At 33.8% G+C, this 144179-nt stretch overlaps 8 protein-coding genes and 4 long non-coding RNA genes across 13 annotated transcripts; 9 read left to right on the top strand and 3 right to left on the bottom strand.

The window, feature by feature from the left end:
- The first annotated feature begins 12996 nt into the window (after window positions 1-12996).
- LOC129901419 (protein cornichon homolog 4-like) lies at window positions 12997-18312 on the top strand. The gene is made up of 4 exons (XM_055976585.1): window positions 12997-13397; window positions 14594-14775; window positions 17598-17720; window positions 17890-18312. Exons 1-4 carry the CDS (start codon window positions 13326-13328, stop codon window positions 17930-17932), a joined length of 420 nt encoding a protein of 139 aa, XP_055832560.1. The 5' UTR covers window positions 12997-13325; the 3' UTR covers window positions 17933-18312.
- A 1872-nt stretch (window positions 18313-20184) lies between these two features.
- On the bottom strand, window positions 20185-25082 carry LOC129901522 (uncharacterized). Of its 2 annotated transcripts, XR_008769849.1 has the most exons (3): window positions 24835-25082; window positions 21268-23596; window positions 20185-21193 (listed from the first exon to the last, which is right to left on the bottom strand). It is a non-coding gene; the product is annotated as an uncharacterized LOC129901522 (long non-coding RNA). The 2 variants fall into 2 exon arrangements; XR_008769848.1 differs by lacking the exon at window positions 24835-25082 and having other exon boundaries at window positions 21268-24824.
- Window positions 25083-25160: 78 nt separating this feature from the next.
- Window positions 25161-40269, bottom strand: LOC129901523 (uncharacterized). The gene is made up of 6 exons (XR_008769850.1): window positions 40193-40269; window positions 39679-40101; window positions 28186-28253; window positions 27624-27755; window positions 26787-26944; window positions 25161-26617 (listed from the first exon to the last, which is right to left on the bottom strand). It is a non-coding gene; the product is annotated as an uncharacterized LOC129901523 (long non-coding RNA).
- Window positions 40270-40979: 710 nt separating this feature from the next.
- On the top strand, window positions 40980-43258 carry LOC129900716 (uncharacterized). The gene is made up of 3 exons (XR_008769673.1): window positions 40980-41161; window positions 42025-42066; window positions 42904-43258. It is a non-coding gene; the product is annotated as an uncharacterized LOC129900716 (long non-coding RNA).
- Window positions 43259-49890: 6632 nt separating this feature from the next.
- LOC129900349 (protein DETOXIFICATION 56-like) lies at window positions 49891-51706 on the bottom strand. Its single transcript, XM_055975309.1, has one exon. The coding sequence runs from the start codon at window positions 51638-51640 to the stop codon at window positions 50183-50185; it is 1458 nt and encodes a 485-aa protein (XP_055831284.1). The 5' UTR covers window positions 51641-51706; the 3' UTR covers window positions 49891-50182.
- A 29500-nt stretch (window positions 51707-81206) lies between these two features.
- LOC129899318 (uncharacterized) lies at window positions 81207-82630 on the top strand. The gene has a single exon (XM_055974243.1). The coding sequence runs from the start codon at window positions 81572-81574 to the stop codon at window positions 82478-82480; it is 909 nt and encodes a 302-aa protein (XP_055830218.1). The 5' UTR covers window positions 81207-81571; the 3' UTR covers window positions 82481-82630.
- A 190-nt stretch (window positions 82631-82820) lies between these two features.
- On the top strand, window positions 82821-85847 carry LOC129900905 (uncharacterized). Its single transcript, XM_055975988.1, has 2 exons — window positions 82821-84030; window positions 85727-85847. Exon 1 carries the CDS (start codon window positions 83025-83027, stop codon window positions 83991-83993), a length of 969 nt encoding a protein of 322 aa, XP_055831963.1. The 5' UTR covers window positions 82821-83024; the 3' UTR covers window positions 83994-84030; window positions 85727-85847.
- Window positions 85848-99345: 13498 nt separating this feature from the next.
- On the top strand, window positions 99346-100447 carry LOC129900476 (AT-hook motif nuclear-localized protein 22-like). The gene has a single exon (XM_055975460.1). The coding sequence runs from the start codon at window positions 99513-99515 to the stop codon at window positions 100167-100169; it is 657 nt and encodes a 218-aa protein (XP_055831435.1). The 5' UTR covers window positions 99346-99512; the 3' UTR covers window positions 100170-100447.
- A 16587-nt stretch (window positions 100448-117034) lies between these two features.
- On the top strand, window positions 117035-122948 carry LOC129899576 (transcription factor VIP1-like). The gene is made up of 4 exons (XM_055974584.1): window positions 117035-117713; window positions 119169-119301; window positions 121488-121572; window positions 122516-122948. Exons 1-4 carry the CDS (start codon window positions 117190-117192, stop codon window positions 122752-122754), a joined length of 981 nt encoding a protein of 326 aa, XP_055830559.1. The 5' UTR covers window positions 117035-117189; the 3' UTR covers window positions 122755-122948.
- Window positions 122949-127082: 4134 nt separating this feature from the next.
- On the top strand, window positions 127083-128327 carry LOC129900054 (uncharacterized). Its single transcript, XM_055975027.1, has 2 exons — window positions 127083-127606; window positions 127757-128327. The coding sequence occupies exons 1-2, from the start codon at window positions 127083-127085 to the stop codon at window positions 128325-128327; spliced, it is 1095 nt and encodes a 364-aa protein (XP_055831002.1).
- Window positions 128328-136123: 7796 nt separating this feature from the next.
- LOC129898557 (uncharacterized) lies at window positions 136124-139222 on the top strand. The gene is made up of 2 exons (XR_008769395.1): window positions 136124-136568; window positions 138895-139222. It is a non-coding gene; the product is annotated as an uncharacterized LOC129898557 (long non-coding RNA).
- A 2833-nt stretch (window positions 139223-142055) lies between these two features.
- Window positions 142056-143257, top strand: LOC129901069 (zinc finger protein ZAT3-like). Its single transcript, XM_055976190.1, has one exon. It carries the CDS (start codon window positions 142120-142122, stop codon window positions 143074-143076), a length of 957 nt encoding a protein of 318 aa, XP_055832165.1. The 5' UTR covers window positions 142056-142119; the 3' UTR covers window positions 143077-143257.
- The last annotated feature ends 922 nt before the right edge of the window (window positions 143258-144179 follow it).

Raw genomic sequence — 144179 nt, 5'->3', positions numbered from 1 at the left:
CAACGTTTAGAAAATCATATCTATAGTGTTCAATAAAATTTTCAGCATGCTCTTAACTGAAGTCATGTAAACAGTATTTTATAAAATATTATTAGTTAATAACTAAAATTACCAAGCATGCTTATTTTATTATAATTACCTAAGTAATTAAATTTGTCCATCATATTATTCAAGTTTTTATGCTTATGATACCTGTGTCTGATTGTACGCACACACATAATCATTATGACCTTCACAATTTATATGTGTTTTCAAGCATGCTAATTAATTAATTTAGAGGCTTACTTGAGACTTTATGTGCTAACTGCTCGTCCTATCTATTTTATTTGACGATGTGTCTAATTAAGAAACCTACATTTTTTAGTCTAAAACCTACCCTAATAGTATATCCAAAGCCTCTTGGATATTAAGTTGGGTCGATAGGCACGCTTTAGGACGTTAGTTCTTATTTCTTTTAGATCGCTCTAGGATTATAATAACAAGTTAACATAAGAGGGGTAGGGGTAGTTAGGCCCTTCGGAAATGATAGAAGTTGACCCGAGCAAAAAAATGACAAAAACTTTATATATTTTGTCTTCCGATTAATGAGCCGGCGCTGATCCGAAGAAAAATAAGAATGTAGATAATTTTATTTCCTGTCGACTTTTAAATATTTTGTTTGTATATATATTTGGGGTAGTTTAATATTTTAAAACTCAATGATTTTTTGGCATCCTTAATCTTATTAGAGATTTCACCCAAATTAGATTTATAACATATTACATATTCATATATCTACACTTGCCTATTATCTTATTCATTTTCTTTTTATTGTGGCTACAAATAAAATAATCATTGCTAATACTAGACATTTATTTTACTATAAATTAAGTAAGTTATTTATTCAAATGATTTTAAAATATACATTTGTATTTTTATATATTTTAAGTATATTATTTATTATTTATTTTTACTATACAATAAATATATTATTATTAAATTTAGTTCATTCATATATAAGACGTATATATATGACATACCTTATATTTTCATAATTTTCTCAAATTTAATAAAAACCCTTCTTCTTAATATTTCTAAAACAAACAAAATGAATAAATATTCCTAATTATTTTTTCTAAAACTAAGTTTAAGGACTATCTTTGGATAGGCTCTGAGAGATGCCTAATACCTTCCCCTCGAGTAACTAAAACCCTTACTTAGAATCTCACAGGTTTCGCAAATCAAAACAGAGTTTACATTTACAAAAGAATGGTTTTCCTAATATTTTCCTTAAAATTAGGTGGCGACTCTAAACATTTTCAAAATCAGAGGCATAGACACTCTTATGTTGCGAACTATTTCGACCCGTTCGAAAATGGGGTGCAATAATAGGCCCACAAACTCTTGCCCTCGAACGCGGCCGGTAGTGAATGTGGAGTTTGTGGTTGCTGGCCTGTGGCTAGCTCGAATGGTGTCCGCCCTGTGGCCTCACTCCGCTGTAGGTTGTATGAGAATTGGGCTACATCCAGTAGTCTCGCCCAATCCTTCTGATGAGAGCTCACAAAATGCCTCAAGTAGCACTCCAACAAGGCATTGACTCGTTCCGTTTGGCCGTCTGTCTGCGGGTGGAAACTAGTGGAGAAATGTAATTTCGTGCTAAGAATTTCGAACAATTCTCTCCAAAAGTTCTCGGTGAAGTGTGGGTCTCTGTCGCTAATGATGTGTCTTGGAAATCCCCAATACTTCACCACATTCTTGAAAAATAGTCTGGCAGCCTCCTTAGCAGTGCAACGTGCCGTGGCGGGCATGAAGCTGGCATACTTGGAGAACCTGTCCACCACAACCATAATCGTCCCGTACCTGTCGGACTTTGGTAAGCATATGATGAAGTCCATGGTCACGCTCTCCCATGGACGCTCCGCTATGGGCAGGGGCTCCAAGAGTCCTCCTGGTTGGCGCTGCTCTACTTTGTCTTGCTGGCACATAAGATAAGTCTGCACATAGCATTCAATATCATCCCGCATGCATGGCCAGTAGTAAATTGCCTCAATCAGTGCCCTAGTGCGACGCTGCCCTGGATGTCCGGCCCATAAGGTGTCATGACTTTCTTTCATGATTCGTCGCCTGATAGCTCCGAATTTCGGCACATAGATCCTTCGCCCGGCGGTAAGCAAGAGTCCATCTTCTACCTAGAAGCGTCTTGTCTTGCCCTGAACGGCTAACTCCATAAGCTTCTTCGCCTCTGGGTCATGCTGCAGACAATCCTTGATTGCATCCTGGATGTCGCAATGTGTTGTGGTGATGGCCGCTAGCTCGAACTTCCTGCTAAGGGCATCAGCCACAATATTGCCTTTGCCCGGCTTGTACTCCAACTCATAGTCGAACTCAGCCAAGAAGTCTTGCCACCTAGCTTGCTTCGGGGTGAGTTTCTTTTGTGACTGGAAGTAGCTAGTGGCCACGTTGTCGGTCTTGACTAAGAACTTGGATCCAAGTAAGTAGTGTCTCCACGTGCGTAGGCAATGGACGATGGCTGTCATCTCCTTCTCCTGCACGGTGTACCGCTATTTTGTCTCATTTAGCTTGCGGCTTTCGAAGGCGATAGGTTGTCTCTCTTGCATTAATACTCCCCCAATGGCATAGTCGGAGGCATCTATATGCACTTCGAATGTCTTGGAGAAGTTAGGCAATACTAGGACCGGCTCCTCTGTTATGGCAGCCTTGAGGTCTTCAAAGGCCTCATTGCACTCCTCGCTCCAAACCCACGGCTTATTCTTCTTCAATAGCTCAGTAAGTGGGGCGGCTCTGGCAGAGTAAGCGCTTATGAACCTGCGGTAGTGGGGCGGCTCTCCCAGGAAGTGCACTTCATGTTGGGTGAACTCGCACTTCTCTCGCTTGATGAAAAGCTCATTCTCGCGCAAGACTTGGAACACTTTCTTTAGATGTTCCATGTGCTCCTCCAAGGTGTTGCTATAGATGACTATGTCATCCAAGTAGACTACTACGAACTGATCTAGATAGGGGTGGAAGATCTTGTTCATTAGTGTGAAAAAGGTGGCGGGTGCGTTGGTTAAGCCGAAAGGCATTACCAATCACTCGTAAGCTCCGTACCTCGTCACACATGTTGTTTTTGGTTCATCTCCTTCTTCTATGCGTACCTGGTAGTAGCCCTTCCTTAGATCCATCTTGGTGAAGTACTTGGCATGTCCAAGTCTATCAAACAAGTCGGCAATGAGCGGGATGGGGTACTTGTTCTTCACGGTCACCTTATTGAGCGCCCGATAGTCTATGCATAGGCGCAACGAGCCATCCTTCGTCTTTTGAAATAACAACGGTGCGCCATAAGGTGCTTTGGATGGACGGATATGACCGGCCTCGAGGAGCTCCTTCAACTGCTTCCTCAGCTCCTCTAACTTGGGTGGAGCCATGTGGTATGGAGGGTATGCACTCGCTCCTAGCTCCAGCTCGATCTTGTGGTCTACCTCGCACCTCGGAGGTAGGTGTCTTGGCAACTCTTCGGGCATCACGTCTCTGTTTTCTTCAAGCACCTTCTTTATGCAAGGTGGCAATGTCTTCTTGGCACCATTTCCTTCATCCAAGCTCACAATTGTGGCTACGAACGTCGGCTCCCCCTTCTTTAGGCCCTTCACAAGCTGCATGTCCGACAGATGGGCTTGTCCTTCTTTCTTCGGCATCTTAACTAGAGGTACCATGTAGGGTCCCTTTCGCTCCATCACCAAGAGTTGTTGGAGGTAGGTATCGATCATTGTATGGTACTGTTAGAAGAATTCCTGCCCAAGTATGATATCAAAGATATCTAAGGGGGCGACAGTGAAACTTGCCTTACCTTGCCACTTGCCCGACGTGATGTCCACTCCATGAGCGACTCCGCATACGGGAGTCAATGGGGCATTGACCGTCTTCAGGCGGGTGTTGCTTGGCCCATAACTTAGCCCCAACCTTGCTATCGCCGTCTTGGTCATGATGTTGGCTTCTGCTCCAGAATCTACCATGGCACAACTGGTCGTCCGTTGATGGATATGTCAACATACTGGGCAGAGTAATCCCCCGCCTTCTCAGCTTGCTTCGCGATGGCTCCACATAGCCCGATCATGCCTAGCTGAGTCGTGTCCGAACCCTGCCCTTCATCTACTTCCTTATCCTTTTGCTCCCGCAGTATGGCACCAAGATTCTTCATCTCCGGACACCTAGCATAGCCGTGAGGACCTCCACATATGTAGCAGTCGCTGCCCTTCGTGGTCTGCTCCTTTCTCTCGGCATAGCCCTGTCACCCGAACCTCCTACCGTTGGACTTATTGGAATCATGTCTCCTGGGTGGAGGGTGTTGCTCTTTGCCTTTGCCACGATCTCCCTCACCTTTGGCATGACTACTCCTTGTTTCTTTGCCCTTGCCCTTGTCATGCCTGTCATGCTTAAAGTCTGTTAGGGCTTCGGCTTGGGTGATGGCCTCATCGATGGTACTGACTTGACGGCGCTCCAACTCCGTCTTGGCCCAACTTTGCATCCCATCCATGAAGTGGAAGAGCATATCTTTATTTGTAAGGTTGGGGATTTGAAGCGTAAGGGTAGTGAACTCTTTCACATAGGCCCGTATGCTACCCGTATGCTTCATCTCCCGGAACTTGCGTTTGGCCTCATAGATGACATTGTTGGGGAAGAAGGCCTTCTTAAACTCATCCCGGAACTGCTCCCAGGAGTTGATAGTGCATAGACCCTTCCTGATCTCGGACTCCTTGCGCTTCCACCACAGCATGGCCATCTCCGAGAAATATAGCATGGCCGTGTTGATCCTCGTCTCATCACTCTTCACTTTGTTACACTTGAAGTAATTCTCCAAGTGCCAAAGGAATTTCTCCATCTCTTGTGCATCACGGGCACCTTTGAACATTGGTGGCTTGGGAGCCTCAATCTTAGCCTCCCGGTCTGCACTGGACGTCATGCATCTCCCGGTATCTATGTCTCCTTTGAGTGCTGCTATCTCGGCCTTCATGGTCTCCATCGTGCTTAGCGCGTCCATGAGCCGACACTCCAAGGAAGTGATCACCTTATTTACCTCGTACTCGGCAGCCTTGCGCACCTCCAACTCTTTCTGGATGTTGTCGTTCTCCTCAAGGGTGAACTCCTCTAGAGACTTGAACTTGCCATCGACCTTGTTCAAGTGCTTGCCTAATATCTCCACAGCTTGTCGGGCAACATCCACCCTTGCAATCCACTCCATACCGGGCGTGACGTCCACGGGCTCCTCGCCTCGCTCATCGTCACTCACCTCAGTGGCCGAGGGTGAGTAGGATGTTAGGGCCTCGCTTGGTGTAGGTTCAAGTGGCACCTCCTCATTTCTCTTAGAGTTTTTCTTTCCTTTGCGGTGCTTCCTTCCAACATCTTTCTTGGCGTTGGTGGCGGTAGTGGCGTTGATGTCTCACTCACTTGCCATATCCCTTAGTAGAACCTCGCTCTGATACCATATTGTCACGGACTTAGACTTCCCGCTAAGACTTCCGTGCGGCACTTGACAACTTACTCACGAATCTTTCACGATCTTGCAAGCTCAAGTAAGCCTTTATGACTACATCGCTAAGGGAATGCTAGATTATAAGAAGACAAGAGAGCTTTTATGAAGAAGGCTTTTGTATTGCTTTGGAAGAATGCTTGTTTTCTTGATGGTTTTCTACAAATGAATGCCCCCCTCTATTTATACTACTCCTAAGGGGCTCAAGTGTAAATAGAAATTGCTATACAAGTTCCTCCATATTTACAAAGAAGTCCCTCTCTAGAATTCTCTACACACTCTAGAGAGTTCCAAGTCTTTCAAGACTTCTCTATAAGTTTCTATAAGGATCTAGAGTCTTCCACTAACCTCTCCAAGACACTAGATTCCTCTACCTTCTTCAAGATTAGGTGGCGGGTTATAACATCAGTCATTATTCTAGATTATTTCTGCTTCCGCATAACTAAGCTTGTGTATATATTTTAATTTTTATTGTTGGGCTGTTAGAATGGTTCTCCCATTGGAGAGTTAGAGTGGTGTCAATTACAAAGGATTGGGGTTGTGACACCTTTCTTTGTTACCACCAAGATTACAAACTTTGACACTTCTAATCATCATTTGTAGTAACAAGTATAGTAAATTAAAAATGGGGTCTTAAATAATTTTTGATGAAACTCCATTAATTTTTAAATATCAAAAATTTGAAAATCTTTCTTGGATAAAAGTTATGTGTTAGGATACGTTACTGCTCTTTTACGCATTTATTTAAAATTCTACGTTTTAACTAGCTATCTAGGTTATGAATTTTTGTTCTACAACAATAAAAACAGATCTAAACAACAAGGCTGGCATTAAGCACCCATATATGCTGAAATTCTTGTTAATAAGAACAATTACAAAATAACCACTCAAAAGCTATACAAAAAAGGACAGTCCGGTGTATATTTATGATAAATAATTGATCTTATTAATTTTTTTTGAATGAAAACCCAGATTTGAAATTTAAATTTGTTGGCTAAATTTTTGATTGAAATGAATCATAACCGTGGATTTTGTGTTAAAAATTTTGATCCAAACATTGTTTCATTACTTTGGATTCAAGAAATTGAGAGAAATTTTAAAACTCCATGAAAGTTCATTTGAAGCTTCCAGGAAAAAAATTAAAGTTTGTTTAAACAATTTTTATTTTTTAAACTCAAAACTAATTATTTAATAATTATTTTTAAAAAAATAACAAATGCCTTCATTTAATTCGATACTTTACACGTGTCATTCGCGAGTGAGTACACACACATTACAGTTTTGTTGATTGAAAAAAAAGTTTCAAATGACACAACAGGACATGACTTGAGTTGTCTAAAATGAACAAAACTTAGTTGAGGTGTCTAAGTGAAAATTGATGTCAACTTTAAGAGGTCACTGTCATGACCCAAAATGGGCCATGAGTGACACCCACACTTAACCTCCTAGGTGGGAGAACCAACGATACAACCCCAACTTATATTAGTTGTTCAACTTATAAAATACGATAATAATGCGGAAGCCTAACTTACGGAAGTAAGAAGCAACAATCCACTAGGGTCTATTATACATTTTCTCAAAACCTGAAAGTCATCACTTCAAGGACATCTAATTCGAAAATACTAAGTCTGAAAATATCAACACCAGAATAAATAAATAACTTAATGTGTCTGAAAACTAAGGACATCATGTCATGCCCGATAGAATCCAATAGGAATAGCTCACCCTGGAACCTGATGTGCTGGACATTGGCTAGAGTTGAGGTCGAGTCGAAGGTGATTGAACACTCACTGCACACCACAAAATAAAACAAAGAAAAATACAAGTAAGGGTCAGTGCAAGACAACATGTACTGAGTAAGTATCATCGGCCGACTCAAAATAGAAATCAATATGCATAAAGTAATACTGAAAAATCAACCATAGCACTTAACAGGTGGTAACCAACAAGATCATGATAAAGTGACAACACAATGAGCAATTACATAACCAGTCAACAATATCAAGATCATACATGAAGACTCAGGCCTCCACATCACACTCTTTTGGGAAATGAGTTATTGGAGATTGGATAACATTAAATTATTTTAATTTATTTTTCTTTAATATTACCATGCCGGACGTGACACCCGATCCAAAAATATCATATTGGAATGTGACACCAGATTCAAATACAGCGTATCGGAATGTGACACCCGATCCAAATATACCATGTCGGCTCGTGACACTGTTGTATCTACAATTGCACATGCAAGTGTACATAGTCTCTCAAGTAGTAAAGCGGCTCTTTCAAGCCAGATATCGAACCCATAGGGACCTTAATAAGGCAAACTATTTCTTTTCAATGATACACTAATTGTGATTGTGAGATGGATTTGAGATAATTTGTTAATGGTTTTGGATTGTCAGAAAATTTTCTAAAAATAAAAACAGTGCAGTAGTTACGTATATTAATCAGATTATGAGAAATTTTAGGGCTATAGCATAATGTGAAGTCAAGCTTACTATTCTTCGATAGTCTTTGATAGATTATTCAATTACTAATCAAAAAGGGTTATTAATTCAATGATGGTCTCCCGACCTATAATTACTTATCTTCATTATCAACCTAACTACATCGTTGAGAGGGGATAGGCATGAAACAATAAAGACGCATTTAAACTATCATCCTTTATCATAACCAAACGTGGTATATAGGTATGTATCACGAGCATCCTATATATGAATCATCCTAGGATATTCTAGTATGAACACATTCCTTCCATTCTTTGATCTATCTACTTGTCTTCTTCCAAATTCAAGGTAGACAACACATATATTTTAATGTTGGCCAAACATCAAAATCATATCCACAAGAATGCAAGAGTAATTAAAATCAATAACCCATCATCAACCAAACTCAAATAATATTAAACCATGACTTTGTAGCTATAGCCCCGGAATTTGGGTGCTTAGCTACTCATTCTCAAATGATAAAAATAAGTGCTTAACTTCATACAAATTTATGATAACAAGAAGAGAAGAAGAAAAAGAACCTAAGATGCTTGTGTTCTTGCTCTTCCTTCTCTTTTCCGCCTCCAAAAACGCAGCTCTCCATCACAAGCCCTAAGAAAAATCTATTTAAAGTGTTTTTTCTTCAATTATTTTTAGGCCCATAATAATAAACAAATGAAAAGTTGTTGGTGGTGCGCCAATATCGTGCTATGAAATTGGCTCTGTAGTTTGTATGCAGGCGCGGCGCGCCAGCATCGCGCTTGCAGAAAATTTATTATTTTCCTCCTGGCGCGGCGCGCCAATATTGCGTCCGAAATGAGCGTCTGAAGTTTGTATGTTGGCGCGGCGCGCCAGCATTGCGCTTGCAGAGAAATTTTCTCCCTTATTTCTTGTGCTTCTCCAAACTTCCTGCATTTACTTAAACACCTACCTTAGTTTGCACTTGATAGGTATTTCATTCAAAACACATCAATTAGCTCCAACATGTTATCAAAAACTCCTAACAAATATGGGCAAACACGGTACAGGGCTCGTAGATGCGCCCAAGATCAGACAACCGATCTAAATATAATTAATTTATCAATTTTTATTATTACAATTCACTTCGTTAACAATATTTCATCAAGCCTTCTTTATTCAAGGCATCATTTTTAATGGGGTAAATTCAAGATTATGGATTTCACGGTCATGGTATTGCAGACCAATCACAATGACATATCAACCATCCAAATCAAAATAATTAAATGCATAGTAAACTTCACACATTACTCAATGACTATCAATCACTATTAAGAGTATATCTATGATAGAGAATAAACCATAACCTACCTCAACCGAAGAACCAAAGTCAAGAAAGCTAATTCGCCAATGCCTTTTCTTTCTTGAATGCCTCTGAACGTTTTCAATCTATCAAATATATAATATTCATAAGTACACGAGTCCGTAAACACCCATATTACTATAACCAATTTCTTAAATCTTAAGCTAGGGTTAAACTTCAATTCTCTCCAATAACATAAATCTAATGATATTCGTATAATATAATACTCTATTATTTAATTACCTATCTCAATATATCAATACTTGACTCATAATGTGATAACTAACAAAATTAAAAATCGAACCCACTAATTTATGAAAGCAGTAATTGCACTTCGAACATTGTAACCTTAATCCATTCGCCTAACTATTCCATGCATAATGACATCAAATGTCAATCATTGAATGGTGATCACATGTGTATGAGGACTTATGATTAAATGTAGTTTTCTCCTTATTCTTCATTTTTTGCTTCCTTTGCTGGATATTTTTTTAAACTTATTTGATCATATTTTGCAGATTATAAGAGGGATATCTATAATGAAAATTGTTAGACATTCTTTTATAATTCGATTTTATGAGGTAAAATAGTTTAATATTCCTAATATAATTACAACTCTTTCTTTGTTGAAATCATACATTTAATAATATTTGTTTGTGTTCGTGAAGATATGAATCATGGATTCTTTTAAAAAATTATATTTCATTTATGGTCTTTGCTTCTCTCTGTAATACTTAGAGAATTTAATTATGTTATGTTGATAACACTCTTCAAAGTTTTTATTTACTCAGGTAAATTCATCTGTCTTTTTTTGTCGATAAATGAAATTTATTGTATTTGTGAGTCAGAATATTTTTAAAAATAAAAGCAGAAAAGAAGTCAATGGATATGGACATACTACTTAACGAAGTATGTACATATACTTTTGTAGTCTTGTGGATCAATTTTTAATAACAATAATAATAAAACATGGGAATGTAAAGTTAATTTATAATTTTAAAAATACAGTTTATTTCATAAAAAATTTATTGATATGTAAAATTACAGTTTACAAAAAAGTTATTTTTTGTTATTGTTAGAAGTTTTTAAGCTATTTCAAATTTTCAGAAATCATTACTATAAATTGTACTATGTTGGATCAGAATTCTTCGAACTTACTATTTAAAAAATAGAGCAAGAATAAACTAGGATAAAAATAATTCAGTATAGTTGTTTGTGTTTATTTAACTTTCTTTTGCAAGAGAGTAATTGGTATTCTTCTCTGGACCTTAATTCATCATTTACTTTCGAGGAATACATTTTTAGTGTTGTTATTAAATCTTTCTTTATTGGTTAAAACATGACATTGAGAATATTCAAAAAAAAAAAACAATGATAAGAGGAATTGGTTAAAATAAAAAGTAAGTTTTAGGTGTTTCATATGATTAGTAAAAAGTGAAGCAGAATTGTTTTAATTACTCAAATACGGATAACAATTTTTGAAGGGTTCAAATATGAAAAAGAAAAAAATAAATTTAATTAATCTTTTCATGACATGATTTTTGCTTCGTTTTTGAAAATAAAATTTTATAGAGCGAAATATTTTTAGATTGAAGTAATGAACTTGTATATTTATATTTTTTGAAAATAAATTAATATTTTTAGCTTTTCCAAAATCCTACAACACTTTTTAGCTATTATAATGTTCATATTTTAAGTTTTTTAAAATATTATTTTTTAAAACTATCATCATTGGTATTTGTCTTTTTATCAATTTTTTTCAACTTTTTTCTCTTATATATCCCTTAAAATATTTACTAAAAATTAAAATCACTTAAAAATAATTTTATAACTCTCTACATTTATTGCTCAATTAAAATGGAAAGGTATTTAAAAATATTATCTCCTTAAATGACTTTTCAGTTTAAATTATTGCATATAATTATAGGCTTATTAGTTTTTGAAAGAAAAAAAAAAGTAAAACAATGTGTTGATTTTTTCTGGAAGCAAAATGGTGATTCTTAAAAATCTTTATCTATCTATATAATAATTGTTGGCACTAAAAAGGTGAAGTGTCATCTCTTTAATTTGGCTTTTTTGGGGGGGTGGGGAGGGAGAGGAATAGTTATCTCAATAACTCTAAATCTAATTGTCTTTTCATTTTCTATGATTAATGTTCATTATTTGTGTAATAATGTACAAATATTACTCCTATTATGTTACAAAAAGCAGGTCCAAAGTCACGTTCTTAATCCTCTTACTCCCTCCCCTAGTAGGCTATCACTTTCTATTTTACATAGTGATTAAGAAATTAATTTATAGTATTTTTTTTATACACTGCTTATTAAAATATATCAACTGACGATATCGATTATTCAAAAATATATTTAATTTTGTGTGAAGCGTAAATAAATACACTAATATAAATATAAAAAAATAAATAAATTAAGAAATCTTTAATTGCTCAATTGATTGAATATTTTAAATTTTCGCTCTATTGATTGCATGAGATTTTCCACCATCTAATATCGTACTGACCTACACTCTCCACCTCACCCCCGAAAAGAAGAAAAAGTAAAGAAATTGCCACATTACAAATAGCACATAAATTAAACATTTAAAAATATATAAAAGATGATGCACTATATTATTTTATTCATTTAATGAATAATCAAAAAAAATGACAAATGTTTTTAAAGAAAATCCGTTTTAAAAAAAGTATATAGAAGTTATATATTTATATGTAAGTTTGATTCAATTTTTTCTTACGGATAATGCATAAGCATCACCCTTAATTATGACCGAAATTTCAGCGACACACCTTAACTTTACTAAGGTCCTATTATCTCTCTGAATTATTTTAAAATAAAATAAATACATCCTAAAAAATGACGTGTGCATACTCTCTCGAAGACAAGTGATGGGTGAAGAAATTGGACACACATATAACTCTATAATTAGTTAGTACACATAATTATTGATACTAAAACCTACATAATAATAATAGTTAGTACACATAATAATAATAATAATATTTTTTTAATTATTATCATTTCTTTCTATGTAAAATATTTATTTTAATTTCTTCCTCACTTTAAACTTTTTATTTTTTCCTTTCATTAGTTTCTTATCTTTTCACTTTGAATTATTTTTAAAAAATTATCTCGATTCTTTAAAAAAATAATTGAAAAGCGTCGTTTAATTTTAATGCTTTAATTTTTTTCAACTTATTTTGATATCCATTCGAAATTAATTTATTTCAAATAAAAGATATTTGGAATTAAATTTGAAATTAAATCAAAAAGAAAAGACAAAGAAAATAAAAGGAGTAAATAAAATCAATAGAAAAATAAAAGAGAAAAGACAATTAATGAAGATAAAAATTACGTGTTTAATTTAAATACAAAATAAAGAAAATAAAAAAAATTAAAAAGAATTAAAAACTTTAAAAAATATTTTTTAAAAAAACAATTTTTTACTTATTTTTAAAAAAATTAAAAAAAAAAAAATATTTAATAACGTGGCAGCAAGTGTGTACAACACACATTCAACTTATTTGGTTGAAGGTACCACGTCAATACAAATGTTACACGAAAATGTAAAAAAATGAGTTTGAAGGTAATATGACTGAAATTTTGCTTACAGTTCCGGGGTATTTATATATTATCCCTTTTTCTTACTCAATACAAAATTGAACTTATTTCTTTTATCAATTTGATTTGTGCACTCTGTATTAAAGTATGTAATGAATTCTTTTTCTGATTGTTTTTCCCACAGTTTTTTTTTTCATCTGGAGCAAAGCCTCACTCCCACCGGTCAAAAGTTCCGAGCGAGACACACCCAACTGCTCCAGCTCCGGCTACGGCCCCGGATCCAAAGGGGATCGTTACTTCGGGTTGAAAATTGGAATCTCTTTTTCCTCCGATTCGTTGCTTGCTGCCAGGAAGCACCGGGGGCGAATCACGCACCTGGCCCTATTAATCTTCCTTTTTCATCCAATTGATTTGAGGAGCTACTAACAAGAGAAAAAATGGCTGATGTTTGGGCATGGCTTCTCTTCTTCTTCATTCTCATTGCTCTTCTTGTCATGGTTGTTTTTCAGGTCTATCTCCTAAAACCTACTCTTTTCACTCTTCTTTTTTAACCTCGAAATTATCATATATTGCTACTTTGAGAACGACTTATTTAAAATTAGGGATTTAGTTTAGTTCAGTGTTGGATTAATTTGATAATGCAAACCTGATATTTGAATTGCATTGTTTTTTTCCTTTTTTAGTTGATGTGATTTCGCAGTCTACTGAAGATGAGATTTTGATTAAAAATTATTTTAGGTTTTTTGAATAATCATGTTGGTTTTAGCTGTAATAAGCACCTAAAAGATGTAAGCTTATGAAGTACTCCCCGGTTTCGGTTTATTTATTACACTTGCCGTTTTAGTCCATTTAAAAATAAATGTCACTTTTGTTTTTTTTGGCAAACTCTTTAGTTTCAACTTTTCATGTGACATATTTAAGGCCATAATATTAAATTATATTTTGGTACATTCTTCGTAATTTAAATTTAAGACCACAAGATACGAATGTGTTTTTTCTTTCTTTAACTCCGTGTAAAGTCAAAACATGGCAATGAAATTAAAACAGAGGGAGTAAATGATTTTGTAGAACCTCCACTTGGATTCATTTCAAGTTTTGAGTTCTTGTATATGTAATACGAACGAGAGCTTTGATGCATTTCAAATTGACAAGCAGTAGTGGCAACGTAATAAATGTCCAGAGGATAGGACAAAAATTGGGTTTAAATTAGTTGTAAGCTGTCATCCTAGGGATTATACTGAATTTAAGCTGGATACAACTTCTTGTAGAGTTCAGAGAATAAGGATTTTGGTCTTGTTCAGCTATCTCCTAGTTAAAGTACAATTGGTCGTGATGGAGTTTCATATAGGAGCTTGTCTGATGTATAAACATGTGTTGCCTACCTGGATGCTTCAAATTCTACCAATCAGATATTGGGTTTCAGGAGAAAGATTTACATCCTCTTTTTTTTTTTATAAAGACATCCTATATATACACAAACATATATGTTTACATTAATTTGGATAAGAACTATGAACTGTAAACTGCTCAGCAACACCATGTACTTGTTAGGTAGCTTTTATTGAGTATGGCATGATGAATCTGTATCTTCTGTTGAATATAGCATGCAGAAAACTGCAGTGAACTTGTATCTTTTTCTGTTTCTGTTTCTGTTTCTGTTTCTGTTTCCAAGATGAAGAAGTCTGACATTTGAAATGCGTTACAGCTGATGTGCTTATCAGATCTAGAGTTTGATTATATCAACCCATACGACTCCGCATCTCGTATAAATGGAGTTGTTTTACCTGAGTTCATCACACAAGGAGTTCTGTGCTTGATCTATCTGATAACAGGGCATTGGGTCATGGCACTTCTATGCGTTCCATATATGTACTACAATTACAGATTGTAAGTTTCTGATTGTCTTTTTGCTTCATGGCTGAACTGCAAATGAAATTAAGTTTTGATCCGATTCCGAATATCTTATCCGTGGATTACTGCATTAGTGGAAACACTGCTGAGGTAGCACATCAGTTGTTATAACATGTTGATGAGATCTCAAATATTTGTAGAAATGAGATTTGATTTTGTTCCTCCATTATGCTCCCATCTGCTGTGATTTTCTGCAACATTTGCTTCTGATTCCCTTTATAAAGTACTTTACATAGGCCAAGCAGTAAGCACCCATAGATTTTCATTCCTTAACATTGATAGTTTTCTTGGGATTTTTAATTGTCAATAAACTGTTAAATGAAGGGGAGCCTTGGAGTAATTGGTGAAGTTGCTGCCATGTGACTAGGAGGTCACGGTTTCAAGTCTTAGGAACAGCCTCTGGCAGAAATGCAAGGTAAGGCTGTGTACAATAGGCTCTTGTGGTCGGGCTCTTCCTCGGACCTTGTGCATAGCGGGAGGTTTAGTGCACCGGGCTTCCCTTTTTTAGTAAACTGTTAAATAGAAATCTGGTATATGTTTCTTTGCGGTAGTGAAACTTGGTTTATACACTTCGTGAGCAGTATCAAAATGTCCAGAAGAGACTTTTTTTCTATTATTTTTCAGCTTGGATTCTACTCGTCTTTCGTTGTTTAAAATTGTGGCAAACCCAAAATAAATAAATAAAATTGTTGTTTTACACAATTCAATATGGTAAAATTGGCGGAGCTCTTGAATTCGAGACTCACCACCACCTATCAATAAAAAAATTCACGTGCTTGCTGCTAACCTAATAAATAAATAAAACTATTCCCCTTTTTAGTTATTTGCTTTATAGATGAGTTGGTACATACAATTCAACAATGAATTTTCTGTGTAGGTATAGTCTGTGGAGTTATTTTCTAGTGTCAAGTTTATTAGCAAATCTAGGGTGTTGTTACTTCTCAAGTTTCGTCAGGTTTGCAATTGTGTGACTTGGCAGGCTCATATTAGCATGTGTGATCCTTTTTATTCCAGTTTCACATTGCTCAATTCTTAAACCTACCCACCACATTGAATCTGAACGAACCCTTGAAATTTAGTTCCATAGCTTTGAGTGTTCCTCATGGAACTGTTAAGAGTCCGAAATCCCAGTTGCTTATCATTTGATTGACATACTGTCGGTATGTCCACGAGGCAGAGTGGGACTTTTGAGCAAACTCAGGCTTCGACATGACAATTTAGGTTCCTAATGAGTAGTTTAATGTGTTCTTGGCAGTAATGTGAATTTGTAATGAATAAATTCTCACAATTGGCCTACTGATAGATGGCTTGAGCTACACTGTTGAATTTTGGAATTAGGAATCGGGGATTTTGTACGTCACCAGATATATTTGCAGCTATTTGTAAATTAGAACTAAGAATTTATCCTCTCTTTCCCAAAGGTTTCCCTGTTGACTGTCCATTTTCATATGTCTCTCCGTGTGCTTTCATAGCCTCTTCCTCTTTTTTATTTTTTTCTATCTCTACCCTCCGTATAGAAAGACTCGTGTTACTTCCCTGGCAAACGTGATATTACTTCCTGCCACTCTAGATCCCCTTTCAGTTTGCATGAAGTTGTGGTAACCTCTGCATGCTCGTTTCTTAGATAATTGACATCCTAGCCGTCTTGGATGATTTTACCAAAAACAATTTTAGATGTTGCAAAAAAAAAAAAATGCTTGCTCTACCAAGACCTCTGATTCTCAAGATTCCAGATAACCGCCCCACCCCACCCCCACCACCCCAGACAATGAAGGGGCACTGTTCATGTATGGATTTTTCGCCGAATCTTGCAGACCCCTTCATTGGTCAAATGTGAAGTATCAGGCAAGGAGTAAGCAAAGAATGTCTATTGCTAATGCTTGAAATTTAGTAGGCGTTTGAACATGAATTGAGTGACATTTGAAAAAAAGTACTGTACGTTTGTTGAAAAATGGTATTTAGTTGTGTTTAGACATGCAGTTCATTTGAAAAAAGGTTGTAGTTTTTGAGGGAAAAAAACTTCTAGGCGTTTGCTAAAGTCATGACTTAGAGAACTCTAGTTCTAGAAAGGCATAGAGAGAAGTCATATAAGCCGAGTTGTTTCTTGTTGTTTGAAAATGGAGGTTCTTTACTGATACCACCTAATAGACTAATTCAGAGATGAAACTAGCAAGTTTTCATGTGCTTGGCTGATTTTGTTAATAAGTCTTTTTCTTATTTATCTATCCCTTTTGTTAAAAAAGGTTTCCGTTGCTTACTTCATAAAAAAAAAAGGTTTCTGTTGAGCCTTTTACCAGACCAAAGAAATGGTAAAATTACTTAAAATATTGCTAGGATCTTTCATTATTGCTTATAGTTTATTGATGAAAGGAAATCCAGGGGGCATTTTGCTATGTGAAACTAGAGGAAACTGGAAAGACTATATTAAAGTTCTGTTAGGGTGGACAAAAAAGATAAGTCTTATAGGCTGGCTTGAATCAATGTTTGGTAGAACAATGGAAGTCCACTGAAGAGCTGGTATTTATTTGCAAAAAGCTAATGTAGATATAACCAATACTAAGTGGTTAAAAGATCTGCATTACATCCTAACTGAAACTGAAGCAGCCCTTTTTCATCCTTCTATTTCCCTATTTTCAAATGCATTCAAAGTGCCTCATATACCTGTATTCATTTATTTTATTTGATGGAACTTGTTAGTGCTTGATTCAGTGATTGAGATTTAATTAGATATCGAACATCTCTAACATTGCTGATGGGTTTCATCAAACAAAATTTCTTATGTTTGCTTCATGCTCTAGGTACATGAGAAGACAGCATCTTATTGATGTGACAGAGATTTTTAATCTGCTTAATTGGGAAAAGAAACAGAGGCTTTTCAAACTAGGCTATATCCTCCTCCTCCTCTTCATATCATTATTTTGGTAAGTAATTAAATAGTGCTTCATATCCAAATTTCTGTGTCTAAGATTAGACTTAAGATACCAAAGCAGGCATCCTTTTTTGTTCTTTTTATTTTGGCTAAAAAGCCTGCTATTTGTTACGGAACTTCTTGCAAGTAAGACACCTCTTGACCGAGAATGTATTCTACAGGTTGATTTACAGTGCCTTGGAAGATGATGAAGAGTCTCTATAGGTTCTATTGTTAAGCCAAAGTATAAGTACTCGGAGCTGCTGCATTTGCTCATTTATTCTGGCTTGTTCTAGTTCATTATTCTTGAAAGTTCAGGGTTTAGAGATAGCAGATTTGATTGCAGATTTGAAGCTCTCCCGTCCCCCTCCCTATTCAATTTTCGAGCAACTGCAGGTTTTCAGGTTCTATATATGTACTGCAGGGTGTGATTTTGAGTGACAATAGTACCTTGACCTTCACCAAGCTAAAATCCCACTATGCTGCATTGAACATGGTCTTCTGTAAGCTTATGTTGTCCATTTGGTTTTGCTCTCCATTAACACGACATTGCTAATTCAGGGTGCTATTAGTAGAATGCAAGATCTTTATCTTTAACCCTATTATACTTAGTCTTGTGATTTTGAACAAATGAAAAGAAGAAAATTGATGTTATTGCAATATTAGTTGATCTTCTTAAGATAAAAGCAGAAAACTGTGAAGATAGAGTATAATGAAGTGATGGATAATAAACAGAACAAGTGTTGTAATAGTTATAAGCATGTTTTCAAATTGATATGAACGCTCACTGTGATGTGGGTTAAATACGCTTTCACATTTATGTAGCTATAAAACTTTGAAATCTTGTAACATTAGATATGCTGTAACATTCATGTTTCTATAAAACTTCACAAGAAAGATAAAATAAAAAAATACAAAATTAATTGTTTGAATTGAAAAGGAAAACGTATTAGATAAATCAGAATATATAAATTATCGACTTAATTTTATCGATTGTGTCCCATATGCACTTTCCTTGTTATTAGTAAGAGTTATTCTAGACTTGCGAATTTGATAGGTACTAAGAACGATAAGAATTACCTTAATGACTTTATTTGCCTTCATTAGAGGATATTTAGGCATTTGGACATTGTCAGATTAATTTTACAAATGATCACTTAAGATAATGCACAAGTACCTCTTCCAATTATGCCCCAAATCTCAACTACACACCTTAATTTCACTAAGGTCCTATTACTCCCTCGAACTCATTTATTTTATAATTTCGTGCACCTTATTTGCATACGTGACACACTCAGTGAATCCATTCAGTTGAGGCGCATGGGAGATGTTTGGAAGCAGCAATGGCCAATAAAAATTGGCCACATGTAATAGGAACATTGAAAAAGAAATTATTGGGACATTAAGTACCTTTCTTCTTCTGTTTACATTTCCATTGTTATCTTTCCATTTCCATTATTCTCTTCTTTAAATTGCTCTTGAAATTGGTCATTGATTCAAAAAGCTAAGGTTATTTTTGTGTATATTCTTTATCTTTAAGCCTTTTTAGGTTGATTATTAGTTCTGATTTTAATTTTTATTCACTTAGGGTTAGAAATGACAAAATCCGAGTAGAATAAATTGTGTATGGATGAGAATGATCCAATGATGAATGCTAAAGTGCGATGCAAGCATGACATTTTGTTGCAAATGCAGACTTCTTGGTCAAATAAAAATTCGGGGAGAAGATTTTGGTCTTGTCCTCAATATGAGGCCACGAATTGCAAATTTTTTTGATGGAGAGACAAGGAGAGAGTTGATGAAAGATCTCAGTTTATTCTTTCAAGATTCATGAACAAGATTAAGGAGTTGGAAGAAAATTACGAGCGTGTTAAGACACAATTGGAACAGCTTCATAATTTCAATGTAAAAGAAATGGGTGATTTGAAAGAGAATCATATGAAGATGAAAAGAAACTCATGTCGAGTTTTTGTGAAATTTGTTTGGTGTTTGATGATTTGTGTAGTTGTCATCTATGTTAGTTTTCTAATCAAGTAGGTAAGTTGAAGAAAAATCAAATATATTTGCCATAGTATGTTATGTAATAGGGTATCCCTATGTAACAGAGCACAATTTTGTATGGTAATGAGACCTCTGTTTGCTCTACCATAGTATGTAATACATCTTTATTTTGTGTGATAATGAATTCAAATTTGTATTACGTGACAAGCAAAAAAATGAAAATACGAGACGTGGCAACTTATGAGAAACAAACACAACCTATTCAAATTATCTCATGGAGATAGAGTTTATTAAAATAAAGACATATCAAGTTGTTCACCAACAACCACATGTAAAGTTTGTAGATGTAGGAATTCAATGCACAGCCTGAAGAGGTTTTGAAGAGATCATTGAGCAAGTACTTTTTTCAGGCTTTGAAAAAACTAAAGCAATGGTAAAATCTCACTCATAAAATAACCAATTTCGAAACACACAACTCAAGAGCAAGACAAAGCTTCAACATTGCATTCAATATCAGAATTTCAGTACTATTTCATACATATAACAAAAAACAAGGAATAGTTATTTTTCCTTCAAACAAGAAACAAAATAGTATCTTAGTTGTTTTTCCTTCAAACAAAAAAAAAGTAATTTAGTGGCACCAAAATAGTTCTGAACAAACTCCATTGATATCAGCATCATAGTTTCCAAGGGTCTCGGGGCTGTGAAGAGGAGGAAGTATTCAAGTTTGAAGGCTTGGATTGATCTCTAATCTCCTGGAGCCTACCTTTTGTGATTACTTGATTTCCTTTCCACTTCAATCCACTTATTGATTTGAAACCAATATCTCTAGTTATAACTGATGATCTCAACACTCTTTTTGGTCTAATCGATAAAATTCTGCTATTTGACAGTCTAGGCTACAGAAAAATTAATTGTATAAGTTGAAGTTATTATTAGTGAACAAGCATTATGAATGCATCATAATACTTCCATTGAAAGTTTTGAACCCATTTTCAGCTTGAAACACACCCATTTCAGTTACTCATGGCCTTTTAATTTGGGTTGTGTTTCGAGCATCCTTTGGTGCAACATTTGCAGCATTTGAATTCTGGCCTACATCATGTGTTGTACTATCTTCAAAACATGTAAACCAACTTTCAAGTGGATGATTAACTCCTCTTGATTTACTTCTCATTCCCCTACCCCTTCCTCTATCTCTTCTAGTTCTTGGTGATGTTGATGTAGTTGGTCTTTGTTAAGATGAGGTGCAGTAGTTGTAGGTGCACCCTTTGATATACTTGCACTTGCACCTAAACCCTGCCTTGGTGATCTTGATTCACTTGGTCTTTTGTTAGAATGAGGTGTAGCGGTTTTAAGTGCACCACTTGATACACTTACTTTTGCGCTTGCACTTGCACCTTGCCTTGGTGATCTTGGTTCAGTAGTTCTAGGTCCGCCTCTCCTCCTTTTTGCAATTGGCTCACTTTTAGTACTTGTTGGTTTCTAATATAGAAAAAAACATATATATTATATTAGTTGATCAAATTTGAAATATAATTGACAAAATAGTAATATACCTTTGGTCTTCCCCTTTCCTTTCTTGACCTTAATGGTTTTGCAATAGTTGAATTAGTCGTAGCACTCTATTCCCTAGCAGTAGAACCAACTCCATCAGTCCTTAGCAAATGACATCTTCTTTTGTTGCGACCTTTAACATGACAAAGACTACATGTCATAGTTACATAAGTTTTTGGCATTTTATCAGACACCCTAGTTTCTCTAGCCTCTTTCCTTCTCAACTTTCTAGGCCTTCCTGGCAACTTTTTGATCATTGGTGGAGCAACGACAAGATTTGTTGATTCTGGCCACATTGGCATGTTATTCATAGGTTGCATGAAATATGAGTAAGTGATCAGGTACCTCTCTTTAAAGTAACATGGATGAACGAAATCATGTGGATCATATTGCTTACGCAACATTACAGTTAAGACATGTGCACATGGTATTCCCTTCAACATCCAAGATCTACAACTACACTCCCTCTTTCTCAAACACACAGTGTGTTGTTTGTATCCATCCACAACTTCATATCATGTTACCCCATCAAACTCAATGCTACACCTCATTGACTTATCAATATTGGCCTCCAATACTTTCATTTTCATTGGAGAGAAGTTGGTTACCTAAGAGTTTGGAAATTCACTTAACCTAGCTAACCTAATCATGACCTTAACCCTTATCTCTTCAGGCATGTTCATAATGGTTTCATGCATTGCCGACAAGATCCAAGCATTAAAAATTCTTACACATAATATTATCTACTGCATCACACTTGACTTCGCAATTAAAAGACATTTTGCACCAATATTCTTTATTATAGTAAAGTAGACCATCCACTATATTCTTACCTAATTTAGACAACCCTTTCAAATTTTCTTTGAATTCAGCTTCAAAAGTATTCCTAGCACACTTCCAGAATAGATTCTTCCTTTGTAGCCCCTCTAACTCTTTGACCAATTTGCTAGGATATGCCTAAAACACTTTCTTTCTTCACAAACTGGTAACAATTCCTTAATAGCTATATCCCAGTCCGTACAAGTTATAACAAATATTACATAATTTATTTGAAAAAAAGAAAAGGAGTGAACCAACAAAATGTAGTAGTATTTATCTTCTGCATATTTGACATGATGGTGAAACTAGTTCCATCTCCTAATACCAAGTCTTTATGTAACAAAGAAATAAACCAACTCCAGCTATTTTTGTTCTCATTTTCTATATAGTCCAAGCACGTGGAAGCATTTGGTTATTGCCATTCTTGGCCACTGCAATAAGTAATTGACCCCGGGATACTCCCTTCAAGAAACAACCATCCAACCCAAGGCATTTTCTACATGACATGAATGTCATCTTGAGTGCTTCAAAACATATGTAAAATGCTTCAAATACTGGCATGCCAAGTTCATTAACTTCACCAAGCTTCACCACTTAAGTACTTCCAGGATTAGACCTTAACAGTTCATCCTTATAATCAAGAATTCTCCCAAACTCCTTAATGTGATCACCCATAATTTCATTCAGAATTTTAGCTCTTGCTCCTTTAGTTGTGGTCTTACCAACATGCACTTTGTATTTCTTCCTGATTAACTCTTGCAACTTGAACACTCTATTATTTGATTGTTCAATTACTCTATCTTTAAAAACACTAGTAAGGAATTTAGAGTCGCACAAGTAATTTCTAGAGCTACTCTGACATAGATGTACTTGTTTGTAAGTCCTGATAACAAAGTTATTAGTTGCATGTCAAGACTTGCATACAATAACCATTTGCAGTTTTTCTTGCAATATCTTACTCTTACTCTAGTTGGCTCATCCACATACTTCTCAATCTGCACCCTTCTTTGAATTGCATATTTAGTGACTGCCAATCTAATCTTTTTCACACTTTAAAAAATCATACCCAACTGCCACACTATCATCTTACCGTTGGGATCAAATCTAACATTATCTGTGGTATGTTTTTTCCTTCTTGTTTTAGGCAGCTTTAACCTCATTTTTCACCTTCCTCAAGACAACTATCATCTGTGTCAGTTTCAAAGCTACAAGGATCAAAACTTGCATAATATGGTTCATCACCCTCTAGCCTTCCTTTTAAAGTATTTTTACTAATAACAGTCTCATCAAATTCAAAATCTGGTCCAGCATTACCACATGGTATTTCTTCAGTGTCTACAGGTTTTCTCTCTCTTCTTTTCCTCCTCAAAAAGGATCTTTTCTCAGCCCTAAGCTTTACTAACTCTTCATGAACATCACTTTCATAATTGTCATCTCAAAGTAGTTCACTATTTTCAGAACCCCCATTATCATTAGTTGACTCATCAGATCCTTTTACAGAGTAATCCCTATCTGCAAAATTTGATAGATCATTATTTGAAGCTGTAGGATCTGATATAGAAGGAATATTTGAGGTAGTATTTAGATACACATCTACCCCATTTAAAGCAGCGTCACCTACTTCATTATCTTCAATATTTTGAGTAGCACAATTTTCAGTGGTCCCAACTTTATTAAAAACTGCACCAAATTCCTCCTCAAGCATGTGCACATATACATACATCCAAAGTAGCCCCACTTTGCAAAAAATTACACATTGCCAATAGAATATCATCATCATCAATATTTCCTAAAATGCAACTGTTTGGTGGCATGATACTCAATTTGCAATTTGAGTTATACCCTAGTTCTTTAATGTAGTCTTTAATCTCAAAATATGATATTGTATCCATATCAACATTTTTAAATCCACTCACTAACCCACCCACATATCTTGCTTCCTCACCTTCAAACAATAAGGCCCCATCATGATAAAACTTTAAAGTAATAAATGTAAATTCACTCATACCTATATTCATAAACATAAACAACAATTAAACACAAATCACTAATAGACTAAAAAAGCACACACATACACACATATAACCCCAAACAGATAATCAAATGTCAAAGTAAAGAAATCGAATTCAACTAATTAAACGTTTAGGAACAATCATCCCATCGGGAACTTAACCTTGAACTGGAACAATGACATTGAATTATATTAATTGACCTAACCCTGTACAAACAATATAATGTATAATGTCATGCTCTTAAGCCAAAATGTGAAAAACATTAATCTTTACAACTAAAAATACAGTTTAGACACACCTATAACCCCACACAAATAGACCAGACACAGAAACATCAATCTTTTTAGGATTAGGTCATTTACTGTAACCCTACACATACACAACACCCAACTCATATTTGCCTTGTTAAATTAGGTTATTTTACTTTAATCCCAGACAGACACAATACCCGATTCATCTTTGTCTTCTTGTCTTTTTTACATTTTAAAAGGTGAACCCACACATACACGACTGAATAACAAACAATAAAGAAACCCTAACTCAAAGATCGAGTAACATTCCAAAGATCGAGTAATATTACGAAGATCGAAATCTATATTTAACACCAGAACATAAACCCTAACAAATGAGTATAAAGTTACATTTCACACAAAGATCTAAATCTATATTTAACATAAACCCTACAAAATCTAAGTATAACACTAACAAAAAACAAAATAAATGTAAGAAAAAACTAACCTTTAGTATAAACTCGACCAAGATTAGATAGTGTTTGAATTCGACTACGACCAAGATTAGATAGCCTTCGAACACTGAGTACCTAAATCAAGTTTGAATTTCTAGAAATTGAACTTCGAACACCAAGAACAATGGCGTTTCAGCTGGTAAAGTCGACTCTTTGGTAAAGTTAAAGGGGATTTGGTAAAGTTAAAAGGGAGTTAAAAAGTTAAAGGGGAAATAAAATGTTAAATGTAAAGTTAAAGGGGAAGTCAAAAGTTCTTTCATTATGGGGTCCGCACGTGTTTACAACCACGGCAAGTTAGCTAGTTCAGTGTGCCACATATGCAAATAAGATGCACGAAATTATAAAATAAATGAGTTCAGGGGTAATAGGCGTTAGTGAAGTTAATGTGTGAAGTTGGAATTTCGGGCATAGTTGGAGGGAATACCCCTTTATTTTATTATATCAAAGTATTGATATGTTATTAATTGAAAAAGTAGTTGTATCTCTTATTTATTGAAAATGAAATAAACTCTCCCATCTTTCTCTAAACTCTTGTATTTCCATTATCCTTTAACTGTTTAGAAGCTATTAATCCATTTTTAGTTTCTTATGTACTAATTCAGGAGTGTGCTTAGTCGATTAAAAACACAACATTGGTATCAGAGCCAATCAATTCTTGAATAGCAACACAAATCATGGCTGCAATCATCTATTACCAAGAATTTCAGCAAGACATCAAGAAATTCATAATTGACAGCATGGTGGTTTCTTGGAGGAGATAAAGAACATGCTTGCAATATTCCTAACAGGTATAATATCGCAAAATCGAGCATGACCTTCAATAGGATCTTACTCTTGGAAAGGTAAATAAGTTTGATGTACAATCTTCTTTAAATAAAGATGGACAAGATGAAAATTCTGAAAGTAATAGGGAAGGTCTACAATATCAAGGAGAAAAGAAGGTTTTGGAGATGACCAGAAGAGAGTTAAATAAGAATAATATGATTCTTTATACTGTTAATTTTGGTGAATATTTTGTAGTATCATGTTTGATTATGGTTGCTCCTACAAGATTATTAATAAAACCAGAATACCATCTCAAACTAAAAAAGAAAACGTTCTTTCTTCCCAGATCTTTCTTTATTTCTAAAAAAGAATTTCATCTCTAATCAAACATCGTTATATAATGTAAGACGAAGTAGTCTAGAATGTCTCATCTACTACTCTCATATGGGAGAGGGGCGAATTTAAGGCCAGAATATGGAGCACAAGAATCTATGGTCTCTCCTAATGCATTTTAATCTTCTTCTTTTTAGTGGTCCACCCATGTTCTACAAATCCTAGATTCGTCCATGAGTGTGGACACTTTTCCCTTGTATCTGCATTCTATGAATGTATAATCCCAATACATATACTATGATGAAAGGGTAATTAATAGCCAAAGACTTGCCGTGAAGGCAACAATATAAGACACAAGTCCCGAAAAGTCAATGCTAAAATATTTCGTGTCGCAAAGGAACTGCAACAGTTCACATGCATTGCCACGAGAAGAGGTTTGACACTTGCTAAAACTAGAAAGGAAACCTTAACAACAAATGGAAATTATCTTTTTCGGGGCCATTGTACTTCCCCAATTCTAATACGAAACACCAGATGGGAAGGCAAAAGAAGTACTTTCTAGAAAACTAGTTCAGATTACTTAAAAGACCTCACTGGATATGGATCACTAGGAAGCGAATGATATGCAGCTCACGTCTACTCATGCTAATTTCCAGGAAGGATGCAGCCCACAACGATCTGAATTCATAGCAACAAAGAGAAATATGCCAAACTATTATAACTGAAAACCACTGTGTTTGAAAGTAAGTTCAATAATTTGTTCACAAGAATATTACATCTATTTGTTGTCAAGAACAAAGTGATTCCTATTGAATAAATAGGACAGTGAATAAAGGAGAATCAATACCTGCACAGGACTGGCAGCTACCAATAGACCGGCAACTCAACCACCAATGATACGCCCATCGAGGCTTGATAGAATCACACTCATTCCACCATATAGGCTTCTCAGTCCTCCAGTCTCGGAATGAATAAATGATCTAGAGAAAGTATATCATACTGGCTCTATTGGAAGAATGGCAGAGTAAATTTATACGCAAATGTCAACCAAAGACAATAAACTGATAGAGAAATCACGTTTTCTTTTATAATGCCTATCACAAAACCTATTCGAGGGACTTGGATGATACCATAGTCTATATGTACAAGAAAACACACATGGCCCACACCCAAGGCAGTAAAAGAATGAAAACAAAAGTTTTAAGGTAACAAAAGCACCGTGCCTTAGAATAAAAAAAAAGTACACCAATAAGATCAATTTCCTCAATGACATTCTTTCAACAAATGATATGCCTGCCGTTAATGTGATTATTCATTCATCAAATAAGATCAGCGCTCTCAATCTGATTAGTCATTCACATTATTAGAAAAGATCTAGTAGTTTCCAAAATTAACCTATATTTTACCTAGAGATACAAAGATAAAACTGAAAAGTGGAAGAACAAAAAAGCTTTAATATTTAAGCGAATACTGAGGCTGAATACTTCATCAATACACTAATAACGTTTCCTGACACCTAATTACCAGAATTGCATAGTATCACATTATTTCATAGGCTAGAAAAGAACATCATGTAAAGGAGCCTCACGTGTAGAACAAATGTCTATGGCTCTTCAAAATGATATTGGCACAACATAAATCAGAAGATTAGCCATAACAACAACAAAGTAATAAGATGCAGTACCTCAAATGTCACTATACCATCAGAAGTATTTGGTTGACGAAATGTGGCACTGGAGATTACATCAGTTGCTGAGAGAATACATATTGACCAAGACCCTTGTTGAGAGAATGATAAAACCTTTGTGATGACATCCTAAAGAATTAATCAAAATATGAGAAATTTGTTATTGAGATGTATTGGCAAACAGACAATTCACTCCCTTTTCACAGTGTAGGGTGGAGGTGGTTTAAATTACATTATCATTGTTAAGGCAAAAACGTGCATGCACTATCATTTCCAGGTATTTCAACTTTTCTGAAAACCCATTAATCATCAAGTTTGTTTCTTACAAGAACCCATTAAATGCGATAATTTGGAGAAAAAAATCAGAAATCTAGTATAACTAGCAATGTAAAACGGACTGGAAAAGAGATACATCATATAAATATTAAAGAAAGATGAGAAGGGGATTGTACATGCAACTCATATCATGCAGATTTAGTCGTACTATAAAGAAAACTTTCACAGGTACAAGTTTTTTTGATAAGGCTTCCAGAGTTACTAGATACAGCTAACAGTTTACCTCTCCAATATAAGCAGTGATAATATGGGCTGTAAGTTTACGACAAACTGGGCTAGAAATCCTTTGATCTGCATAAAGGACTTAGTATTAGTAATGTAAAATGACCCTTCAAATATACCAACAATCAACTAATAGAACCATATTTCATAAAATTATGTTTATGACAATTTTAGAATATTATCTATAAACGCTGACAAAGAGAAAGAAACAAATCTCGATTAGTTCAAAAAAGACACTGTTAGATTAATCAGGTGTGATACTTTTGTAAAAGAAAATCAAAATAGTAAGTTCCCCGATAAATGAGAAGAATACTCGACGAAAAATATTATATATTAAAATGCACAACCACTTCTATTTGTGAAGTGTGATAAAGAAAAAAATAGAATCTAGTGAATTGGTGATGAATAACAGACAAATTAGACTTGAAATTATTAAAAACTACTCGGATTTAATCATTACCAAAACTGTAACACCCCTTAAAATGTTATTGATTCATGGATCCTTTCATTCATGAAGTCCAAATGAATTACCAAAATTTTCTATTTAATTCAAGCATGAAACTTTATGGATTTTCATATCATGATTCCAAATGCAAAGATTATTAAATATTTAAAGTTTAATTACATATATTATATTAACTTATATTGGCTTTTAAATGCATTAAATTGTTGAGTTATCAAAAATCCTTATATGAAGGCATGAAAAGATTTTGATCATGTTCTAAAGTATTTTGATCATGTTCTAAAAGTATTTTGATCATGTTCTCTCATGCCTAAAGTATTTTGATCATGTTCTAAAGTATTTTGATCATGTTCTAAAAGTATTTTGATCATGTTCTCTCATGCCTAAAGTAATTTGGGCATAACTTTTCATAGGATGGTCCAAATTAGGTGATTCAAATTTCTGAGTAACCACAACATCATTACCTACAACTTTCATGAAGAACATATCTTAAGATTCGGAGTTTAAGTAGATCAAATAAATTGATCTTTGCAAGACATAGTGCTGTGACAGAATGGAGTGTTTGTAGAATAAAATTCATATCTCGATGTAAAATGCTCAAAATTGGATGATTCTTGAACTAACTGAAACTAGATTTCTATATCTACAATTCTTATGAGATACCAAATCCTAATAAGGAATTTATTTTATTCAAACGCAGCTTCGAAAATGGATATTCCGTTAAAAGACATTTCATCTCACCTACCATACAAAGATCTAGAACCATTTGACATCATCCATGACATCAAAATTCTTCATTGAATTTTCAAGATCATCCTTTATGATTATGTTTATTTATTGTTAGGTCCCTCCTCCACACCTATAAATACCCATCTTATTTCCTCATTTTATTCACCAAGCTTTCTTAAGCAACTCTTCTCTCTATATACTTCTTTACTCCTTCTCAAATATAGTTTTAGTTTTAGTAGTATAAAAATACTACTCCGGTGATTCTTATACTCCGGATAGTACACAAAATAAACCGGCGAGAAGAAAAGGCTAGGGATCCAAGAGTGTTCCAATTCGAAGTAAAGCTTCCGATTTAAGGTATGTAAGGCTTTCATAGCATTGAATTGAGTTCGTCCATGCGCCCAATATTTAAATTAATTATAATTGAGTTATAGTTGAGTTTTATCCAAATCTTGAATTCTAAATGAATTAATTCTTCTTCTACTGAGTTTGGTATATTTATGCATTAATATTATTATTATTGGAATTATTGTTCATGGCTACTTTCCCATGAATCCTACTTGATTTGATTTTCATGAATATTTTTATACATGTTTTGAGTAAAGATGTTAGCTTTTTATTATTTTCATTGATAAAAAGAAAGTTATATGAATTAATACTATATATGTATTTTATTGAGTTTTAAAAGAGCAAAAGAGTTGAGTTCTAATGAATTTGAGCAAATGATATTTTGAGAAAGATGTTTTGATGAGATGTAAATGATGTTTTTTTTAAAGTATAATGATTGATGAACATGAAATGAGATGAGTTTGATGATTTAAATTAAAGTCCAATGAGACTAGATGATGAGTTTAATATGAGCACATATTTTGGGAGTAGTATTGAGCACCGAATTGGGTAAGAATTTAATTAACTCAAACCCCAGAACTACGTAGCCAGCGTAGGATGGAGGCTATGCCTCTTAAGTTCCAAAAAGAGGACTTTGATGAGTGGATCCAAGATGGTGATGTCCTTTACCCTGGCAAGGTATTGGATGGATGTGGCAACGACATCGCTTCGTTGTATCATCGCTAGCTCATAAGTGATGGTTGTCGGTTAGAGAAACTCCCAACTGAGTAAGCATTGCTTATTACTATTATTTCTATTATTATATTTTAAACTTGCATTACATATTGATGTTGAGATGATGTTGAGATGATGTTGAGTTCTGAGCTGAGTTTTATTGAGAGGAGTTTCTTGATATATGTCCTTACCTTCCTGCCATTTTACATACTCGTACATTCCACGTACTGACGTCATTCGACCTGCATCGTTTTATGATGCAGATACAGGTGTTAGAGATCCTCAACAGGCGCATCGTTGAAGATCATTTCTTTTCGGCTATTTGGTGAGTCCTTCTTGTATTCGAAGAAACTCCTTATCCTTTTATTATTGTTGAGTGTGATGTTTCTTTTGAGGTAGTCATGGACATGTCATTGGCACCATCTAAGAGTATTAGAGGCTTCATAGACAGAGTCTGATGATGTAATCGGAGTAGTTCTCCTTAGAAACTACTTTTTCTAAGAATTATCTATTTTTCCTTTGATTATGACAAGCCCACATTAGTATTCTTAAGTCTTCCGCTGATGAATAAATAAGAAATGAGACCAAGTGGTTCTCTCAGAAGCCAAAAATGGTCTCTGAGTGCCGGTCACGTCTAGGGTACCCTCTCGGGGCGTGACAAAAACCATGTACAATTAACTAAAAATCTAGATACATTTTCCCAGACCACTATATGGAGTATATAAATCATATTATTCAAGTTTTCCACACATATACCTGATTCTTATGATAAAATTAAGTTATTAACTCAAATAAGGAATCAAAACCAAAAAACTCATAAGAAGCCTACTAAATCTTTTGACTGACTTTGCAGATGAGCACTTATTGATATTGTTATCAGATTATATCACTGCTAACTGCACTGTGAGAACTGTTCAGCTAACTTAAAATGTCAGCTGACCTAGTCTCATTTTTACGAAAGAAAAAAATAGTTGCTACTGATTGGACAATTATGTAAGCCCGAAACAAGTTAGTTGAATTGGAATGCTAGCAGAAATCATAGTACGTGGAATAGATGCAGTGTTAGACTTGAGCTCTTTGACAAATTGGTAAGACACATGAAGACCAATTTTTTAGGCCGAAGCCCAGATTCAAAGCTGGGAGGGGAGGTTGTCTTTTTATCCTACTTAAATACCAAATTTGTGTCAATGGAAGGGTTCACACACATGACATGCACCCACCAATCACACTCTGGCTACATCCCTACCACTAGGGGTATACATGGACCAGGTTGGTTCGGATATTTTACAAACCAAATTAAACTATTTGTGTCAGGTTATTAAATCTATAAACCAAACCAATAAAAGTCAGATTTTTCGATATTAATTTTTTTTCGAGTTTTTTGTTTTTTTTTGGATTTTTCGGGTTTCTCGAGTTTTTCATAGTATCTAATAAAAAGCACAGAGCAGTGCTTCTTAAAAAGAGTTCTAGTACAAAATATCAACATATAAGATGGAGCCAAAACACTGTTTGAAGTTTTAACTTTATAATATAACTTTATAAGATGGGTTTTTTTGTATATTATTTAGATGGCTTCTCAAATCCAAATCTAAATGTAAGAAAGAAAACAAAAATTATAAAAAAAATTTAAAAAATATTTATAAATTACATTTTAATAAATATTTTTATGTATAACATAATTTAAAAGTAGTATATCTATAATCGGATCGGATTGAGTTCGATTTGACTCTTTTTAGTTAAAACCAAACCAACCCTATAATGATCGGATTTTTTTTCCAAACATCAAACCAAGTCAAACCAAACCACTAGTCGGGTTTTTTTTCCGATTTGGTTCGGTTTATTGGTTTGCCCTTTACAGCCCTACCTACCACTGAACCAAAACCTTGAAGGCTGCAGGAGTAGAAATTTTGGCAACAATTTACATTTTTTAATTCATTTCGATAAGATGAAATTCTAGCATGGTCAATCGATAAATTTAATGACTAGATAAGAAAGTTTGTCAATACTAAGCGTCCGACAATGCATAAATATGGAATCTCATTGGGAGTGATAGATGTATACAAGACAGTGAAAAATTGAGTTGTGATTGCATGACTAAAGGACCTTCTAGCGAAGTGAAAATCCTTGGGTACCTTATATACTCTGTAACGTTCTGATAGCATATAAAGAGAAAAAGGAAGAAAAATAACTCATCAAATTAAATGATGAAACAAGACTCCTTATATAAGATTTTAAGGTTATACTTGAAGTTAGTTTATAAAGTTGAGATCAATACATAAATTAAGAACACCATTTAATATTAGATAAGACATATACCTCTAAAACTATTTGGTTCATCAGTGACAACGTGCTTTTGGCTACGTGTTCTCATTGCTCCCTATACAGTTCATGGTGGAATGGGGCGGTTTCCTTAAGGTTAAGGGGGTGAGATGAGATCTAGCCATATATTTATAGGCATCAAGCCTCAACCTAATTGGCCTCCGCAAAGCATGTTTTATTAGGTCTTCACAGGGCCTACACTACTGCTAGTCCGCACTAATAGATGAAGTGATTCAGGCCCAATAAGGAATCCAACTTATAGACGGCTCAATCATAAAATAAGATTTATTTTATACTTTTAAAAAAATTTAAGATTAAGTTAATGATTGTCCAAATGGGAGAATGTTGGAATTTTCAATAAATGTGGACTAACATTAACTTAATTACTGCCATTTATTAACGGCCTAAATAAATATAGTTGGTGAACATGATTGAGCTGTCTATAAGTTAGATTCCTTGTTGGTCCTGAATGACTTCATCTATTTGTATGGACTAGCAATAGTGTAGGTCCCTGAACATGTTTTGCGGAGGCTCATTAGGTCGAGGCATGATGCCTATAAATATATGGATAGATTCTCTCGTCTCCTTAACCCAAGGAAATCAGCCCATTCCACCACGAACTATAGGAAGAGCAATGAGAATATGTAGCCAAACGGACGTTATCACTAATGAACCAAATAGTTTTAGAGGTATGCGTCTTATCTAATATTAAATGGTGTTTTTGATCTATGTAATAATCTCGGCTTTATAAATTAACTTATAAGTATAACCTGAAAATCCTATATAAGGAGCCTTGCTATCTTGTTTCATCATTAATTTGATATGAGTTATTTTTCTTCCTTTCTCACTTTATATGCTATCAGAATGTTTGAGAGTATATAAGGTACCTAAAGACTTTTGCTTCACTAGAAGGGACTTAAGACATGCGATTACAACTCAATTTTTTATTGTCTTGTATCCATCCATTACTTCTAATGAGAGTTTTTATTTATGCATTGTCCATCTTGTTGCATGCTTAGTGTTTTGACAAATACTTCTTATCTAGTCATCAAATCTGTTGATTGACCACGCTAGAATTTTATTTTATCAAGATGAATACAAAAATGTAAATTGTTGCCCAAATTTCTATTTCCTCAGCCTCCATGGTTTTGGTTCAGTGGTAAAGGCATATCCAGAGAATGATTGGTGGGTGCACATCACATGTGTGAACTCTTCCATTGACACAAATTCTGGTATTTAAGTAGGAGTATGATAAAGAGACAAGTCCATCTCCCCCTCCCCCGAGCTTCGAATCTATGGACTAGGGTTGGGCCAAAAAAACTATTCTTCATGTGTTTACACATTCAATCAAAGAGCTCAAGTCTAACAGTCCAATCTATTCCACGCCTCTCACGTACTGTGATTTTAGCTAGCATTTCGAATTTAACTGACTTGTTCTGGGGCTTACGTAAACCTCTAATCAGTAGCAACTAATTTTTTTTCTTTCGCAAAAAAAACGCCAGGTCAGCTGACAATTTAAGTTAGTTGAACACTTCCCACAGTGCAGTCATCACATAATTCTGATAACATTACCAATAAGGTGCTTATCTGCAAAATCATCAAAAGATTTAGAAAGGTTTCTTATGAATTTTTGATGTTTTGATTCCTTGTTTGAATTAATAACTTAATTCTATCAAATTTATCATAAGATTCAAGGATCAGGTATATGCATGGAAAATTTAAATAATATGATCTATATACTCCAAATTGGGGTTTGGGAGAAGATTTTGATAATGATTAAATCCAAGTAATTTAGATTTTTTTCATAATTTCAAATGACCTAACTCCTATGTAAGGACCGACTTGTATGTTATTCATAACCAATTCACTAGATGTTATTCTTTTCTTTATTACACTTCACAATAGAAGTGGTTGTGTATGTTAATATGTAATATTTTCCATCGAATATTATTCTCCTTTATTCATTATAAAGGTGGTAATGGGAGAGAAGGATTGTTATATGCTTTATTTATTATAAAGGTGGTAGTGAGAGAGAAGGATTGTTATATACTAATGTATTTCAGAAGGGGAACATACTATTTTGATTTTCTTATAACGGAGTATCACACCTGATTAATCTGAATGTGTCTGCTTTAAATTTGCAATAAACTAATCGAGACTTGTTTCTTTTATATTTTCCTTTTCTTCTCTTTGGCATTTGTAGATAATATTCTAAAATTGTCATAAGCATAATTTTATGAATATGGTTCAGTTAGTTGAATGTTGGTATATTTGAAGGTTCATTTTACATTACTAATACTAAGTCCTTTATGCAGGTCAAAGAGTTCTAGCCGGTTCATGGTAATCTTACGGCCCATATTATCACTGTTAATATTGGAGAGGTGAACTGTTAGTTGTATCTAGTATTTTTGAAAGCCTTATCAAAAAAGCTAGTCCTGTGAAAGTTCTCTTTATAGCATTACTAAGTCTGCATGATATGAGTTGCATGTACAATCCCCTTCTCATCTTTCTTCAAGATTTATATGATTTATCTCTTTTCCAATCTGTTTTACATTGCTAGTTATGCCAAATTTCTTTTTTTCCTCCAAATTGTCGCATTTAATGGGTTCTTGTAAGAAACAAACTTGATTATTGATGGGTGTTCAATAAAATTGTAATACCTGAAAATGGTAGTGCATGCATATTTTTGCCTGAACAATGACAATGCAATTTAACACCCCGGCCACCCACTACTATGAAAAACGGGTGAATTGGAAATTTGTCAATACATCTCAATAACAAATTGATCATATTTTGATAAATTCTTTAGGATGTCAGCATGAAGGTTTTATCATTCTCTTAACAAGGGTCTCGATCAATATGTATTCTCTCAGTAACTGGTGTAATCTCCAGTGTCACATTTCGTCAACCAGATACTTTCGGTGGTAAATTGACATTTGAAGTGCTGCATCTTATTACTTTGCTCTTGTTAGGGTTAATCTTTTAATTTATATTGTGCCGTTATCATTTTGAAGAGCCAGACATTAGTCCAAATGAAGGTCCCATATGTTGCCATCTCTATTTTTTGCAACTATTGAATCTGGATCTGTAGCAAATAGGAAGAGCCTAGGGTGAGACTCTTTCAAAGGAAGATTAAGTAACTATCTATCTTTCTAGAATTTGACATTAGTACCATTCCCAACCCTAAGGACATCTCTTGAAAGAAATCATCCTTCATGTTGTCAATGTGTTTCCAAGGTCCCACTCTATGTGGATCTCTGCTCTTCGTACTGAAAGTTGTCTTGTCTTTCATATTTAGCAATAACAACCTCCTTTCATAAGGCTGGTGATCCTTGGCTGAATCTCCACCACCATTTTGTTAGCAAACTCTTGTTATGTTTGCTAAAGTCTCTTAAGCCTAGTACTCCCTGTTCCTTAGGCCGTAGAACTCTTTTTCACTTCACCAGATGAAAATTATGCTCCTCACTGATCCCTCCCAAAGAAAGGATCTTCTCAATTTGTTCAATTTGCTAATGAAATGGTGAGACTCTTTCAAAGGAATCTGGATCTGTAGCAATTAAGAAGAGCCTAGGGTGAGACTCTTTCAATGGAAGATTGAGTAACTACCTATCTTTCTAGAATTTGATATTAATACCATTCCCAACCTAAGGACACCTCTTGGAAGAAATCATCCTTCATGTTGTCAATGTGTTTCCAAGGTCTCACTCCATGTGGATCTCTGCTATTCGTAGTGAAAGTTGTCTTGTCTTCCATATTTAGTAATAACCACCTCCTTTCATAAAGCTGGTGATCCTTGGCTGAATCTCAACCACCATTTCATTAGCAAACTCTTGTTATGTTTGTTAAAGTCTCTTATGGCTAGTCCTCCCTGTTCCTTAGGCCGTAGAACTCTTTTCCACATCACCAGATGAAAATTATGCTCCGCACTGATCCCTCCCAAAGAAAGAATCTTCTCAATTTGTCCAGTTTGCTTATCACGTCATACCTCAGAAACATAAGTATAAGGGATATAATATATGTCGGAATGTTACCCAATACAATGTTGATTGTGTTATCCTGAATGTTTGATTTGTTGTATTAAAAATAATATATATTGCCTAATTTCTAAGAATAAGTTATTTGTTTACATAAATACCCTCCATAAGTGTAAACGATATGAAAAGTGATGCATAAATTATTATTTCATCCAGAGGGAGGGATAACTTATCCCAAGACTAAATATTAATCCTGGGATAAATTATTGCAAACTTTGCAACCAAACAAAGATTAAGGGGTAGTAAAAATTTATCACAGGATTATCTCACTTTATCGATCACACCAAACGTGTCCTAAGAGTATAACACAACTAGTTTCCTCATAAAGTTAATATGAGCCTTAACAATATTACCCCTTTGGGCGGATGATGGGAAAATATTCCAATAATAGAAATTTCATCCCCTTTATGCAGACACATTTACTAAACTAAAATATTCTCTTCTAAGGCCTCATAATAACTTCGGGCAAAATTATGATGAATGTGATATAAGGAAATTAATGGCAACTAACAATATTTACCCCTTTGGGCAGGTAACGAGAAAATATTCTAGTATCAGAAAACTCATCCCCTTTGGACAGATGAATTTTCTAAAATAAGGTATTCTCTTTTCCGACTTCACACTCCATCATCAAATTAAATCCCACAATAAACCCCCTTTTGGGTAGGCTATTGTATGTAATAATTCAATAAAAATCCCACAACTTGGAATAAGCCTCCCAAATCAAAGTAAATATATTGCTTTGGAGCACACTATTCACTTTAAATTACCAAACTAATTCAATCCTAGAGAAAAGCAAAAATGTGCCCAACCATACGAAACATGTATGCCAATAGATTCACAACATGAATTTAGGGTCAAATAACGTATCACATTCCTTCTATCTTATAGCTCAAATTATATTCATCAATCCATAATAAGATTTCAACAAAGCATGTCATAATCAATTTATCTAGTTAACAATATTTTAACATCACGAGAGTATATCTAGGATAACACCACATATAGTGACTTGACAATTTATTTATTCAATAACATAATCCTTTAAGATATGCTCACAATATTATGGAATATTACAATCTATCAATCTCTTTATATATTATTAGTCTCTTGAATTTCCAGAATGAGAAAATACACCTCATAATAATTTTAAATAGAAGGCACATAATTCAACATTTATGATCAAACTCGTGATTCTAAAATTAGATTTAAAAAAATCAAGACACAAGAATGAATAGGTATGTACCATATTATGCAGAACGCCAAACATAATACTTCTTCATATGAAAGTATTGCCTATAAAGTTAGCTGCCAAGACAAATAAATATCTCGAGAACTTGTGAATCAATTAGATCAATCTTTGTTATAATAAAATCACGTGTAAAGAGATTATCACACTCTTACGAATTAAACGTGACATGGTGAGACTATACTGGGCTTGTTGTAATTTTCAAAATATTAAGAATTTTGTACTCCTACACCAATGAGTACTTAATGCCATGTAGTACTAAGTGTGTGGCTTAAGATCAATAAAGTAATAAGTGATTTCCCTAGCAAGTATTTATATAAAATACTCAAAGTGTGTATGAGTTAATTGCTCTTAGTTTTCACATTTAACTTTGATGAAATTTAATTTGTATTAGTGATTAAAAAATAAATAACAATACACCCACCAACTAATCATAGTTTAACTGGACTCAAATTTACATACATATTCCAAAATGTACGTGTCTTTAGAGTAGAAAATCAGAGTATGCTTCAAACCACAATGTAATGAATTTTCTTGTTTTATGATATTATGGTGGTTGTGCCTTTACCTAGAACTTCTAATTTCAATTGTACAAAATGGAAAATTAAGTTGTTTAAAAATGGCTCTTAATTGCCTATATGATGCCTTAAATTGATGAGAAAATTCAATATAATTTAACCAAATTGCTTCATAAATGCAACTTCACGTTGTTGCATAATTGAAGTTAGGAACTAATTGGACCAAATATGCCGTTAAAGTATGCGTGTAGATCCAAATATGTCCTTATTAGTCTTATGTTAAGTTTTGTGTGAAATAAAAGTATTTTTGGTCCAATTAAGTAATGGTAGGGGAATGATTGGGCCAAACTATTAACAAGGAACAATTTGGTGAGTTTTGCATACATTAAGAGTAATTTTTACCCTTTTCCATAATTTTAATAGTTACAGATATATGAAAAGTTGTACTCAAAGAAAAAAAATGTTTTGGTTCTCCAAACAATAGTAGTGACATTATTCTTGGGGCAAAGGTATGAAATAAGAAAAATAAATTTGTTTATTCAAGTAAGGGACTTCCAAAAACTTTAGTTACTTAGAATTCACAGTAGGAAGTAAAAGTAGCTGAGCCATCAGGTAAGAAATGGCATTTAACACAACCCCTTTCCTTTATAAAGCAGTATATTATGGAGGTTCAGACTAAATCCTGCCATTTATCATTAAGCAATAGATCAGTGAATGTACTTGTTTCGTTAGTCTATTCCTAGCAGCAGGGAGATCACTATACCAAATCAAGAAAATCAACTTCCACAGTTACACTCATGTCCAAGTGACATCTATAAGTTTAAAATTTCCCATTTCTCAGACCAACCCAAAAAACCCCACCCTTTGACATACAATACTTATTCCCATCCGGTGTTTACACCTAACTGACCAATTAACATGAAGAATCAACAAATCAGAGTGAAAATGCAAGTTACATAATCATAGTTAAGTTTTAAAGAACTTATATGCGAGACATATGTCTTATATTCATTAGTTTGATGTAAGCAACCACAGATGTAATGCAGATAGAAAAACAGAACTTGTGCACACGAAACAAAATAAGTTCTACTAATCCAAAAGGTATGTTTTTAATCTTTACCTGAATTCGCAACATCAACTTTGGGCTGATACACCGTAATGGCTGACCCAACGTTTCTTTTTCGACGAAAAATCGATCACTTGAGAAGGTGCAGCGGATGAAATTGGCTTTACAGAAATAGGCGTGGCTACTGACCCATTTTGGTCCATCACTTCTGGGTCTACCTCGGTTTTTCTTCTGAAAAGTCACTGCCGGTGCTGGTGAGACACCCACGCCCCCACCCGACTGGGTTGCTACTGCTGGTTGAGCAGATCCAGTCACGTGGTAGTCTGATGAAGCATCTGAACCCACCATTGTAACTCTACAGTTAATCATACTTTACCTTCCTCCTTCCATTACACCCAAAAATTCACCAGGAATATTAACAAAAAAAAAAAGAAGAAATTCTTTTCTGCTTCTTGTACACAAAATTTCATAATTTTCCTGTATTCCAAACATCAAAAAAAAGTTTTAAAAAAGATACCCAACTATCCAACAAACTAAGCTTAAGTTCTGATGAAGTTTGAAGACTTACCGAGTTCAACAGAAGTACTGTTTCGTTTTTTTCCAGAAATTTGAGAACAATAAACACCTAATCAACTACTGGCTAAGTCAAATATGCCCCCTAAACTATAGCAAAACTATTCACCGATTTTATTAAAAATATTGCTATAATTATTGTTGGGGGAGGAAGCACCACAATTTAAGTTTGATATGATGAAAATAATGAAAATAAATTGGACACGAGAATTTTACGTGGAAACCCCTCTAAATGATAGAAGGGAAAAACCACGGGGTAGAAGGATCTCACTATAAAAATATGGAGTACACATGTTACATTCCGTATTTTTGCATTTTGGATTATTCGTAAGGTAACGATTATAAATTCAAGGACTTTTAATTTTGAATTTTAAAATGACATGATTCGTTGTAGATGCCAAGTTATATGAATAATTTATGTGTAGTAAAATACATCTCAAGAAGGACCCTTAAGCCAAATCAAAATAGAAGCCATCAAATATGTTTTTCTTAAAGTCACGTTTCGGGTAAGCTGACTTCGGGAGGCCCTAACCTCTTTATAATTTGAGAATTTGGGAAAACTCTCAACATGAAAGTTGTAGATAATTGAAATATCTTTCCAACCATAGGTCGTGGGACGAAATGTGATATCGGAGTAATAAGATATAGACGTTTTAAGTCTGACAGGCCAAACTAAATAGTGAATTCGGCCCAACCCAATTCTAATTCGGGTCAGGCCCAATACCCACAAAATTAAATCTGATTTTTTTGTAACTATTCCTTCATACAAAGATCAACATAATTCTGGAAATTTCCAGAGAGAGAGAGAAAGGGAGTTCTTGAGAAAAATCCCAAATCCGACCAAAATTCAAGTCCCAAAATCCGAAGCTCATGAAGAGAAAATTGTTGTACGTCGCGTTGGCTTCAATTTGAGCTAGAAATCAACCAATAAGGAGAAGATTTTATGTGGTGCTGCAAATTTAAGGTAATATTAAAGTTTCCTTTTCATTGTTAACAAGTTTAGTTAGAGTTTTAACGGATTAGAACGGAGAAAATAGTGTTATAAACTAGTTTGGTGATTTGTTGAGATTTATGGGTTAAAGGGTTGTTTTAGGTAGATTAAATGGATGAAATTAGGTTAGTGATGATGTATAATAATGGTTGATATTATTTTGATGTTGTTGATGAGTTGTTGTTCTTGAATTTGGAGGAAAAAGGTGTATGAAGATTGTGAATGTTCAAACCCGTTTTTGGAATTGAGTAGCTGGTAGTAATTCTGGAATATCTCATTGTGTAGACCTTAGATTTTAGATATTAAACATGTTTTGGAAAGCTAATACACGTACCTACAACTCTTATGTTTATGTCTTAGTCTATATCTGCTGTTATTATGTCGAAAACTGAGCATGAATCATAAGACAAATTCTGTCCAGATTCTGGATTGAAAATTCCTTCATGTATAGCTGTTCGTATTTTGATGATATCTCTTTGTAGAAAATGAATTTTGAGTTGATTTCTTTTGCATTGGAAACTTAAGACAGAGATCTAAATGTTTCATGAAGGTTATAAATTCCAGTTTTGCCGTTTTCATTTTCAAAATTTAGATACAACGTGAGGTACTTGAATTCCGAATTTACTGCTTTGGTAACATGAATAATAAATCTTATTTTGTGTCAATATTTTGGATTGTTGATGTTGGTTGATGATTATATGGCTGATTTGAAAGTGGGAAAAGTGAGCGGTATAGGGGAGGTGCTGTCCAATTTTTTTTAGAAATAACCTACTAACGATAAACTACGTTTTATTCTTGTCCATAGCTTAATCATAGTGCTTAACGTTTTAATATAGGTTGAGACAATATTGGACAACATATACGTATAAACGCTAAAGGTATGTAAAGTTAACATTTTCTTCTTTTGGCATGATCCATATGAAACGAACGAATGACGTATGCTTAAATTCCAAAGAAACTCTTATTCGTAGATATACTCGGATGGCTACCGTTCTTGATTTTTCAAAATTTATATTGTTATGTCTTGACTCATGTGTATGATTCCAGCCATCCTAGTTGGTATAACTCATGTTGTGGTATAATTCATATTTTAGTATAATTCATAATTGGTGTGATTCATAATGACTATTGTCTTGGGTTTCAAATGATGGACTATTTTGCTTATTCTATTAAGTCTCCGATAATGATCAAATTTCGCAAGGTTGCTAATGATACCTTATTCGTGCATATTGTTATGGTATTATTCACCGAGTCCTACGATAGGCCGGGTATGTTATCATGTATGGATTCCACTACATTATTCACCGAGTCCCTTACTAGAGGGCCGGGTACGTGATATGATAATATGATATTATGATGATATGACGATATGATTATGGCACCGAGTCCCATAATGGGCCGGGTACGGTATCAGTGTACACTACTCTATTCACCGAGTCCCTTGCTAGAGGGCCGGGTATGGTATATATATACATATGACGATATATTGATATAATTGTGACACCGAGTCCCATAACGGGCTAGGTACGATATATGATGATATGCATGTCTTCATTTTATAAGACACAGGTACAGTGATTTATTGATTATGATACTTGACTCCTGAATCTTTATTTCAGATGTGATCTCCTTTACGGTATTTTATGCTTTATATACTCAGTACATAGTTCGTACTGACCCCCTTTTGTTCGGGGGGCTGCATTTCATGCCTGCAGGTACAAATACTCATTTTGGAGAGCCGCCAACTTAGGATTCTACTCAACGAGTTTGAAGTGCTCTATTGTCTCGGAGCCCAAACTTTGGGTACTAATCCTTATAATGTATATATTTGTGTATTTAGGGGTACGACGGGGCCCTGTCCCGTCATATGCTATTGTTAATTCTCTTAGAGGTCTGTAGACATATGAGTGGGTTGTATATAGATGTTGTCCGGTGTACTAGTATGACTTATGTTTTTGGACGTTTACATTCAGAATGGAAGCCTTGTCGGCTTACATATTATGTTATCTTATTTTTGACAATTAAGACTCCCCAAGAAATAGCTGATTTTGGTATATATATAAGTGACCGTTTGAGATAACGTGCTACCCATATAAATTCTATATCGTGTTTAATTGTCGATTGATAATAGATAATATGTGTGTATACGAGTGTCCAATTCGGACACTAGTCACGGCCTACGGGGCTAGGTCGTGACAACACAGCTCTCAAATACAAGGAGAAAACAATAATTAACACTTCTCTCTTGTAAAAGGAACAACTACTAAAGAGGACACTCAAGACTACAATATTTATCTTGGTGTATAACTCTCTTTGTATTCTTACTCTCTCTTTCTAGGATAATTTCAAATGAGGGCAAGAGACCCTATTTATAGGAGAATTTGCAGCCAACTTTTCCCAAATCTGCAGCCAACTTTGTCAAACAAAGTTGCTGCCTCTTAGCCCCTTTTTTTGACAATTTGATAAGGTAGCTGTGCCTCCCTTTTTGACATTAGGCAGCCCCTTTTTTTGACTTCTGCATTCTCCCACTTGAAGATTTAATTGAGAATCAATTAACTCTTCACACCATCCTTTCTACCCAACTACTGCAATGTTACGTTTCTGCTAGGCCAATAGAAGATCGACACCATATGAACTTATTACTGTTGATCGGCTTCGTAAACATATCTGCTAGGTTGTCATTAGTGTGAATTTTCTGAATATCCACACTGCCTTCTTCCACCTTCTCACGAACAAAGTGATACTGAACTCGTATGTGCTTTGTCCTTGAATGAAATGCCGGATTCTTTGCAAGATGCAAAGCGCTCTGACTGTCACAAAATAGAGCAATCTTCTCTTGTTTGTGCCCGAGTTCCTCCAATAACATCTGCATCCATATTGCCTCTTTGCTAGCTTGTGTAGCTGCTACATATTCTGCTTCCGTCGTAGATGTAGCCACGATAGACTGCAGTTTTGAAACCCAGCTTACAGCTCCTCCAGCAAGAGTAAACACATAACCTGTGGTGGACTTGCTTTTATCAAGATCACCTGCATAATCTGAATCAACATAACCTTTAACAGTAAAGTCTGATCCTCCATAACACATTGTAACATCTGAGGTACCCTTGATGTATCTTAGGATCCTCTTAACAGTATTCCAATGCTCTCTACCAGGATTAGCCATGTATCGACTAACCACTCCCACTGCTTGTGCAATGTCAGGTCTTGTACATACCATGGCAAACATTAAACTTCCCACTGCTGATGCATACGGTACTCGAGACATCTCCATCCTCTCTGCTTCATTGCTAGGACACATACTTGAGGATAACTTGAAATTAATAGGAAGTGGGGTAGAAATTGACTTACAGTCTTGCATTTTGAAGCGTCTCAAGATTTTCTTCAAGTAGTTCTTTTGAGAAAGTCAAATCTTCCTATTATTTCTGTCTCGGTGAATTTGCATCCCTAGAATCTTGTTTGCTGGTCCCAAGTCCTTCATTTCAAACTCCCTAGCCAACTGTGCCTTTAAATTTGTGAGACGATCTTTGTTGGGGCCTACTACCAACATATCGTCAACATACAACAGCAAAATAACAAAATCTTCATCACCAAATCTCTTGTAATAAACACAAGGATCTGAACTATGTTTGTTGTATCCAAGGCTTATAATGAAGGAATCAAATCTCTTATACCAACATCTCGGCGCCTGTTTGAGACCATATAGAGATTTGTTCAACCTGCAAACCAAGTTCTCTTTTCCCTGTTCTTCAAAACCTTCTGGTTGGAGCATATAAATTTCTTCTTCAAGATCTCCATGAAGAAATGCAGTTTTGACATCTAACTGCTCCAAGTACAAGTCAAATGTAGCACACATCGCCAGGACCACTCGAATTGTTGTGAGTCGAACCACCGGAGAAAATATCTCATTGAAGTCTATACCTTTTTTCTGAGCAAATCATTTCACCACCAATCTTGCACGATACTTCTCCACTTGATCATTACTATTGCGTTTGATCTTGTAGACCCATTTGTTTACAATGGCCTTCCTTCCTTGTGGTAATTGAACAAGATCCCATGTTTTATTTTTTTATGAAGAGCTTCAATTTCTTCTTGCATTGCTGCCACCCACAGAGATGATTCTTGGCCTTTCATAGCTTCTTGAAAGGTTGAAGGTTCTCCATCTTCTGTTAATAGGCAGTATGCAATATTACTCTCCATAGAATAATCTGAGTGCCAAGCTGGTTCTCTTCTCTCTCTAGTTGACCGTCGAACTTCTGGAGTTTCGATCTCAGCTTGCTCTTGTTCTTCGTGCTCTGGTGCTGGTTCAGAAGAAACTGGAACTTCTTCTATTTCTTCAACTTCAACTGTAGTAGTCTCTGATTTTTCTTTTGAAGTGCTACCTTCTTTTGCTTGTATCTTGTTTTCAACAAATACAACATCCCTGCTGATTACCACCTTGCGGGCTGTGGGATCCCACAAGCGATACCCCTTGACTCCATCAGCATACCCTAAGAAAATGCATTCCCTGGATTTTGGATCCAACTTTGATTTTTCTTGGGTGTTGTACATAACATAAGCAGGACTTCCGAATATATGTAAGCGAGAATAATCAGCTGGTTTTCCTGTCCACATCTCCATTGACGTTTTCAGATCAATTGCGATTGATGGTGACCGATTGATCACATAACAAGCGGTTTTGACTGCTTCTGCCCAGAATGGTTTTTCCAACCCTGCAGTTGCCAACATAGCTCTTGTCCGTTCCAACAAGGTTCTGTTCATCCGCTCTGCTACTCCATTTTGTTGTGGAGTATATGCCACCGTGAACTGTCGTTTAATACCTTCTTGTTTACAGAAGTTATTAAATTCATCACCAGTGTATTCTCCTCCATTATCTGTCCTCAAACACTTGATCTTTTTCTCAGATTCAAGTTCCACCCGCGCTTTGAATTCTTTGAAAACTGAAAAAACATCTGCCTTCCTCTTGATTGGATACACCCAACTTCTCCTGGAGTAATTGTCGATAAATGACACGAAATATTTCGCTCCTCCTAGAGACTCCACCGGTGCTTGCCAGACATCAGAGTGAACCAGATCTAGTATTTCCTTGCTTTTAGCAGAGGAACTGCTAAACTTCAGTCTATTTTGCTTACTGGTAACACAATGCTCACAAAAGGATAGTGAAACCTTTTTGAGCCCTGGAAGAAGTTTTTGCTCAGCAAGAATCTTCAAACCTCGTTCCGACATATGGCCAAGTTTACGATGCCACATCATCGTTGATTCTTCAAGTGAACTTGCTGACGCGGTTGATGCTTCTCCTTCTTGGTGTGTTTCACCTTTAAGCACATATAGATTTGCAGCAAGTTTTTTTGCTTTCATCACTACAAGCGCTCCTTTGGATATTCTCATGACTCCACCATGAGTCTTATATGAACATCCATTATCATCTAGTTGTCCTAAAGATAATAGATTCTTCTTCAAGTCTTTTACATGTCGTACCTCCTGGATGGTGCGAACCGTGCCATCATACATCTTTATTTTGATGGACCCAATACCAATAACATCCAAAGCATGATCGTTTCCCATGAACACAGATCCTCCTGAGATAGGATTATATTGATGGAACCATTCTCTCCTGGAAGTCATGTGCCATGTTGCTCCTGTGTCCATGATCCAGACATCAGCAAAACGTTTTCTGCCTTCATTATTTGATATTGCCTCACTGCATAAAATATCGCCATCATCCGAGGTACATGCAACATTCCCTTGAGCATTTGATGGCTCAGGGTGTTCACTCTTCTTCTTGAACCGACAATCTTTCTTGAAGTGCCCTTTCTTGCCACAGTTGTAGCACTTGATATTCTTCTTACTTCTTGATTGAGATCTGCCATGATTGTGATTCCCACTAGGGCCACGTTCCGTTGGTCTTCCTCTCACCATTATCAAGGCTTCAGCTTGCTGCGAACTTGCTTGTCTGTCTTCCTTGTTTTTGCGCCGATTTTCTTCTTCCAAGACAACGGCTGCAATTTCATCGAAAACTAGACTGTCTGTATTGTTCATCAAGTTGATGATGAGTTGATCATACGAGTCAGGCAGACTTTGAAGTAGAAGCTCCGCACGTTCAATCCCCTCTATTTTACAACCCATTGTTGTAAGTTGCGAAAATAGAGTATTCAAAGTATTGATGTGTTCAGTAACTGACATGGACTCTGCCATTCGAAGAGTATACAATCTTCTTTTTAAGAAGATTTTATTATGTAAAGACTTGGCCTCATACAACCCTGTAAGGGTATCCCATATTTCCTTCGCCGTCCGTTTTTCCGCTACACTAGACAACACTTGATCAGCTAGTGCCAAGTGTAGATCAGCAACTGCGTTGCTGTCTATGTCGTTCCACTTGCTGTCATCAACAAAGTCTGTGGGCCTGCCATCAATTGCAGCTAAGCAATTGTCTTTTCTCAATATCGCTTTTATTTTCATTTTCCACAATGAGAATTTAGTCCCATTGAATTTTTCAACGTCAAACTTTGTTGTACTCGACATTGTTATTTGCTTCACACCCTTCTAGATCGTTTCTGAATATTTTGCGAACAATCGTGACAAACTGTTCTGTCACCGAAATTTTACTATTCACGTGAATAGTACTATTCACCGAATTTACTATTCACGAAAAGTTACTATTCACAAATAGTACCTTCGCATAAAATAGACAGAATAACCGAGGGCTCTGATACCACTGTTGGGGGGAGGAAGCACCACAACTTAAGTTTGATATGATGAAAATAATGAAAATAAATTGGACACGAGAATTTTACGTGGAAACCCCTCTAAATGATAGAAGGGAAAAACCACGGGGTAGAAGGATCTCACTATAAAAATATGGAGTACACAGCTCTCAAATACAAGGAGAAAACAATAATTAACACTTCTCTCTTGTAAAAGGAACAACTACTAAAGAGGACACTCAAGACTACAATATTTATCTTGGTGTATAACTCTCTTTGTATTCTTACTCTCTCTTTCTGGGATAATTTCAAATGAGGGCAAGAGACCCTATTTATAGGAGTTTTCTTACCGTGTAAGTTTGCAGCCAACTTTTCCCAAATCTGCAGCCAACTTTGTCAAACAAAGTTGCTGCCTCTTAGCCCCTTTTTTTGACAATTTGATAAGGTAGCTGTGCCTCCCTTTTTGACATTAGGCAGCCCCTTTTTTTGACTTCTGCAATTATAAGTTTTACTCATTTATGCTCTTTGACTAATGATCAATACTGAATTTTAAAAATATATAATTAAAATTTATGTGGCATTATATTATTGATCTAAATTTAAATTGAAGGTCGATATTTTGTAAAAAAATTTAATTTTAGAAAAACCTCCCCGCATCGATTTGCATTTTTCGAATTTTGGCATTGAAAAAATGACTAGTGAGTAGGGACTGTAGTCATGATTCATGACCTTAGACACATGTTGGAGTTCCTTGAAAATATGCATTCAAGGCGAAACGAAAGAGAAAAAATATGCATTCAAACCTAATATTTCATGTATATATATTTTTTCTATCTATGTTGTCATGCTGAAGCCTGAACATGATCCACCTCTGAATTCATGAGCCATTTTCTTTAACCATCCACGAAGTTTTCCGATCATCATCTCCACTACCCTCTTCCAGGTTGCAATCTAGCAATCAACACCAACAATAAAGCCAAACAAACAACTACTCCAACCATGAACCCCCAATGGCAAGGCCAGCCGGCATCCCTAGCCAAGGACGCGCCGTTCCACGAACAATTCCTCCACAAACTGCTAAAGGGAAGTTAACTTCAATTAAGGCATCGAAAAATACTATGAAAGCCTTTTATTTGGCTAGCATTACCATGTCATCAGACATGTTTGTTATTTTAAGTATTGCATTCTCATTTTTTCCAAGCCATGGCTCAAGTTTTAATTGATGTTAGTAAATGTTGACGCCTATTATACCGGACTTCTGTTTTGTTGATTAATATACGAGAATGTTATACTCGACGAATTACTAAGCATGTGCATAAATTGTGATATGAATTTGGGTTGGAATAGAAAAAAAACTATGGCATGGGGTGAATGATGACATTTGTTTAGTAAATTTTGGCTCTCTTACATGGGTAATGTGTGTTGTTTGACTGCTAATTTCATATTTTGGTTTCATTAAGAGGACAGTGTATTTTTTGGGCATCTTTAAATTGAACTTGGGCTAAGAAGCCAAAAAATACTTCATCCTATATAGTTGAAACTCCACGTATTATGGAGTTCTAGTAAAAATCTTTGAGTGCAATCAAGTCTTTCTATAAAATATATCGAAAATATTATAAAAGTGAAACTCCAAGATTGTATCCCAAAATTTGAACTCATTGAATTAAAATTTTAGGATAATGTCATGGAGTTTAGACAAAACTTGAGTTTGAAATAGTGCAAGGACTCTATGACAACTTTTTGAACGGGAAATTTCAAATTTTGGTAATTTTTAACTCTAGTAAATTATGTTGGAGTTTTACATGTAAAAGTTTAAATATTAGCCTGTTGTGTTGGATTTTTTATGTTTTAGCTAGGAGTATGGTTATTCAAGTGTTATTTCTTTATTGAAAAAAGATTAAATTTTGAATAGATTTGAAATGCTGGCTAAAAGTCCATTAGTTTCACGCTTTACTAAGCATTTATATTATTCCATTCAGTCATCAAAGGTATCGTTCATATTTCTCGGATTAAATGGACTTCCAACTTAGAATTCAGCTACTCCCATTAGAATATACATTCATTCTTGTGATCATAAATTTATAGTAAGGTCGAAATTTTATGACACAATTATTTTAGACTAATGATTATAGTCCTGAGCTTAAGACACCTGTTCGGAGTTCTTTGAAAATATGGGTTCACACCTTAACATTTATATTGCTTTTTCAGAATTCTTTTCACATATTCTACCGTGTATGTAGAACATGATGGTTCGACTAAACTTACTCGTAACACTCTAGATAAGCGTCTGAATTCATGAACCATTTTCTTTAACCACCCACGAAATTTTCTGATCATCTTCACCACCGCCTTCTTCTTGGTTGCAGGCAAGCATATGTGCTTTATTAGCTTCTCCAACCCAATCAATTCTAGCAATCAACACCAACAACAAGGCCAAACAAAGAACTACTCCAACCATGAACCCTATCAACAATCCTGCAAGGCCAAGTTGAACCTTGAAAGCCAAAATCACCCCCAATGGCAAAGCCAGCAGGTAAAATCCACTGATATTAGCATACATCCCTAGCCAAGGCCGCGCTGTTCCACGAACAATTCCTCCACAAACTGCTAAAGGGAAGTTAACAACTTCAATTAAGGCCATTAGCAACATGATCCTCTTCACCCCTCTAATTACCCCTATATCATGACTAAACAGAGGACCCCAAATTCCTCTTGCTACTGCCATTACAGAGCCACCGAAAAGGCCTGCAACGATACTCAAGGCTAACGACACGTATGCTGCCCTATAAGCAGGGCCGGGACTATCTTCCCCGAGCTCATTGGACACGCGAATGGATGCACATGTCGCGAGCGAGAGCATAGCAGAGTAAATCAAATAATCAAAGTTCAACACAATTGCTATAATCCCAACTGCTTGTTTAGAATTCGGGAGTCGCCCTGTGAGCAAAACCAAGATCTCATAGCACCACCATTCAAGGCAAGTTGTAAGGCAACATGGTCCACAGAGTTTGATTAATCTAATCCAATCAAGAATCCCCTGTTCCCACCAGCCTCCTTCGTTCCACTTTCCGCCCTTTCTGTTCTCTGATAGCGCCACATAAATAACCAAAAGAATCATGATCAATAAGTCTGTTATCCAATATCCCATTGAAACTCCTTCAATCCCCTTACTCATCGAAAGAAGCACATTTATCGGTATATGCAGAGCAACCCCCAAAACAGAGGTTAACATAATTGGGATTGTAACATTTTGTGTGCTCAAATAAGCTTTCAATGGACACAAGAAAGATGTGATCACCAAATCAGGAAGAAGATAAACAAGATACTTTTTAGCTACCATTGAAATGTCTTCTTGCTGGCCAAATTTGATGAGGATCTTGTCAACATTAAGCCACAAGAAAGAAATAGGAATAGAGACAAATAGTAACAAAGAAACAGACATGACAAGGGTCTTGTGAAGTAACTTATGATTCTTGGCTCCAAAGGCTTGTCCACAAATAGGCTCCATAGCACCACTAAGTCCATTCAAGACTGAGAATCCAGTCACGTTCGCGAATGTAAAACCAAGCGTGGCTCCAGCTAAAGAAAGCTCTCCAAGCCTACCAAGGAACGCAGTTGTTATGGCTGTTTTTGCAAACCATGTGAAGTTCATAGCCATCAGAGGGAGTACTATTCCCCATTGCAATTTCATTTCTAAAAGGGCATTTTGTATGAGATTTTCTGGCCATTTTTTGGTCATTGATTCAGGCATAGTAGTGGTGGTATTTGCAATATTAGTGATGTTACACAAGAATGGTTAGTTTTAAAAGAGCATAAGTTTTGTGAAAGAGTTGGTGATATATATATATATATATATATAAAAGGGCGTTTCTTGTAACTACCAATTGAAGAAAGAAGGCCAATTAAGAGGGAAATCTTGGTGGGGAATTTATAGTGCATGATGAGAGTGCAAAGGCAAATCAAAAAGGGGTATTGCTAAAAAGAAGAAAACACATGGCTGGCTCACAATTCTTTTATGAAAGACCAATTGTTTTCTCTGTTGGTGAGTGGAAAATAATTTCTAAAAAGTATATAACTAAAGTGTAGTAGTAGTTATATACTTGCAAATCAGAGTGTTTAAGCTAGTTTTTAAGATGGAAAAATTAGAATTAGATTATAGTCTTTAAAGTCAATTGACTTCTTATAAAAGTTGAACAATCCTCATTTTTTAAACTAGTTTTTATTGAGTGAGTTAGGTCCAAAGTCTATTTAATAGTCACATGATGACATTGTAGAAATGGAGAATAATGTGAGACACGATTTCAATTTGAACATTGTAGCCTTGTAGGTTATCGATGCACGCAGATAAATTCATACATGTTCTTAAAGAATCAGTGGTAGCTTTCCACACAACGCTATTGTACCTAAAAATTCGATTATCACATGAAACACATACGCATTAAATACATAATACAGCTGAAGGAAGTTGGCATAAACAAAGAAAAGAGTGAAGAGAATAAGGTAAGTTAAAAGAGGTTTGGCACCGTACAACTATCTTTAATTTTGAAAAAAGGTATCAAATTGGGGTATTATTATTTATATATATAAGAAGATTAAATCATTTACACTCTCAATTTTGATTTAAAAATTAAATTCTCTCTTCAACTTTAAAAAATAATCACTCTTCCTCCTTTATCATATGCAAAGCCTAGTTTATCCTTGTTATTGCTAATCCTCCATTTATATGATATTTTTTAAATATTATATATAATATTTTTATTTTTTAATTTATGTATTTATAGATTTTTGTTTAAGTTCATTAACATTAATTAATATAATTAAAACAATTCTTTTATAAGTTTGTTACAAAATCTAATGTTGTTTTATTATGATTGTTATTTTAATATTACATGCATTAAATACATACATATGTATGTATATATTATGTGCATGCATATTTAGGTATAATACATTAACGTGTTCTTTAACTTGGTCTCAATCAACACATACGAAACCTTAACTTTTCTAACATTATAAGATCTAACCTTCGCTACGAGCCCACAACTTAAATGTGACTTAGCTTAGAGAGAGAGTAAAGGGAGAATAAATTAAGAGTTATTCTTTTTGATTGGGAGTAATTAAATCATAAAGATGGGAGATGTATATCCTAACTAATTAATCTATATCTAATCTAAATTATATTAAAAGTATGAATATCTTTAGCAAAGTCAATTGAATTTTTTGTCTTTTATCAACAAATTCTTCTTAAGACAATATCGTCTTTTCTTATTTTTCTAAATAATTTTCTTTTATCTTTATTCTACTTAATTATATAGTCACGTAATAAGGGGAAAAAATCCTAAAATAACTAGGCAATAAGGTTGTCTACGTGAAGGAAAAGAATTCTAAAATAATTAGGATGACTCCTAATTATCTGGAAAAGTTTACATCATTTTTGGTTTATGTATTGAAAATATTGCATGTCTACGAGAAAACCTCATAAAATATTAATTAGTGTCCTTTTTATTTATGATTCCTCTACTTTTATAAAATGACTTACATTTCCAAAAACTTATTCATGTTCATTCTTTTTATCGACGTCTTCTTCTCAATTTTATCGCAATTTTTATTCGAATTTCAGATTTTGTTTATCTTAAAATCTCCTTTCTCCCTTTTTGTTTCATATTATATATATTGTCGCAACTTTGATTGGATTTTCAATTTTCTCTATCTTAAATGCACTCTTCTCCCTCTTTATTTCATAGATATTCCTCTTCCTTTAAATGCTTACTTCTAATTGTTATATCAACTTAAGTTACCTTTCATTAAAAAACTCTCTAATAAATAAAATTGTCATTTACAATTTTTTTTCAAATAATTAAATGACATTACCATTTAATTATTTGCCTATATTTTTTTTTAATTTGGTAGCATAATAATTACCATAATTAGAGTTGTAAATATTTCCACAATGATAGAGAGTTCTTTTTTTACACATAGGAGCATATATCATGGCACTACAACAAAAACAACTTTCACCACCAATAAATATGCACATTAACAAAGAGTGTGATATATCCTTTGTCGTTATCAGTTAAGTGTCATTGGATCCAATGTCTCTATAGACTTTAGGGATATTTACAAAGAGTGTTAATTGTCTCTAAAAAACATATTTAGTGGCAATTGGCAATTAAATTATTATCATTAATTAATTGCCGCTAAAAATCATTTTTGATATAATGTAGATTCTTCATTGACGATGGACGCTTGCCTTTTTATTATATTGCCTAAGCATTATAATACTTGTTAGAAGATTATGTGATTATTAAGGTCTATTTTGAGAGTTAGACAATTTTCATGTAGTGTCAAGGAAAAAGGAAAAAAGATTAGGTATCAATTTCATTTCTCTTGAATTGAGCTTGAAGGACACCGTTGAAAGCATGAAAGGCAAGAATTTCCTGTAAATATAGAAAGTTGGTATAAGATTATAACAGAATTGTTTCAAGGTTACTTGGTAGTTGCCGCTCTAAGGGTCATAAATGAACGAATTTAAGTTAATTAGAATTCAGTTACTTATATAATGCACCTGTAATAAATTTTAAAAATGACTAATATGAGTATTTTATTAAAATATTCATATTATTGATTTATAGTCTTAGGTCTAAGAAATGATTTAGCGAAAAAGTAAAAATCCACTTATTTTTCAACAATACCAGACACACCCTGAATTCTACTTGATTCATTCTTGATTCTATGACTTGAAATTCCATTTTTGATCCATTCGAATAAATCTTTCTTAAGTTGCATATATTTGTTTAATTAAGATCAGGAATAAATCTTTCTTAAGTAAAAATCCATAATCATTCAGCATTTTTCATACTTTATAAGAGGATAGATTAAATTAACAAAAGCACATTGCACATTGCTATCAGGAAGAACCAGAGATGCTACTACAATACATAATAACTGTATGAAATCATCAATTATTCTATAATCTTAATTAGGACATATTATTTATCGAAAAGTGGCACCACTTTAGTTGTGAGTGTAAATTGTAAATCAATAATATTTCCACTGCTAGTGCGTTGGTTAATGCTTACAATCTTATGCGCACTAATCTTGATTATTTAATAACTTTAAAAGATATATCCCTCTTAGTCCTTGTTTTATGCTTTATAATTTATATATCTATGTGGAATAATAGAAGATCTATTGATAATTAAGAATAACTTAAAGAACATCCCAACTGCAAATTTGGTGGAAATTCCTTATCTTAGTTAAATAAATATATGCAACTAAAGAAAGATTTATTCGAATCGATCAAAACTGGAAGTTCAAGTCATAGAATCAAGAATGGATCAAGCAGAATTTAGGCTGTGTCTGGTATGAATTTCGTTGGAAAATAAATGGGTTTTTATTTATTTTCTACTGTTTGACATTTGATAAGAAAAAAATAATATTATTCCAAGAATATATATATATATATATATAGACACTAGCTTTGTGTACATGTATTGCACGTGAATTTTATGAAATAGAGAATAAAAATGAATTACGTATAATGTCAAATGACACAGATAGATGTAACATTCATTAATATGAAAAGATAAACTATACGACATTGACACAATACATGAAATCAAAATAATTGAATATTTTTTGAACCTGCAAAAATGTGATTTAGTGTCTGATACTTTATTATAATATATAGTGGTGTACATGGATCGGGTTGGTTCGGGTTTTTTACAAACCAAACCAAATTATTTGTGTCGGGTTATTAAATCTATAAACCAAACCAAACCAATAAAAGTCGAATTTTTCGATATCAATTTTTCTCGAGTTTTTTGGGTTTTTTCGAGTTTCTCGGGTTTTTCATAATATCTAATAAAAAGCACAGAGCAGTGTTTCTTAAAAAGAGTTCTAATACAAAATATCAACATATAAGATGGAGGCAGAACACTGTTTGAAGTTTTAACTTTATACTATAACTTTATAAGATAGGCTTTTTTGTATATTATTTATATGGGCTTCTCAAATCCAAATTTAAATGTAAGAAAGAAAACAAAAATTATGAAAAAAAATTAAAAAATATTTATAAATTATATTTTAATAAATATTTTTATGTATAACATAATTTAAAAGTAGTATATCTATAATTGGATCGATTTGGGTTCGGTTTGACTTTTTTTAGTTAAAACCGAACCAACCCTATAATGGTCGGATTTTTTTTCCAAACACCAAACCAAGTCAAATCAAATCACTAATCAGTTTTTTTTCCCAATTTGGTTCGATTTATTGATTTGATGCGGTTTATCGATTTTCCCCGTACAACTCTAATAATATATATGTGCTTTAATACTTTTTTAGGTGCGACCAATAACACAAGCAATATAATAATCTAACTCAACAAATAGTACAAATTTTTCTTTGAGCTTGGAATTTCCATTTTATCATGTAAAATTCATACCAGAATATAGGGGTGTACATGAATCGGGTTGGTTCGAATTTTTTATAAATCAAACCAAATTATTTGTGTTGGATTATTAAATCTATAAACCAAACCAAATCAATAAAAGTCGGGTTTTTCGATATTAATTTTTCTCGGGTTTTTCAGATTTTTTTGGGTTTTCAGATTTTTTCGGGTTTCTCGGATTTTTCATAATATCTAATAAAAAGCACAGAGCAGTGCTTCTTAAAACGAGTTCTACTACAAAATATCAACATATAAGATGGAGGCACAACACTGTTTGGAGTTTTAACTTTATAATATAACTTTATAAGATGAGTTTTTTTTGTATATTATTTAAATGGGCTTCTCAAATCCAAATTTAAATATAAGAAAGAAAACAAAAATTATGAAAAAAAATTTAAAAATATTTATAAATTACACTTTAATAAATATTTTTTATGTATAACATAATTTAAAAGTAGTATATCTATAATCGGGTCGGTTTAAATTCGGTTTGAATTTTTTTAGTTAAAATCAAACCAACCCTATAATGGTCGGTTTGGTGCGGTTTATCGATTTGCCCTATACAACCCTACCAGCATACGTAAATTGTCGAATCAACATCAGGCAATATAGGAGTGCTTTCTCTGATTGGCGTAATATAGTAATTATATATATGTATCTGCCAAAAACTAATAATATAGTATATGAAAATATCATGTGATTGATCAAAATTTATATTGTTGTGTAGTTAATTACCAGCAAACTTATCATAAAAAGAGGACAAACTTATAGGTAAGAAAAAAAAAAAGAAATACATTATTTCATCTTTGAACTTGGAACGTAAACTCACTTTAGCAACTAAACTTAAGTTTTATTTATATACTCTCCTTAATAACAACTTATCTATCAATTATTTTTCACCCCAAATGCTAATATGGCAAAAAGAAAAAAATTAAGCAAGTGAAGAACACAAAAAGATGGACCCATTAATATATATGTATTATTATACAATTAAAAAATAAAATAAAAAATTAATGTATAATTAAAAAATAAAATAAAAATACTTCCTTCTTTTTTACAACCCAGCCCTCCATTCCTACACCCCATTCAGCCTCTACCCCACTCCCCATAGATCCACCTTCTTCTTCACATTCACCCCCAACCCCAACCCCAACCAAACGGCCAAACCCCACAGCCCCCCCCCCCCCCTTCAAAGTTCTTCTTCTTTACCCCATAGCCCTGCCCCCACCACCTTCTTCTTCTTCACAACCCCTACCTCACCTTATAGGCCCCCACCGTCACAAATGCCACCTCACCCTACAGCCCCACCCACACCACCTTCCTCCTCCTTCACCACAAATCCTTTTTTTCCTCTATATTTTTATTATTCTTTTCTTTTTATTTTCATCATTTTTTGATTTCTTGATTTTGATTTTGATTTTCTTTCAAAAATAAAGTTATAAAATAATGGTTATGAAAAAAATGAGATTGTTAATAATAATAATAGTGACTAACAATAACAATCAAAACGATTAATTTAGATGAATTTGAGTGTAAGTGAGACCAATTTGAGAAGAAATCGGATGAAATTTGATGGGGAGATGATGGTGATGGTGGTGGATGTAGGTTAAAGATGATGGTGATGATTTATTTTTTTGAAGGACAATTCGTTCAAATTAATAATGGCCAATAATAACAATCACAACAATTAATTTGGACAAATTTGGAGGGAAGTTCATCCAATTTGGATGAGGAGAAATTAGAAAAAAGAGAAAAGAAGAAGAAGAAAGAAAAAGAGAAAAACTAATAAAAAATGAAGGATTGATAATTTTTGACGTGACAATGATGTGTCCATGATATGGCGCGAGTGTAGTACATACTCACGTTGTAAGAGTTGTATTATTTTTTCAGGATAGAAAATAATTAAAATAAAAGTTATTAAGAAAAGTATATAAATATAATTTAAATTTAATTGCTCAAGTAAATTTTCGTGGCAAATTCAGCAGTGAAATAATGTATTTACTCTAAAGAAAAAAATACACTGTATTACCACAATATTGTCATCATAAATGAATTCGATTTGAGTGATATATTTTTTTCAAGCTCCATGTCGTTGGTCAATTTTTTTTTCCTAATATTTAAGTAGATCAGTGCATATATATATACACATGGCATTAAAGCGTTATCACCGATCAATTTTCCCCCCTTGATTAAAATGTAACCTGCAACAATCCATGTGTAGAACAAAGAATTTTTCTTTCAAAATTCAAAGAGCTGATCTGGCACTGTATATTTGTTTTCTAATTGTCAGTACGATGACAATCAGAGGCGGAGCCATTAATTTATAAATTTTAGAACAACGATTTCAAATGTTAATAATTGAATAACTTTAATGTGCATACATGTTTTATGATTTTTCAATACAAATACATAGTTTGAGCAAACCTGATTTGATCGATATGCACAGTGAATATTAACAATATAAAAGAGATTTTGAATTCTCCAATAATGAGTTAACAATTCTAGTTCTTTTGAAAAAACTCTCGGTGAAAGACAAAAGTGAGTTGAATATCCATGTTTAATGTTGAAAATTTTGGTAACCAACTCTACAAAGAAATCTTGAAGTGAAAACTAATTAATCGTGGAAAGGAGAATAATTCATCAAATTCACTGATCTGTGTTTAGTGTAAGCATAATTTATTATTTAATTTTCCTTCTTCAATAAGTTTTGCAAGTAGATAAGCTATAAAATGACACGTAAATTGCTTGTAAAAATTATTGACATTACAAAAATTACCATATCTACACTTTGACAACTTTAGAATTGCACAGTGGGTACAAAGACACCTTTGTTAGAAAGAGCTTTATTTCTAATATGGTACTTTCCGGCCTCAATACAAATTTAGGCGGACTCCAATACTGATATCAGGCGTCGATTGAAAAACAAAAAAATTGCACAATGTATCTCAAATATGAGGAATTCGAATAAATCCAACAGCTGGGTTGGAGAAACTAATTCGGGAAGGTATATGGGGAAATTGCGGATCTTGATAAAAGAAATCAACTAGATATGGTTTATGCTTCCATCGTCAACAATGACAATCAGCAATGTACTTTTTCCAAGATACACATTTAAACTATGCTAGAGATTTTGAAGGCAAACGATGCAATATTTCCATTATGATGTCTTTAAAAATCTCATCCTTTGCTCACTTTCTGATTTGGCACACACGATTTATACTCTCTAACTTAAAACTTAAAGTCATTTGATAGTAGTGTGTGTAAAAATAATGTTGATCAGCAGATTTAGAGAACTCCAAAGATAAGATTTTGATACTTGTCCAAATTTGTAAGCAGCAGATTTACAATAGACGATAATCAGAAATCTCACTTTCAATACACCTTTTTTTTGTATAATGGGTTAAGTTCAATTATTACTTAAAACTAGGTAACCAGCCCACATCGTGCGGCCATAGATGACCTTTAAGATTAGGAACAATCTTTTCCTAATATTCAAATATTAAAAATGGCGAAAAGATAGATTACTGTTAAAACTAAAGTCACTTAGATTATTTTTCAACATAAATTAGAAGATTTAGTGTTTTCACATAATCAAGACCGCAAATAATTACAAAATTTTATTTCTTTGATCAAGAATCAATCTTTTGATCCTCATCTAGCCTACTCTTCATTTTATCTTCTACATATTGTTTAGTTGTAACATTTGTTCCTGAATATAGTTGGCTTCTCAATATTGAGTGATTTTTTGTGAAATAATGAATCATTACTTTGATTACTTTATTTATTTTGTGTACACTTAAAATAAAAAAAATATCCAAATTGATGGCATACACTAACTCATTTTCAAACTTCTAGCATCAGGTGTTTTTTTTATTTTTTATAACATTGTCCATAAACACTCGTACATGAGCCATAGAAAATCTTTGATCATGGGAGTAACTTTTATTTTACATTATGCTAATTTTGAGGCGGAATCAAAATTTTCACTAAGGGAGTTTAAAATATGAAAAAATAAATACATGAACTTAGCGAAAAATTAATTTTCATCATATATAAATAACATAATTTTCTGCCAAAAAAATTTATCGAACCCCTTAGCTAGCTTTGCCCCTACTTTAGGATGTTCATAATCTAATCATGGAAAATAAAATAACCCTTTGTAAAGAAACAAAGAGTGTGAAAACTTTGTAAGAGACTCAATGTAAGAGTCATATTCATTTTGTAGGCCATTTGTCTATCGAATAATAAGAATCATTGAATATAATAGAAGGGTAAAGGCTTACCTTACACCAAACCAATATAGTTTATCATAGTTAAATGGTTCAATAATTAATTAAATGCCTAATTGATGATAGTGTATGTTCAAAACATATATCATGCATCCATTAATTGATATAGAAAATCTGGTACGTATAATTTTTTACCACGTTGTTCTCTTTGAGGAGTTTACCTACTTAATTAACCCTTCTAAATGGGTAGGGATTTATCTTTAACAATAGAGATGAAAATGTATAACTCAAATCAAATGAGCTTGGACCCAAAATTCTAAATTTAAATGACAATTACCAAAATCCATGTTGATTTTCTTACACCTTATGCAAGGGGCAAACAAATAAGAGAGGACAATCTTCAAAAAAAAAAAAGGTTATAGACATCTTACAATTCTGAAAGACACTGTATGATAAAGTTTTGATATAGATATTGATAAATACATGTTCAGGATGAGGCTTTGAGTCTATGGTACCAATTATAGTCTGCACCATAATTGATTGTTCTATCCGCCTAAACAAAATATGATGAAAGGCATATAAATGTTAGTCTTTATTAATAATATAACTATCCAAATCACTTGAATATCAGATGCAAAATGATCTATGTTGGAAGGTGGGGATGCTCCTCATCATCAAAAACCTCTTGAGAGCCCACTTCTCAATCCTTGCTTTGGCTTTAATCTGAAATGGATAAAATATAAGTTGTCTTAGAGACTGTCAGGATCAACACTTTCTCAGTTCCTCATCCTATTTAATAAGGTGCGAAACAATGGAGCACTTTCTTACCTAGCCACATGTCTCCTTGAGGAACTCTTGCTTGTTTGGAACTTTATAGTACAAGTAGCCATTCGGTGTAAAAATATATGACCTTGATACCAATAATTGGTCGCAAAGACATCAAAGTTTTTTTTTTTAATGGAGCGGAAAATACCTCAAAAGAATATGTGGTTCCTTTATCAAAAGATGCAAAAATGTTTAGGAAGGGAGTGCTTGGATAATGATATTTTTAGTTTCTGAGAGAAGATACTTTAACAATAACAAAAAACGGGTTCAAAAAATTCAATAGTAGAATAGAGAATGACTTGCATAACATTGTAGACAAAATCTATATTCCTATCTTCTACCGTGCATTTTTATTCAAAACCAGCAAATAACATTTCACTTACTATATTTTAAGTGGTTAAAATGCTAAATACAATCAATATCTATCGTAATTAGATAATATGAAAATGAAGAAATCGTTTGAACTATGAAAAGACAATTAGAGAAAACGATTAGGAATATGAAAAGCACAATACTCAACATTATAAAATAATTACACTTCATATTTATATCTACATAAAATGTAAGAAATACTAAACATTGTATTAAGGAAGGAAAAAGAAGAAACATTCACATAGAACAAACAAGACATCTAAAAATATTGTTTGCTAAACAATTTGCTGGACCTATTCAGGGGAAACAAAGAATTATTGAAAGGACAAATAAAAACTTCAGTTGGCATTGTTGTTGGAATCATCAAGAGCCAGGTCACACTTCTTAATTAAAATCTCGAATAAAGATGGTATGATCGTTGTCCAAGTTCTTTTTGTGGTCTTAAAGATCTCCAATAAAGTTGGCATGATCGTTATCCAAGTATTGTTTTTTGTGTTGAGCTATCTAAAGGGAGATTTGAGACTAGAGGAGCATTATCATCAAAAAGAAAGACAGAATAAACTAAAATTTGAGAACATCAACTTTTCAACTATTTGGCAATAAAAACTAAAAATAGAAATTTATCTCTAGATTAATGTTCTAGCAAGAAGGTAATTTAATAAAAATTGCATTTACATGACAAAAGAAAATTATGCTAAGCAAAAGAAGAATTTTTTGTGCAATTAGGAGTCATTATGTCCAGTTAAAGTGGACTTACTTTCACTTTATATATTGAGAAACTCTTTTTGTTTTGTTATTCAACACATTAATCTAAATATTCATTTGCTATATGTAGGGGTGTTCATGGTTCGGTTTGGGTCGGTTATAGATTAAAACCATAACCAAACCAATTTAATCGGTTATTAAATGTCTAAAACCATAACCAAACCAAGTAAAATAATAACCACGGGTTTGGTTATTGTCGGTTTGGTTCAGTTTGATTCAGTTATTCGGTTTATTACTAGCCGAGATAATTCAAATATTCTCTCTCTACATTCTTCAAATTCTTATGAACCTCTTTTTTCCTCACGACCCACAGAGGTTCAAAACAGAAAAGGAAACAACTTAAACATTCAGAAAAAAAAAAGAAAACAACTTAAAATCAATTTAAAATTTGAAAAACTCCCTACAAACCTTCTCAAAATTTGACAATCTTATATTTGGGGTTGAGGAGTTGAGGTTGCTCTTGAGCCTTCACTGTTAGTCTATGACTGTGAGTCTGTGACTTTGTGAGAAACCAACGTGAGAGGAACAAAAATGTAAAAGGAAAACAGATACTAGGGTTTTAAAGTTTTAACTTTTACTTTATGTTGCTGTCTGCTGCTTAAGTGCTTAGTGCTTATTAGAAATTTAGGATTTAGAATTGGGCTTGAGAGTTGGGCTAATGGGCTTGGATTGTTGGACTTGGACCGCTGTTTAGTGTTTATTAGAATTTCTAATTGGGCTTGAGAGTTGGGTTTGGATTATTGGGCCTTAAAAATAAGTATATTAATATTAAATTAATAATTAAAAGGTATAAAATATCTTTAATTATTTATGAAAAACTAATATTATAAATATAAATAATTATAAATTTTAAGTATATAATTATCGGTTTGGTTCGGTTATTTATTCGATTATTTTTTTCTATAACCATAACCAAACCAAATATTATCGGTTATTCAAATTTAAAACCAAACCAAACCAAACCAAACTGAATGTCGGTTTTTTTATTCGGTTTGGTTAAATTTTCGGTTTGGTTTTGGTTTTAACCAAAACTGTGAACAGCCCTAGCTATATGTCTATTTTATTCTGCAGTAATTGATATCACATATGTAACATTATTTAATCTCCTAGAGAGAGAGCACAATGAGTCTTTCCGATTTTTTATTGGCTTCCGTATTAGCATATCATCTAATATTGTTGTGTATCAATAGATATATCAGTCATGTCAAAGATAGCAGAAAATGCATTAATTTAGGAAACATATTTTTTACTTTCACAAAATGAAAATAGGCCTTGAACATACCAAACACCATGAAGAATCGAAGTCCGCTTCAACTTCTGTGTAAATGGAATCGTGCTCTGTTAGTGTACACAAATATGTTTAACAGTTTTTTTGTACCCTCCCAACTCTGTAGACTCTTTACCTTGAAATAATATAAAAATTCGAACATACCAATAAACAATAATAGAGAGGGTTTCTTTAACTCATTGTAATAGTCTTTGGTCAAATAGTTTTCTTCACCAAAGAAAGGTGTCATATTACCTTCCTCCTTTCCAGAACTTTATTTCATTATCCTCTCTAATTGTACAATAAAGTAACAATAAATGAGAAGCTAAAAGACAAAAAGGTGAGGAAAAAAGTCAGAAAAAAAGTGTCACGATCTGAATTCAAATGTGATGTCACTCACCTAATTCAGCAAGACGAGTCAGCCTAAGAGTTTGAACAATTCTAAATAAGCAAAAATAAAAGCAGAAATATAAAGTCTAATGTGATATAGGTAAAGATAAGCGGGAAAATAGATTCTAACTTCCGAAGACTTGGTGTCACATTTACAAGTCACTATTTCAACATAAATGAAAAAGATACAAATATATATGTCTCAGTTCTAAAGTAGAACAAAACATAAAGTAAATGGACGATGAGAGTCTGCCGTAGGGGACAATCTGCTACCTCTCAAGCGTCCAGAAGCTCGAACCAATCAAGAAGTACTAAGAGCAGAAGGTGCCGGGCTCAGATCCTACATAAATGTAGAAGTAAGGGGTGAGCACCAATAACACGATACTCAGCAAAATGGAACTAAACCCTAAGTAAAGCAATGCGGAACACAGGTACTCCTGACATTCCAACCACAATCCTCCACAACTACACACCTGCATTCAGACAACCTAATCCATACAATTTATATCAAAATTATATTAGAATACTAGATAGTCCACAAATAAAAAGTACAATTGCGTTCTCACCACTATACTTAGGCAAACACATGCAATATCAGATCATAATCAATCACAGGAAGAATTAGATGTAAATGCAATGTCAAATATTATGATGCATGTCTGTCCTACGATACACATCCGCTGATCACCTCAGATCAGAACCCATGGGGGCCTCACATAGACTATGTATCCGTTGGAAAAGACCTCGATCAATATCTATCGAAAAAGACCTAGGCCATAATATTCGTCGGAAGAGATCTCGGTCATAATATCTATCGAAAGAGACCTCGGCTGTCGGAAGAAACCTCAGAAAATTACCTCGATTGGTAGAAACCTTGATCCCAATATCCAGTACCTCACTCATATCATTTCTCAGTCATTATAGATATAACATATGCATAAGTAATGAGTGAAACCCGATAAATATTCACATAAGATGTCATATATTCCACAATCACACAATAGATCAATGCCTCATAATTCACAATACTTAGACAATTACCCCTATTTGGATTCTACTATCACACTTCAATTCAATCTAATGATCCAACACACCCTAATCCCCTCACATAGGAAAATAAACGGTTCAACATACTTAACAAAGGTTAAAATTCCACTTGCATTAGCCAAAAGTCACGAATAATCCGAACTCAAATCTTTTTCCCTTCAACTATACTCTAAATCACCACAATCTAATCAAATATAGATTCACAATCATATTTTGAATCTATTGACACTAAAATCAAGCAATTTGGATGAAAAGGTTAAAATAGTCAAAAAATTTATATCGAAAATCGAATTCAAAATCTGATTAATTTTAGATAAAAGTGTTCCTCAAGTAATAAAGAATTTACTGGTGAAATATTTTTTAAAAACGAAGGTAAAACGAGTTCAAAATCCTCATTTTTCTTTCAAAAGTTCATTTTCAAGAAAACCCAAAATCTCCAATTTGAAATCAACCATTTGAAGTTAAAATTTGAAATTATTCAATGGAAATTAAGGAAAAGTGTTAGAAGTACATTACCCAATAGTTTTTTCCTAAAAAACCTCAAAGAAATCGCCGAAATCGAGTTTGGAAATATTAAAAACGGTGAAAATACTTTAAACCTCGCCTAAACCCTCTCAGTTGTCGCTTAAGCGATTGGACCTTTGTTTAAGCGGAGGTTTGCTTTCGCAAATCTCTCCTAAGTGAGTCCCTTCGCTTAAGTGATGGGTCTTCGCTTAAGCGAACCCTGCATCAGCATCAATAAAATAAGCTAAGTCACAACTCAAGCCTCAAATCGGACCCTCAAGATTCGTTTGAAACCCCGTATACACAAACCATATATGTCATCCTGCTATATTTGACGTTTCAGACTCAATGGAACCATCAAAATTTGAATTTGAGGTCTCCTTGACCTGAAACCCGATAAGTCACAACTAAACTAGTTTCGACACTTGAAATACCCAAAATATCCTCGGGACCTCTAAAAATTATAATGAAGCCATTTCTAGCATTAGAATCAACTTTCGAAACCATTGAAACCATTAGAAATTCAATCCTAGCACCCAAACATCAAATGTTGACTAAAGTCAAATTTGGATCAAACTTTAACTCAATTTCCAATTTCGGACCTAAATTCCACGTCTTAACTACAAATCTAATTCCGACAACTCTCCTAGACCAATTTACACATTACGAAGCTGATGAAATTAACGGAATTCCATTTCGAGGCTTGAAACTCCAAATGACTCCAAAACTCAAATTTTGACAAGTTAAGCTTTTAAAACTTATTTCTCAAGCAAAACCTCAACTTATTATTAGGTTTTCCAAAACTAACTTTCAGACCCAATCAAAAGTGACTTGGGGAAACTAATAGGAGGGTAAAATGGTAATTTTATCAAAAATGTCAAAATGACCTTCAGGGTCATTACATCATCCACTACTAAAAATCATATTTTCCTCGAACATAAAGCAAGGAACATACCTGGAGTCTCAAAATGATGGGGGTAACGGGCCAGCATGAATGACTCTAACTCCCAAGTAGCCTCCCCCACGAATTGATGCCGCTATTAGAACTTCACTGAAACTATCTCCTTAGTCCTCAATTTCCTGACCTGCCTATCCAAAATAGTCACAGGCTCCTCCTCATATGTCAAATCTGGGCTCAACTCCACCGAATCATGGGAAATCACATGAGACTCATCTAGAATGTAGCGACGTAGCATCGAGACATGAAATAATAGATGTACAGAGGATAGACTAGGTGGAAAGGCAAGTCTGTAGGCCACCTCTCTAACTCGATCTAAGATCTCAAAAGGGATAATAGACTTAGGGCAGAGTTTTCCCTTCTTCCCGAACCTCATGACTCCCTTCAAGGGAGAGACCCTCAACCATACCGGATCTCCAACCATGAATACCAAAGGTCGAACCCGCCTGTTAGCATAACTCTTCTAGCGAATCTGAGCTGACAACAACTTACCCTGAATCAGCCGAACCCGCTCTATAGTATCTTAAAGCAAATTGGTGTCTAGGCTATCCACCGCCACAGAATCAAACCATACAATGGGCGATCTATATCTCCGGTCATACAAGGCCTCAAAAGGAGCCATTTGGATGTTGTAATGGTAACTGTTGTTGTAAGCAAACTTCGCCGGGGGGAAGTGCTGATCCTATCGAGCACCAAAATCAATCACGCATGCCTGTAGCATATCCTTAAGTACCTAAATAGTCATTTTAGACTGTCCATCCTTCTAAGGGTGGAATGCGGTACTCAAATCCAATCGAGTACCTAATCCACGCTACACGACCTCTAAAAGTGAGATGTAAACAATGAGCCCCGATCTGATATGATAAAAATAGAAACCCATGAAACCTAACAATCTGACTAATATAGAGCTGAGCCAACCAATCTGCCATGAAATTAACCTTAATTGGAATGAAATGAGCTAATTTGGTCAATCGGTCAACCCACGATAGTGGGCAAACCTACCATAAAATCCATCGTGATCCTCTCCCACTTCCAAGTGGAATGGGCATCCTCTGAAACTCACTCTTGGGCCTCTAGTGCTCACACTTAACCTATTGGCATGTCTAACACTTGGACACAAACTCGGCGATGTCCTTCTTCATACCACACCACTAATAGTGTTGACTTAAGTCATGGTACATCTTTGCTACCCCCAGATGAATAGAATATCGAGTGCAATGGGCATCCTCCAGTGTCAATCTAACCAACTCACCCACCTTGGGAACATAAATGCGACTCTTAATCCTCAAAATACCCTCAAAATCAAGCACTGCTTCCTTAGCTTCACCTTTTGTCACCTTGTATCGAATGAGACACAACTTTTCATCCTCAAATTGCCTTTCTCGAATTTAATCTTGAATTTGATCCATCAAATTAGAGCGAGCATCTATGAAAGAAAGCACTCGGTCTTCATCAAAAAGCTGCAATCCCACCAACCCATTAGCCAATCTCTAAACATTCTTAGCAAAGGGTCACTCTTCAGCTCGAATAGCTGCAAAACATTCCATGCTAGAAGTCTTCATATTCAATGCATCAGCCACCACATTGGACTTCTTAGGATGATATAAAATAGTTAAATTATAATCTTTCAAAAGCTCAATCCACCTTTTTTGCCTCAAATTCAAGTCTCGCTGGCTGAAGATGTATTGCAGACTTCAGTGATCGGTGAATATCTCACAATGAACTCTATACAAATAATGCTGCCATAACTTCAAAATAAAAATAACCACCATCAACTCTAAATCATGGGTGAGATAGTTCTTTTCATGAGTCTTCAATTTCCTTGAGGAATAAACAATTATTTTTCCTTTTTGCATCAATACTGTACCTAAGCCCACTCCCGATGCATCACAATACACTGTGAAGTCAACACCCTCCTCAAGCAAGGTCAACACAGACGCAATAGTCAATAATACCTTGAGCTTTTGGAAGGTCTCCTCACACTCATCTGACCAATGAAATACCATATTTTTCTAAGTGAGCTTGGTCAATGAAGCTGCTATCATAGAGCAGCCCCGAACAAAATAGCGATAGTACCATGCCAAACCCATAAAATTGTGAATCTTTGTAGCTGAGATGGGTCTAGTCCATCCTCGCACCACATACCCTAAGAACGCCACCGAACTCAACCAAAACTCACACTTGGAGAACTTGGCATAAAGCTTCTCCTCTCTAAGCCTCTAGAGCACAATCCTCAAGTATTGCATATGAACTGCTTCAGTCTTGGAGTAAACCAACATATCATCAATGAAGATAATCATAAATAAGTCCATATACAGACGAAACACCCCATTAATCAACTTCATAAATGTTGCTGGGGAGTTAGTCAGCCCGAAAGACATAACAAGAAACTCATAGTGGCCACATCGGGTCTAGAAGGATATCTTAGGAATATCTGAAGGCCGAATGCTCAACTGATGATACCTAAATCTCAAATCGATCTTAGAGAATAAGGTCACTCATTGGAGATGATTAAATAAATCACCGATACAGAGAAGAGAGTACTTGTTCTTGAAAGTCACCTTGTTCAAATGTCCATAGTCAATACACATTCTCATAGACCCGTTTTTCTTCTTCACAAATAATACAAGGGCACCCCAAGACGAAACACTAAGGCAAATAAACCCCTTACTCAACAAATTTGAAACTGCTCCTTTAGCTCCTTCAACTCAGCTGGAGCCTTACAATAAGAAGAAATAGAAATGGGCTTGGTGCCCAGCTCGAGGTCAATAGCAAAGTCAATATCCCTGTTGTTATGTCAAAAAATGGATAGGAATTTAAAATTAATTTCATCTTTATAAAAAAAAAATTAGTGAAAGAGGAGTCGCCACTTAATTTTTTAAAGAAAATTAAGAAAACTTAATTTAAAAGACCCTAACAGATTTAAGTCTTAAAAATTTAGAAAAAAGGGTACGAGGTTCATATTACTATTTTAAGAAGGTTTTAGCACTTAAAATGGCCACTAACATGCGGTTGTCCGATGATTTAAAATTTATTTGACTAACTTTGGAAAAATACGTTTTAACAATAATCAAAGTATTAAACAATTTTAAGAAAATATAAGTTTTAAAACATTCAAGATAATTTATAATAAATATAGACTTAGTATATAAATCATTTAAATAAAAACAATCGATCATAAAAAATGGCTTCTCTTCGAGGAATTTAATTAAGTTAAACTAAACAATATAGGAATTAGTGATAACTAAATGGAAATATTTTAGTTTTTAACATCAAACTACCCAAAATATATACCAAGCAAAATATATAAGCAAGATAAAAAATATTTATGTATTCACATTTTTTGAATCAGCGCCGGTTTATTAATCGAAAGACAAAAATATAATATTTTGTCGTTTTCTGCTCGGGTCGATTTTCATCATTTCCGAAGGGCCTATCTACCCCTACCCCTACTAAATTTGTTTGTTGGTTTAATCCTAAAGCGATCTGAAAGAAATATTAAAAACTAGCGTCTTAAAAGTTATCTAGCGTCCCAACTTAATATCCAAGAGGCATTTGAACGCACTATTAGGATAGGCGTTAGACTAAAGAAAATATAGGTTTCTTAATTAGACACATCGTCAAACAAAAACAAATAAGACGTCACTTGGCACATAAAATCTCAAATAAGCCTCTATATTAATTAACTAGTATGCTTGAAAACACAGATAAATAGTGAACGTCAAAGCAAATATTAAATGTGTGTAAATGCCAAACCAAGATGACACAGAAACAAAGCTTAATTAATTAATCATATAAGAGCAATGCCTATTTGTGATAAAAACAAGACACTATTGACAACTTTAATTTATTAACTAAACACCTTAATGAAATTATATGAACAAGGTTTATACTTTATGACATGCTGGAAAAACAAAATACTATAGACATGGTTCATAAATGAAATGATATGTTAAAAATTTATTAAGACTCTAAAGACATGATTTCTATTAATAATATTATACTAAAAATATTTTTGTAATAGCCTATAGATATGATTTCTAGATAATTTTAACATACTAAAGAAAACTAATTAAAGCAGCAGGCATGCTAAATTTGTCATAGCTATACCCCAAATTTATATTTTTTAAGGATGAAGGACATGAAAAAGTTTATTAAATAAATAAATAAAATACTGGACACTATGTGATACTTACATACAAGATTTCTTTGATATAATATACTTGAAATATTATTAAACCCGTTAGGCATGATTTTTATAACAAGATATGATAAAATATGTTGAATTATAATGGCATGATTTTTGACCAACTAATATTCTAAAATATTAAATAATTCATACCAACTCATTTACAATGTAAACACATGTGTTAAACATAAATGGAAGTGAGTAGGCCTTAGAGCCATGTCATTTTATAGTTATTTTTTAGATGGACCAAGAAATACTATGCTCAAAAGTTAGAGGAAAATAAGCATGTTCAGTGCATTAGTTTATAAATCAATTGATGCAATAAAGTGTTAAACAAATATGCAGTTAACTATTTTAAAAACAAATGATAAAACATCATGGCTAATTAGTTATCATATTCGACGGACAAGAGTATGCAATCATTCCAGTATACCGAATTTGCTAACGTACACAAACATATATCTGATAAGTGAAGCAAGTAGCACATAGATTCCCCTTTCCCCTCTAGACAGTCCCCAAATAATTTCATTATGTAGTATTTACAAATTATTACAACTTAAACAAAAAGTAAATAAAATAATAATAATAATATGAATAGACAAAGATGTAAAATGTAGTAGCTTCTCCAACCCAAGCGGACTCTTCGCGTCTCAAACTTTGGAGTTCAAATTCTGCTAAACTATGAAGAAGATACAAAGCAGTATACGAATAATATAGGGATACATCATGATGATAATTATATTTCAACAGAATAAACAAACAAGGCAAAATATTTTAAAAAATAACAAACTAATGTATAAAAAGAGGCTGGAACTAACCTGGACACTTTAATTAGGAAGACTAAATAAAATCAAAATCTGAAAATCAATGTCAAACACTAGAAACAGAATATCAAGTGTACAAGAAACTCTTTCTCTTTCTTTTTTGTTTTTATTTTTAGAATTATGAAGTAAGAATGTTTTCTTTCTTTTGCTTTCAATCCTCTCTCTGCTTCTTCTTTCCCCTCTTTTTCTTAATGAGTCCTTAGATATAAAGGAGAATGGTGGATCATTAAAGTAATGCGGAATGGACATATCATTAACATAATGCGGAATGGACAAATTAATAAAATAATGCGAAATGGACAAAATAATTAAATCATACGGAGTGGACAAATTATTAGAATAATGCGGAATGGGCATGCTATTAATTAATTATCATATGTATATATGGGAAAATGAAAAGGGGACAAGCATGTTATTAATATATACATATATTCTAAAAAAGGAGACAAGCATGGGAAGGAACAAGCATGGGAAGGAACAAGCATGGGAAGGAACAAGCATGCTCTTGATATAATATGTATATTCTGAAAAAGAGGAGAGGACAAGCATGGATATATTATATTTAGTAGTATATTTAGTAGTACAAGTATGTAATATAATAATGTAGGGGGTTGCTAACTTCATTTTAAATTTTATGAATGGGGAAGATTGGTTATAATACATACAAAATGATTAACATATTAGCAATTTAGAAAAATATTAATGACTATAATTATTTCTCAACAATAAAATTTCTATCAATAAAACATTAAACCTTCTTCCAAAATACAGAAGGCAAAACATCAAGTTATCAATTAGCTAATCAAATTGATAACCAAATTAATGGATATGCATTTAGACAATGACAAATAATAACAACCTTACCGTAAAAATCCTCAACTATACTTGTCCATAACTAAATACAAGAACATAAATATGGACAGAAACAACAACACAAATATGTCAGATAATTTTTAATCGATTAAGCAACAACTAATTATCTAAAACAATCCCCACTTGTGTATAATTAAAATGTAAGAACATGAATATGAACATGAGCAGAAAGCAACATAACATGCTTTGTAATCTTGATCGATCAGGAACGAACAAACAACTTTGAATTTTAAGTTTAACAAATCATTTGAAATAGACAATCAGCCCAACATTTATTTTGAAAACAAAAATCTATAAACGAAATCTAATGTGGAAAAGATCTTAATCTTCCAAACAATAAAACTTATCAAGAACATCGAACAAGATGTAATCAAACCAACATGTACACAACAATCATCATAAAAAAGAGTACGAAATTATTATTATTTTTTTTAAAAAAAAATAATCTAAAGGAACACAACATAAATAATAGTTAATCAACCCATACCATAAGAACTTGTGTTGCTGCTAGCTGAGATCTGTGAAGATGCGTTGCTGCGCGTCGTTCGTTGTTGCAGCTCGCCGTCGCTGCGCGTCGAGGAGCTGCTGTAGCTGGACGTGTTGTCGTTGCTGGTGGCTTCCATCGCTGCCGGAGGTGCTTCTGCCGTCGATGGTTGCTGCCAGTTGGATGCTGCGTCGCTGCAGCTGGTGGCTGCCATCGTTGTTCCGTTGCTTCTGCTCAGTGGTCGCTGGTGGAGTATAGGGTGGCGTGAGGGAGAGAGTGAGGGTGGAGAGAGAAGAGGCGGCAATGGTGGTGGTTTCGCGAGGGAGGGGCTGTGGCGGCTTGTCTTCTTCTCTTCTTGAGAAGAAGATGAAAAACCCCAAAAATGCTAGAAAAAAGTTGAGGTTTAGGATAGTTTGAGATAGGAAAATAATAAGATCAAATCGTGGCCATTGATTAAGATGTAATGGATGGTTGAGATTAAAAATTGGAATATAAAATTAGACCACTACTTATTTATATACTATGTAAATGTATGTATGTATAATGTACGTATGTACATACTAAAATAGATGTATAATTAATATAATTAACTAAAATATATAATAAACTTAATTAAATAAATAACTTTATATGCACGTGTATAAAATGTATTAAAATAGACATGTAATATTAATAAGAATAAGTAAATTATAAAATAAACTTAGGTAAGAAATATTTTTTATATGAAGGAAATACACACGTATATAGTATATGCTAAATAGACATGTAAAAGTATTCGAACGTATGATGCTCGTTATTTAAAAATAAACATAGTAAAGATAATAGTTATAATATTAATAGCAAAAGTATTATAAATTACGAACGTAAAAATATATGATTTATTGGGTAAAATTAAATATAAATTTATTTATTTAATAAAGAAATAATTTTGAAAAAATATCTATTTATTAAGATAGCAATCTGAAAAATAGCTAAGGATTGGTCAAAATTGGGTGTCAACACCTGTCAGGTGGAACCCCTAGAAGATCGGTAGAAAATACATTTATAAACTCTCAAACCACAGGAAGAGACTCTATATAAGGCGGCTCAACATTAGTATCACGAATAAATGCCAAATATGCCAAACAACCCCTATCGATCAATCACTGGGCCCGAATACAAAAAATAACCCTACTAGAAAAGGAGCCACTCTAACCCTTCCACTCTATCTGTGGCCTACCAAGCATAGCTAATGTCACCGTCTTGGCATAACAATCAAGAATAGCATGATACAGAGATAGAAAATCCATACCCAAAATGACATTGAAGTCTACCATATCAAGGATAATCATATCCACCCACGCCTCATAACCCGCAAAGGCATAAGACAGGATCGGTACACCCTATCCACTACTAAGGGCTCTCCTACTAGGAGAGAAATATGTATGGGCACGGGCATACGATCACATAGCAAGTCAAACCCATAAGAGAAATTTGTTGACACATACGAATAAGTGAAGCCGGGATCAAATAACACAGATACAGGGTGATGACAAATCGAAACAACACATATGATGACTACATCGGAGACCTCAGCCTCGGGTTTACCTAGAAAAGCATAATAATGAGCTCTCCATTCGCCACTTGTTGGGGCAACTCTTCTACCACCCTGTTGTGTTAAGGCATCATCTACTCCCCTACCTCCGGTACGACCACCTCTATCGAGCTGACCCTTACTACAACCCCGGGTCTGTGGGACTGAACCTTTGGCTGGTAGCGCTGGACTCTTGACTAGATCTGTTGTGTAAGTACAGTGTGGACCAGCATGAGTCTATATGGGGCACTGTCGAACCATATGGTCCGGAGATCCACACCCAAAATACAATCTCAGAACAAACGGATGATGCGAAGAAATAAGAAGGATACTATAACCACCCCGACCCACAAGCTTATACAGTGAATCGGATGAAGTCTAACCTAAACTGTATAAACCACGATAAATCTGTCCTTCCTTAGATGCTGGCATAGAGGCATGAATCGGCCTCTGCGTTGAAAGGAACCACTTCCTCTATAAGAACCTCCACCTCCAAATGAGGTACCCGAAAACTGAACAGAAGTAGGGGACCTTTTGGGTTCCCCAAACTTCTCCTTCTCCATTAACTCTGCCTCCTTGGCGGCACTATCCACCGACTGAAAATAGGCTCTATCTCTAGATACCTAGAATACCGATTGCCTAATAGAATAAGTCAAACCTCTCACAAAATGGCTAACCCTCTCGGTCTCATCAGAGATGATAGCGGGGGCATGTTTGGCTAGCTGACCAAAATGAACCTCATACTCTAAAACGGACATCCTATCCTACCTCAGGATCTCAAATTTAAGGCGACTCTCCTCCTTCACACTCCAAGGGACAAAACGATCATAAAAAGCACTGGTGAACGCCTCCCAAGTCACTAGAGGAGATCTAATCGGTAAAGATCTTAAATATGTCCTCCACCACTCTCTTGTCGGCCCATGAAGTAAAAGAGTAGTATATCAAACACCATGGGACTCAGCCAACCCAACTGTCTCAAGCAACTCCTTGTAAGTGGTTAAGAACTCATATGCATCCTTGGTCTTCCCACTCTAGAACTGAGGTGGGTCCATCTTCCTAAACTTCTCATAACGACGTTGTTCATCCTTAGTCAATGCAGCTACTGGTGTGTCCTGAACCTCAACTACTGGTGCTGGAGGAACCTCATCTATAGGGACTACTAGCGGTTTTCCCGCCTGTCCATGTGCCTGAAGATCCCATTGATGGTTGGGAACCTGGAACCCTCACTCGGGTAGTAATGGTGCTACCGCATACTCAGAAGGTACCTTCTCTCCTCTAGCCTCTGTTACCGGCTCAGGGAAATGCCCCTCTTATAATCCTTGGTTGGTGTCGCTCCTCGTCCCTGACCCCTACCTCGGCCTCTGGCTCTGCCTTTACCTTTAACCCGAGTTGGGGTATAAGAAAAAATCTCAGGGGTGGATCCCCTCGTCCAGTAAAAGCTGATGCTCAAGTCCTAACCATCTGCCGGAAGAACACGCGATAACTCAACACTTATACAAGAACTTACGCACGATAAAATTGAAAGAAATAAAAAAAAATCCTAACAGTCTCCATAGCCCCTCGAAGATAAGTAACAGATGTCTCCGTACCGATCCTTAAGGCTCTACTAGACTGGGCTTGTACACATGTAAGACCAATGAACCTGGGGTTCTAATACCAAGTTGTCATGATCTGAATTTGGGTGTGATGACACTCGCCTAACCCACCAAGATGAGTCAGCCTAAGAGCTTGAACATTTCTAAATAAGTGAAAATGAAAGTAGAAATATAAAGTTTAATGTGATATAGGTAAGGATAAGCGAGAAAATAAATTCTAACTACCCAACACTTGGTATCATATTTACAAGTCACTATTTCAACATAAATGAAAAAGATACAAATATATATGTCTCAGTTCTAAAGTAGAATAAAATATAAAGTAAATGGACGACGAGAGTCTGCCGTAGGGGACAAGCTGCTACCTCTCAAGTGTCCAGAAGCTCGGATCGATCAAGGGGTACTAAGAGCAGAAGGTGCCGGGCTCAGATCGTACATAAATGTAGAAGCAAGGGGTGAGCACCAATAACACTATACTCAGCAAAATGGAAACTAAACCTTAAGTAAAGCAATGTGGAACACAGGTACTCCTGACATCCCAACCACAATCCTCCACAACTATACACCTGCACTCAGGCAACCTAATTCATACAGTTTATATCAAATTATACTAGAATACTAGATAGTCCACAAATAGAAAGTACAATTGCATTCTCACCACTATACTTAGGCAAACACATGTAATCTTAGCTTATAATCAATCACAAGAAGAACTAGATACAAATGCAATGTCAAATATCGTGATGCATGTTTGTCCTACGATACACATCCGCTGATCACCTCAGATCGGAATCCATGGAGGCCTTACATAGATGATATATCCACTGGAAAAGACCTCAGCCAATACTTGTCGAAAGAGACCTCGACCATAATATCCGCCAGAAGAGACCTCGGTCGCAGGAAGAAACTTGGGCAAGTCACCTCTACCGGTAGAACCCTCGATCCCAATATCCAGTACTTCACTCATATTATTTCTCAGCCATCACAGGTATAACATATGCACAAGTAATGAGTGAAACAGGGTAAATATTCACATAAGATGTCATATATTTCATAATCACACAACAGATCAATGTCTCATAATTCACAACAATTAAGCAATTACCCCTATTTGGATTCCACTCTCATACTTCAACTCATATAATTCAATTCAATATAATGACCCAACAAACCATAATCCCTTCACATAGGAAAATACAAGGTTCAACATATTTAACAAATGTTAGAATTCCACTTGCCTTAGCCAAAAGTTACGAACAATCCAAACTCAAATCTTTTTCCCTCCAACGATACTCTAAATCACCACAATCTAATCAAATATAGATACACAATCACATTTCGAATCTATTGACATTAAAATCAAGTAAATTGGGTGAAAATGGTAAAATAGTCAAAAACTTTATATCAAAAATTGAATTTAAAATCTGATTAATTTTAGATAAAAGTATTCCACAAGTAATCAGGAATCTACTGGTAAAATCCGTTTAAGAAACGAAGCTAAAACGAGTTCAAAATCCTCATTTCTCTTTCAAAGATCATGTTCAAGAAAACCCAAAATCTCCAATTTGAAATCCACAATTTGAAGTTAAAATACGAAATTATTCAATGCAAATTAAGGAAAAGTGTTAGAAATACATTACCCAATAGTTTTTTCGTGAAAAACCTTGAAGAAATCGCCTAAATCGAGCTTGAAAATGTTAAAAATGGTGAAAATACCTTAAACCTCGCCTAAATTCTCGCAGTTGTCGCTTAAGAGACTGGACCTTCGCTTTCGCGAACTCCGCCTAAGTGAATTTCTTTGCTTAAGCGATGAATCTTCGCGTAAGCAAAGGTTTGCTTTGGTCCGCTTAAGCGAACCCTGCATCAGTAGCAACAAAATAAGCTAAGTCACAACTCATGCCTCCGATCGGACCTTCGGGATTCGTTCGAAACCCCGTATACACAAACCATATATGAAACCCTACTAAATTTGGTGTTCCGGACTCAATGGAATCATCAGAATTCAAATTTGAGGTCTCCTAGCTCCGAAACTCGATAAGTCGCAACTAAACTAGTTTTGACAATTGAAATACCCAAAATACCCTCGGAACCTCTAAAAATTATAACAACTCCATTTCTAGTGTTAGAATCACCTTCCGAAACCATTGAAATCATCAGAAATGAAATTCGAGCATCTGAACCTCAAATGTTGACCAAAGTCAAACTTGGATCAAACTTTAACTCAATTTCCAACTTCGGACATAAATTCCACGTCTTAACTCCAAATCTTATTCTGACAACTATCCGAGATCGATTTCCACATTCTGAAGCTAATGGAATTGACGGAATTTCATTCCAAGGTTTGAAACTCCAAATGACTCCGAAGCTCAAATTTTGACAACTTAAGCCTTTAAAACTCATTTCTCAAGCAAAGCCTCGACTTATCACAAGGTTTTCAAAAACTAACTTTCAGACCCAACCAAAAATGACTTGGGCAAACTAACGGAATGAGTAAAACGATAATTTTATCAAAAAGGTAAAAAATGACCTCTAGGTCATTACAAAAAGATAGGCTAAAGACAAATTTTTCTCTATTATATGAGATGTGACACTTCATCTATTCTTAGACCCTACAGAAAAACATAGCAGTAAGCATAATCGATAGTTATGCAGCTGCTTGGGATGAGCATTTTAGATTGTAAATCGACTTTCTAATATCACGCAATGACAATTATGTAGTTGCTAGAGGATGCCAAGGTTACGATTGAGATAGTTTATCTGAAAATTAGGAACACCATAAAAACTCTCAATTATCGTCTTAATTCTCTTATTTTGAAAGTGAGTTAGCAGAATATGATCAACTTCATATTTAAAAGTAAGAACTTTATAGTGCACGAAATGATATTTAAAACATGTCATGTTATTTCTCAATACAGAAAACCAAGTTTGGTATATAACCAGACACTTGAATATAAGCCACAAGGAAATATCACTTAAAGGTAAGGCCTCCAATACTCTATTTTGGAATTCTTAATTGGTACAACCTTTGGTTTTTATAGTATGACAAAATAACTAAGCAAAAACTATCTTTTATCCAACTTCAAATCAAAAGAACTTTACCTATGTCCTAACAGACTACCTATATCTTTCCCACTGAATAGATAGATACAATGTTGAAGATATAGCGGAAAACATTACCTATGTCCTAACAGAAATTTAACTTGCCACTTGCTGGAGGCATGTAACTGATTTAGGAAATGAAAACAGACATTGTAAGGACATGAAAATTTTGATTTAGGAAAAGAAAACAGACATTCTAAGAACATGAAAAAATTCGTAGTTTATTTATGTACAAAATAGAAAAGAGGGCATCACCATTTTCGATTTAGAGAAAGGTCCGTAGCCAATCAGACTTGGATTGTTGGTACAATTTCCTCAACGTAAAGTGAAGTCAAAGGTCTGGTCTTGTATTTGGTAACTTACACTAATTATAACTCCATTTTAACACCAAGAGACTGATAACAATTGAGATTATGTCCTCACCATTTAACCTATTAAGCAAGTCTCTCAGTCAATCAATAGTAATATAGGATAAAAATGAAAAGGAAAGCATCTTATCTTTTGGACACATTAAGACATTAAGCAACTTCAAGTTATTGCTTCTATTTTTGGCATAAGATTTTGCTCCTTTGAATCCATTTTTAGATGAGAGAAAAAGAAAGAAGACGTACAGAGAGAGAGTACGGGTTCGACAGGAAGAGACACAAATTATTGGGTATGTGACTTTTGGGTTTTTATTTTATGGGTATTTAGTAAATAAATCAGAAAATACATTTTAAAAAATGCAATTCTTTCTTTGGAGGCAGCTCTAAGATTCTCTTCTATATTTATATATATATATATATATATATATATAAAAGATATCAAGTATCATGTGTGTCATTAAGGATCAGTTTGACCAGTATTAATGTCAAAAATATTTGGGGTAAAGCTTGGCAAATATTGTTTTGCCATAAAACTTGCCATTTTATTTGACAAATATTTTTGACAAATAATTCAAATGTTCAAATACTAGAAAAAACTAGTATTTGGGTCAAATTATGTTATTTGAGAATTTTTTAAAAATACTCTAAATTTTATATTTTATAAAAACACTCATCATTTATAATTTTGGACTGAATTTCAGTCCTAATTTGTTATATAAAATTTATACATTTATATACATATTTTATATAGTTTTTATTTGAACTTGCTCTCCGAAGTCACTCCCAATTACAAGTTAGTAGTAACATTTTTTCGTATATAAATCAATGATATTTCTCTTTTGTTTTCTTCCTCTTTTTTTAGATTCATATTAGTTGTGTTAGCTATCATTTATTTTACGGAACATATTATTATAAAATGATAATACAAATTTATGAATATTTTAATAATTTTTAAAACTTATGGATATAAATCATATTTCTTTAAAAACTTAAATATTTCTTCCAAAAATTATAATTAAATGCATGATAAAATTTCATCCAAAAATAATTTATCAAAAATTATTTTAAAATTTATGATCAAACACTAACTAAAAAATAATTGAATTTATCACTTTCTAATTTGGGTAACTTTTTTAGTGAAAGTTAAGCAGCCTTTCCGATACAAATAAAAAAAAAGTTAAATAACTATTTAGTGAAATAAGAAAAGTCAAGTGACTTTTTAAATAAAAAAATGACTTTCTCCTAATTTTTTCACTAAATATATATATAAAAAATCAAATTAAATTCTATATCTATTGTATTTACATAAAAATAATTTTTCGTGAAAGAAAATTGAGACCAACTCGTTAATCCTACCCCGTCTGTGTCCCTTGGGTCACGTGTGTAGTAGCAGAAGCTCCCATGGGAAGAGTTGCGGTCCCCATTTCACTTGATGGTTGCTAGTTTGTCTGAATATGACTCTCTTTACTTTCTGGTAAATGCGGTGGACTTCTTTTCTCTTTTACTCTCTTAGACACAGCTGTATGGTTGTTGGCTTGTTGCTCCCCATTTATTTGCTATCCATTTTTATGTACTAATCTTAAATACTCCAATACCACTTACTCCATTAACACCTCCATCACTTCTTTTTTTTTGGAATTTGGTAAGCTTTGTGCTTGTGGTTTTTCCTACTAAATATCCTTATGACAACTACATTTCTGTAGAAAAAATCCAAACTTGTGAATATGGGGTTCATTCAAGATTGTTGTAATCTCTTTCCTGTCCTGCTATAACAAAAAAAATAATCAAGAATGTAAAGGGGATGGGAATTTTTTTTTTCTTTCAAAATTGCACTTCATTAAGAGAAATTTCCTACCCCCTTTTCAGATCTGATGTTTCTTGTTGCATTTCTCCATTTTATCCTTCTTCTACCAACAACATATGCAGAATTTTCAGCAAGGCTGCTTGATTCAGTTCTTCAAGATTATGGTTTTAGGGCATTTGTTAGGCCAAGAACTGGGATTCCTTATGATGGAAATGTGCCTTTTAATTACACTGGAATCAAAGTTTCTGCACTGAGGCTAAGAAGTGGGAGTATGAGGAGAAGGGGTGTTAGCAGATATAAAGAATTTCATATCCCAATTGGTGTTTTGGAGCAACCTTATGTAGAGAGGCTTGTTTTGGTGTATCACAATTTAGCTAATTGGTCCAATTTGTATTACCCTTTACCAGGTCACATTCATTTAACACCAGTTTTGGGTGTTTTATCTTATGATGCTTCCAATTTATCGGCTATTAATTTGCCTGAGTTGGATATCAGAGCCTCAAAGAATCCCATTTTGGTCAATTTTTCTAATGTAGTAAAGCCAGTGCCTATGGGGTTGACACCTAAGTGTGTCTACTTTAACTTGGATGGTGCAGTGGAATTTGACAATATATTGAATGGGAATGTGTGTAAGACTACCAAACAAGGACATTTCTCTATAGTGGTTGAGTTCACTACTGCTGCTGAGCCAGAACCTGAACCTGCCAGTCGAGGTGGCACAGATAGTCATAAAAGTGGTGGTAGGAAAAATTGGGTAATATTTGGATCAGTTGTTGGTGGATTTGTGGCATTGGTTTTCTTGGTATTATTGATTGCTTGTCTAAACAAGTATGATAAGAAGAAAAAGATTGACAGAATGGAAGAAGCAGCAGAAAGAGGTGTACCATTGCTTATGACAAAAGTTGGGAACACAAAGGCACCAGTAGCTTCAGAGACTCGTACAAGACCCTCATTAGAGAACGAATATCTCCCATAGATTTGATTGTTTTTTTTAGTATTCATCTGGTAATCCAATGATTTTTTGCAACATTTCATTCAATTATTTCCCTTCCATTCTGTTGTACATTCTATGTACTTTGTGTTATCATCTTGATGAATATCAGTTGAGACGTTTGCTATCACACAATTGTAAATTGATCAAGTTTTTTCTACAAGAGTTTACTTGGTCTTGAAGTTCCAAATTTCAACATTGATGCTTTAAGACAAAGGACGTGACCTTCCTTAAACTAAAAATAAAAAATCAACCAAAATAATATAACTAATTAATTAAGGCATCCAAACCAGCCTAGCAAAATTAATCTAGACGCTGACTTTTGTCTAGCTGTGGCCTAAGTAGTTCTCTTTCACTTATTCTTTCTTGAGAATTTGCAGCTAGCTCAATTGTGTTCCATATTCTAACATCCATTTTCTTTAGCTCCCTCTTGAATCTTATCCATTACGTCAACCCTTCTTCAACGAGCAAAGGCCCCCAACGTAATCTTGGTTTAGTTATCCAGCAAAAAGATTTTGATCCCAATCTGATGCATTCATCAACTTATTTCTACATAATTATCTGTTTTCTAGTTCCATTTCTAGTTGGATCTGAATCAACTAGTTCAGATTCATCCGCGAAAAGTTCACTTGATTCCTTACTTCAGCAATATGCTTTCAGGGAATTGACCAGGCAAAGAACCAGAACTGGTGTTCCTTACGATGCATATGTTCCTTCTAGCTTGACGGGGATTAAAATTTCAGCCGTGATTCTTAAAACACACAGCTTAAAACGTAAAGTCTACGGCTCCTACAAAAATGTCTTTATCCCATCCGGGATCTTAGAGGAGCCTTATGTAAAGAAACTTGTTCTGGTTTACCAAAACTTGGCTAATTGGTCATCCTTTTATTACCCTTTGCCTGGTTACACTTATTTGGCACCAGTTTTCGGAATCTTGGCTTATGATGCTCATAATTTGTATGCCAAATATCTACCAGACTTGGATATACAAGCATTGGAAGATCCTATTTCCATCAAGTTTCCTTATGTGAAGCCAGTACCAGAGGGATCTTTCCCCAAATGTATTTATTTCTACTCAAATAATTTGGTCGAATTTGGTCATGTTAAGGATGGAAATATTTGTGAAACCAGAATACAAGGCCATTTTTCCATAGTTGCTGAGGTGAAAGTTGCTCCAAGTCCTTCTCCTATTGCCAATGAAACTGCTCCAAGTCCTTCTCCTAGTGCCAATGAAACTGCCCCAAGTCCTTCTCCTATACCTGGTGAAAATAATCATAAAAAGATCAACTCTAAAACGTGGACGATTTCATCAGTATTTCTATTTTTTGCTCTCACAGGAATATTGTTTGTTGTTGTAAAAAAGGTTGGATTATTGGAAATAAAACAGAGGTTGTATGATTCAGCAGCAGTTGTTCAGCCCTTGTTAGAGAAAACAGAGGTGCCATTGTCATTAGAAGCTCCAACTAGACCATTGCCGGAGAACGACTATGTTCTTTAAGTGGCAACACCAAATTTTTTGTGGCTCGCATACTTCGGTACACTTTATAAGAAATTTTTACGCTATCAATATAATTTAATCTGTTTGCATTTGTTACAAGTAATTATTTGTTGTTGTAGGTTGCTTAACTTGATAGTATAAAAAGTTGATATAAGACCGCTATTTCAACACATTTTATATACAAAAGGTTGTAAAATGGGGTGTGAATGCATAATATATATATCAATTCTGAGGTAAAATTTTGTTGTCTGTTAGTTTGATCGAGTGTTCGAGTTAATTTAGTTTGCAGTACATTGGCTCAATAAAACATGAATGCATACTTGTTGGGGGATGGAAAGTGTTATCTAAGGTCAAAGTTCAATTAGAATATTTAACTTGAATGCATTACTTCCAGAAAATACAATCAGATTCACAGCAAGACAGAGGCAATCCCTTGGGTTCTCCTTAGAAGCCTCTCAAGGAAAGGAGAGATGCATCAAAGGGTATCGACAGGAAGTGACACAATCAAAGAGAATTAGAAATTCAATAAGATCTAAAGATATCAAGAAAGGAAGTGATACCATATGCAAGGTATCGAGTGAGGAAACTGCAGAATAGTAGAGGAGAAGAAGAATAAAATAAGGGGAAGAGATGAGATGAGAGTTGAGTGAGAATTCAGAGAAACAAGAAAGGAATTTGAACTCAATACCATCTCAAATGGAAATGCAAAAATGAAAATAACGACTTGTAATACTTTCCCAAGAGGCATAAGAAGAATCTAAACCAAACCATTTGATCAAACATTGTGCCATAGGGTTGTTCCCTTTCTTGATCATCCTGCGATCCAAAATTAGTTCAGGAGTTGGACAAATCGATGACAAGAGTGTGAACAATGACCGAGGGAATGTCATTGTAAATTTAAGCTGTGAGATATGAAATGTAGGTGAATGAGCACTACATCAGGAGGAAACAATTTATAAGCTACTATACCAATCCTTTCTACAGTGGTGTAAGGGACAAATTAGCTAGAAATCAGCTTGTGGTAGGGACAAGCAGCTAGCGAGGACTGCCTTTAAGGCTGCAACATAAGTAGCCTGAGCTTGCATTCTTTGTTGGGATCTACATAAGTGGAACTTGGTGAAGTTGAGTTTGAAATCTCTCAGCAAATTGTTGGCTCAACTTTCAGCTTTTATGTGCCTCCTCAGCCATAGCATTGTCTCTGCATCAAATTTGTGCAATTCCTGCTGAGTAAGTCTTGTGATTGATCATACTTCTCGTTTGTTCACTTTCAAAATAGAATTATTCAGTTTGATAACTCAAACATTTACAATTGCAATGATTTTTTTCATCGATATAACGATTTGCTAGAGATTTTATTTCAGCGGAGATGGTGATGTTAAATTTATGTTCATTTGGCTGGCATGAAAAAGTGTGTGGCAAAGTGAAAGAAGTTTTGCCTCTCATTACTTGTAGTAGTTTTCTAATACAGAAAAGAAAGAAGCTTTAACGAAAGTTATAGTGTAAGTTTGACTGCACTTCTATTTATATACTATTTCTTGATAAATTTATCAAGCAAATGCTCCAAACCAACCAAATGATATTATATCTATGTTTATTTTAATCACAACTGGAAACCTTTTATGAGTGTTCTATGATCCGCTATCCTAATGAGTATTGTTAATTAGTACATGTTTTTTTTTCCGGAAGTTTATAAATGAAGTTGTTTAACCTTCTCTTTCATTTTCTTTATGCAGGAGCTGCGTAGCAATACTTTTGAGCATTCAAGTTTGTTCAAAATGTCTTTATCGACACAATTTACTCCCAGCAACCATATATATAGGCTTCCAAATATAAAAATATCGTATATCTACATATAATAAAAAAAATATAAGAAAGAAAATTTAATCAAAAACAGACTGCAAGAGCTTACTCTCAAGGAATATCACTAACAAACAAGCATTCAGACTCCATCTTTATCCTCATAAGAGAGTGCATATTCAGAGCAAATCATTTTATTTGATCTCATTTAGTAATGCAGAAATGTTAATATAAGTTTCTGATTCGGATCAATTCTATTTTTTTGGTTATAAAATGTGAAATATTACCATACCAAAGCAAATATTTACAACCTAAAGAGCCTCTAGTGTTCTTGGCCACCTTCTAGGAAGGGTACCTCGATTCACTAGATCTCAAGAAACAAAAATCTAATTACATAATTTCAAAAATCAACTCCTGACTCTGTGTGCTCTCTTTGTGAATTTCGACATGTATACTCTTTCACGTATTTCCTTCTGTATTTTTATGATGACGAACTCTAACTGTACATTTGTTTGCTTGAAAATTTTGTTATTCCTTGACTGCCATGTGTAGTATATCATTGCCCCAAAAACTGATGCTACTATCTTTTTTTAGAACTGTTTCCATCTTCTTCTCTTGATCCATTGGAGTGTGTTGCATACTCCTGTGCAGAGTATTGTAATCCCTAACCAGCTACTTAATCTACGTCTGACTTCTGATACCCAGCCTCATCTTGCAAAAAGATACAATTTGTGTCTCATTTTGGTCCTCTTCACATAAGCAGCATTTAGTGGTATCAATGGGAATATTCAACCGCGCTAATCTTTTCCTTGTAAGCAATCTTTCTTGGTAGGCCAACCAAACTATAATCCTCTGTTTGGGCAGAATTACTGAGTTCCACACCAACTCAGCTTCCTTGAGCCTTGGCAAAAACCCCAACATAGATAGATAGCTCTGAGAGATAGAATAGTTACCTGTTGGAGTAAGTGTATAACTTTCTCCTTGATACCAACTTGTCATCTGATTCTTCAGTGAGTTCAACTTCTTCCAGTACCAACTGCTATCTACTGGTGGAATATGATCCCAGATGTTCCCACTCGACTTCATATATATGCCATTAACCCATTTAACCCATAAGATGTCCTTTTTCCTTGCTAATTGTCGTAGTGATTTCCCCACCGAGGCTACATTCCAATTACAACATCCCTTGATGTTGAGGCCACCAAACTTCTTCGGGACACATACTTTGGTCCTCTTAACTAAAGCTAGTTTCCTTTTACCTTCAGTAGCACTCCATAAGAACTCTCTGCATCTCATGTCAATCTCCTTTAGACACTGAGGCAATATGAACATTGCCCCTCTCCCCAGAAGTTATACATTGAGAAAAGTACTGCCATGATAATTTGTAGTCTGCCAGCATAGTATGCACTCTAACTCTGCTTGTAATTTTATCCACCAGTTGTTGTTGTTCCATTTCCTTAAAGCAAGTGGCAACAGCAATTCTTATGTATATATTTATTGGTTGAAATAGTTCATCAAGGGTAAAACATTAAATCCTGCCCTGAAATTAGTGAAAGATCAGGATACAAGACATTAAATCCACCTCACTTCTTCCTTTTAAGATGGACTTATCACATGTTTTATCAAGCTTTTGGAGAAAATAAGTGTTTTAGGAGAGCAGCAAGTTTTCCTAGAAAGTGTTTATTTGAAAAACACTTTTTGAGAAAAAATTACTTGCATACACTTTTTAAAAGCTTGGTCAGACACTATTTACTGCTCAAAAACATTTTCTAATTTTTCTGGCCAAACACAAATTGTTTCTTATCAAAATTACTTTTAGAAAAAAGCACTTTTCAAAATAAACTGATTTTAGAAATTTGACTAAACATGTTAGCAGCAGGGAAACCACTATCAATATGATTAGATGGATTCTCATTCACAGTTCAAGGCCTCTCCTGAATTGCTTCTTGTTTTATGTAATAATATTGCCTTTTTTTTAGGTGGTTGAGCACCTGATGTCTCCTTTGCAAGATAGTCAAATACTACAAAACGCATTTTGAACGCGTAGTCAAAAAGAGAACGCTCAGTCAAAAAGGGAGAGGGCCTCTTGCCCTCATTTAGATCATCCCACAAAAATACAATCCAAAAGAGTAAAAACACAAGAGAGTTATACACCAAGATAAATATTGTAGTCTTTAGTAAGTTGTTTCTTTTACAAGAGAGAAGTGTTAATTGTTGTTTTCTCCTTATATTTGAGAGCAGTGTACTCCCTTATTATCATAGTAAGATCATTCTATCCCGTGGTTTTTCTCATCTATCTGTTTGAGGGGTTTCCATGTAAAATTCTCGTGTCCAATTTATTTTCATTATTTATTATCATATCAAACTTTAGTTGTAGTGCTTCCTCCCCCCAACAATGGTATCAGAGCCCTCGGTTATTCTATTTGTTTTATGCAAAGGTACTATCTGTGAATAGTAAAAATCGATGAATAATAAATTTCGGTGACGGTACAGTTTGTCACGATTATTTGCAAAAATATTCAAAAATAATCTAGAAGGGTGTGAAGTAAATAACAATGTCGAGTACAACAAAGTTTGACGTTGAGAAATTTAATAGGACTAATTTTTTATTGTGGAAAATAAAAATAAGAGCGATATTGAGAAAAGACAATTGCTTAGTTGCAATTGAAGGCAGGCCCACAGACTTTACTGATGACAGCAAATGGAATGACATAGACAACAACGCAGTTGTTGATCTACACTTGGCACTAGCTGATCAAGTGTTGTCTAGTATGATTGAAAAACGGACGGCGAAGGAAATATGAGATACTCTTACGGGATTGTCTGTGGCTAAGTCTTTGCATAATAAAATCTTTTTAAAAAAAGATTGTATACTCTTCGAATGGCAGATTCCATGTCGGTTACTGAACACATCGAAACTTTGAATACTCTATTTTCACAACTTACAACAATGGGTTGCAAAATAGAGGGGACTGAACGTGCAGAGCTTTTACTTCAAAGTCTGCCTGACTCATATGATCAACTCATCATTAACCTGACAAACAATACGGATAGTCTAGTTTTCGATGAAATTGCAGCCGCTGTCTTAGAAGAAAAAAATCGGTGCAAAAATAAGAAAGACAGACAAGCAAGTTCGCAGCAAGCTGAAGCTTTGATGATGATGAGAGGAAGATCAACGGAACGTGGCCCCAGTGGGAGTCACAATCATAGTAAATTTCAATCAAGAAGTAAGAAGAATATCAAATGTTACAACTGTGGCAAAAAAGGGCACCTCAAGAAAGATTGTCGGTTCAAGAATAAGAGTGAACACCCTAAGTCATCAAATGCTTAAGGGATTGTTGCAAGTACCTCGGATGATGGCGATATTTTATGTAGTGAAGCAATATCAAATAATGAAGGCAGAAAATGTTTCACTAATGTCTGGATCATGAATACAAGAGCAACATGGCACATGACTTTTCGGGAGAGAATGGTTCCATCAATATAATCCTATCTCAGAAGGGTCTGTGTTCATGGGAAACAATCATGCTTTGGATGTTATTGGTATTTGGTCCATCAAAATAAAAATGTATGATGGCAGGTACGCACCATCCAGGAGGTACAACATGTAAAAGACTAGAGGAAGAATTTATTGTCTTTGGAACAATTAGATGATAATGGATGTTCATATAAGACTCATGGTGGAGTCATGAAATATCAAAAGGAGCGTTTGTAGTGATGAAAGCAGAAAAAATTGTGCTTAAAGGTGAAACACACCAAGAAAGAGGAGCATCAACCGCGTCAGCAAGTTCATTTGAAGAATTAACGATGATGTGGCATCGTAAACTTGGCCATATATCAAAATGAGGTTTGAAGATTCTTGTAGAGCAAAAGCTTCTTCCAAGGCTCAAAAAGGTTTCACTACTCTTTTGTGAGCATTGTGTTACCAGTAAGCAACATAGACTGAAATTTAGCAATTCTTCTGTTAAAAGCAAGAAAATATTAGATCTGGTCAACTCTGATGTCTGGCAAGCACCGGTGGAGTCCCTAGGAGGAGGAAATATTTCATGTCATTTATCGATAATTACTCTAGGAGAAGTTTGGTGTATCTAATCAAAAGAAAGGTATATGTTTTTTCAGTTTTCAAAGAGTTCAAAGCACGGGTGGAACTTGAATATGAGAAAAATCAAGTGTTTAAGGACAGATAATGGAGAAGAATACACTGGTAATAAATTTGATAACTTATGTAAACATGAAGGTATTAAAAGGCAGTTCACGGTGGCACATACTCCATAATAAAATGGAGTAGCAGAGTGGATAAACAGAACCTTGTTGGAACGAACAAGAGCTATGTTGGCAACTACAGAGTTGAAAAAACCATTCTGGGCAAAAGCAGTCAAAACTGCCTGTTATGTAATCAATCGATCACCATCAATCGCAATTGATCTGAAAATGCCAATGAAGATGTGGATAGGAAAACCAGCTGATTATTCTCGCTTAGATATATTCGGAAGTCCTACTTATATTATGTACAACACCCAAGAAAAATCGAAGTTGGATTAAATATCCAGGGAATGCATTTTCTTAGGGTATGCTGATGGAGTCAAAGGGTATCGCTTGTAGGATCCCACTGCCCGCAAGGTGGTAATCAGCATGAATGTTGTGTTTGTTGAAAATAAGATACAAGCAAAAAAAGGTAGCATTTCAAAAGAAAAATCAGAGACTACTATAGTTGAAGTTGAAGAAATAGAAGAAGCTCCAGTTTCTTCTGAGGCAGCACCAGAGCACGATGAATAAGAGCAAGCTGAGATCAAAACTCCACAAGTTTGACAGTTAACTAGGGAGAGAAGAGAACCAACTTAGCACTCAGACTATTCTATGGAGGGCAATGTTGCATACTGTCTATTAACAGAGAATGGAGAGCCTTCAACTTTTCACGAGGCTATGAAAGGCCAAGAATCATCTTTGTGGATGGCAGAATGTGAGAAGAAATTGAAGATCTTCATAAAAATAAAACATGGGATCTTGTTCAATTGCCACAAGAAAGGAAGGCTATTGGAAACAAATGGGTCTACAAGATCAAACGCAATGGTAATGATCAAGTGGAGAAGTATCATGCAAGATTAGTGGTGAAAAGATTCGCTTAGAAAGAAGGTATAGACTTCAATGAGATATTTTCTCCGATGGTTCGACTCACAACAATTCGAGTGGTCATGGCGATGTGTGCTACATTTGACTTGTACTTAGAGTAGTTAGATGTCAAAACTGCATTTCTTCATAGAGAGCTTGAAGAAGAAATTTATATGCTCCAACCAAAAGATTTTGAAGAACAGGAAAAAGAGAACTTGATTTGCAGGTTGAACAAATCTCTATATGGTCTCAAACAGGCGCTGAGGTGTTAGTTTAAGAGATTTGATTTCTTCATTATAAGCCTTGGATACAACACGCATAGTTCAGATCCTTGTGTTTATTACAAGAGATTTGGTGATGACGATTTTATTATTTTAATATTGTATGTTGATGACATATTGGTAGCAGGCCCCAACAAAGATCGTCTCACAAATTTAAAGGCACAATTGGGTAGGGAGTTTGAAATGAAGTACTTGGGACCAACAAATAAGATTCTAGGGATGCAAATTCACCGAGATAGAAATAATAGAAAGATTTGGCTTTTTCAAAAGAACTACTTGAAGAAAATCTTGCGACGCTTCAAGATGTAAGACTGTAAGTCAATTTCTATCCTACTTTCTATTAATTTCAAGTTATCCTTAAGAATGAGTCCTATCAATGAAGCAGAGAGGATGGCGATGTCTCGAGTACCGTATGCATCAACAGTAGGAAGTTTAATGTTCATCATGGCATGTATAAGACCTGACATTGCAAAAGCAGTGGGAGTGGTTAGTCGATACATGGCTAATCGTGGTAGAGAGCATTGGAATACTGTTAAGAGGATCCTGAGATACGTCAAGGGTACCTCAGATGTTGCAATGTGTTATGGAGGAACAAACTTTACTGTTAAAAGTTATGTTGGTTCAGATTATGCAGATGATCTTGATAAAAGCAAGTCCACCACAGATTATGTGTTTACTCTTGTTGGAGGAGCTGTAAGCTGGGTTTTAAAACTGCAATCTATCGTGGCTACATCTATGACGGAAGCAGAATTTGTAGCAGCTACACAAGCTAGAAAAGAGGCAATATAGATGCAGATGTTACTAGAGGAGCTCGGGCACAAACAAGAGAAGGTTGCTCTGTTTTGTGACAGTCAGAGTGCTTTGCATCTTGCAAAGAATCCGATATTTCATTCAAGGACAACGCATACGAGTTCACTATCACTTTGTTCGTGAGAAGGTGGAAGAAGGCAGTGTGGATATTCAAAAAATTCACACTAATGACAACCTAGCAGATATGTTTACGAAGTCGATCAATAGTAACAAGTTTATATGGTATCGATCTTCTGTTGGCCTAGCAGAAACGCAACATTGTAGTAATTGAGTAGAAAAGATGGTGTGAAGATTTAATTGATTCTCAATTAAATCTTCAAGTGGGAGAATGCAAGATAGTCAAATACTACAAAACGTGTTTTGAATGCGTAGTCAAAAAAGGAGGTGCAATACGCAGATTTTACGCAGATTTTAGGTGTTTCTCGTTTCCTATAAATAGAGGGCCTCTTGCCCTCATTTAGATCATCCCATAAAAATACAATCCAAAAGAGTAAGAACACAAAGAGAGTTATACACCAAGATAAATATTGTAGTTTTAGTGAATTGTTCCTTTTACAAGAGAGAAGTGTTAATTGTTGTTTTCTCCTTGTATTTGAGAGCAATGTACTCCCATATTATCATAGTAAGATTTTTCTACCCAGTGGTTTTTTTCCTCTATCTGTTTGAGGGGTTTCCACGTAAAATTCTCGTATCCAATTTATTTTCATTATTTATTATCGTATCAAACTTTAGTTGTAGTACTTTCTCCCCCAACACTTTCTACCCTACGAGAAATAAAGGTTTTTTTCATCGTGAATTAATGAGAAATTTATGCTATAAAAAAAGATTTTTCCACTTCATTTCCATCAAACCAGCTCACTTGGAAACAAATGATAGAAAACAGATTCCTGAGATTTTATAGGGTCTCTCCAAGAATTGTTCACCTGTTGTGGTGATAAGGGCAGCTCCTTTTGAATCTCTTCTTTTATTTTCATTATGAGAATTATATATATGGATCAATTTACATTATGTGGTTTCAAGTGTTCGAGCATAATGAACCAGTTCCTAGTGTAACAAGTAAAATGAATCGTGTCAAATGTATTACAGAATATAGGACAAGATGTCCCAGATATGCTAATGTGCAGATTATGATTTAATAATAGAATATGTAGGTTACTGCATTCTAAGCATATTTAATTTATACGATTAAGTTATTTTAAAATCAACTTAAACATAAATTATTTTTTACGAGGATATCAATCCTAAAAGACCAAAATAGCATAGACTTCATCTTTCTATTTTAATTTACTTTAAAAGTAATAAATCTTTATATTGTACACTACTAGTATATATCTCATTTTTAGGGGATTAACCAAACTTCCGCCAAAAGAAAATACATATGCTGCCAAAAGAATACATATGCTAATAATCAAATAGTCCAGTTATCATTAATTATTTTTTGTTATGATTCATGGTAACTTTGTCCGCCAAGTAAAACTACCCCTAAGACTTAGAGATCAAACAAACATATGTATATATATAAGTGGCTTTCTCAACCAAGAAATTATATTGTTGGGTTTCTGTGAAGGTTAAGCTTTAAAAGATACGGTGTAATTTGAATTTCAAAATGGAAGGAAAATGAAATTTGAAGAAAATTCATTTTTTCCTGTAATGAAGAGGAGAATTTTTGTGCTTATAAATTGGGGGAATTTCAGCATATAGTCATTTAAAAATATCTTAATTATGTTTCATAGCTATAGTTTGCTAATTACAATTCATAGCTATAGTTATAGCAGTGTTTGTATAATTCGCGCAGCATTTGTATATGTTTGTATAATTCGTTATACAATTCGCAGGTTTTGTATAACGTTTGTATATTTCACTATACAATTCATGCACAACATTTGTATAATTTGTTATATAATTTGTAGTGTTTATATATTTTGCTATACAATTCAATTCGTGCACAGCGTTTATATAAATCGCGCAAACTATACAAAACTCAATTGTATAATCGTGTGAATTATACAAAACTCAAAATGTAATTATAGCTAGATGTTTACCGCGAGCCATAATTAATTCAAACCATAACTATATTAGCTAATTAACTAGTATATATTTATTTATCCGCATAATTTTCCTTATATGGAAATACTTTTTTTAATTAAAAGAGTTGAGAAGCTAGAGAGTCTCCCCTCCTATTGTTGTCATCGTGACTAGTGATTTTTTAGGGGGGAAAATCCGCGAATTTAATTAAATAATTTTTGCGTAAAAAATGAAAAATAAATTTTGTCGATAAAATTTATCAATCAATCACGTTATTTCTCAAAATCAAAGGTGAAGTCTTAAGAATTTTTTCACCAACTACCTCGACTCGGCTTGTGTTAGTTGAGTTTGCTCTAAAAGTTCTTTTTCGTGGGCTTTTACTTTGATGGCATGAGAATAACAAAAATTTAATTGGAGTGAGGCCAAATTTATCTAGATATTAATAATGTAGCAAAGAGAAAGCCAGTGATTGCCTAGGAAAGTGGCATCTTATTTGCAGTCTGAAAGGGACAGTGTTGACAGCAGTTGAGTTGCATAGTTTAGCAAGTAGCAGCAAATAAGGTTGAACTTGTGAGCCCTTACAAAATAAGTTGATTGATGATTGCATTGATTCCTAACGGATGACGACCACTCATATGTATACTCATCATTATCGCTTGCTAAGATTTGAACACTTTAATTAATTTATTTAACATCAAATTTATATTCTCAATTACTTTCTCCGTCCATATTTACTTATTTAAGTTTAACTAGGCACACTACTTAAGAAGTAATAAATAGAAGAGTAATTTTAATAGTATATTATTTATATTAATTATAAGTCATCTAAATGTTGAAAAAATGAATATTAGTTAATAGCAAGGATAAAATAGACACAAAATGATAAATTATTTCTTGGTTTTTCAAATTGAACAAGTAAAATTAGACAACTATTTTTAATATATTGGACAAGTAAAAATGGACGGAAGAAGTATAATCTTAAGCTCAAATATCCATAACTAATTATAAGTCTTCCTGCAAGATAAGTAAACACAGAGAGAGCCTGTGGGAAACTAAAGCAGAAATTTAATTAATTAGGTGCAATTCACATAGAAATTTGCTTATGTTTCAAAGAAAACGATTAATTAGTAAACAACCAACTTTCGCAACTAATTTACAATAAAAATCTCATTATAAACTTATTTAGCTATGAATTAACGGGATTATAAGAAAATCCAATTACTATGAGTGTTTAAGCGACGGATTAGCTAGAAATTGCTGATATATTCTGTAGTTAATTTCATACTTACATGTAGTGTTTGTTGTCCAACCAACCCACGTAGTCATTTTCAGACAAGGGTAATTTACAAATTCGGCATAATTCAGTAATTTGATAGTGACATTGTAATTATATTTAAAATTCGATTAACGTATAAATATTCAATAGATTGTTTTTTCTAGAATTTTAGAACTTATAAACTCAAAATCTTAAAGTACTCCCCTCTGCTTTCAAAAGTCCAATAAGAAAATTAACCAAAAATAAAATTAAAAATAAATATGGTAGCATAGATACCGTTTAAAGCTAATTTATCTAATTATAATACTCAGATGCCACATGGATTAGTGTCTAAAGAAAACAACATGGTTAATTAATTAAGACAGAAGTTAACAGCTTGCATATAATAAGGTCATTATTAATCGAACCAATAGATAACGTTGACGCCATTTTATATGTATTTTTCATCTTGAATACCTCAAATTTGCATGTGCAAGAGAAGAGCAGCTGTTCTGATGGTTGTTCGAAATCATACATTAGATTAGGGGCAGAGTCACAAATTTTAATTTTTGAGTTGACGATCACAATTTTTTAAGTTTATTAAATTTTGAATATATTATTTATACATGTTAAGTAAATTCTTAAACAAATATGCATAAATTAAGCAAATATTTCCTAATTTTTGTAATTTTTTTACTATGAAAGTCTAAATGAAGAAGTTCTATGATTGTTTATAGCAAACTAAGTACATTAATAGATATATAATGTGTCATTTTCGTATTATAGATATTTTATCACTTACCTTAGTTAATTAAATGGGAGTCTTGGATATGGTGGCGTTTAGGGAAAATGATGGAGGAGAAGTATGCGCAAATCATGTTGTGTTCCTATTTTTTGTGAATTAAAGTGTTTGATTGGGCTTGACATTTATAAAACAAAAAAAAGGCTTTTTGGAATTTGTAGAATAAAATAATCCCTTTATTTCAATTTGATTGTTTGGTTTAAGAAAGTAAAGAAGATTTTTGAATTTTATGGTAAAAAATTAAAGATATGTTGAAGCATGAATGTATCAAAATATTTTTTAATGTTATACCTTAAACATATCACATGAAAAAATTAAAATTAAAAAATTATTAAAAAAAAAGAGAGACATTATAATTTTTAAAAATACGACTAAAAATCAATTCAAATAGACTCTAAAAAGAAAAAAATTGTGACATATATTTAATAAAATCGGGCCGGTGGGAGGGAATAATAAGGTGTTGAGTGTGTGATTCATGAAGCATTAGCTATTGTTTTTTTATTTTTCATCGGATGTCTTTTTAAGTTCATATTGAATCTACAATCAATTCGGAGATGGCAGGCGGAGCCAACAAAGAGCATCTTTACTTGGATTTAGGGATCCAAAAGGTAAAGAAAAGTAAGCAAGAATAGCAGAGTTGCAAAGCTAACTCTTATAGGGGAAAGTACAAAAAACAGTGCTGTAGAGTTGTCCTTATTTTTGGCCGATCCAACATAAGTGCAAGTGCCCCCTAATTGTGTCAGCGCTAACCTCGCGCCCCATCACCCCCTCTCGTTTTTTGCGGTCAAACCATGTGCTTTTCATTAATAGGTTCGTTCTTTTTTTCAAATCAGATGATTAGGAGCTAAGCTAGAGTAAAGTTTATGAGTTTGAAGGAATTTACTATGATTAAAATTCCTTATTTGTTACTTTCCACCGTTTATCTTTATTTATTCACTATATTATTTTGAAACGTTCAATAATATTTGTCTAGTTTATAAAAACAATGAATAATGCATTATGATGTATCTATTTTTTTTTTACTTTTGCTATTAAACAGTTTAGATGACTTCTATTTACTAAGAGTCATTTGATAAAATTATTCATATAATTTATTATTTTTTAATCTCTGTGTCAAGTTAATGGTGGACAATTATTATGAAAAAATTATTAGTAATTTAAAATTTAATAATTTATTTTAAATTTATAAAATTCAAATTGAAATAGGTGTAACTAGCTAGGCCTATTATTTGGTCAAAAACACTTCAATCTTATATTCAAATTGTGGATTTAATATACTTTACCCAAGAGTCAATAGACAAGTACACAAATCGCTTCTCGTTGGATTATATTAAAATATTAATTAGCAACCTTGTATTTTCTATGTTCTCTTTGGTCAATGTTTATTCATATAGTATCATGTACTTCGAAAGTCATGTTAGTTTTATTTGTATTAATCACCATCCCTAGAAGAGCAAAATTATTAAATTGAATCATGCCCTTTCATTCAATAATATATAGATACATGTATACATCTCCAGCACTGAGATAATTGAAGAAATGAAACTAGAGTTACCCATAGTTATTTTTTTAAAAAAAGGTGTTAGCCAATGAGACCAAAGGCAGATCACGGGGGAAAATAGACCCGCAAGATAGGGCGGATTTGACAATTTTGATGCATAATGGACCCACAGACCAGGGTTTTGCTAAAACTGAGGAAAGTTAAGGAATTTCACACGAACTGAAGAATTTGCACAACATACATAGAGTATAATGGTGCATGTGGTTATTGGAACATACATAGAGTTTGTTCATATGCTTTTTAAAAAGAAAATGGCACTATCATAGAACAAATGATAGCTAGCAACACATATATAAGAACATAACGTTGCATGCAAATAGTAGTTTTTATCTGGTTTGGGACTTGATTAATCTGGGTCTACACAGAAAAAACTTACTTTGGGATAAAACTCTCTCTACTAAAGCGACTTGCTTTATACCCAAGAATCGAATTTAAAATCTTTGATTAAAAATAAATAAATATTTACCACTCCATCATAATATTTGATAGTAATTAAGTAGTATAGTTAAAGACATATGGTAGGAATATTTCATTTTGAAGAAAAAAAAGGGAAACGCTTAACTAATCAAGTATAGTATCTACGCATGTGAGGAAGAGAAGGTTTTTGTTTTCTTCTTAGTCAACGAAAATGAAGAAAGTTTATGTGTCGAGACAGACCAACGAAATGGACAAGAGGTATATTAAATACGGAGTGAGGGATCTAGGGTTTCTACAACTAAAACATTTTACATGATAACTTGAGAAACATGAAACTCCAAAAATAAAAGAAATACTTTAATAAAGGACATAGAATAAACATTTTTTTCTCACTTGATGTTTGATAATCGTATAGGAGCCGTGATTATTTTAAATTTATTGCGTAAGGTCTATTATATTAAAGGAAGAAGAATTTTCTATCAAATTTTTTTACATATTCAAAAATTAAACAAAGACCGCTAATTAAGAACGGACAACATCTATCTGACCACCACAATCAGATTAAACAAGTCAAAAACAACACGCTAACTCCTATAAGAGTTAATGTACTAATAACAACATTAAGAGACTCAATAAAATAACCAATTCATATAAAAGAATGTTAATCCTTTTTTAAAGAGTCAAAACATATATTAAAAAGATATCTAATCAAATGAGTAAACCTTAATTGGTTTCCCTAATTGTATGCACCACATGGAGAGAGAAACAAAGATAAATACTCACTATAGCATCTACTGCTCCTTCCGTCCTATTTTATATGACACTCTTTCTTTTTTAATTCGTTTTAAAAAGAACAAAAAATGTTACTTTACTATAATTGAAAACTATTTAACTTTAAAATTTCCTTAAAAATTTGCAATCACACAAATATCTAAGGATTATTTTATACCATAAATTTCAAAAATCTTTTTTTTTCTCAAACACCTATCACACACTCTATTTTTGTTTCCCTCCCCCGTGCCAAACCCGGTTGCCCCGCTAGCTAAGTCAATGAGGGCACGTAAAAATGGGACAGAAGGAGTATTATTACACCAAACAAACAATTTCACTTACTTTAACCGTTAAATATTAAAGTGGGAACATATCTTTTACAACCGTGACTAAATAAAACAAATATGTACATAAACAATATATCTATATTGAATGCAAGATAAACTATTATGGGGAGAGAGAAGGGAGGACCCATATTCCACCGCCCATTAGCACGCATAATATATAAGCAGAACCAAAGACATATATGTACACATAACCCATAGTATCATATATGGCCGATCTAACTCTCTTCTCTTAGTTAGCTAAACCCTAACACAAAAATTACCTTTTACTTACTTGTACTTCAATTTTTTTAGCTTCTTCACTCCTTTTCTTGAAGAAATTAAGTGTAGAATTGAAGTAAAAGGCTATGGATGAGGAAGGAGAGATGTCAAGAAGGCCAAGAGGACGACCCGCTGGATCAAAAAACAAGCCCAAACCACCCATTATCATCAATCGAGACAGCGCCAACGCCCTCCGAACACACATCATCGAAATCGCGGACGGTTGTGATGTAATGGAAAGCGTATCCAATTTTTCGAGAAGAAGGCAAAGAGGAGTTTGTATTATGAGTGGAACGGGAAATGTTATTAATGTCAACTTAAAACAACCAGCTTCACCTGGTGAGATTGTAACTCTTCACGGTCGATTTGAGATCTTATCTTTATCCGGATCTTTCCTGCCTCCGCCAGCTCCCCCAGCAGCTTCGGGGTTGACTATTTATTTAGCTGGCGGACAAGGACAAGTAGTAGGAGGAAGCGTGGTTGGTGCGCTTATGGCATCAGGACCGATTGTTATTATGGCTGCTTCATTTAGTAATGCGGCTTATGAAAGGCTTCCATTGGAAGAGGATGATCAGAATCCTCTTTCAATGCCAGGAGGTACTCTGGGATCTCCTGGCGGACAACAACAACAGCAATTACTAGGCGACCCATCAATGTTTCATGGGACGCCGCCACCAAACCTTCTCAACTCAATTCAATTACCTCATGAAGGATATTGGTCAACAGGCCGACCTCCATTCTAACTTGAAGGAATTTACGGGTATTATTGTTTCATGAGTTTTTTTTTTCTAACTTTTTTTTATTACATTGAGAGATCAAGAAAGTGGATAATATGAATTCAACTCACACTTATAATGTCGAAGATTTCCAGTGGGACCACTTAAACTTCCTCCCTCTCTATCGAAGAGTACTTGTTAGGATTTATTTTTAGCAAAAGGAATTTTTCAGGCCGTTGACCATTTGAAGTAAGTTTGTAGTAATTCTTTCCTTTGAATACTTCTTACTTTAAATTACATCCTTTTTTTCCGACTAGATTTTGGCATTGTAATTGGTTTATTTAATGATGAAATTAATGCTTTGTACTTTGATCAAAAATTATGCTAATTATAATCTGCAATTAATTCCATAATCATAGATCATGATATACTAGATTGCAATATTGATTAGGAGTAACTAATTCTGTAATTCATGAGTATGTTTTTTCTTTCCTGGCAATAGCAGTATATATCTACACAAGCTGACCTCATAGAATAAAGAAGTCTTCTTTAATTGGTAGGTTTGGTAGGAAGGAAAATGTCTTTTAGAAAATAAGTGATTCCCTATTTATTTTCGTGTTGCGTGTGTAATTATAAAAATATTATCATAAAAGCATTTATATATAATTTAAGCAAATATTATGAAAGTTTGGAGTAGGGGTAGGGGTAGAGATGTAGGGTGGTGGGGATGAGAGTATGGGGTGGAGGTGAAGATGAGATGTGTTGCAGGGTGGAGATAACATAATTAATGTGGAATACCATCTGCGGAACTTGTTTCTTCTACTTTCACTAGAGAAATCATTTTTCTTTTTTGAAGAAATCTGTTTTCCAAGTGAAAAAGTTTTTCAAATATTTTGACCAACGGAACATGAATATACCCTCCGAATACATCCTTAAGAGGGCATTTGACCATGAAAATTGTGAGTATTTGAAAAAAGTAATTTTAGTTTTTCAAAGTGAAAATGATATTTGAAAAAAATTGTGTTTGTCAATGAATACCCATTGGATTTTTTATTTTTGTTTTAATTATTTTTATTAGTAATTTAGAGGGGGGAAATTTTAAAGGTTTTTTTTTGGTATTTTTAAAATAATAATATGTTACAAATAGTTTGAAATTAACTCCCTATAATGATGTATTATCTCGACGTACTTTTCGTTAAATCATGAGTTGTCTGACTACTTCAACGATGTGTGCTACAAATTAATTAGGAGGATTTCAGTTCATAATGTTTCATGGTCAACAATTGATTAATTAATTGTTTCTAGGATGGCCATGAAATAATTACTCGTTAATTTAGCATAAACTTATAATAATTAGCAGTGCTTTTTCTTTGTCATTTTTAAACTTCCCTAAAGTCGCTTTTTGTAAACCCAAACTTTGATTATTTTTTTCTTCCCTTTCCTAGCTTGTTAATTAAAAGAAAATGCATATGACTTATGAGAATGTAATCCTTTAATTTATAATTAACCCAAACATTATTACATAGACTAAGAACATCATAAGAAAAACGAGTTTAAGAGTTTATACAGAAGTATGAAATGTTTGCTACGTCTTGATCTAATAAGCCTCCCCATATATATAGCATGCTTTATTAGGTACTCTCTTTAGTCCATATTAACTAAATTATAACACGGATTCATCAACAAAAAAAAAATAGGACATAAATTAAATATTACTTTAGATTTTTAGTTTTTTAGTTATTCTCAAACTATTTTTAAAAATAAAAATAATTCAAAATAAAATCATAACTATCAACAATTAAATCCAGAAATACAATATGTAAATGGTCCAATAATTAGTCATGTTCATCAAATATATTTGTTTAGCCCATTTTATTGGATTGAATTTTTCTCCAACTCCAACCCAAGCTAAATAGGTGTGGTGCTAGAATTACAAATCTCCCATCATTAATTTGAGTCCTAATGCAAAATTACTTTTGAGAAGTAAAATCCACTTTTTCCAGATAAAAGCACAACTTTGACTATTGGAGCATTTAATTAGGTAGGTCTATAAAGATATTCCATTTATCGATCATTTAAAAGTGGAAAATTGTAGCTAGATATATACCACTCCCGCTATTGCATATTAGCTGAATTTCTAGAGCTCAAAATAGTTGAATTGTTCAAAGTTCAAGAGAAATATTTGAAATTTTTTCCATGTTTATCCTTTTTATTAATGAAGTTTTATAATTTCTCAGGAGTAAATTACACTACTTACAAAGTTATACTCTAATAAAGGACTACTTGTATTTATGATTTCATATTTAATCATCATTATGATGCTGATTAAACAAAAGGGTAATAGAGAAAAATATGGTTCAAATTTTGTCCTTGAATGTTTTTCTTAATATGTGTGCATTACCTTAGAAATTCAACTAATATGGAATAGAGGCAGTAGTATATTAGAAGCACTTTCACTGCACCAAAAATCGCTTACAGCGGCAACAACTATGTACATTAATTGTCATTGAATTCAATATCGCTATACGCTTTAGAAATATTTATAGAGAATGTTAATTGCCTTTTAAAAAAATATAATTAACGATAATTAAGCTATTATTATTAATTAATTACCATTAAAATCCATTTTTTGAGTAATATTTCAACTGAGTGATCAACAAAAATCTGTACATGATGTATGACAGATTATTTGAGGCGGCCACGATAATGAATTTTGGCCTAATTATAGCAACTTTTTGAAACATCTTGATAATTTCTTTACTTTGACATAAAAGTCAGTCTCATTATAATTAGCAAAATTTGAATTGACCCATGTTTACTTTTGTAATTTTCTGTTAATTTTACGTCAGTGACTATATGTTAAAGTCGCTTAACATTATAGTATGATAAAAGCGTCCACAAAGAAAAGTTAAGGTAAAAAAAAAAATGAAAGTGTGATGGATCTTGTGAATCTTCATTTGTTTCCTTTTCTTTCTTTTAGTTGACATTTTCTCTTTTTAAATACACATTTTATTTTATCATAATCTTTAAAAAAAATTATCATTTAAAAAAATATCAAAAATTCCCTCTTAAATACATCATTCCACTTTCGCCGATACATTTTCATCTCCCTTCTCATATATATCTCTCTCCTCTCTGATACATCCATCCCTTATGTATTCAAATGTCATATCCCCTCTCTAATACATCTCTATTTCTTCTCTGATACATTTCTTTTCTCTCGGATACATTCCTATTTTATGTATTCGGATGTGTGCTGATGTATCCAGAAGTCCAGTGATATGTTCGAAATTCATAAATTTTAAGAAATTTTTGTAATTTAAAAAAAAGTAGAAAAATAACGTAACTAACTCTTAACATTATGAGATTTAGGTAAATTGCACTAAATTTATTTCACTGTGGAAGTAGAATAAAGTTATACAACACTATGTATAAAATTATATAGGTATTACATATATCAAAAAATGGCAACCAAATATAGTATAGTATAAGTTACTCAATATTCTATACGGAAATCAAAATACCAACCAAACGTCGCATTAAATTATGCTTCTTCGAAACTTTGATCGGCCCTCTTTGTTCCATTTTCATTTTTTCTCATGACCAGAGTAAGTGCTATTGACATCATCAAGATGCAATACAATGTAGGAAATTAACATAGAAAAAGAAAAGAAGCCATGGAAGAAGAAAAATGAAAAATAGAACAATAGAGTTTGAAGATTAAATTTTAATATTCGACATGTCGAAACCTGAATCATTTCAAGTGAATAATATATCAAAATACTCAAAACATCAAGAGGATCTCATAACTAAAATTTGGGACTATTTAGAGGAGATTTGAGTTGGTCGGGATTGAAAAAAATAGCTCGTTGAGAAAGATGAATTGTTTCAATGAATAAATATTGTATAAAAAGTGTATGTAAATATATATACATCTATGATGCATAATTATACATTATATATACATAATTATAAATTATTTATACAATATTGATACATTACATATACATACGACTATTTAGTTGAATTTTTGTCGCCTATATAGTTGCATAAGAAGCCCTATTAAGATCCTCAAAATTTGCTTGTTATATCCATTAAACTTTCTATGATCATATCCAGTTCAGTTAAACTCGAATAATAGGAGTGGTGCTCCAACGATTATCATAGATGCATCAATTTATTAATAACAGAAGAATTTTACAAAAAGTATTAAAAATATATAAATAAATAAATAATGTAAGGAAACGCAATATATATATATATATATATATATATATATATATATATATATAATTAATCCATCTGCATGGTATGATCTTTGAATAAGAGTGTCACAACTCAAATCCGGGTGTGATGACACTTATTCAATCCCACCGAACAAGTCAGCCTAAACTCAACAACTACGAAAAGATAATACGGAAGCAATTTAAATAAGATAGATATATAAAAGCAAAAGTCTTAATCAACGTAAATAATCCCCCTGGTTGTCACGTGTACAAACCTCTAAATAAACGGAAATGAAAGATAAGTACAAGTCTCAATGTCTTTGTCTCTCGAATAGAACAAATCGTAGTAAAAGGAACATGAGAGATCATCCGCATCAATCGTCTACTTCTCAAGTCTCCTCGAAACCACCGATAAGAGAAAGGAATACAAAATCACGGTTCGGGCTTGGAACCTACATAAGTGTAGATAGCAAGGAGTGAGTACCAAACAACACGGTACTCGACAAGCCAACTTACAAAACAAGGTAAATCTAATAGAACACTAAGACTCCTTTCATCCCAACTGAACCTTCTCAACTACAAACCTGCACATAAATCACCTCAATCTAGAGTACACATTTCAATAACACGTGAATCAATAATAGCTCATCAGCATCACCAAATAGATCACATCAAGATCGAGTATATCAATCACAGAAACAACAAGGGGTATATACACAACTTTGCGATGACAGATAAGATGTGATGTAATGCAATGTGATGTCAAGTGACGAATGTCTGTCCTAATGATACACATCCGCTATAACTCAAATCGAAACCCATAGGGCCGGAACACAAGAGGTCTATGTATCCTCCGGAACCATTTTCCATCGACATAGTCATCATTCGTAGGAACCATTTCCCATTGGCATAATTATCAAGTGCCGAAATCATTTTCCATCGACATAATTATCAATTATCGAAATCATTTTTCATCGACAGAATCATTAATCGGGTCTCATCACAGTGTTCCAAAATCAATGCAAATAAGCATATTCACACAAATAATGAGAATATGATAGTGTCCACAATCAGAACGCAATTCAATCAATACAATTCACATCACATTATCAATAGTACATTAACACCACCATTTACATCATTCACATCATTATAAGTCATCAAAGTCTTTGTTTCATTACCAATTTCATCAAGTTCATAATCACATTAGGGCTATCATAACATTTCATCGAGTTTGTTATGTCGGAAAAAAATGGTTTAAAATTAATTTCAATTGTTAGAAAAAAATCAATTTTAGAAAAAGAAGAGTTGCCCATTTAATTTTTTAAAGAAATTAAGAAAACTTAATTTAAAAGACCTTAACAAATTTAAGTCTTAAAAATTAGAGAAAATGGGTAAGGGTTCAAATTTCCACTTTGAGAAGGTGTTAGCACTCAAAATGGCCGCTAACGTACGGTTATCTGACGATTTAAAAATTATTTGACTAACTTTGAGAAAATTATTTATAAGTAGTAAAGATAAATATATTTATTTGAGCAATAAATCAACTTGAAATACTTGAGATAATTTATCAAAAACATATACTCTATTAAATGACTAAGTAAATGAATTTTAAATAAGTTTAAAGAGAACTAGTAGATCAAATATATTTTAATTAAATTAAAGGCGATTAAGACTTTGATTAATTAAGAAAAATCACTTGAGCTATATAGGGAAAAATCAATTTAGAGAAAGACACTTTAAATTAAATTGATTTGAAAGAACATCAATTTAAAACCTTTAAGATAATTTGGAAGAAAATTATATTTGTTGAAATGTTTAAGTAAAAAAAAACACTAAAATAAAAACATTTTTAAAGAATAAATTAACAGAAAATATGGTTTCTCTTTTAGGGGAATTCAATTAAGTTAAACCAAACTAAATCAACTTCTACGCAAGTATAAATAAACGTAAATAAATAAATAAATTATTACAACCCCAATTAAATATAAATGAATAAAGTATGAAAATTTGGCTCAACACTTAGTTTCTATACGCCTGGACTAAGTTATTGAGTCACATGCATTTTGGGCCTTAGGCCCAATTCCACTATCTATTGCGGATGTATATACACTGTATATCAGTGTATACATCACTATTTTCATGTATATCAGACTGTATATACACCTTATACAGCCTATTTTCAACTCCAGCAACCTGTAAATCAGCATCTCTTTTTATTTTTTTTGAAGACGGTGACTCAAAAAAAAGAATATTTGGGCCTCCATGGCTCAACGTCGAAATGCAAATAGGAGAAAGTCCATATTGGACTCAAATGATGGTTCAGACAATAAACAAAAAGGATAAATTAGTAAATGAATAGAGAGAAAGAAATTGAAATATGATTCCTATTAATTGAATAAAGTATACTTAGACATCTCATTTTAAGTACAATTACTAGGATCTAAAGAAAATCAATATGAAACTTACATCTAAGGTTGAGATACCTCATTAATTTTAATTAATCATGTGTTGTACTAAGAGACCAATTCATGCATAACATTTAATAATACAAATATGAGCTACTGTATATTAACAAACAAACATATATATATGGCATATGCATTATAACTTCACAGTAAATGAATAGGGACAACACAACTCATGATCCAATTATCACTAAATTCAATTTGGTATGGTGAGTACTTTGAGGCATAAGAATAAAATATCAAAACACACATATGTATAGATGCATAACACTTAAAAGAATCACATATGAACATAATAAGACAACAAAATGACTAACAACATGCATATATGTAGAGTGTATATATATATATATATATATATATATATATATATATATATATATTCAAGTAACTAAAGAACATGAAATTAACCTATACATTATACTAACTCAAATTTTAAAGCAAGATTAAAATCAATTAAGCCATTAAAGTTCTAACTAACTAGTAACTTAAGCATATATTCATTATCTAAATCATGATAAAAAGAAAAAAAAAAGAAAAACATGAAAATCTATATCGTCAAAGAAAACTACTTGAAAAAATAATGAACGAAACTAAGAGCTTTCACATATTTGATAAAAATATCATTACATTTAAGCAAGACAAGAAATTTCTATGATTGATTTAATTAATCATAACAATGCTAACTAAAAAAAAGGATTACGAATCAACTAAATAGAAAACATCAAATAATTAAATAAAATAAAATTAAAAAAATATTTTATCTCTTTTCGGACAGCAATTGGGACGACGAATTTGAAGCTTCTTCACCACCACAAATGGAGTTCCGATGAAAGTTTAAATTCAAAAATAAGTGGACTCAAAATCTTTTTGCTATAGGAATACTATTATTATTTTTTTTAAAAAAGAAATATTGATTCTTTGTTCTTATTAATTTTTTGTGTAAAATTCAGCTCCTATTTCTCTTCTCTATTTTTTTTTGTTTTTTTTGCAATATTTTTGTTCTTGTTTTTTTTTCTATTCTTGAATGTTTTTTGGTGTTCTTAATGAAAAAATGGTGAATGTTGATTTCTTCTTTCCTTTGATATATTTAAGTCTTTCTTATGAAGAAGATGAAGGGATTTTAAAAAAAGAGTGAGGTTGTGGGAGTAATGATAGGGTTTTTGAATAATGATGGATTTGTGGAGTGAAACGGGGGAAAAGAAAAAGGAAAAAGAAAAGGAAAAGGGTGGGGTGTAGGGAACGGTGATGTTTGGGAATTTAAAAAAAAAAGAGGGGGATGGGGGGTTTAGGTGGGACTGGGAGGTGGAAAATGAAAAAGAAAGGGATGGAGTTAGTATTTTATAAGTATAATATATATGTATTATAGTGAGTTGGTGTTGTGATGACTTTGGGCCCGAATTTAGGCTAAATAATGTCTTGAAATTTAGTTAAGGATGGAGCGAAAAAATAATTGGATTTGTAAGGAAAATGACCACAAAAAAATTGATAACTTAGTCAATTAAGCTTAATAAAATAGCCAAACTGATTTAATTATGAATTCAGCTAAATATTAAATAACACGAATCGATAATAATTAATTAATGAGCTTCTTAATTCTATAAAAATAAATTAATTAACTTAGTTATAAACTAATTAATTCAAAAATATAAGCTATTAATTTACGAAACAGTAAAATTAATTTTCTTTATCATTTTTGAATATTTATAGAAATTAATAATTATATAGATAATTATGTAGATATATATATATATATATATATCATTAAAAATTATAAGAATGATAAAAAATTCTTTAAAAATACACTTAAAAATATTTTGGTATTTTATAAAAGCAATTACTTCAGATTGTTTAAAATTGAAGAAGTTCAATAACTAATATACGTTTGTGGAGAGACAAAATTGGGTGTCAATAGAGTTCACATCAAGTTCAAGTCAAGAAGTTCATTTTTCTGATCACATTCATAGCACACATAACCTTTTTATTAACCCCGATTTTTCATTAAGCATAGTTCATATGATTAAAGTCCCATACCTCATTCTCATTACTCCCTAACGCACAAACAAAAGATAATTCAAGAGTTCTACAAGATTTATGGGGTTTTAGGAGTTCACTTGCCTTAATCAAATACCGGATCAATCAAACAATTGAGTCTTCCCCTTCCAAATAGTGTCCAAATCACCGCAATCTAATCAAATAATGATTCGCAATCAAATTCCGGAACTAACAAAATCAAAATCATGAAATTCGAAAAAAAGGAGTCAAAATGGCTCAAAAATTTGATTCCAAAAATGAGACTGTAACACCCCTCAAAATTTTTCCAAAGATTCGGACCCTTCTTGTGTTCGGGAGGGGTCGAACCCGAGTATCTTGAAGTATATTCGTGAGTTAAGATGAGTCTCTGAGGGACTGAGCAGTGTTAGAGGTGATGTGGGGTTACCAAGGACCCCTAGGACCGAGCTAAGTCCAAAAGATCCGTCGTGGCTAAGTTTAGGATGAGTTCGTATAAGGGTCGACTTTTAACGACCCTATCTTTTAAAAGACGTCAATCTGGGTGGCCCACGACCTATCAAATTAAAGGTCGTCGAGTCTTCTTTCCAACGCCACCAAAAACGTAAATTTTGGAGTTCGGAGTCAAAAAATATGACAATCCTAAGATGAACTAGAACGGCAGGAATTTCATTTTTGGCCTGGGTTGCAACTGATGGGGAAATGGCCTTGGCGTTGTAAGGGCGTGACGCGCCACTATCGCGCCAGAAACATGCCTTAGTAGTTTGGTCCTTGGCGCGACGCGCCACTAAAAGTTGTGCAGGGTTTTTCAGGCCAAATTTCCAGAACCCAGAAAATATGGCCTTGGCGCTGTAAGGACGCGACGCGCCACTATCGCGCCAGAAACATGCCTCAGTAGTTTGGTCTCTGGCGCGGCGCGCCACTACGAGGTGTGCAGGTTTTAGGCGTGTTCAGCCTGGCGCTGCAATGGCGCGACGCGCCACTATCGCGCCAGGTGCGTTTTTAGCCTATTTTCAGAAATTTTGAGGAGGGGTAATTTGGGAACTTACCCAAGTTATATAGGTATTGCCCTTGGTCATTTTGGGATCAAAAATTTCCATCCCTCTTTCTCTCTAAAAGCCCTAGAAATTCCTCTCTCCCTCTCTCTTCTTCATCTCCTTCTTCTTCTCCATTCTCAACAAAGATTTGTCCCAAGAGCTTCAAGATTTGAGTTCTCCATTGAAGACCCAACATCAAGGTTTTCTCCAAGTCTTCACTAAGGTATGTAAGGCTATCTAAAACATGGGGTGAGTCCACCCATGTGGCCTACTCTTGCTTTGAGGTTAGATGTCCATAGAAATGGAGTTTCTTGGTATGGTTTATGCTTGTATGAACTTTGTCCCCTATGTATTTGATTCTATATGTGTGGATGTTGTTGAGCCAAGAAGTTCCTAAATTGAGCCTTTATGTGAGTATGAGTCGATGAAGATGAGTTGTTAAATATGTTTTATTGATCTTCTTAATTATGTGGATTATGATGAAGGATGTTATTTTCTTAAAAATGTTGCTTATCTTAAATTGTTGACTTTAAAGCCTTGGAGTTGTGATGAGTTTCAAAGATTGAGTAAATGGATAGAGGAAATGATTGGTTGTGCTTATATGTTGCTATAAATGTGCATTCAAATTTCTTTTGAAAGATATGACTGAGATTGACCGGAGAGTATGATTGGAAAAGATTTGATCATGATAGAGTCGATGAGTTGACAAGGTTGTAATGAGACTTGTCGATATGATTTGATTGAGTTGATTGGATGGAGTTTTATGAGCATTGAGTCTTGGGAGGAGTATCGAGCACCGAATTGGGCAAGAGTAAAGTCCATACTCGAACCCAATAACTACGTCGCCAAACGTAGGAGGGGATTGAACCGTTAAAGTCGGATGTTTCCCCAAAATATTTATCCTGACATTATAGGACTTGGTTGGATTGGATCCATGATTGGTTGATTCGTTCATACCCTGGCAAGGTATGAACGGACGCGGCAACAACGTCGGTTTATTGTACTTTCACTGGCTCATAAGTGATGGTTGTCGGGTAAGAGAAACTCCCAAATAAGTCTTGATAGTACTCTGAGTCGGATTGAGTCGAATTGTATGTGATTGGTCCCGTCTAAATCATATCCTTGTTTAGACTTAGGGCACTTGATTGAGTTGTTATTTCCCTTGAGTTGAGATTCCGAGTTGATTTGTTTTTCTCTGATGTTCGTTGTATTCGGCCATTTTACATACTCGTACATTCCATGTACTGACGCCATTTGGCCTGCATCATTTCATGATGCAGAGACAGGTACTAGAGGTCATCAACCGGCGCTCCGTTGAAGATCCACATACGCTCCCAGCTAGTTGGTGAGTCCTCCTAGTTCCCGGAGGATGTCGAGTCTTCTTGTACAGTTTTGTTGTCATTTCCTTTATTTTGATTATTGGTAGCCATGGACTTGTCATTGGCACCTCTTGGACTTAGATAGAGGCTTCATAGACTGGAGTGTGGGGAGGTTGAACGGTTATTTTTGAGGAGTCTTATTTTATGTGTTTGTCGGGTTTATAAATGTTTGGCCTTCGACCCTCATATTGCGAATAGTATTTCATTAATTGAGTTTCCGCTAAGAGAATGTGATTGAATGAATGTGTGACTGGACCAGGTGGTTCGCTCGGAGGTCAGAAATAGCCTTCGGATGCCGGTTACGTCTAGGGTACCCTCCCGGGACGTGACAGAGACTTAAATCTCAAAATTTTACATGAAAACATTCTTTGAAGTATTTGGAACTTATTGGAAAAACTCATTTCAGAAACGGAGTTATATTCAACCCCAAATCACCATTTTATCAAAACTCAAGTTCTTAAACTAAAACCCTCATTTCTTGAAAAAAAAAACATTGATTTATGGTAAAAGTCAAGATATAATCATTGAAAAATGAAGATTAAAGGTTAAAACAACTTACCCAAAAGTTTTTCCACAAAATCTCTCTTTGAAATTGCCAGCCACGAGTTCTCAAATCACAAAATAGTGAAAATAGCTTATTTCCCTTCTTTGGGAATTAACTATTGTTCAGGCATTTTTTCCTCTTCACGAACATGCTCCACTTGCTTCGCTAACGCGGAGTACACTAGCCCGAATCTTCACGAACACGGGAGGACATTCGCGAACCCGAAGGTCACTAGGTTATCCCCCCACGAACGCATCGAGGAGCACGCGATCGCGGAGGTCATCATATCCTACCCTTCGCAAAAGCGATCCAGTGACCCGCGAACGTGAATGAAGTTAGTCCAAGCACCAAATAGCAGCAACATCACACACAAGCTCCAAAGTTTCCGAATGTAACTTCGGAATTCGTTCGAAATCTCGTGAACACAACCATATATACTACCTTATTAAATTCGACGTTTCGGACTCAATGAAATCGTTGGAATTCAAATTCGAGGTCTCCTTAACCCGAAATTTATTTAGTCTCAATCAAACTAGTTTAGGGCTCAAAATAACCAAAACGCCTTTGGAGCTTCCAAAAAATATACCGAAACTCTTCTTATGCCTAAAATCACCTATCGAATCCGACGAAATTATCAGAAATCCAATCCGAACATTTGAGCTCCGATTGTTGACCAAAGTCAAATCTTAGTCTAAAATAACTTCAAATTCCAACTTAAGACCTCAAATCTCCGAAACAACTTCAATTTCAGAAACGACGACCCTTTTAGACCAAATTCCACATTCCGAAGATGACAAAATTTCATTCTGACACTCATAGCTCCGGTTGGTCCCAAATACCACTTTTGAACAACTTAGGCCTTCAAAATCCAAAAACTTTCAAAACTCTAAACTTTTCAAAGCATTTTCAAAACCAACACCAAACATTGATAAAAAATGACTTGGGACAACTATCAGGAGGGGGTAAAACGATTATTTTGTGAAAAATTTCAAAAATGTCCTTCAAGATTATTACTAAGAGGTTGTTAGTTGACTCCTCTTATACAAGAATTGCTTTGCAACTGCTCGATGCACTACTCACTTAGAAATCTCATTAGATACTTTATCTTATATATTGCATATTTTATTGCGTAATTTCTCCTTTATATTACTTTTTCTTCTACAACGCACCAATATATATATATACTAGTTACGAAAAATTCGTATTGTGCACAGATTCAATATTTTTTCACGATTTATTTTTTTAATTAAATGATTTCAAATCATCTTATTAAGTATAAAATAAATACATGATAAATGTTATTAATATAGATAAATTTTAAGTGATAAATTATTTTTAAAAAATCTCTAAAATAAATTATATATATATTTGTGTAGTAGTAAAACATCTCATTCTTTTTTGGGGAAATTTTCAGAAACAACTAACATTTGACCGAAATTAGACCCAATGAAACCATTTCAAATCATAATAAACAAACACTTTTAACCCATTTTCACAATAATTGTATTCTCACACAATAGGCGCGTGGAGGAGTAAAAATACACCCCCAAACCAATGTAAAATGTCATGTGGCACTGCCAATTTAAATTTTCTTCTTTATTAAAAGACTCACTTCTCATCTTCTCCAAAACCTCCATTGAGAGATGTTAAAGAGCTTTCCATCTACAACCAAAAAAAAAAACTCTCCATCTTCAACGGAATTTTTATTTAGCTTTACTAGCTAGCTTCAATTTCTTCTTTTCTTATTTTATTTAAAAGTTCAAGCCTTGGAAACAGCCTCTAGCAGAAATGCAAGGTAAGGCTGCGTACAACAGACCCTTGTGGTCGGGCCCTTCCCCGGACCCTGCGCATAGCGGGAGCTTAAGTGCACCGGACTGCCCTTTTTTTATTTTATTTAAAAGTTATGAAATCAACTAATTTGCAAATTCTGAAAGTAATTGCAAACAAATTTCAACACTAAATCAGTGAAAAAAAACATTCAAACTCAAAGCAGTCACTAAACTAACACTATATACATATGAATAATAGATAGCACAAGAAAAAACATTCAAACTCAAAGCAGTCACTAAACTAACACTATCTACACATGAATAATAGATAGCACAAGAAGAAAATAACAACAGATCACTACAAATATGATTTTTCAAAAAATCTTCTTTCAAGAAGTTTCGACCAATGGGTTTTCCACATCTCAATTCATACCTATTGAACACTACTATATAAAAAGAACCTTTTTTTAATCAAAATTTGCATTCAAATCAAGAAACCATTGACATGTGAGCCTTCACTTCTTCGTTTTGACTCCATAATTCAAGAAATTATCACCATGAAGCAAATTTATCTTGACTATTGAAATGCTTTAGGGTTTTGATCATCAGAAAAAAAAAGAGTAGAGTGAAAATTTAAAAGGGATTTAGGTTTAAATGGAGCGGATCAGGATTAAAATGTGAATGAGTCAAGATTTTATTCAATTTTTACTAAATGGGTTGAAAAAAAAAAGTAATTATATTATTAATTGGGGGTGAGACGCACGCTCAGGTTTTGAGAATAAAAGTTGTGCAAAAAGTGTGTATTTATTATGATCTTGAAATGTTCTGCGGGGTAATAGGACGTCCGTAAAGTTAAAGTGTCTTTTAACAAATTTGGGACAACTTTAGGTGTCACTTTATGTCTTAACTTAGAATACAAATACATAATCTGAGCATCAACATTGTACAATTGATTGTATTCATAGAAAAATATATGAATGTATCAAGTGTATTCATTCAAAAGTACAAAAAAGATACATAGAAAGAAGAAGAATGATACAATTATATTCATTCAAAAATATTTTTTTAAAAAAAACATAAAAAGAAGAAGATACTTTTATTAATTGTATCATTGTATTGTTGCATCAACTGTATATTTTCAACTGTATCAATTGTATTTTTGAATGACGTGGATATTAAGCTTTTATTGTTGTGTTTTTAATTTAATCACTAAATTAGTCTACTTAATTCTTTGCACCTATTTTGATGTAGCAGTTATATTTTGATCCATTCATATTTTTAGAATTTTATAATTGAATTTTGAACCCCCAAGAGTTGTCATTTGAGGACAGGAATAATACAAATACATTTCATGCTTTAAAATCAAAACCAGGCCGAATAGACTTATTCAATGATCACCACTTTGATCCCAAATTGTTAGGGTTGCTTCTTATAAATTCTCAAACCTCTACAACATCTTCCATATAATTTTAAATTAGTTAAATGTCATATTCATAGCAACTCCTTATATTCCTCAATATAATTTTATAAGATATTATATTATAGATATTTTGATCACCTTTTTTTTAGCATAAGAAGATTCTCTTCTCTTATCTCTCTATATTTTTTGTCTATTTTCTTATTTCATATTGAAACTTGTAGCTTTATTCTTTTAATCTTTTTTTTTCTTGCATTTTATTCATCTTCAACAAAGAGTACATTATGATTTTGAGGAAATTTACAAAAAGTGATTTAACCTTTTCTAAACAAATAAGAGGACAACAAGCTATCTTGAGATGCAGAAAATGCAAAATGCTAAGAATGATTACTTGATCATCTAATAAATATAGCCAAGAATTATAATTTTACAGAAGAAATCCGATATTTACACACACACAAAAAAAAGTGGCAGCCTTTAGGAGAGCTTCATTTATAACATTGTCGAATAAAATTAAAACCCTTTAATCTTGCAAGTAAATTGTCTTTAGACATTTGTAACATATTTCAGTTGAGCATCTTAATATATTATAAAATATTTTTATTAGTTACTTTTGATGTAAAAATTTTTTGCGTGTGCTCTCAAGTGTCTATTATGCAGATAAGTTAATCACTTCAAATATGTCACATCCTTTAATTATACACATTAATCTTAATAAGTCATGAAACCTTATGCATGTTTTAATTGATATTGACGTGTATAATTAAATAAATAAATATATTTTTAAGTGATTAATTTATTACCACAATAAACCATTTTGCAAAAGCTTTTCCAAAATATGAGAAAAAAGTATCTAATTATAAGAACACTTTATAATTTACTCATATGCTCAATTGGAGTATATCATAATTTAAGTGTCTAAAAAATTTTTACAAACAAATATAAGTGCTTATCGTTGTAAACAACCTAAAAATTACATACATGAAAAATATTATTATAAATCATAATAGTACGAATATTTGACAATAATTTTTTTTTAAATGAAAAATTATCTAATATAAAAAATGATTTGACTCCCAAGTAATAAAATTTAAAACGGAATAGAGGTTGGATTAAGTACTTATTTATGGAATATAAGTTGTTATGTTTTTCCTTTTTAGAGTTAATTTAATTAATTTTCAAAGTTAAACTGTATTAGGTGAGTCACACGAATGCCCCTATTTTGTGGGGATTTTTAAAATTTTTTCCTTCAACAATAGTCAAAATATCTCTTAATAGAAAAAAAAAATTGTGAGACACAAATTATATCTTACAAGGTTAAAGAAATTCACAAGGCAAAATTCGAAAGATACAAATTTTACTTTCTGAACATTATGCCTTAAATATGTTCATATTCCACAAGTTATGCCTACTAATTATGTCCATGGCACAAATTCAATTTCAGAATAAACAAATATGCCTTATGAGACATAATTTATTCCTATAGAATTTTTGCATCACAAGACAAAAGTTTTCTAAACTTATATCCTGCGAATTAGTATTACACAATTTATGTCACACAAGGTAAAAATACTTTGACCCACTAACTTGAGCGATAAAAAAATGAAGACCGCCCAAAAATAGAGGCAATTCGGGCAAAAATTTAAATTGCATTAAAATAATTTAATACTTTCTTCGTCCAACAATACTTATCCATTATTGACTTTGTATAATTCTTAAAAAACTATAAATAGGAGGGTAATTTTACCATATCACCCTTTGAATATAATAAATACAATGTCTTGAAAAATATAATAGATAAATGACTAATAATTAATGATAAGGGTAAATTAGGAACTAAGTTAAAATTATATTTTGATTTCATAAATTAGACTAATATTGTTGGATATCTATAAAATTCATAGTATAATTAATAACTAAAATTACAATTTAAATATTTAAAAATTACAAATGGTAAAAATATTATACATTTTTAGTTTGACCGTGGAAGTGGAGTAAACCTTCAGCTGCCGTTTGGACATGTTGTACCCCTAATTTTGTGGAAACTTGTCGCTGACTAGCTGTAAGCTCTATATACTCTTTCAGCAGCCACCGTAAAAACCCATGTGAGACTCTCACTTTCCTTATTCTTCTTCCAATCCCATTTTTCTTCTTTCAGCACTCTTCCTTGCTTCTACTGTCTTTCGGGTCATTTCTGATGGACCCTAAGTTCGCCGGAAAGCCCATTCAGGCCCAATTTTATTCGGGTCAAACCGACCTCGATCAGATGCAGGATACGCCAACCCGTGGGGCACGCCACCGCCGGGCACAATCCGAAACCTTTTTCCGCTTTCCGAGTTTCGATGATGATATGCTACTAGACGACGTCGTTTCAGACTTTAGTCTCGATGTTCAGGCGCCTACCCTTATGCAGCCAGCTAATTCGCCTGATTCTTCGTCTACTGGACCGGCGTTGTCGGCTGGACCTTCCGATAATCCTAAGCCGCTGGCTCACTACCGTAGTCTATCTGTTGATGCTGATTTTTTCGATGGACTGGATTTTAGTGCTGTGCCGACGGAGAAGAAGATGATGGGTTCTGAGCCACGTCATAGGCATAGCAATTCAATGGATGGGTCTTTTGATACGTCGTCGTTTGAGTCTGAATCGCTTTCTGTCAAGAAGGCTATGGCTCCTGATAGGCTTGCTGAGCTGTCCTTGATTGATCCCAAAAGAGCCAAAAGGTTATACATTTAAAAAAAAAAATGTGTATTTTTATTACGTTTAATACAGTATTAGTACAATTTCGGGTGCAATTAAATATATTTTTCCCTTAGAATCATTTCGGGTTAGTGATAAGAGAAAAAAATGTGTTTTGAAATCTTTTATTGGGTTTGGTGAGAAAATGGCGCAAGGTAGATGGTAGTTGCAAGTCTTCATTTTTAATTCATTTGTTGTTTCCTTGGAATGCTGAAATGGCATTATTTTAGCTGTCCATAAAATATTTTAGCTTAACTTGGTATGATGGATTCATCAAGAGTGGATACAATGTGTAGATATTTTATTAAAATACCCTCTTGATCCCAAGAATAATGGTGGAGTGTAGTACAAAGGTCAAAGAAACTAACTTCTTCTAGAAATAAATTTAACAATTTAGATATTAGATTAAGGTACTTCAAAACACAAAATGTTCAAGTTAACAGTAATTTCAAAATGTGCAAAAATATTTTGTAGTCAGAAGAAAAATACTAACTCCTCAAATGTAATATTTTCATTCTTTCTGGGATTGAAGGAGCATTTAGAATCAATTTTAGATTTGTGAAGAGATCCAAAGGACAAGACTTGGAGAAGGGAGGAGAAGCAAGTACATTTGGAACCAGTTCCTCCATGGCGGAAATGATGCTAAATGGAAAGAATATGAGTTGGGGAGGAGAGTAGGAAAGCATATTGATGAATATTTTCCACAATTCTCTCATTTTGAATAGCTGAAATGACACATATTTAACATAAACGGCCATGGTGTATTATCACTAGCAGACATCATTTATACTGAAAAACTCACCTAAACTTGTCGTACTGTTAACATGTCTTGTTTTTCTTAATGAGAGGGAAGTGGGCTTAAAAGGGAGGATTTGGGACCTATTAACAGAACAACACAGGAGACACAAGGAAATGGAGAAAAATGAACCAAAGTTTTGAAGGAAGCATACTATTTTGTTGCTTGTGTTTGGTTAACTACTTTACTGATTTGGATTTCGTTCTCATCTGCATATAGAAGGGGTAAACGCTAGTTAAGTGCAGTCTAACTAGTAGCTCTTGCCAGAGAAGTCAGCCTAATGTGTTGAGAAAGAGATGCTATTGCACTTTTTATTGTGATATACAGCATGATATAGAGCCAAATAAAAGGAGGTTGTAATATTTTAAGCTGCTGAATTTTAAGAGAGTGATGAGTAAATTGGGAATCATTGATTAAGTACCGATCATCTTTTCAACTCTTGGAATTTGAAGTTTTTCTCACAAAAGGACATAATTGCCTTGTTTCTTTTCTAGATCTCATGGCTTCCCAACATTTACTTTCTGGTGTTCTCTTTTCTTTAACCAAAATAATATGTCTTTTTTCCTTGTTTGTTGGATAAGAACCTTAGAACCAAACTGCAAGTTTTAGCTTTAAATGGTTGTCTTTTTGTGCAATTTTGCAGGATCCTAGCAAACAGACAATCTGCTGCACGTTCTAAGGAGCGAAAAACTCGTTATACTAGTGAGCTAGAGAGGAAAGTGCAGACTCTGCAAACTGAAGCCACCACTCTATCTGCTCAGATCACAGTTCTACAGGTATGGAATTATGCAGATATTATATATGTGACATTCATTATGTTTATAAAATTTTGTTGTCTAAAGTAACATTACATGTTGAATAGCTTCTCGTCTTTAGCAACATATTGTTAATGTAATGTGTGTACGCATCAAAGTCCAGTATCACCAAGGGCCTCAACTTTATTTTATGTCTAAACTAAGACATGATTGGCTCACTTCACTTGATGGACTTGATCTTGAATTTATATGTTTGTAATTGAATACTCTTACGCGGTTATTTTTTCTGCTTTCTCCAATTTACTAAATTTAAGAAAAAGTCATTTTTACCTCAAAACTCCTGGCCAAACAATTGGTAAATCAAATTATTATCCAAAGGAACATTTCGCAATGAGAAGAATTTAGAGTTGCGTTGGTGGAATTTCGAAACCTTTCCTTTGTTGGCATAGACTAGCTAGCAAGACATAGGCTAACTCATTTAATGAAGGAACTCTGAAATTTTCATGTAGCTTCTGCAACTAATGACGAAGCAACTGAGAAAGAAATATGATCAATAAAAATGACCTAATTTTCTTTTGTGGACGAATACAGTGTACAGAACTTTTTGAATAAGTAATTCTATCTGATAGGTTGGATCCTCTTCCAATTGAATTCTTGAATGTGGGAAAAAAGGATACTTTTGTGAATGTGTTTGTTGTACGAAATGGAAACCAAGATTGGAACTTTTTAACCCCATTTATGACAACAACCTTATGGTATTTTTGGAGCTTTTGCATAACATCTTTTTTAAGCATCTTTTCTGCTGGTCAGCTGTTCTATACCACTTGTACACAATGAAAGTGGTATGGTCAACATTTTTAGTTTGCATGTTAGCTCTTCAGTTGTGTTCTAATTTGTAACTACTGGTGTGACTTGAGAAATTGCTGTTGCGGTGTGGCCTAGTGGTCAATGGTCTTGGTGGAGAACCATGAGGTCTCAAGTCCAAGTGCAAGGGGAGGCAAAAGAACACTAGGTGATTTCTTTCCATATGCCTAATCCTTAGTGGGCAGAGTTATCTGGTACCGGTGTTAGTGGAAAGTATTAGGTACACGGTGGAATAATCGAGGTGAGCGCATGCTGGCCCATACACCACTAGCATTGCTTCTTTTCATAAATTTGGAGATTCCCACTGTTTCATTTGGATCTACAAATATGCTATTGCTGTAGCATCTTAGGCTTATATTCACTTATAAGATATCCAGCTAGTTATGGATCAATTGCTCTATTTCACATGCACCTCAGCTCAAATTCAGATGATGTGAAAGAAGCTGTAACAAGCTCTGCCTGTCATGCCATTCATGTTTTAATGGATGGGTCAATATTTTGCTGTTCATATACCTCCCTAGCTTAGTTCACTGCAATTTGAAAGTTTCTGAGTATTTCTTTTTTAAAAAGACAGTTTGTAGGGTACTCTGCAACGCTAGTTACTTGCAATTCTGTCTTGGGAAGTGGATAACTTTTTTATGATTATGGAAAAAGGTTTTAGCTTATCCCTTTTCATTTCTGCCCACTAGTTAGTCTTGCAGTCTTGTGTTTCTAAGTGGAAGCATGTCTCAATGGTGCTGGAAAGTGAATCTTTCTTGTGTAGGATAGTCATCATAAATTAACAGTATATTTTTGTTCTATCATCTTTTCCCAGTATCAGAGGAAGAAATCCTTGTGGCTGCTAATACTAAAACTCTAGTGGAACCATTGCACTTATTAACAATGCATCAGTATGCTATTCTTTTACTTGTGTTTTCTTCTCTTGGTGCAAGAAGGGTGAGTATGAATTTAACTTAACTGCATCATGTGTCTCTAATCTACTTTGTACTAGAAAAGCTTCCATTGACCTATTGATTGTCCGTGATAGCTCTCTACCGTTCTACTTCTTTTCTTTCTTTCTTTTGGGGATGACTTAATGGTGCTTTTCAACCCTTTGCTCTTATTTTCTTCTCTGGAACTAACGTATAATAGGGTTCTTCTACATGATGCAGATTTTTCAATATTTGGTTATATAAATGCGTATTCGCTTGCACTATAAGTATATTGCTGGAGGGAACATTCTCAAGATTAACACATTGTTGCTAAAACCCTACACTGGGTCATTTCCACATAGTAAAACATGTTGAATTTTGAACTGTCAATCTGTCATACTCATTTTCATGCAATTTTGGATTTTGATGCAGAGAGACACTTCTGGATTAAATGCTGAAAACAAAGAACTGAAATTTCGGTTGCAAGCTTTGGAACAACAAGCACACCTTAGAGATGGTATGCCTTTACTAGATATGAACTTCCACTCTTATAATCTGGTCATAAAGAATCCTCCAAAGAGAAACATTCTAATTATGTTTTTTGCAATCTTATATAGGGTTTCACTGTACAACCTAATGCTGTTCTTAATAAATTTATGTTACTGAGCTTTGCTATCCGTATCTTCTCCTTTTTTGCTATTTGTATAAACCTCTGTGTTTCACACAAACTCTTCCTTCATCCTTGATACCCAGAACATCTTCCTCACTGTTTCACACATCTTCACAACCATTTATACCCATTATCAGATGAGACATTCTTTTTTCAAATAATATCTTATATCTATTTATGGTGGGTCTAGAGTTGTGCTCTTCCTTTATGGCTATGTCTATCTTTTGTTGGGTTTGATGTGTGTTTCAATTTTCAGCTCTTTCATATTGAGTACACCTCTATACTCAAAATCTTTTGTTCGCTTCGAGTAGGTTTCTATTTTCAACTCTTTGTATCAGTGTAGTCTGGAGTTATGATTATTCTTTCCCTAAACAATTCTTCAGAAAGAACCAGAAAATGTAATTTGCTTTCCCCCCTCTCTCTGAAACGGAACAGTCCTGGAAAATTTAAGACTAAACTGAAACAAAACCTTTCTGGTTCAGTCAATTATCATCCACAGAAATTTTGAACCTCAATTATCCGAGGGACCTCTAAGATAAAGATTTCTTAAAGGAGAAAAATTATCAAAATTATTATTGCATATATTATAACATCCTTGGTTTGCAAGGTTTCCCCTTTCTACGGACTTGAGAATTCTAGTATTCTTCAGTGCTATCTATTATTTGTTTCTCCACCTTTTTGTCCAAGCTTGCTTAGTATATGATGTGTGATGCACAAATTTGTGTAGCTATATGATATGATAATTGAAGTATAGAACTATAGTACTGAAGCATATGCGAATAAATTTCAGCTCTAAATGAAACGTTGAGGGAAGAACTGCAGCGTCTCAAGATTGAAGCAGGCCAACTTCCAGGTGCTAATGGAAATAGAGGAATGCGTCCTCGTTTACCTCCCCAACCACAGTCCTTCGTTCAATGTGGTAATCTCCATGCACAACACCAGCAGCCACACATTCCCCGTTCGCCTGCAAGTAACCAAACTGTCTCTGGGCAATCTCAAAATAGCTTCTTCAACTTCAATAGGGCTTGAATGTCTCAATTGCGACTGGTGTGGTTGGTAATTTATCAAGTAGAGGGATTTGTAAATATTGGTATATGTAGATTGTAGATTGTTAAGGGTTATTGAACAAGTATTGTTCAGCTCAATATCTTGTAACTTATCAATATTTGCTACATCTTGTTAAAACATTTTACATTATCACATACAATGTATTCTTTCGATAATTCAGTGGGTATAATGAGGTTTGAAGATCTCGACAACTAGCACGTTGCACCTTATATATATATATACTAGAATCAAACACACAAAGTTCACACCTGTTGTTAGTCAAGTTGCCAATTAGTGGACCATAATGGATATTAAATTCCAAACCTAACTACGAGGTTGCTGTCGTTGACTTGATAAATGTCCTGATGCAAAAATTATGTACACCATATGCACCCGTATAGACAATGGCGACAAATCTCCCATCCTATTTTAAATATATCCAAACAGGAACCATTATCAACGTAACAAATTACTCATCCTTCAGTGAGAGATGCTGTGATGAAAATCCTCAAACCCGACTAGGTAAAGAACATTAGAAAAAATTAATTATGATAACATTAACAAAGCTGCCATAGAAATGGCAACACCATACATAATAGTAATCAACAGAACTACTTTGTTCAATTACATTATTAAACAAAGAATCACCAACTACACTTTAGGAAATAAAAATCTAATAAAATGTGTGACAAAATAATCCTCTCTTTTGGTTGAAAATTATTACTCTCTCGGTCCTAATTTAAGTGTCATACTTTTCTTTTTGGTATGTCCTAAACATAGAGCCCGTTTGGATGAGCTTAAAAAAAGTAACTTTTATGTATGAAATGTTTTTAGAACTTTAAAGTGCTGAAAGTTATTTTTATAAATAAGCAGTTGAGTGTTTGGATAAAAGTGCTTAAATGGGGAAAATTATGTGAATTTTAGGGTTAAAAGAATAAAAAGGATAGTTTGAAAATTTAGTTAAAATATAAGGGATATAAAAATAATTTCCATGGTCAAAGAAAATGACTTTAAGCACTTAGAAAAAAAAAGTTAAGAATTCTAACTTTTTATTTTTGACTGACTTTAAGAACTTTCTGGCTTAAAGTTAACATTAGGCAAATACGTCCAAAAGCTGAAAAGGGGCTTTAAGTTGATTTTGACTAACTTAAAGCCAATCCAAACGGGCTCATAGTCTCTCTTTCTATATTTGGTAAGTTTCAATTCTAAAATTATACATGACAAGTTTAACATCACAAGACTTAAAAGGACTGGACACATCTTTAATTTAAGATCATAAAATTTAAATTTTTCTATATTTCTTAAACTCCATATCAATTCAAACTAATTAAGACACTTAGATTGAAACGAAGGGCCAACCCATAATAAGTGAATTATCAAACGAAAATATGACTTTAGGGTGTCAATATAATATATTATTCAATTTTCGAAACTTTTTCTCTTAGAAACCTATCATTTTTAGGAATGAGTAAATCCTATTCCTATTTCAACTATGTTTAGGTTACGGTTTTTTAATTTTTTTATTTAATTTTAGTAACCTAGTACTTTTATGAAAAGAAAATCCTATTCCTAGTTCAATTAGGATTAGGCTAAACATTATACCTATAAGTAAATCCTCCTCTGCCTTTGGTTTCTAATAGGCAAAATATTAGAACTTGTAATACTACATCGTCTGTCTTCTGCCACATTCTATGCATCAATTTCTTCTCGCAGACACGGCTCACGTAGCATAGTTTAGGTACCCCAAAACATGTACGATAGTTAAGTATATATAACACACAAAAAAAAGATATGAAGTTATACGTAAACATTTGTAAATGTTAAAAAGAATACAATGATATTTTATTGAAATATATTTTTGTTAATATTAGTCTGAAGATGTTATCATTTTGGTAATTTTTTAATCAGTGGACTATCACGGGAGAAACATAAAATGTGATCTAGCTTGGTGTTTCCTAAGCTGTTTAGTTTGGACTTCTCATAAATATTAGTACGTAAACATAGAAGCTGTTTATATATTCTCATGAAGTTTCAGAATAGAATTAAGGTTTTGCTATTGTTTTTTAAGCTGTTTAGTTTATTTGGTTTTCGTATAATTTTTGAATAGATTGTATCATTTATTTTACAACGTATGTAATGTCACGCATCATTAATTTGATCGATAATCCTACGAGAAAAGGCCAAGAGAAAATAAATTTGTAGGATAAAACAGAACTGTTGGACAATAAGACAAGAAAATGAGAAATAAAAGTTATGTTAACGACGCGGTAAGCGACTAAGTTTTATTCCTGAAAAATATCAATCAAGAAAGGAAAATAGCGACAAACAATGATATTTATATTTCAATAATTGTGTGAAGGTTACAATCTTTATAAAATCAAATGAAAAAAGACGTAATCCTCTGATTCTTCTCCTCAAGATCGCCAACTCAAGAGTTTTGCTTTGTTCTTGTATCGATGAAATATTTGTTGAAACTTTACTACGAATGCGGAGCCAAGCTTTGACTTACGGATCACCACTGAAGAGCAAAAGTTTTCTATGTATTTCTCTTCTTCCTCTTGTTTCTGTCTATCTGGTCTTATGAAGACCCCTTTATATAGGCGTGAGCTAAGATTTTGGGGGTATTTTGGTCTTCAAGTAAATTTAGAGGACCTTGGGCTTGAAGAACATTAGTTGGCTCGTCTAGTTAATTTAACTGGCCCAAATATAATTTAGACTTTATTTAAGTCATATAATTTTAGCTTAAATATTGATCCAATTTTATTAACCAATAATTTGACTTGGTCAATTTATCATGAATTTAAGGATTAATCCAAAATTTAATATGGATTTATCAATAAAGTTCACTGTCTACAAATGCCCCCTGTTTCGAGGCTTGTTGGGGGTGCTCGACTTGTCGAACCTTCAAAGACAAGACTTGAAGTATTGTGAAGTAAATGTTTTTTTTCGTAGGAAGCTTTTCAAAAAAATTCATATTTGAGTCCAATGGAAATTTTTCGTAATTTGGTTCCAAAATTTAATATGGATTTACCAATAAAGTTCATTGTCTACAAACGCCCCCTGTTTCGAGGCTTGTTGGGGGTGCTTAACTTGTCGAACCTTCAAAGACAAGACTTGAAGTATTGTGAAGTAAATGTTTTTTTTCGTAGGAAGCTTTTCAAAAATTTCCATATTTGAGTCCAATGAAATTTTTTCGTAATTTGGTTCCAATAGAAACTTACCATAATTTGGTTCCTAGAAAAACTTACCATAACATGGTTCTAACTATAGTTTTTTCATAATTTGTAGGAACAAGTTTCTTTTCAAAACTTTCTATATTTGAATCCAATGAAATTTTCCTTAATTTGATTTGCATGGAATTTTCTCATAATTTGATTCCTATGGAAACTTATCATAATTTGGTTCCTAGGAAAACTTACCATAACATGGTTTCAATTATGGTTTTTTCATAATTTGTAGGAACACAATTTATGTATTTTTGATATCTATAAATATCCATGCTTTTACGGTTGTTGATTGTCAATTTGCGGCGTCTCAAGTTCAATCGAATCTATCTCCATCAAGTAATTTTTTTTTTAATTTTCGTCGCCTTTTTTTTTAGCTCAACACACCTGTTGTAGAAAATTCATTTCTTGTTGTAAATGTAACGCCCCTAATAATTTAAGTTAATTTTCACATTAAAGTGGATATTTCTTGATGATATGATCATCTACTATCTACTCGAATTTTGTTATGTGAATAAAAAAAATTATTTCATTAAATCGTGACAGTTTTATGAAGGATTGTCTTAGGGTAGTTTAGTCAATGTCCATGACATTATATATATATATATATATATATATATATATATAAACATATCCTTCTAATAATGGTAATCAAGGTGGGATTGATAGTTGTTTTTTTAAAAAACAAAATGACAAAGTTGGGTAGCCACTCAACTTTTCAACAACATTGAGTGATGGATATCACTTCTACATAATATCATAATGAAGCTCCACTAAGAGGTTCACTATTTTTTTTGATTATTTAAATGGGCCTTACAATTTTTTTTTGTGTTACGAATTTAATATACGTTTTTTTTGTAGTAGCATCCTCCCTGGAGGGTCACTACAAGTATTGGTATCAGAGCCTAGGTTTGTGGTTCTAGGAATTTTGATGTGATTTGTTTACACACTCATTTTTTTTGGAAGGTTTGGACTATATTATTTGATCGTTATAGGGTAAATAGTATATTTAATGCATATAAGTTGCACATGCATCATGTACATGTTCCTAATGCAATGTGATCTTCACTTTTGAAGGAGTGAGTTATGGCCTCTTTTTCTCGTAGACCTATAGAAGCTGCTCGTGAAGATACAAGTGACTCTTATTCCCAACCTCATACACTAAAAGAGATTGGCGAACAGTCTCCGGGTCAATATATTCCCCATACTAGTGGGTCTGGTGTAGAAAATCAACAAGGAGTAAGAACTGGTCCACATTCTCACATGGGCCCTGGTACTCACGTTATGAACCCTCCTTTTCAGCAGATGGCTGAATTCTTTCACCGTATGGCTGAAACGATCTATGATCCCCATGGGTTAAACTTTGAGAAAATGAGGAAAATGGGTAGAGTTGAATTTGAAGGCACGGTTGATCCCACAGATGCTGAACAATGGCTTGAGCGCATAGAGAGGGTGTTTGAGCAGCTGGAGTGTTCAGATATTGCCAAATTCAAGTATGACATCTCGTTATTGCAGAAGGATGCTTATGACTGGTGGGTAAGTGTGCCAAATGCAAAAGCAAAACCTCCAGTTCTTACTTGGGACGATTTTGTTAAAGAATTTCGTATGAAGTATGTCCCGCCTGCTTATTGTGATACTAAGAAAAAAGAATTTTTGAATCTAAGGCAATGAGGCATGTCTATTACTAAGTATCAATAAAAGTTTCTTAGACTCTCTCATTATGCTGGAGGTATTATTATCGATGAAAAAGATAAATGCAGGAGGTTTGAAGATGGCCTAAACGATTCCATCAGAAAGAATGTGGCAATCATGCAACATGAAAACTTTTGTAAATTAGTTTCTGCTGCTTTCACTTGGGAAAAACTTGATAAGAAAGAAGCTAGTAGACATGATAATAGATTCCGGAAGCCTAGGTCAGATTTTGGAAGTCCATCCAAAAAGGGAAGGTTTGATGATTCTAAGGCTGGTAGTGTCAACAAGTCAAATCAACTAAAACAAAATAGACTAGATTTTTCTACAGCTAGTACTCCGAGTTATAGCCAAGGCAAGACTCGCGTTCCCACTTGTGCAGAATGTGGAAAGAATCATTATGGTGTTTGTAGGAGAGCTTCGGGTGCTTGTTTTAATTGTGGGAGCTTTGATCATAAAGTGAAGGACTGTCCTAACCCTAATAATGTTCCTCTGTTTCACACTGAGGGCTCGATTCAAAAGTCTTCTAATAATCCTTCTCAAATCAATAGAGGTGCAAAGCCTAAAAACAACCAAACAGCGGGGCAAGTGGAGCAAATCAAGCTAGCGGGTCCAGAGCTACTGCACGGGCTTATGCTATGAGGCAGAGAGATGATCAAGAGGGACAGGATGTGGTTGTCGGTAAATTTCACTTATATGGCTTATCTGTGTTTACACTATTTGATCCTAGCTTTATATATTCCTATATTTGTTCATCATTTGTTCTTCCTGAAAATGTGAAATCTGTGAGACTTAACTTTGAAGTTCTGGTTGAAAGTCCTTTAGGTTACCAAGTTGTTTGTAATCGAATTTACCGAGCTTGTCCCTTCATGATTAGAAACTTGATCTTTCCTGCTGATTTGATTGAAATATCTTTCCACAATTTTGATATTATTATCGGTATGGATTGACTTTATAAATATCATGCAGTAATGGATTGTAGGTCTAAACATGTGACTTTTAAGGACCCTGCATTTTTACAGATTATTGTACATGGTGAAAGATCATTGTCATCTAATATTATTTCTGCGGCCTTAGCAAGAAAGATGATTCATCAAGGTTGTAGTGCATATATTGCTCACATAATTGATACACGTGTGGAGAGTCCTGGTCTTAAAGATATACCTATTGTGTGTGACTTTCCTGAAGTGTTTCCAGAAAATCTTTCTGGGTTGCCACCAGAAAGAGAAGTTGAATTTTCGATTGAGCTCATTTCTGGATCTACTCTTATTTCTATCACTCCTTATAGAATGGCACCAACAGAATTAAGGGAATTGAAAACTCAATTGCAAGAACTTCTTGAGAAAGGTTTTATTCGTCCAAGTGTTTCTCCTTGGGGAGCCCCTGTGCTATTTGTGAAGAAGAAAGATGATACTCTTAGACTTTGCATTGACTATAGATAGTTGAACAAAATAACAATCAAGGATAGATATCCACTACCAAGGATTGATGATTTGTTTGACTAGCTGAAGGGTGCCAATTTGTTCTCAAAGATTGATTTAAGGTCTGGATATCACCAACTACGTGTTAAAAAGGAAGATGTTCCAAAAACTGCTTTTAGAACTCGATACGATCATTATGAATTTTTAGTGATGCCATTCAGATTGACTAATGCTCCTGCAATATTCATGGATTTAATGAATCGAATATTTAGGCCTTACCTTAATCAATTTGTGGTGGTCTTTATAGATGATATTTTAATATATTCCAAGAGTAAGGAAGAGCATGATAAACATCTTCAGATTATTTTACAAACTTTGAAGAAGAAGGAACTTTATGCTAAACTTTCAAAGTGTGAATTTTGGCTTAATGAAGTGACTTTTCTGGGACATGTTGTGTCAACCGAAGGGGTGAAGGTGGATCCTAGTAAAATTGAAGCAATTGTGGAATGGAAAACTCCTACGAGCCCTATTGAGGTAAAAAGTTTCTTAGATTTAGCAGGATACTATAGGAGGTTTGTGAAAGGCTTCTCCATTATAGCCTCTCCTTTGACTGGACTTTTGAAGAAGGAAGTGAAGTTTACTTGGGATAAAAAGTGCCAAGAGAGCTTTGAGAAGCTTAAATCCTTATTGACACAAGCTCCTATACTCACTCTACCAACTGAAAGAAAAGAGTATGTTATATATAGTGATGCTTCTCATCATGGCTTGGGTTGTGTCTTGATGCAAGAAGGGAAAGTGGTTGCGTATGCCTCCCAAAAATTGAAACCACATGAATTGAACTATCCTACTCATGACCTTGAGCTCGCTGCCATAGTGTTTGTCTTGAAAATTTGGAGGCATTACTTATATGACAAAAAATGTCATATATTTACTGATCACAAGAGTTTGAAGTACTTGGGTACACAGAAAAAGTTGAATTTGAGGCAACGTAGATGGCTTGAACTTATTAAAGATTACGACTGTACCATTGACTATCATCCTGGTAAAGCTAATGTAGTTGCAGATGCTCTAAGTCGCAAAGCCTTTGCTAGTTTATCTATTAATCCTTTGACTTCACTTCTTGACTTACGAGCCATGAATGCTTGTCTTGTATTTAATTCTGATGGCTCTACTGTTGCTAGGTTGCAAGTCAAGCCAGTTCTACTTAAACAGGTGAAAGAAGCACAACAGTTAGATGAGAAGCTTGTGAAATTGATCAAAGAAGTTCAAACTAGAGGAAATCTTGATTTTACTTTAGGGGAGGATGGTGCTCTATTTTATCATAATAGGTTATGTGTTCCAAAGGATGATAACTTGAGAATTTTTTTTTTGAATGAAGCACATACGTCACCATATACAATGCATTCTGGAGGTACCAAAATGTATCAAACCATCAAAGAACACTACTGGTGGAATGGTATGAAAAAGGACATTATGGAATATATTTCTAAATGCTTAGCTTGTCAACAGATAAAGGCCGAGCATCAAGTCCCAACAGGATTATTACAACCCCTATCAATACCTAAGTGGAAATGGAAAAGAGTAAACATGGACTTTGTTTCTGGGCTTCCACGTACCCAAAGAAATCATGATGCAATTTGGGTTATAGTTGATAGGGTCACTAAAAGTGCTCATTTCTTGGCCATCAGAATGGACTACCCACTTGAACATTTAGCAGAATTGTACATTAATGAAATTGTGAGGTTACATGGAGTTCTTGTTTCTATTATTTCTGACCGAGACCCAAGGTTTACATCTAGATTCTGGACTAGCTTGCAAGAAGCTTTGGGAACTAGGTTGAACTTTAGTACATTTTTCCATCCTCAGACAGATGGCCAATCCGAGAGGGTGATTCAAATCTTGGAAGATATGCTTCGAGCTTGCATTATGAAATTTGAAGGTAGTTGGAATAGACACCTAACCTTGGTAAAATTCGCTTATAACAATAGCTACCAATCAAGCATTGGCATGCCACCCTACGAAGCCTTATATGGGAGGAAGTGTAGAACTCCTCTTTGTTGGAGTGAAGTTGGTGAACAAAAATTTGTTGGTCCTGAGATTGTGCAACAAACTGAAGATAAGGTAAAAGTCATCAAGGATCGTCTAAAAATGGCTTCGGATAGACAAAAATCATATGCTGACCTGAAAAGGCGTGAAATTGAGCATCAAGTTGGCGATAAAGTATTTTTAAATATTTCTCCATGGAAAAAGATTATGAGATTTGGCCAAAAAGGAAAACTTAGTCCTCGATTTATCGGGCCTTATGAGATACTAGAAAGAGTGGGACCAGTTGCATATAAATTAGCTTTGCCGCCTGAGTTAGACAAAATCCACAATGTATTCCACGTTTCGATGCTCAGAAGATATCGTTCTGATCCATCTCATGTTATTCCAGTAGAATCTATTGAGGTTAATCCAGATTTATCGTATAATGAAGAACCCATCCTGAATCAAGCTCGTGAAATGAAGCAACTTAGAAATAAGAGAATTCCCTCAGTAAAGGTACTTTGGAGGAACCATTCTGGAAGAGAAGCCACCTGGGAGCGAGAAGAAGACATGAGGACCCAATATCCATACTTGTTTCAGGACTAAAACAAGATAAATTTCGAGACAAAATTTCTTAAAGGGGAGAGAGTTGTAACGCCCCTAATAATTTAAGTTAATTTTTACATTAAAGTGGATATTTCTTGATGATATGATCATCTACTACCTACTCGAATTTTGTTATGTGAATAAAAAAAAATTATTTCATTAAATCGTGACAGTTTTATGACAGATTGTCTTTGGGTAGTTTAGTCAATGTCCATGACATTATATATATATATATATATATATATATATATATATATATATATATGTGTGTGTATATATATATATATAAACATATCCTTCTAATAATGGTAATCATGGTGGGATTGATAGTTGTTTTATTTAAAAATAAAATGACAAAGTTGGGTAGCCACTCAAATTTTCAGCAATATTAAGTGATGGATATCACTTCTACATAATATCATAATGAAGCTCCACTAAGAGGTTCACTATTTTTTTTGATTATATAAATGGACCTTACAAAAAAAAATTGTGTCATGAATTTAATATATATATTTTTTGTAGTAGCATCCTCCCTGGAGGGTCGCTACAGTAAAAACGTCGAAATAATGATCTGTTTGATTTTTCAAATATTAGATCACATATCTATACCATATCCGAAAATCAAAACCAAATTCCTTCTCAATTGATGGGAATTAGTTTTTGAAACTTGCTATCAGATTTGTCTTCTTTTTGTTCACAGCTCTATGCAGTCTCACCCAAACATTCATATCTTGGAGTAGGAGCATCTGAATGGTGAGAGACTTGATTCAATAGAAACTAGACTTCAACGTCTACAACATAGCCAAAAATAGAGGTAAAAATCCTCATGAATTGATCGAAATTGAATTTTGAAGGTGATCTTTAGATCTGACAATTTTTTTTCCAGATATGTAGAGTCTCACCGAAACATTCATATCTGGTATATGAGCATCCGAATGATGATAGACTTGATTATATAGAAACTAGACTTCAGATTCTACAACATATCCAAAGATCAAAATCAAAGTCCTTATCAAAAGATCAAAATTATTTTTTTAAAGTTAGAGATACAATTGATTTTGGTGTGACTTTGGACAACATTCATGAATTCACTTCTTTGCATCTTCGCCGAAGAGCTGCATATTGATTTTTGTAATAATTGAGACTTTTGTCACCATCTATATAAAGAGAAAACATAATTTTTTTAAGCCAATAGGACCATATTTATCCTGTCGAGCGCGAGAGCATATGCCACAATTTTCACCATATCGATTTGAAGCTTCGTGCTATTGGCACAGTGAGACACATCACCTTTATATATATATATATATATATTATTATTATTATTTTCTTACAGATTTATGATAGACCACAAACAGTCTCAATATCAAACCAAAAAATATGAGAGATAATCCATAATTGGCGAGGAACCACTTGGTGCATCTTGGTCTGTAGATGCGGCTTTGAAGACGAACCACACTTAGTGCATTTTTTAAGCAATTGTGGCTTTGGTGGTGACAAACACACTTGGTGCATCTTCTTTTGGAGTTGCAGCTTTAGTGATGAACCACACTTAGAATATCTTCTTCTATAGTTGCGGCTTTGGAGATAACCACACTGAGTGCATCTTTCTTTAAGTCACGGCTTTGGCGATGAACCACACTTTGTGTCTCTTCCTCTGTAGTTGCGGCTTTGGCGAGAACCACACTGAGTGTATTTTTCTCTATGTCACAACTTTGGTGATGAACCACACTTTGTGCCTCTTCCTCTGTAGTTGCGACTTTGGCGAGAACCATACTTGGTACATCTTTATTTAGGTTGCGGCTTTGATGAAGAACCATACTTCGTGTCTCTTCCTCTGGAGTTTCGACTTTGGCGAGAAAGAGATTTTGGTGTAGTTAGTCCTAATTTCGGAGAGTAACTACTTGTCACATCAACTTCACAAATCAGACTTCAAAATATGCCTCTATGCTGAAGATAGAGGCTCGTTTATGGCTGCATCGATCCATAAAATATTTGAAGTGACGGTGTTTGATGAAGAGGTGATGCAAACTTGATAAAGGCTCTAAGACAAGTTGGCAAGCCACTTCTTGGCATCTAATCTTTTATTTTTTCTTCTACTTTGGCTTTTTGTATAGGATGATATATCAACAATTTTTTTCGTCCCTTCCTTATCATTGTTGATATATAAAAACTCTTACAATTTTGAAGCAGTAAAATACATTCACTTTACACTTCAATCCAAAACACGTGAGTTTTTTTTTCTAGTTTGCCTAGACCATTTGTTTTGAGATTTTCAACCTAGTGAATCTTTTTGGACCATACGAATTTAAACACATATGGACCAAGAGTAACAACTTCAAGATTTAACTCATTTTCATGGAGCTTTTTGTGACTACAAGATATCACTCTAATTTGAAGAGTTTTTTTAAACTTAAATATTTGACTCGAATTTGATGAGCTTCAGAACTTACAGTTTATGCTCGTGCATTGGAGAGTATTGTGACTTCAGGATATTCATTTTAACCTCGTGCATCGAGGATCATTTTGACTTGAAAACTTGGCTCAAATTTTATGAGCTTTGAAACTTGTGAACTTTGGTCGAATTTGAGGAGCATCACGACCGAAAGACTTAACTCAAATTTGAGACTTCGCTCGAATTTGATGAGTTTTAAGACTTTGTTCGAATTTGAGAAGAATCATGATGTGAAAACTTAACTCGAATTTGATGAGCTTTGAAATTTGAAGACATTGTTTGAAATTGAGGAGCATCACGATTTGAAAACTTAGCTCAAATTTGGTGAGTTTTGAAACGTGAAGACATTGCCCAAACTTGAGGAGCATCATGACTTGAAGACTTTGGTCAAATTTGATAAGCTTCACGACATGAAGATTTAACTCAAATTTAATGATATTTATGACATGCATTTTAGGCTCACGCGACGAGGAGCATTTTGACTTGAAACTTTGCTCGAATTTGATGAGCTTTGTAACTTAAAGATTTTGCCTGAATTTGAGGAGCATCACGATTTGAAGACTTAGCTTGAATTTGAGAAGTTTCATGACTTAAAGAAGATTTAGCTTGAATTTGATGAGCTTTATGATATGCATTTTAGGCTTGTGTGTCGAGAAGCATGTCAACTTACATAGACTTTTCAATTTTGGTTTCGGATGAAAGTCTAACCTCATCCTCAATATCATGTACATTTTCTTCATAAGGCTCGAAGTTAAACAACTCTTAATCTTCATTTGTAGCCATATCAGTTTCATATCATGAGCACGAGTTGTTAGTTCTTCAAACGTTTTAGATTTTATACCTTGCAATATGTAATGAAGATCCTAATACATACCTTGAATGCATATTTCGATCCCAGAAATTTCACTAAGGCGATCTTTGCAGTTGAGGCTCAAGCTCCTCCAGCGATTAATGAAGTTAATGGCTTGCTCATCATTTCTTTGGCGGGCGTTAGTAAGTTCTATCATGCTCACAACACGTCTTGTACTATAGAAACGCTTAAGGAATGCTTGCTCCATTTGCAGCTATCGATGGAACTAGATTCAAGATCTATGTACCAGTCGAAAGTAATTTCTGTAAAAGATAGAACAAGCTGCTTAACAAGATAATCACCATATATTCCTTCATTATTGCAAGTTTCGACAAAGTGTGCTACATGTTGTTTCGGATTTTCCTTGCTATCGAATTGCTGCAACTTAGGTGGTTGATAGCCAGCATGTATCTTTAGGTTATTAATTCTTTGGGAATACGGCTTTACATATGTGAGCGGAGATTTGAATGTGGACTCAGATTTATCTTTGATAGCCTCCATGATGAAGTCTTTCAATTGGTCAACAGGAAGCAGACCTTCGGCAGACACTTGAAACTCCTTGATCGTTGTTTCTTGTTTTGTGAAAGACTCTCTTCTCTCTTGCATTTCATGAAGCTTCGCACATAATTGAGTGGATTCTCCTTCCTTCATATTCTCCATCATATTTGTCAACTGAACGTCTTGACTCTTGATGTGCTTTGATAAGTCTTCAACTGCTTTCGTCAAATTTGCAAATTGTTTTTCTATGGTGGAAGTTTCGATCACCATCGTTTGCACAACCATTATAGAGGATGAAGAATAATGCGGAACAAGGACATATTTTGGATTGAGAAGTGACATAAGGAAAGATCGGATCAGATCTAATGCTTAAGACATCATCATCTTCATACATGAAGGGATCATTGACAGCCTTAGTCAACCCAAAGTTCTTTCAACCACCTCAGCGATATTGCTTCCTTGTTCTAGCACATACGGAGAGGATATTTTTTCTTTTGGAGAAGATATACCACTACTACAAAAAGAGTTTTTAGCATCTCTTTATAGCAACAATTATTTAACAGCAATTAGCTAATAGTTGCTCCTGCCTCATCCATTTCCCCGACTGTTTTTTCTAAACCATTCATCTTCTTTTCTATAGTAATTGTTGTTTTTTTTAAAAAAAATGATTAGCAAAATGCATCACAAATCGTTACACCTTCCTTTGGCCACTACAAAAATTCTTAGGGTTTTGCCTCTTCCATATTTTCCTTCAATGGTGATTCATTTACCATAGTTGTATTGATCAAGGCGTATGTTGATGCTTTCAATGGAGCTCTCTGCTATAGGAACCTTCTTGTCAATTTAATTCACCTATTCTGGAACAAACTGATGTCAATTAGGCATTTATCGGGAAGAACGTATTTTCGGAAGAGGGAACGCGTGGTGCACATGAGTGTGCTCCTTAGAGACAAAAATTTGCTGGCAGAACAACTTCTTGTTCCATCCAAAGTGAGACAAACACATTTCTATGGCATTGACTTTAGCTGGTTAGTATTGCTACTGAATAGAGTATACAATTTATGAAGTATCTCAATTTAATGGTTTTTGTGAAATTTTTAAAAATTGAAACTTAAAATGGTCAATTTCTTTATCAATTTTAAGATTCTTTTTAATTTTCTGTTGCATCTATGGAGTTAATTATATTTTAATTATGTGTGTAGAAAAGTCAAGTTCACGTTAAACTAGCATATATAGTCAGGTAGTTTGATACTCACACGAAATTTAGTCTTGATTCAATTGTTGATTATATATATTGCTTGCTATGTTTGTTTCTAGAGGATAAGTTCAAGGATCTTATTTAGTGTTTGATAAAATTCCACATTGATACATGCCTAACAGGATATGTATAACCCCAAATTCAAGGTAAACCACGTGTGTTTTTCAATACTCCATCTGTTTTAATTTATTCGTCTAGTTTTAATTTGACACGGAGGGTAAGAAATTAAGTTAGATTTTTGAATATTCTGGTGATCTTAAACTAAAGATTTCCTCTATTTCAATTTGTTTTTCTAGTTTTTACTTAGCAAAGTTTATAAAATTAAGACAGACTTTTAAATCTTGTAAGGTATGTAGAGTGTAACATAATGTTCTTTAATTCTGTGGTCTTAAACATGTCATGTGGAAAATTAAAATGAAAGAGTTGTCAAACAAGGAAAAAGATATTTTTCTTGAAATAGACTAAAAAGAGAAGTAAGACAAATAAGTTTAGACGGTGTGAGTATGCTTCATTTAGATAACTGATTTCTAATGACTTACCATGGTTATGAGAATCTTTGTTTTCTCTCGCGTCCATTCCCAAAAAAGTAATTGATGGTGACTCCAGATATAAGTGTAAGTGGAGTTGCTACTTAACAACCATTTGATGAATTATTGGAATTGCTACTTAACAACTATTTGATGAATTATTGGAGTTAAAGTGGTGAGTTTTCTAACTTCTCTGGAAACTTGGGGAGTTTGATATACTTTTGGACCATTAAGTTTGTATTCCCGGGTTATTCTTTGTATTCACTATGGGAAAGAGATTCTCAGGTGATAATTGAGTTTTGGAATTTCATTCTTGTACTAATAGAGTCTAAGGAGGTATCATTGATTGGGAGAAGTAAAAATGTTACATGGAATTAAAGAGGAAAATATTTTAATCTTGCAAATAGATTTAACTTTTTGATGGTCCCTGATTCTCATACATGAGAAAATATGAAGTTGTTCAACTTTAAAGTGAGGTAGGACCCTAGTGTGATTGTTGATCTAGCTAAATTATTGTAAGTACTTATAACTTCTATGCAATGAAACTCATGGCACAATGACCTACAAAAAGAGAATAATTATCTTACACCACCACCTTTATAAGTTCTATTTAGTTGATTCATAGTGTTGAATTTAATTGATGTTTCCTTAAGAATTTGGAGATTCTGTTAACTATATGTGCAAGTCTTTTTTTTGTATATGTACTAGATATGGCAGCTCATGTGAAACAGGAGCCCAAACATCTGAATAAAAGTCTTTCCTATTGTGTTGTTCTTTCTAACTAAAAGACTTGATCTATTTTATTGAGGAATGACTTTCTTATTGAAGTATTTGCACTAACTTTCTTGAGATTTATCTCCCTGCATGTGTAGAGGCTACCCTAACCAGAAGACTGATATAGGTGATCCTGAAATTAGTCTTATTACAGAGCAACATACATTCTTGATATTAGACCTAGTGACAAATTAGGGTCATCTATTTAAAAATGTGTTATAGTAATGATAGTAGTTCCAATAATTTTGTCAGAGTTTTGAGTTCATCTAAACTAAAATGTGATAACAATTTACCAAAATTACTTCACAAAGTAGTTGAATCACAATAATCAGGTACACTTGTAATTAGTGACTAGATATTAAGACATGGCTCTAGTTGAGTTTGTGTCACGAATGTTGTCTAAGCTACCCAAAAAAAAATCTGATAAACCAAGCCAACTCTCAGTGCTGAGGTCCAGAGAGAGATGAAGTTTATAGTCAACCTCTGCCTCTCAGATAACTTTCTACAACTTAATTATAACTGTAATATGATGGGCGTGTGTTCTTTGATCAACTAAGAAATCATGGTCTGAATGATTTGTTAAAGTTTCGCCACCTTAGATGCTAGATTTTGATCTGTCAGATGTTGTATTTTTTTGCTGATATGTACTTGTTATGAAGCAAGTGTAGGTTACTCAACTGATTTCTTCATTATTACATAATTAGTTATCTTTATGATTACTGAATATCTATTATCCTTTCCTATTCAGTCTTTAATCTCCTAGTCATGGGGTTTATTTTGGCTACATTGATCTAGGTAGAGCCGAACATTCAAAGGGACTCAAGTGTTGGACCCAGAAATTTGCCACATTGAATACTACATTATGCCCGAGTGTCATCACAGATGGTCGGCACCTCAAGAAAGCCAACTTCATTACCTGCAAATCTGCTTTGGAGCTCTTAATTGGCGTTTGATCATGTTTATTTTATAGTATTAATAACACCGATTATTAGACACCAAAAGACTATAGTTGTTATATTCAACTTTTACTTTTTTGGTAATGTTGTTGACGCTTTGAAATAATAGAGTACTTGTTCTATTTCTTTATTGAGAATTGAATGAAATACATTGTTTTATTTTACAATGAATGTTACTGTTATTTTTGAATGTAAGCAGGTGTAATGAGCATTAGATAATGGGAGAAAGCTTCCTCAATTTTTTGCCGCCAATTAGAAAAATGTTGTTAAAAGCCATATTTCATTGATCATAAGATGGATCTTTTAACGTCAATTAAATATGTCTATTAACGGCAATACCAAAAGCTAAAAATTGTATCCTAGGAGAAATTTGGGGGAGATTTAACGGCCAGTAAATAATGCCACTAAAACTCATGAATATTTAGCGGCCATAGAAGGGGGTGTTTACCAAAACTCGGTAAAATGACCACTAAAACCTTTAGCGACGCCGGCAACACCGGCCAATAACTATTGCCAGTACATATTTTTAAGGCAATTTTAATTGCCACTAAAGAGCATATTAAGTGCCGCTAAAAGTAAATTTTGTTGTAGTGATAAATTGAGAACATGAGATGACTTGGACTATGCTTGATGCACTTGTTGTTTCCGTATTACGACTTTACTCCTTCTAATTTGGCCAACAATTTCCATGGCAATTTTTAAGCCATTTATGGAGTCAACATCCTCCAAAGCATCAGATTCAAAGTCGATATTCATTGCGGCCATATTGATATTTTTTAAATCTTGAAGAGAGAATTCAGATCAAATAGTTTTTGCAGATGTGGATGCAGATACAGATCCAGATGCAGATTTCGAGTTGACCTTTTTGGAAGCCATCTCAGTATTCTTGAACTTTGATATTTTGAAGAGAAGAGATGAGAGGTAAAGATCGTCCCACTGGGCGTGCCAATTTGTAAGCGACTAAGTTTCGTTCCTGAAAAATATCAATCAAGAAAGGAAAATAGCAACAAATAATGATATTTATATTTCAATAATTTGTGCGAACGCTACAATCTTAATAAAATCTAATGAAAAAGACATAATTTTTTGATTTTTTTCCTCAAGATCGTCAACTCAAGAGTTTTGCTTTGTTCTTGAATCGATGAAATATTTGTCGAAACTTTACTACGAATGCGGAGCCAATCTTTGATCACAATCACAAAGATATGGGAACTTGCGGCTCACAATACTTGGAGACGAAAACTCCTTTGTATGCGGATCACCACTGAAGAGAAGAACTTCTTCTTCCTATGAAGATCCCTTTATATAGGCGTGAGCTAAGGTTTTGACTTAACTCCAAATATAATTTGAACTTTATTTAAGTCATATATTTTTAACTTAAATATTGATCCAACTTTATCAATCAATAATTTGACTTAGTCAATATATCATGAATTTAAGGATTAATCCAAAATTTCATATGAATTTATCAATAAAATTTCACTATCTCCATACATGATCACACCAAATCAATTAATATATAAAATTAAGGTAACTTACAGAGTTAAAAATAACAGTGATACATAAGAATCTTTATCTTGAAATCAGAAAACTCTACAACCATATTTCATCCATAATTAATACTAATTTCTTAATGACCATATATATAGAGTGAATTTGAATTAATCAGATAAGTTAATATCAATAACAGATTGTTTAAAAGAAAAATGGTAGGAAGTGAACAAGCATTTTTGTGAAATTATCATAAGATTATTTGTATATTTGAAAGCAAAATTCTCCATAGTTTCGAGCTATGAAATCAAATCCAAAAACAATAAAAAAAATCCAAGAATTAATGGGTGTATATTTGGAGAATAATTTATTCTTCAACGTGGATTGTAGTGGAATGGTTGAAATCCCTCTATTTTTAATCAACAATTTCGAAATTCGAGTTATGAGAATGCAAAAAATTCTATTGGAAGCACTTCCTCAAAAATAGACCTTACAATGCGTGAATCTAAATTAGTCAAGTTCCAATGCATTTATCGAATACAGAATTAAAACTTAAAAAATTTATTAATTTATTAGACTTTTTTGAACAAATGATGTTATTATAAAAAAAAAATGTTTAATCACAATAGTTTGTGAAATCACTAGTAACCCCAAAATAATTTTTGCTTTTCTTGCGTGCGCTACAAGAAATCAGGCTTTTTGTGACGTGTAAATGGCTAAAAAAGCTCCACCACTCACCACTAATTGTTTATAGCGGCGACTTTAGAATTACTAAGTCTTTAAAGACAGAAATATCACTGTTAAAAAATTAATATTAACATTTAAAAAGAAATTTCTTATCTTTCTTAATTTCTACCTATCATTTCATACTCATGAGTCTTTTTCAACTTTGATTTGGTAGAGAATTATTAAAATCTACACGTACTCAATTGATTGATTACATAAATTTTAATTTTATATTCATCACTACTCCATTTGTTTTTATTTACTAACTTAGTTTACTTTTACTTATTCCCTAAAAATAAACATTCACTTTTTACTTATCATTTTTCTATTGATTCGTATTATCAATAGAAAAATATATTTTTTTCATGTTTTACTTTTAATATTAATTATTTATTTCTCAAATTATTTCTCAAAAATTAAAAATTATACCTCAGTTAATGAATATTATGAAAAAAAGATATTCTTTCTAAAGGTGTCCAAACTCCAAATATACAAATATACTTATACGGAGAGAATATATTTATTTTTTTAATTTGTATTTGTGTCAACATATGATGTTCTTATCCATCCGCAATTAATTTAAAAATTCTTCAGAATGGACGCAACTTTTGGTGAGTGTGAGGAAAAGCAGTTGAACTCAACTTGCACCGCTCTCTCGTCCGTGTGTTTGAAAATGCTTAGGAGACTGTGGGCGACGTGCTTATCCATTTTCCATCTTCTTCTCATCCTTGCACATAAAGTGAAGTAACCGCTCTCTCCCTCTCTCTTTCACACACACACACACAAACTGTCTCTACATAAAAGAAACTCTGTGCCTTTTCTTCAACTTTTTCGGCCAAATTGAGATATGGAAAATCATCCTAGCACTAGTAATTCCCATCCTCATCATCATCATCAACATTGTCAATCTCTTCCTTTTTCAAACAACTTTCTTCTTGACCGCCACGAAGAACAAGAAGAAAAACCTACATTACCCATCTTTGACTCTAGTATTGTCCCATCAGTCGATAATTTGCACAATAATCCAAAAAGGAAAAGAAGCAGATTCCTTAAAATTGGTGATGGTAGTAACTCTTTGAATATTACAAGCCTTAAGAAGCCTAAAATTACCAAAAAGCCACCAGACCCAAGTGCACCCAAAATTACTAGGCCATGTACTGAATGCGGCAAGAAGTTTTGGTCATGGAAAGCACTTTTTGGTCACATGCGTTGCCATCCTGAACGTCAATGGCGTGGAATTAACCCTCCTCCTAATTTCAGGCCGCGGCACGATAATAATAATAACAACAACATTATTGATTCTCCTAATTCTGTTGAATTTAGCCCTAGAAAAAACCCCAAGTTGGTTTCTGATGCGATTATGACTGACGAGGATCACGAAATCGCAGCGTGCTTGTTGCAATTGGCTAATGGATTATCAAAACCTGATTCTGACATTGTAGATAATGCGGAATTACCTGATCATGAAAATGTTCGTATTGTTGCATCAGAAGATCAGCCTTGTTCTTCTTCAGGAGGAGGAGGAGGAGTGAAGGATTTTCGATTCGAGTGTTCGGGTTGTAAGAAGGTTTTTGGATCACACCAGGCTTTAGGTGGACACAGGGCTAGTCATAAAAATGTGAAGGGTTGTTTTGCATCAGGTTCAGGTACTTCAGGATTAACACAAGCTGTTGTTTCTACTAATTTGGATCTAAATTTTCCTCCTCCAGTGACATTAATCTCAGGTGAAGATCAATACGATTCTTCGTCATCCTACTCTTCTATTTATTCGGGCTCAACGTTGGATTTGAGGTTGAAGCTATAAATATATATATAGTCATGTATAATTAGGTGTGTATAGTTAACTGGGATACTATTGCTATATTGTAGAAGCAACTAGCTGTTAAATGGTATTTTTGTACTCTTAACATTGACAAATTCATGTTCAATACACACTTGTGATTGCTACTGATAACTCATAGTAATACTACTCGTAATTAGCTACTTCTTGGTGTACGTTGTGCATTTGTAACATGAAATATTACACAAATAACTTTCTATAATGAGCCTGTTTAGATTGATCTATTTTAAGTGTTATTAAGTTCAAATAGTTTTTATTCACTTTTATAGTGTTTGAATAAGAGATTTGTAACATGAAATATTACACAAATAACTTTCTATAATGAGCCTGTTTAGATTGATCTATTTTAAGTGTTATTAAGTTCAAATAGTTTTTATTCACTTTTATAGTGTTTGAATAAGAGAAAACAGTATTTTTAAGTACTACTTTTTAAGTCATAAATTATAAATTCGTTCAAACACATTATAAATTTAAGTGAGTAGTATAAAATTTCATGTTGTATATGACGTTAGACCTCCATTTTTTATATTGAACCTAATTAACTTACATCGTACACTCTATTCGCATGTGTTTCAATGTTGTGTTGTTAATTGGGGCAAAGATGATGTAGCTACATATCATGTACATTTTCTTGGAATTCTAAAAGTTACCACTGTATTAAGTAACTTCTTTCTGTGTTTCTTTATGCCATTATATGAGTAATTACTTTTGTACACACTATTTTAGTAGTAGTACTTATTTTATATAAAAGGTAAAAAAAAAATTGCATTAGAGAATCTCTTTTCCTTTGCACTTATCTCACTAAAAACGTTTTATGATATGAAGAAAAGGTTTAGATTATATATGTAAAATACATTCGATTGAGAAATCTTAGTAACTCAATCGGTTGACTAATTAAACTTTTGTCCTTGTTGATAATGATTCAGTTCTTTATGTTGTAATTCCCTCCTACATTTTTCCTTTTCCCACCCCTTTTAAAAAAAATCTATTGTACTTTAGACTATATAGAGAGAGCTTTCATAATATTCTTCAACTTGGGGGATAATCTTCTCAACAAAAGGTGTTCA

Source organism: Solanum dulcamara, chromosome 8 (assembly GCF_947179165.1).
Source record: "Solanum dulcamara chromosome 8, daSolDulc1.2, whole genome shotgun sequence".
Taxonomy (NCBI): domain Eukaryota; kingdom Viridiplantae; phylum Streptophyta; class Magnoliopsida; order Solanales; family Solanaceae; genus Solanum; species Solanum dulcamara.
Note: the sequence above shows the minus strand (reverse complement) of the source record. Positions and strands in the feature narration are given on the sequence as shown.

Coding starts and splice junctions, on each gene's coding strand:
- LOC129901419 (XM_055976585.1), top strand. CDS start 13,326: ATGGCTGATGTTTGGGCATGGCTTCTCTTCTTCTTCATTCTCATTGCT. Junction 13,398..14,593: donor TTGTCATGGTTGTTTTTCAG/GTCTATCTCCTA, acceptor AATGCGTTACAG/CTGATGTGCTTATCAGATCT. Junction 17,721..17,889: donor CTCTTCATATCATTATTTTG/GTAAGTAATTAA, acceptor TGTATTCTACAG/GTTGATTTACAGTGCCTTGG.
- LOC129900349 (XM_055975309.1), bottom strand. CDS start 51,640: ATGCCTGAATCAATGACCAAAAAATGGCCAGAAAATCTCATACAAAAT.
- LOC129899318 (XM_055974243.1), top strand. CDS start 81,572: ATGTTTCTTGTTGCATTTCTCCATTTTATCCTTCTTCTACCAACAACA.
- LOC129900905 (XM_055975988.1), top strand. CDS start 83,025: ATGCATTCATCAACTTATTTCTACATAATTATCTGTTTTCTAGTTCCA.
- LOC129900476 (XM_055975460.1), top strand. CDS start 99,513: ATGGATGAGGAAGGAGAGATGTCAAGAAGGCCAAGAGGACGACCCGCT.
- LOC129899576 (XM_055974584.1), top strand. CDS start 117,190: ATGGACCCTAAGTTCGCCGGAAAGCCCATTCAGGCCCAATTTTATTCG. Junction 119,302..121,487: donor CTCAGATCACAGTTCTACAG/GTATGGAATTAT, acceptor ATTTTGATGCAG/AGAGACACTTCTGGATTAAA. Junction 121,573..122,515: donor ACAAGCACACCTTAGAGATG/GTATGCCTTTAC, acceptor AATAAATTTCAG/CTCTAAATGAAACGTTGAGG.
- LOC129900054 (XM_055975027.1), top strand. CDS start 127,083: ATGGCCTCTTTTTCTCGTAGACCTATAGAAGCTGCTCGTGAAGATACA. Junction 127,607..127,756: donor GTTAAAGAATTTCGTATGAA/GTATGTCCCGCC, acceptor AGATAAATGCAG/GAGGTTTGAAGATGGCCTAA.
- LOC129901069 (XM_055976190.1), top strand. CDS start 142,120: ATGGAAAATCATCCTAGCACTAGTAATTCCCATCCTCATCATCATCAT.